Source organism: Caretta caretta, chromosome 6 (genome assembly GCF_965140235.1).
Source record: "Caretta caretta isolate rCarCar2 chromosome 6, rCarCar1.hap1, whole genome shotgun sequence".
NCBI classification, from domain to species: Eukaryota; Metazoa; Chordata; order Testudines; family Cheloniidae; genus Caretta; species Caretta caretta.
The window spans coordinates 39651942-39762239 of NC_134211.1; the positions used below are offsets into that span (position 1 = coordinate 39651942).

General features: G+C 39.4%; 1 long non-coding RNA gene across 1 annotated transcript; it reads left to right on the plus strand.

Annotated features, from left to right (window-relative positions):
• Positions 1-3091: 3091 nt before the first annotated feature.
• LOC125639033 (uncharacterized) lies at positions 3092-47111 on the plus strand. The gene is made up of 6 exons (XR_007357359.2): positions 3092-3360; positions 11869-11974; positions 12158-12241; positions 26793-26838; positions 40831-41059; positions 46014-47111. It is a non-coding gene; the product is annotated as an uncharacterized LOC125639033 (long non-coding RNA).
• The last annotated feature ends 63187 nt before the right edge of the window (positions 47112-110298 follow it).

A 110298-nucleotide genomic window follows, 5' to 3' on the forward strand; every position in this document is an offset into this window, starting at 1 on the left:
ATGCATAAAACATGCAACAGACAAAGCTGAATTAATTTACTAACAATGAATTCTGATAGTAGATATTGGAGAAAGTTGATCTCTAGTCCTTCATTTCAGATGTTTTATGGATTAGTTGTACATGTAGGAAGAGCAATCTTAACTGCACAAAATGTAGCACTTCACTATGCTCAGCAAAAACAATACTGAAAGTTTTAGTTATCCCTGTACTGCTAAAACATAATTGGTTTGCTGCAAGTTTGAAATGGTGCAAATAATATTTTAAAATGTGAAACAAGTGTTTTCGCTTTTGTAGGAAAGTTGGTTTGTCTGACCACAAAAAATAGTCCACCAGTAACTTTTTATACATGAGTAAAATGCTTTATATTTCTACAGTTTTTGTTTTGTTACAATAAATAAAAGGCTAAATACTAAAAGTAGTACTGTTTCTTTAAAAAAAGTAGTAAACCATTTGCAGTAATATAGAGACAAATAGTGTGTGTGAAAGTGACAGCTTGTGAAAAGAACATACCAGTATCCTATTACGCACTTGCATCAATTATACAAGACAAAACAGTGTGTCACTGAGAGAACATTCTGTGGTGCCCACCTGTGTTTTCCTAGGTGAAAGGGTAATTATTTTGCTGTTATTTCTTAATTTATTAATAGTCAGCACCGAATGTTAGAGTAAAAGGTTATTCAAAACGAAGTGACAGATCAACTGTGTGGAAGATGTAACGATCTAGCTGCTGATAAGAAAAGCAATTAGTGTAAAGATAAAGGTCAGTATAGGATCTGAACTCTATTGATTGGTATTTCAGAAAAGATGAACACTACAAACCGAACTCTGCTGGTGTAAATTGGCACAGCTCCTTGAAGGTCAATGGAGCTGCAATAATTTGCACAAGCAGAGTATTTGGCCCTGGTTTTGGCTACAATTTAAGAGAGATTGTGAAGGTGAGGTGATCTATGAGACAATTGCATAACATCCCTGTGGTAGCTATGGCAATTGCTTACGTGGAAAAGTAGTAGTTAACATGTTTTCTTCTTCTTTTGATGCAGTTTAACAGCAGGGAACAAGGAGAAGTCAGTATTATATGCAGGTCCACAGACCACAGCTGGATTACTACTAGAATAAGTGATTTAAGACAGTAAACACAAGTCAGATTTGGGTAAATGGGAATACTAGAATGAAAGGGTTTAGATTTAGAAAAAAACCAAATGGTTTACTGTTCATAATTAGGTTATGAATGTGAATGCAGTTCAGTAGGTTTACAGGAGCAATAATGCCTTCCACACAGCAATCACTGTGATTAACAGCGTGTTTTGTTATTGCACCCAAGGCCATTATTAACATTTCACTTCATTGCTGTTGATAGCATATTTTCTCAGGGAATATTACTTAAATCAGGTTAACTAAGAAGAATCCAGTTGGAGATTTTCATTTACTGGCATAAATAAACTGCACATGGCAAATTAATGGTCAGTAGTTACTGTTATTAGACTAAAACCAAATGCCAACAGCCATGGTCACTTTAAAAAAAAATCTCATTCCCACTTGAGGATTTCTGTTCTAAATGTAACTAAAATCTGTAATTTCTTTAAATTTCATTGTTTGATTGTAGTGTTAATTTACAGCCATAACTGTATGATACTAGAAAAATATTCCTAGCAAGTAAGCAGCAGTGATACAGATGAGCAAATGGACTAGGAGACACTTATATGCACAATACAGAAGCACAATCATCACTCTGATCACTCAGCCTGACATTTTTGCTCTTCACAAATTACTTTGAGTGCATCAATGGACATAAATAAGCTACACTTTCATCGGCATTCTAATGGTCAATCTAGTGAAATACAACTGTGTAAACCTTATTGTTAACCCTTTCAGTGTGAGGATCTAAAGTTGCTCATTGTGTTGTTGAAATAGTTTGTTTGAGGTAGATGAAAATAGGTTCTCAATCAGAGAAGAATAGGTTTTTTATTTTAATTTTTCCCAGTCAGGAAAAACATGTATAATTATACTAATTGACTGTTGAATGCTCCTTCCGTTAAAAAAAAAATTAATGTAAAAGGGAAACTGTTTAAGTTGTGAGTGAAGAATTCAGTTTTTAACTAAGATGGAATAATAGATTCATGGACTTTAAGGGCAGAAGGGACCATTATGATCATATAGTCTGATCCTTTATGTAATACAGGCCAAACAACTTTACCCAGTAATGTTTTCATCAAACCCATAACTTCTGCTTGAGCTAGAGCAGCGTATCTTTTAGAAAAAGTAGCCAGTCTTGATTTAAAGACTTCAAATGATGGAGAATCCAGTACATCTCTTGGTAAGTTGTTCCAATGCTTAATAACCCTTACTGTTAAAAATGTATGCCATATTTCTAGTCTGAATTTGTCTAGCTTCAGCTTCCAGCCATTGGATCTCATTATGCATTTTTCTGCTAGATTAAAGAGCTGTTCACAACCAGAAATTTCTTTCCCAATATAGGTACTTATAGACCCCAATTAAGACACCTCAAACTTTCTCTTGGATAAACTAAATAGATTAAGATTCTTAAGTCTCTTACTATAAGGCATGTTTTCCAGATCACAAATCATTCTTGTAGTGCTTCTCTGTACCCTTTCCAATTTGTCAACATCCTTTTTAAAATGGCAAAACCAGAACTGGACGCAGTATTCCAATAAGGCTGTATATTGAGGTAACACCACGAAGGCTGTATAATGAGGTAACACCACTAATCTGTTCCTTCTTCATAATCCCCTGCTTATACATCCGAGGACAGCATTCATCATCTTAGTTACAGCATTGCACTGGGAGCTCGTGTTCTCTTGCTTATCTAGCATTGCCCCTAAGTTCTTTTCGGTGTTACTACTTTCCAGGATACAGTCCCCCATCCTATAAGTATGGCCCACATCCTTTGTTCCTGGATGTGACCTTGCATTTGACTGTATTCAAATACATATTTTGAACTCATCTCAGCAAGCAATCCAGGTTGGTCTGTATAACTGACTTGTTCCCATCACTATTTATCACTCCACCAATTTTGTTCATGTGCAAATTTTGCCATTAATGATTCTGTATTTTCCTGTTTTCTTCCAGATCATTGATAAAGATACTGAATAGCTTTGGCACTGTCAGAAATATACAGCTAAGGGTAGCATAAAATCCCTCCTTACCTATAAAGGGTTAAGAAGCTCAGATAACCTGGTTGGCGCCTGACCAGAAGGACCAATGGGGAAAGAAGATACTTCCAAATCTGGGGGGAAGCTTTGTTTGGGGCTCTCTGTGTGTGTTCTCCCCGGAGACAAAGGGAGAGACCAAGCAAGTAATCCAGCTCTCACTGAAGTGATACATCTAATATTACAGAAATAGTAAGTAATAGCAAGGAAATGTGTTAGAGTATCTTTTGTTTTAACTTGTGAATTGTCCCTGTGCTAAGAGGGAGGTTTATTCCTGTTTTTGTAACTTTAAAGTTTTGCCTGGAGGGGAAATCCTCTGTGTTTTGAATCTTTTTGTTACCCTGTAAAGTTATCTTCCATCCTGATTTTACAGAGGTGATTCTTTTACTTTTTTAAAAATAAATTCTTCTTTTAAGAACCTGATTGATTTTTCATTGTTCTTAAGATCCAAGGGTGGGTCTGTATTCACCTGTACCAATTGGTGAGGATATTATTCTGAAGCCTTCCCCAGGAAAGGGAGTTTATGGCTTGGGGGAATATTTTGGGGGAATAGGACTCCCAAGTACGCTTTCCCTGATTCTTTGTGTAAATCACTTGGTGGTGGCAGCATACTGTTCAAGGACAAGGTGGAATTTGTGCCTTGGGAAAGATTTTAACCTAAGCTGGTAAAAATAAGCTTAGGGGGCCTTGCATGTGGGTCCCCACATCTGTACCCCAGAGTTCAGAGTGGGGAAGGAACCCTGACAGGCACAAAAGGAGATCACTGTAAGACCTGACTAGAAACATCACTAGTGAGTGGCGATTCCCTATTTAACATTACTTCTTGTGGCTTATCAGTTAACCAGTTTTTAATCTATTTAATATGTGCTATGTTAATTTTTTGTGTAGTGATTTTTTTTTTAAATCAGACTGTTATACAGGACTAAGTCTGCCTTGCAGAAATCGAGATAGATTATCTCTGTCATTGAAGGTTTTTAAGAACTGGTTACATGAATACCTGTCAGGAATGGTCTAAGTATACTTAATCCTGCCTCAGTATAGGGAGATGGACTAGATGACATCTTGAGGGCCTTTCCAGCCCTTCATTTTTGTGATTCTATGATTGTGTCAACACAGTTACATTTTTCAACCAAATTAAATTAAGTTTGTTTGCCAAGACCTATTTTCAGTAAAACCAAGTAGACTGCCATCCTTTAATCCTTTACTAATTGCATTCCGTATGAGCCTTTCCATGACTTTGCCCAGCACCAATGTCAGTCTAACTGGCTTACAGCTACCCATGTCATCCTATTTACCCTTTTAAAAATATTGACTCCACATGATCGTTTTTTTGTTCTTTTGAAACTTCCCCAGTATCCAAAGATCTGTTAGACCTCAGAACCATTAATGTTGATTTTTCATTGGCAAAGTCTTTTAAAACTCTTGAGTGCAAGTTATCGGGTCCTGCAGGTTTAAAAAGATTTAACTTTAATAGCTGCTATTTAACATACTTCCTAGCTACCAAAGACATAGAAAGTATTTCCTTACCACTTTATGATATGAGTATATCATTCTGCTTCTTTCCAAATACGGAACAGAAATGTTATTGAACTCTTCTACCTTTTCTGCATTACAACTAACAATTTTACTATCCTTATTGAGTATCTGACCTATGCCAGTGCTAGGATATTTAAATAGTTGCTCTTTAATAGCAACAGTACCAGGTAATTCGACACATTTTTACTCTGAAAGACAGTTTTCACATTCTTAAAGTTCCGGGTGTTTTTTGAGCTTTCAAGTTTCATGTTTTTTAAGTTTTTCTCAGCAACCATCAGGACTGCCAATTTTAAGTGAAAGCAGAGAATGTCTTATAATCACATGACTTTAAGAGTTGGGGTTTAAAGAAAAATGCCAAATAGTGTGAGACTTGTGATAAAATCACAAGAGTTGGGACCACCAAGCTAGACTAACTTTATATTATTCAGGCTGTACAGTACAGCATGAATTATCCAAAACTCCCTGTTATCCAAAAGAGGGACAAGTTTTATTAACCCAACTGAATCCTACATTGATTATTTGAACATAATTAATGCCCTCCATTGCATGTGGATAAATAATGTTCTTGTCTACATCAAACTACTGCACGAATTACTGGGACAGTATGTTCCTCACAGAAGGAAAGATATGTCACTTTATGAAGAAGGCCATTTGTCTATGGATATGTCTACACTACATTATTTACAATGGCGCAGGTGCACTGATGCAGTTGCACCACTGTAGTGCTTCAGATGAAGGCGCTCTAAGATGACAGGAGATAGCTCTCCTGTCATCTTAATAACTCCTGCTTGCGTGAGAGGCAGTTGCTATGTCGCCTGCCAACATAGCGCTGTCCACACTGGTGCTTCGGTCGGTGTAATTTACGTTGCTTAGGAATGTGGATTATTCTGTAAATTATACTGAAGTAATTTGTAGTGTAGACCTAGCCTATGCCTCCTACTGTAGGTGAGGAACACATAATTGTAAAACGTGCCAAACTGGAGTTTAGGGCCTGGGCCTCACTTTTAGTTAAACATAGACAGCTGTTGTGTTCAGTGCAGTTATTCCAGATTTATATGTTTTTGAGAAAAGAATTTGGCTCTGAATATCTGGAGGGTGAGTTCTTAAAAATCCCTTTTACTTGGTCAAAAGAACTATGGCATGTTTCACAGCCCTCACTCCTCCAAACCAAAACCGCTCTTTTGATGGAAGTTGAGGTACATTATTAATACTGTATAAGTCAGTTATTTTTTATTTATGACAGTTATGGTTTCATTAAAAATGGCATTACCTGCTGGGCCGCACAGCTATGCTTTTAATGGTTTTTATCAGGTTGTTAAAACTACACAGATAATAAATATTTTAATAGTGAGAAAGAGCAAACCGTTTAACAAACTACATTTGTTCTAGAATCTGATGCCACACAGAATGATCATGCCTCTTAATTCTTAATAAATAACCAAGATTACCTATTTAAAAAAAGGATTAAATGATGCCCATGGCATTTCCAGTGAGCCAGAAGGGTGATTTCTGTGAAGCAGTAAATCATTGTCCACAGATCCTTTTAGTTCATATCAAGAATAGCAAAAGGAGCATTTTGAAAACACCCAAATACAATCAGAAGGAATTTTACTGTTTTCTGTTGTTATTTTTATCACTATTTTTTTTCCAAATCAGTGTCTGTATTTATATCCCGCAAAGATGATGGGCAGTGGTTTGTCCATTGAAATCAGTCAAAGTTAAGAGTGCGTTTGTTGCCTTTAATTTATATCATTTGAATTGCTGGCATATAAGATAGACAGTGGCTTCTTAGTGTAGTTTTAAGAATTTCCACTTGGTGGAGCTTTATGATTGAATTTTTAATAAATTATCAAATTTTAAATATTTGCAGCTCAGACGTTTAATATTATAGTGGAAAGGTTACTGAAATAAAATACATTTAAGAAAATTTAATGAAGGGTAGTTTTGAGTTATTTAACTTACTTTATTCTTGGATCAAACCATTTGATCCTGCTTATAAAAAATAAATACAGTATTTGAAAATACTTTGGCCTGATTAACACTGATCTTTTAAAAACAGCATAACATACAATGGGTAATGATTATATATAGCTACCTTTTAGATGTATATTCTCTTAACCTTAAAAATCACTTGCTACATATTTAACATTTTAATACTTTGAAAAGCTGGGAATATCAAAATCTAATGCTATCTTACATTTACTGTATATATTTTCTTAAATTCTGAAGGATCCCAAAGAGCTTTAGCAATTACTTATTCACTTTATAGTGCCTAAAAGTGTGTGAGGGTCTTCCTGGAGACATAGGATGACATGGTCTATGCCCCAAAGAAATTGCATTCTAAGTTGTTGATGTGAGTTGATGAATGGGGCTAACTATGTGGAGGGGATGGCATGAGAGGAAATGAGGTTTACACTGATATCATCACAGTTTAGGCACATGCATATCTTCGTGGTTCTATTAGTTTGTGTTTAGACAAAGATGGGGAAAAAACAATAGAATATTTTGGACTCGCTTCTGTAGAGGTTGTGGAAAAACTGAGAATTCAGGAGGCATTTAAATAAGGTTAATGCTCTATGAATATAACAGATATACCATCAGTTATAGGATTACTTCATACATCACAGAAATATATCTGAGGTAAAACGTAGGAATTATTGAGTAATATACATCAGCACAGATGACAGACGACTGCCCTACACATTTTTGTAGCATGTGTGAGAACTGCCCTTTGGGGCACCAATGCTTGCATATGTAGAGTTTTTTGCAACTCAAAAAAGATATAATATCCACACCAACCTTTCCCCTCCAAACCTATCCACCCCTTATCCTGCTCTCCCTTGTGTCCTTCCATCACTTGTACTCCATTTTCTTTTTGTTCTCTTCCCCTTGCCTCCCTTCAGCATCCTCTCTACTACTCCTAGTTACAGAGTAGCAGCCGTGTTAGTCTGTATCCGCAAAAAGAGAGAGTACTTGTGGCACCTGAGAGACTAACAAATTTATTTGAGCATAAGCTTTCCTGAGCATCCGATGAAGTGAGCTGTAGCTCACGAAAGCTTATGCTCAAATAAATTTGTTAGTCTCTAAGGTGCCACAAGTACTCCTTTTCTTTTTACTCCTAGTTAGCCATTTCTCTGCATATACTCATTCCTCCTGAGCCTCCTCTCACCAACTGGAGCAAGGGCTTGATGAGGGATTTACTGTCAGGAACCACAGAGATTTTCCTGCCCTCTCTGAGGAAGACGAAAGAGGGAATCACCAGGGGCTTGTTAAGATCTTGCATTGATCAGCCTCAGGTGGGCTATTAAGTTATATTGATGTGCAAAATCTTAATGCAGAGTTAAGACTGTAGATGCTCAGCACTGCCCTGTGCTCCTTGGGCTCTTCCAGAACATGGGAATTTAATTCCCCAAACTCAAACCTCAGGAGAAAAAACAGGAAATGTGGTGTTAGGGTCCCTTTAAGTGCCCCTTGCAAGAAAATTAACGTTACAAGAAAAAATCTAAACATAAATGTTAGAGAAACAAAAAAATGCAGCATTAAGGTGACACATCCTACACCACACAGCTAACTCCCCCCTCTGATCCCTTCCTGAAAATGCCCTTCAGGGAGATTACACTGTCTAACTTCCTGCCTTAGCTTTTTCCAGCCAACAGGTTGTCTTTAGATCAATGGTGCTGCGAATATCAGTGATGTGTGTTGGACCAAATTAAAAGGATTGCTGAACTGGAGCTTAGGCACAGAGAAAATGGCAGATTTAGATAGGGAGGGTTAAGATATGGTAATAATTCCTACGTGCCACAGGGGGCTACAACAGTGAGGCCCTCAACTCACCTAACAATATTGTTAATCTATCCAACCACACGCTTAGCCCGGCGGAAGAGTCTGTCCTATCTTGGGGACTTTCTTTCTGCCTCGCCACCCCCACGAACATGATACAGTTCCGCGGTGATCTGGAAGCCTGCTTTTGTTGTGTCCGACTTAAGGAGTATTTTCAACACACCACTGAACAGTGCACTGGCCCACAGGAACCCTCCTACCAACACTACAGGAAGAAGAATTCTGCGCGGACTCCTCCTGACAGTCGAAATGACAGATTGGACATCGACATAGAGTGCTTCCGCCGACGTGCACAGGCTGAAATTGTGAACAAACAGCATCGCTTGCCCCATAACCTCAGCCGTACAGAATGCAACGCCATCCACAGCCTCAGAAACAACTCTGACATTATAATCAAAGGGGCTGACAAAGGAGTCCTGTAGTCATAATGAACAGGTCAGATTATGAACAGGAGGCTGCCAGGCAACTCTCCAGCACCACATTCTACAGGCCACTATCCTCTGACCCCACTGAGGAGTACCAAAAGAAACGACACCATCTGCTCAAGAAACTCCCTGCTACAGCACGGGAACAAATCTACATGGACACATCCCCAGATCCCAGACCAGGGGTATTCTATCTGCTACCCAAGATCCATAAACTTGGAAACCCTGGACGCCCCATCATCTCAGGCATTGGCACTCTTACAGCAGAATTATCTGGCTATTTGGACTCTCTCCTCAGACTCTACGCTACCAGCACTCCTAGCTATCTTTGAGACACCACCGACTTCCTGAGGAAACTTCAATGCATTGGTGATCTTCCTGAAAACACCATCCTGGCTACCATGGATGTAGAAGCTCTTTACACCCATATTCCGCATGAGGATGGACTACAAGCTGTCAGGAACAGTATCCCTGATGAGGCCACGGCACACCTGGTGGCTGAACTTTGTGACTTTGTCCTCATCCACAACCATTTCAGATTTGGGGACGACTTATACCTTCAAATCAGCGGCACTGCTATGGGTACCCGGATGGCCCCACAGTATGCCAACATTTGTATGGCTGACTTAGAACAACGCTTCCTCAGCTCTCGTCCCCTAGCGCCTCTTCTTTACTTGCGCTACATTGATAACATCTTCATCATATGGACCCATGGGAAGGAGGCCCTTGAAGAATTCCAGCTGGATTTCAACAATTTCCACCCCACCATTAACCTCAGTCTGGACCAGTCCACACAAGAGATCCACTTCCTGGACACTACAGTGCAAATAAGTGATGGCCACATAAACACCACCCTATACCGGAAACCTACTGACCTCTATACTTACCTACATGCCTCCAGCTTCCATTCAGGACACATCACACGATCCACTGTCTACAGCCAACCCCTAAGATACAACCGAAGTTGCTCCAATCCCTCAGACAGAGACAAACACCTACAAGATCTTTATCAAACATTCTTAAAACTACAATATCCACGTGAGGAAAGAGATTGACAGAGCGAGATGGGTACCCAGAAGTCACCTACTACAGGACAGGCCCAACAAGGAAAATAACAGAACACCACTGGCCATCATTTACAGCCCCCAGTTAAAACCTCTCCAGCACATTATCAACTATCTACAACCTATCCTGGAAAACGATCCCTCACTCTCACAGACTGGGGAGATAGGCCAGTCCTCACTTACAGACAGCCGCCAACCTGAAGCAAATACTCAGCAGCAACTACACACCACACCACAGAAACACTAACCCAGGAACCAATCCCTGAAGCAAACCACATTGCCTACTCTGTCCCCATATCTACTCTAGTGATACCATCAGAGGACCTAACCACATCAGCCACACCATCAGAGGCTCATTCACCTGCACATCTACTAACGTTATATATGCCATGAAGTACCAGCAATGCCCGTCTGCCATGTACATTGGCCAAACCGGACAGTCCCTTCGTAAAAGAATAAATGGACACAAATCGGACATCAGGAGCGGTAACACGCAAAAGCCAGTAGGAGAACACTTCAATCTTCCTGGACATTCTATAACAGATTTGAAAGTAGCTATACTTGAACAAAAAAACTTTAGAAACAGACTTCAAAGAGAAACAGCAGAACTAAAATTCATTTTCAAATTTAACACCATTAATTTGGGCTTGAATAGGGACTGGGAGTGGCTGGCTCATTACAAAAACAATTTTGCCTCTCCTGGAATTGACACCTCCTCATCTATTATTGGGAGTGGACTACATCCACCCTGATTGAATTGGCCCCTGGTTCTCCACTTGTGAGGTAACTGCCTTCCCTTCATGTGTCCTTATATAATGCCTGCATCTGTAATTTTCACTCTATGCATCTGAAGAAGTGGGGTTTTACCCATGAAAGCATATGCCCAAATAAATCTGTTAGTCTTTAAGGTGCCACCAGACTCCTTGTGGTAATAATTCCTATTGCTCTTAAACAGAAACTCTGCTGCAGCCTTAACTATGGAGTAAGCTATTTTTATAGCTTTTTTTCAAAAGCGTGTTATGTTGTCTATAGATATTGAGGTAACGCATGAAAGAATAGGATTAGCGTTAAGGTTATTGCATATAGTTTTGTCAAATTTGAATAAGTGATTTGATTGTGCACAGAGGGTTAAAACCTGGTCCATTTAAGTCAATGGCAAAACTCCCACTGACTACAGTGGGGCCCGAATTTTGCCCACTGTCTGTATAGCAAACCACTTTCTATCCTATTTTTTAGACTCCTACACACAAAAATCCTATTTCTCCGTGGATTTTTTTTTTAACATGTCTTGGTTGGTACTTAATGCACGTTGTATTTTGATCTTTGTGGACTGATGTGGGGCACAATTTATGTGTATACAAAGGGTGTGTCTACACTGCAATTAAACACCTGTTGCTGGCCCGTGGCAGCTGACTCAGTTTCACAGGATTATTTAATTGTGGTGAAGAAATTCAGGCTTGGGGGTGGAGCCCAAGTTCTGGGACCCTGCAATGTGGGAGGGTCCCAGAGCCCAGGCTCCAGCCCAAGCCTGAAAATCTACACTACAGTTTTATAGCCCCATATCCTGAGCCCTGTGAGCCTGAGTCAGCTGGCACGGGCCAGCTGCGAGTGTTTAATTGAAGTGTAGACATACCCATAGAAAACTTGGCATTTCAAATACAGTCATGGGGTTTCCTTCATGTTTTATAACCAAGCATAGAACATATCAGTGGATATTCTGTCCTCCTGGCTTCAGAATCTGAAATAATATATTGGGGAGAAAAGGAGGTGGTTCTACATAGTGAAGAATGTATCTCTTTACTTAAATCTCATGCTTTGTAATTTTTTTTAAACAGTGAAGAGAACGTGCCCAGGGATATCCAGCTGCCTCCTGCCTTGCCTTGTCTCTGAGCTCACAGGAGGAGGGGGCAAACCACAATAATTAAGCAGCAGCTCATTCTGGTGAGGGTCACACATTATGGCATCAAGTGCCCAATTTATCGGAGTAGACTAAAGCTCTTAGACTACCATTTTCCCTGGATCATCTAGATTTCTTTCATAGGATGGATTTTAAAAATGTATAAATCGTTACTAATGAATCTTTAATGTCATGACTATTTCTCCCCTTCCTCCACCCCATTCTAGCAATCAGTGGAAGAGGAAGCTGGAGTGTAGCTGAGGACAGGGATCCTGGGGGAAAAGAACAAGAGAAGGAAAATAACTATCTGAGTAAGCCACTAATATTTATAAATATACATCGCTAGGAATTTCATACATGCATCTATAATTAAATGTTATATTTTTTTCTCATAAGTGGATATGTTAGCTAACATGTTTTGCAACTACAGCATTGTAAAATTATATAACTTGCATTTGAAGACTGGTGAGAGTATGTGATGATATTAAACAATGGAAAAATTTTCTTTGCTACAACCAGTGTAGTTTAGGATGCTTGGGTCTAGGACCATTTAAACATATGCAATAATTTTGTAGTGTTTTGACTAACATTTGGAAGTGCCACATATGTAGAAGTTGCTGATTTTGGACAGCCACACTGCTAGTTTAAGGCACCTCTGTTTTTTCTAAATTCTGCATGACTGCCAAACCTTCTGTGTGCTTTTCCTAGAAATGCAAATACTTTTTTGTGTAACTAGCATGAGTCATGTCTTATGTCTGCTGAGCCATGTAATGTATGTTACCCAGTTATGTTCCATGTAATGGGGAAATAGCACACTAAACGTTTATTTAAAGGGAAATATTAACTGTTTGTGCTAGTGATCAGTATTTCTCCTATCTAGTACCACACATTTAACATCAATGTGTCTTGGGTCTCCGTAGTTTAGGAAGGTCATTGTACTGAGGAACAGCTGATGGACTTTAATTAAGTTTCTTTAAAAAATATACTTAAAATCCTTGATCATGCAAGTCCTTGTGTAGTGTGAAGCAGGGTGCAGGTGTTGTGGAAGTGTGAATGGAAGCTGCGCAGGCCTAAAGTTAATGCTAGGCTTATATGTACAAAGGGATAGTAGTGCCTGCTTCTTTACTCTCAAACACATGAGGGAGAGGGCACGTTTGAGAGGAATAATGTTGCCAATCCTAAGAATGAAAATATCATGCATTAGAACCCAAAAGTCATGAGATTTCTTTTAAAAATAATAAACCATGTCTTTTGGTCTCCTTTTGTTTGAACTCCCCCTGCCTGTGTCTGAGACTTGATTTGAAAATACATTCTTAAACGTATACAATATACCCACACACAAATGCAGATGCTGGCCCTGGCTGCCCTGTGTTCCCGCTCCCTAACTTCCTCTCGCTGCCGTTCTAATCCACAGCCTTCTCTTGCTGCCCTATTTATCTGCTTGCCAACTCTGACCACCTCCAAGCTCTTCAGTGCACCTGCTCCCCAAGGAAAAAAGAAAAGGAGGACTTATGGCACCTTAGAGACTAACACATTTATCTGAGCATAAGCTTTCGTGAGCAACAGCGTGAGTGTAGCTCACGAAAGCTTATGCTCAGATAAATTTGTTAGTCTCTAAGGTGCCACAAGTCCTCCTTTTCTTTTTGTGGATATAGACTAACATGGCTGCTACTCTGAAACCTGTCATACTCCCCACTGGTAGGCTTCAGCTGGAGAGAGAGAAACACCCTCCCCTCCCTGTAGCAGAGGGAGTTTTCCCATTTTCCTGCCTGCATTAACACTCCCTCTCTCCACTGCAATGTGTGGGATGGGAGGACGGGGAGGCCACTACTGACAAGCTTGGTGGGTGGGGTGGGGGCACCTTCACTATCCTGTTCCTGCTCCAAGGGACTGCCCTGTTCAGTGTGCATAGAGTCTACTTGGTAGGGCAGGCTGCTGCCTTTCATACAGCATCCTCTAGTGACTGAAGTGGGAAACTACTCTGGCAAAACTCCTGAGTGGTCTGTGATTGCCACCACAACAATCTGCCCCAAATCACAGCACTCACATTATGGTGAGTGTGGGCAACACTGGTGAGGAGTGGGCATATCTGAGGAGACATGGGTTTAGGTATGAGACTTGTGTTGCTAACCAGTTGCACTAAAAACAGAGTACTTTTGCACAGTTCTCCAGCTACTAAGCAGGAGTAACTTGGTAGCCATCCAGCAGATTTTTCAATTCAGGACTGCTCACCCTTTGCTCCTTATCCTTCTCATCTCTCTTTACCTTGTGTTTATACACATAACACTCCTCACAAAATTGGGTGATTGGGCAACAAAATAGCAGATGAAATTCAGTGTTGATGCAAAGCAATGCACATTGGAAAACATAATCTCAGTTGTACATACAAAATGATGGGATCTAAATTAGCTGTTACCACTCAAGAAGATCTTAGAGTCATTGTGGATAGTTCTCTGAAAACATCTGCTCAAGATGCAGAAGCAGTCAAAAAATATGATAATGTTAGCAGTGGTGCTGGAACTAGAGGTGCTGCTGCATCCCATGTCTTGAATAGTAATAACAAACACCAAATAAATGGTTTCCATCATCAGCACCCCCATTATAAAAATTATTCCAGCACCCTTGAAGTGAGGAACCATTAAGAAAGGGATAGATAACAAAGAAAGAAAATATCATAACTCCACTATATAAATCTTTGGTACGCCCACACCTTGAATACTGCATGCAGTTTTCATCGCCCCTTCTCAAAAAAGATATATTAGTATTGGAAAAAGTATAGAGAAGGACAATAATAATTTGACTACGAATATGGAACAGCTTCCATATGAAGAGAGATTAAAAATACTGGGACATGTCCGTTTAGAAAAGAGATGACGACTAAGTGGGAATATGAAAGAGGTCTATAAAATCATGAATGGTGTGGTCTAAGTGAATAAGGAAGTGTTATTTACCTATTCATATAACACAAGAACGAGGGGTCACCCAATTAAATTAATAGGTAGCAGGGTTAAAACAAACAAAAAGGAAGTACTTCTTCAGACAAGTACAGTCAATCTATGGAACTTGTTGCCTGGGGATGTTGTGACGGCCAAAAGTATAACTGGGTTCCAAAAAGAATTAGACAAGTCCATGGAGGATAGGTCCATCAATGGCTATTAACCAAGATAGTCAGGGATGCTACCCCAGAATCTGGAACTGGACAACAGGGGATGGCTCACTTAATAAATTGCCCTTTCTGTTCATTCCCTCTGAAGCATGTGGCATTGGCCACTCTCGGGAGACAGGATACTGGGCTAGATGGGCCATTGGTGTAACCCAGTATGGCCATTCTTATGTTCATATGTTCTCCACACCTGCAATGTGCACCCTCAAGCTAAAAAGTAATTTATTTCTTCATGAGGTACAAAAATAATGAAAAAGGCTTTCCTATTATTAGTTGTTTGTGGTGTGGTAATATTTAGGAACTCCAGTCAAGGACCATGGCCCCATTGTACAATCAATTAACAGAGGTTCTTTTCCAAGAGATTTCACAATCTAGGATTTAGGATACATTAGATAAACAGAGGTGGGGGTGTGATGTAAAAAGAAAAACAAACTATAGTATGAAAACAAAAGTCTCAGCTCATTACTTGCCTAAAGGTTGGCAGAAGAAAGAATCCCTCTTATCCTGGCAGAGGTAGGTTTTTAGGAGAGATTTAAGAGGATTAAGGAGGGGCAGAGGATAGAGGTAAGAGCAATTATACTTAGAGAAGTGGAGAAATGGCACCATCTGCTCTTATATGTCCTACCTATCAATTAAAACAATTATCAAATATTTGTGGAGTTGCAGGTGTGCCATTTGCTTAACATACAGGCAATTGTTCATGTATTATTTTGCTTCATTGTAAATGAAGAATTTGTATTCAGAATGTCAACATATAACTGTGATGAGATAACTTAGTATGTCTTCATCATGGTGATAATGGAGAAATGTTTTAAATAAATAGATACCATTTTAGTTTTGATATGCTTTCCAGCATAATTGTTTGTTCTTTCTCTTAATTTGCTGCTTCTCTTTTAATTCATAAAACTAAACAGCTTTAATTCCACCGGGAAGACTAATCTACACGTAAGATGTAGGTCAACATAGCTACAGTGCTGAGGGGTGTGAAAAATCCATACCCTTGAGTGCCCCTAGTGTAGATATGACCTAAGTCTTCCTGTGCAGCTGCCACTCTGCCTATATTTACCATGTGACTCAAATAGTACAATATTTCCTTAATGAGGTAATTTGGGAAAAAGATGTAGGGTTGCCCCGGCTGATATTTTATTGGCGCAGACTCAGGGATTGGATACAAAAGATATGTTACGTAAACCATTTATTTTATCTTACTGTAATTTTCTCCCTTTTTAACATATCTTGTTTTTTAGATGATTAGCAGTGTCTGAGACTGTTGTTTGGCTCATTTCATGCAGTTTACCCCAAGAGAAAATGATCCCCTTAACTTTTACGATTAGTGGTGAAGGGTACAGGGTGGTGAAGGGTGCAGGGTGACTGGACCCTCAAGGTCTCAGTCAAAGGGGCATTGACTGAAATGTCCTCTCCCAGTGAGGTATGTTGTCTCTGGCTCTAGATAATTGCACAAAAGGGAGAGGTCTATTGACTCTGTGGAAGTTAACAGGTATGCGGGTGATAAGGGATGGTAACCTTGGTGTCCCAACCAAATGCCAGTTAGAGTAACTACATGCTTTTACTCAAACTTTTCCACTGTCGTTAGAAGTAGTATTGCTCTTCACGGTTGTGTAATATTTCTTTGGCATTAAATGGTTTCATTGGTTTAACTTTAGTCTCTGAGGTTACTAAATTTATTGTGTGTGTGTGTGTGTGTGTATATATATATATATATATATATGTATTGTGACAGGGTTGGGCCAGATGGCTACAGGAGAGTAATAGAAGGCAGATATATTAGCCCCAGGTTAAGTAGGTCCCCTTTCCCTGGGTAAGGTAACAGGGAAGGTTCCAGAACAATCAGGAACCTTCTGGAGACAATTAAGACAGACAGGCTGATTAGAACACCTGCAGCCAATCAAGAAGCTGTTAGAATCAATTAAGGCAGGCTAATCAGGGCACCTGGGTTTAAAAAGGAGCTCACTTCAGTTTGTGGTGTGCGTGTGAGGAGCTGGGAGCAAGAGGCACTAGGAGCTGAGAGTGAGAATGCGGACTGTTGGAGGACTGAGGAGTACAAGCATTATCGGGGTCAGGAAGGAATTTTCCTCCAGGGCAGATTGGAAGAGGCCCTGGGGGTTTTTCGCCTTCCTATATAGCATGGGGCACAGGTCACTTGCTGGAGAATTCTCTGCACCTTGAAGTCTTTAAACCATGATTTGAGGACTTCAATAGCTCAGACGTAGGTGAGAGGTTTATTGCAGGAGTGGGTGGGTGAGATTCGGTGGCCTGCATTGTGCAGGAGGTCAGACTAGATGATCATAATGGTCCCTTCTGACCTTAACATCTATGAATCTATGAATCAGACACCAGGAGGAAGGTCCTATGGTGACAATAAAGAAGGCGTTAGGAGGAGGCCATGGGGAAGTAGCCCAGGGAGTTGTAGCTGTCGCACAGCTGTTCCAGGAGGCACTCCAGACAGCTGCATTCCACAGGGCCCTGGGCTGGAACCCGGAGTAGAGGGCGGGCCCGGATTCCCCCCCAAACCTCCCAACTCCTAGTCATACACAGGAGGAGTCGACCTGGACTGTGGGTTCAGAAAAACGGCCAAGCTGAGGGCTGCCGTGAAGCTCCAAGGCAAGCCAATCCGCCAATAAGCGCAAGACCCACCAAGGTAGAGGAGGAACTTTGTCACAGTATATATATTAATAGTATGATAAATGTATATTAGATTTCACTAGTGATCAATCATTTTACTGCATATGTTTTGTGGAGCAGTTGCTGTACCGTATATATAATATAAGGGTGTTTGTTGTAACTTTAAATCTCATTGGGATAAAAGGTATTATTTAAATGTAAGAAAAGACTTATATACCTATGTAAAAAGGCTATGGATGTACAAATTTCACCTGTGGTCCTATGATAATCCTTTTTGGTCTACTCTGGGTATTTCCAGATACTTTTCTGATTACATAATACTGTAATTTGCATTTACATGGCATCCTCTTCTTATGGGATCATAAAGCACTTTATAAACACTAAGAAATTAAGCATCATAGTATCCCAGTGAGATAGGGTACAGATAGAAAAACTGAGGCATAGAGAGGCTGAGTGACTTGTCCAGGGTCTCATAGGGAGTCTGTAGCAGGGTTGGGAATAGAATCTATATCTCCTGGCTCACAATCCCATGTTTTAACCACACAACCTCCTCACCTTCCTGTTTGTCATTTTGCTTCTGTATTTTCACTCATGTTCATCTCTCATGTATGCAGAACTTCACAAGGATATTTTGCACCAGAAATTCTTCTGTAAAATGATTGGATCCTGATTAAGTTTCTGTTTAAAATGAAGTCTAGCAAAGGGCAGTTTATCCTTTTAATTGAATCCACAGAAGAAATAGTAAGTTTTTGCTGTATAAAAGATGCAGAGCTTTTTCTAGCTACAGTAGCTGTGCATTAAATAATTGAGCAAGTAAAATATCAAACACATAAAGTTAGCATTTTTACCAACACAAATGAACTAATGCTTACCCAGCAGAAGTGCAAGACATGTGGAAACATAGGAAGACAAGTTAATGATCTAGAAATTGTATAATGTGCTGTCTAAAAATCCTGCTAAATGGAATACATTGCATTGGGTCATTTTTGCACTGAGATTAAAAGGAAATGAGTTTATTTTACAAACAAATGGAGCTTGTCTTACTCTGTTTGGTATTCATTGCTGTAACATTTACTTCTCAGAAAGTATCTGTCAGCTAAGTATTAAATACAATTAAGGACTTTTTAAAGCTTTGAAGTATTTAATATAAAGTAATGAAGTATTTTGTTACATTTCACATTCGTTACTAAGCAACATACATTTTTAATTTTGATATGTCATTAGTTGGTATTTGATTAGAAGTTATGTGTAAGGAAAAATAAAATAAAGGAGGTGGTGCATTGGTACATTAGAATTTTATTACTAATTACATGGAATCCATAATTTTGATTTTATTGTATTAAAATATCACTACTAATGGCATCCGGAGTTGAATTTATTTCAAGTAACCTCATTTCTAAAATTTTCAAGGAGAATTTTTTTCCACAACCAAGTTTCAGGGGATCAGCCTTTATTTCAATGGTTTTAAACTTCAGATGTAAACAACAGAAGCGCTTTTTCACATCAACTCTTACTTGCCATCTAATTAAATTAGAATCCAAAATGTTAATAGTATGATAAATGTATATTAGATTTCACTAGCGATCAATTGTTTTTCTGCATATGTTTTGTGGAGCAGTTGCTGTACCATATCTTGTCATGCATCTGTAAGCTCAGTTGTCTTACAATAGCAGGACACAAATGAGAAAATCAGATTCTTATTGAGCAGTATCTTGATATCACAAATTGCAGGAAAGTATATGCAGTGTAAATATGTGTGATTACATGGACTTCTCAGGTATGTTTCAGCCTTTGTGAGCAGTTTGCTAGATTTCAGTGCTTCCATACCTAGGTTGATGGATCTGTATTTGAAATCCTTCCAATATCAGTAAACGTATTAGGACCAGAAGTTTCTTGAGACTTGACTGTACATTGTGGGAATTTTTTGGTCTTGCTGTGCAGGATTTTTCAATCCCACACAGCACTAGGATGAATTAATTAGCTCAGAGGTTCATAGAGCCAGGAGTGTTACATGATTAAATATTATGGATGCTGAATTAGCTGGTGCTCAGATGAGGGTGCTATTGGCTTAAAGACACACTGGTGTCTCATAGAAAATGGGAAGAAAAATTCTATTTAGTGAGAACTCTGCATATATGTCATATCTTCTGTGTTTATCTGATCTTTTGCCTGCTCTTTATTATGAGGGCAATTTACATAAAAATAGGATCTATGCCATTTATGAGTTTCTGTGCTCCTGCTGCTTATTCTCTACTTAAAGTTCTCATCCTTTATGGCATTTCACCCCAAAGCACTTTACAGTAATTGCTAATTGATATAGAAAGATCACTTTATCCACACTTGACATGTAGCCACCTCTGTGGTGAAGCGCAGAAGCAGTTTAATAGTGCACAGTAAAACTACATGTCTGTTTAGGACAGGAAGTGAAGAACAACCTATCCAGTTGAAAATGGAGTGGCTATTTACTTATGCAGAAACGAACTGCAGTACCCACATTGGAATTGGGTTAAGTCATTGGGGTTAATATCCTTAGTCTTTAGAAAAGTCATTAGAATCTTAATCCGAGTAAGTGTTCAGAACTGCAGTTGTACATCTCATTTAAAACCTAACATCTCTAGGAGCATAAACAGCGAGCTACACTATTACGTCAGTGAAGACTCAGATCCTACCTGAATCACCAGCTCAATAATCCTTGAGCACCTACGTGTTCCTTATAGGCCTCTTACTGTTGACCTAGTTCTGACCTGCTTACCATGTGAAAACTAACATCACGGAGCAAGTGTATGCCATTGACAGATTCTTTACTCAGACTTGAGTTGTGTAAGATTGCCACTGGGAGAAGAAAGCTAAGAGCAAAACTCGCTTCCCCTCTACATCAGGTGAAGTAACCTGATTTTCACTGTGGAGGAGGTTCTTCAGTCCCAGGGGCATGGGGAACTGGGCTTCTTATTTAGACAAAAACAATGAGGCGTCCGGTGGCACCTTAAAGACTAACAGATTTATTTGGGCATAAGCTTTTGTGGGTAAAAAACCCACTTCTTCAGATGCACTTCTTCATGATCCATGTATGGTTTTTTACCCACAAAAGCTTATGCCCAAATAAATCTGTTAGTCTTTAAGATGCCACCGGATTCTTCATTGTTTTTGTGGATACAGACTAACACGGCTACCCCTCTGATACTTATTTAGACAAGTTTCCCAGGTTTGCAGTGTAAACACTATAGAAACAGAATGTGAAGATTCAAGGCTTATAAACTGGCAAGCCCTCAGAGGGGGACTAGGCAAGAGGATGCTCCATCATTCAGAAGTTCATCGGAGAGTCGCTGAGGCGTGGGTTAATATTGAGGCATGGGCATATGCAGCCACTGAAGTCTGCAGACAAATCTCCTGTGGTGTGCCCACTAAAAGTTCTCTCTTCTGCCTAGATGGTAGGCTTGGTACCACATTTCACTCAACAGTTGGGTTCGATATCATTTAAGCCTATATCACATATATATTCCTGGGTGACTTCACTTATTTGCAGGGTAACTAAACAGAATGGCACTTAATTTATTTTATAAATTTTAGAAATTGATTAACATTATAAAAGAATGACTGTACAAAGTGCTGAGCATCCTGACAATTAAATACAGTAATCATCTAGGAACATAAATACAAATGAATTAACTCCATGAGCCAGCAGTCTTCACTATTCAAAAGGAGATAGTGATTTTCCTCAGCCAGCAGAAAATGAAAATAAAATTCTTCAAAAAAGCCTCTCGCACCCCCCACCTCCCAAATTATACCCAGGAGCATTCTTCCCCAAAAATCATTCAAGCAAATGGCTTTTGCCGTGTGTCTAGAAGGTTTAGTAAATTTGGTCTATTTCATACAAAGCAGGGTGGTGAGCAAGTTTCACAGTCCCAGGGTTCTCACTGAGAATGCCTGCTGGCAGCCTCACACTCTTATAGAGAGGGTAATCCAGCTTCATTACCTCCACTAACTGCAAATGTTTGCCACAGGGAGAGACCCGAACCCAGTTAGACACGTGCCAGGCCATTTAAAGATTTTTAGATGGCCATAATCAACATCTTAAACTCTATCTGGAGACCAATTGGCAGCCAGTGCAGATCCCAGAGCTCCCAACCCTGACAAATAGAAACTCAGGCACAAGTTAAACAACATCTTGTGAGCTACTTCCCAATGCGGGGGACGTCTCCTCTCATACCTGGATGCCTAGACAGAAGGAAGCTGAGACTGCCAGGAAAACTTTGATGCAAAGTAATTACATTTTCTCTTGTTGTTTTCTGAAGAAGTTAAGGAAGATAACCTTAAACCTAAAAAGAAAAGGAGTACTTGTGGCACCTTAGAGACTAACCAATTTATTTGAGCATAAGCTTCCGTGAGCTACAGCTCACTTCATCGGATAGCTTATGCTTAAATAAATTGGTTAGTCTCTAAGGTGCCACAAGTACTCCTTTTCTTTTTGCGAATACAGACTAACACAGCTGTTACTCTGAAACCTTAAACCTCTTTCTCCTTTTGCAAAAAATTACAAATGTAGTGAAAGAAAGTAGACCTGTTCTTAATAGTAAACAACTAAATAACTTTCTTTTAACGAACTTTTTGGATGTAATATAGATGAGGTGTAGGAGAGCATCCTTCCAGAGAGGATAGCACCACAACACAATGCAGCAAAAGCCTGCTGCTAAAATCACAGTAGCCAAGTCCTCAAAAGAAAACTTCAGGCTCACTTTACCTCAAGTAAAAAGAAAAGGAGTACTTGTGGCACCTTAGAGACTAACCAATTTATTTGAGCATAAGCTTTCGTGAGCTACAGCTCACTTCATCGGATGCATACTGTGGAAAGTATAGAAGATCTTTTTATACACACAAAGCATGAAAAAAATGGGTGTTTACCACTACAAAAGGTTTTCTCTCCCCCCACCCCACTCTCCTGCTGGTAATAGCTTATCTAAAGTGATCACTAGCCTTACAATGTGTATGATAATCAAGGTGGGCCATTTCCAGCACAAATCCAGGGTTAAACAAGAACGTCTGGGGGGGGGTAGGAAAAAACAAGGGGAAATAGGTTACCTTGCATAATGACTTAGCCACTCCCAGTCTCTATTCAAGCCTAAGTTAATTGTATCCAATTTGCAAATGAATTCCAATTCAACAGTCTCTCGCTGGAGTCTGGATTTGAAGTTTTTTTGTTGTAATATCGCAACTTTCATGTCTGTAATCGCGTGACCAGAGAGATTGAAGTGTTCTCCGACTGGTTTATGAATGTTATAATTCTTGACATCTGATTTGTGTCCATTTATTCTTTTACATAGAGACTGTCCAGTTTGACCAATGTACATGGCAGAGGGGCATTGCTGACACATGATGGCATATATCACATTGGTGGATGTGCAGGTGAACGAGCCTCTGATAATGTGGCTGATGTTATTAGGCCCTGTGATGGTGTCCCCTGAATAGATATGTGGGCACAGTTGGCAACGGGCTTTGTTGCAAGGATAGGTTCCTGGGTTAGTGGTTCTGTTGTGTGGTATGTGGTTGCTGGTGAGTATTTGCTTCAGGTTGGGGGGCTGTCTGTAGGCAAGGACTGGCCTGTCTCCCAAGATTTGTGAGAGTGTTAGGTCATCCTTCAGGATAGGTTGTAGATCCTTAATAATGCGTTGGAGGGGTTTTAGTTGGGGGCTGAAGGTGACGGTTAGTGGCGTTCTGTTATTTTCTTTGTTAGGTCTGTCCCGTAGTAGGTGACTTCTGGGAACTCTTCTGGCTCTATCAATCTGTTTCTTCACTTCCACAGGTGGGTATTGTAGTTGTAAGAATGCTTGATAGAGATCTTGTAGGTGTTTGTCTCTGTCTGAGGGGTTGGAGCAAATGCGGTTGTATCGCAGAGCTTGGCTGTAGACAATGGATCGTGTGGTGTGGTCAGGGTGAAAGCTGGAGGCATGTAGGTAGGAATAGCGGTCAGTAGGTTTCCGGTACAGGGTGGTGTTTATGTGACCATCGTTTATTAGCACTGTAGTGTCCAGGAAGTGGATCTCTTGTGTGGACTGGACCAGGCTGAGGTTGATGATGGGATGGATATTGTTGAAATCATGGTGGAATTCCTCAAGGGCTTCTTTTCCATGGGTCCAGATGATGAAGATGTCATCAATATAGTGCAAGTAGAGTAGGGGCGTTAGGGGACGAGAGCTGAGGAAGCGTTGTTCTAAGTCAGCCATACAAATGTTGGCATACTGTGGGGCCATGCGGGTACCCATAGCAGTGCCGCTGATTTGAAGGTATACATTGTCCCCAAATGTAAAATAGTTATGGGTAAGGACAAAGTCACAAAGTTCAGCCACCAGGTTAGCTGTGACATTACAGGAGAGTGGGTTTGTGTGGGGGGGAAACCTGGATTTGTGCTGGAAATGGCCCAACTTGATTATCATACGCATTGTAAGGAGAGTGATCATTTTAGATAAGCTATTACCAGCAGGAGAGTGGGGTGGGGGGAGAGAAAACCTTTTGTAGTGGTAAACACCCATTTTTTCATGCTTTGTGTGTATAAAAAGATCTTCTATACTTTCCACAGTATGCATCCGATGAAGTGAGCTGTAGCTCACGAAAGCTTATGCTCAAATAAATTGGTTAGTCTCTAAGGTGCCACAAGTACTCCTTTTCTTTTTGCGAATACAGACTAACACGGCTGTTACTCTGAATCCTTTACCTCAAGTGTTTTTTCCAATGGAGGCAGAAGTTCCAGGACTGATAGTCACCTATTGGGATTCTTCACATGGTTCTTCATCCTATTTTCTTGGTTCGGACTACACATCTGATTGAGGAAATCTCTCAAGTAGCAAGAAGAAACCACTCTGGCAGAAGAAAACTGGGGTATAGTGACCACAGACACCAGCTTGCTTAACAAAGGATTGGATCTGGCCTCTCACTCAACAAATCAGGTCTACATTAGAGGTCAGAAGGCACATAACTAGGTTGGAATTAGAGGTCAATGTATGGTTTCTTCCATGACTGTTTAGTCCAGACCAAGTTTAGGGAGATCTTATTTGATGATTCCAGGCAACAAAGCTGTATGTAGGGAGAACTGGTAGGTCTTTAAGGTCAGACTGCTCAAATATTGGCTCAGGGGCAATGGTCTTGTAAAGAGCAGCAGGAGGATTGGGGAAGTGCAAGGATGAGCCTTAAACTAGTTTTGCACAGGGATCCTTGATCAGTAGTCTGTACAGATTATTTATACCCCCAAGATCAGTCCTGTGGTTTTCATCCATCATTCAAAAGATGTTTTGTTTACCTAAAATATTTTCCTTTGGGAAGATCTAATATCCACCCACCAATGCTATTTTAAAATAAGTATTTTATACTGGAATACTCAGGTTTCAGTATATGATAATTTTGATCCATCCTAGATTTGACTAAAATCCCATTGATTTGACAGTGGTTTATGCAAATATTGTAGTTCTCAGCATGAAAAGCTTAGAAAAGCGATTCAGTTTAAAAGATGTTTGAATTGAGTATTCAGTTTATAGTGGTGTTGCATTATCTGGAAGCAACACAGGGCTTATATTATCTGTGATGAAAAAGTTTTTTTTAGTTTGTTTAAACAGTATGCAAGTTGACAGATCCAGCTACAAGTCATTGATTGGCTAAAAATCTTCCCTGGAAAGCTTGCAGGGATCCAGCCTCTACAGCATCTTAAAATGAAAAACTGACTGTCCCTTAAATAAATGGAAACCCACACTGGAAAGGGAGTGAGTGACTAATGAGGCTAGTGATGGGTCTGTCACCTTTAGGTCATGCATTTATTTCAGTTTGTAATTTACTGGATGTTTGGAGGGCTATGTGAAATAGGTTGGTGGTCCTACTCCATGTCCTAGTGTACAGGTGTCCACATCATGAAAACTACCACCATGCTTGGCATTAGTTGGAAGTAATTGGCAGTCTCAACAGACAGAACAAGGACTGAATAAGCGTAGACTGAACTACTCTTATTATATTGGGTGTTTAGGTTGAGGCATATCACATTAGTAAGTCAGTTATACAGGATAAATATTATACTGACGGGCAAGTTAGAAATTCATAAGTAGAAGCTTCTGCTTCTTTTGTCAATGCAATACTGTACCTAATCTGTGCATAAACAATGATCTGAAATCTGTAGTGCTTTCAATGTGACATCTTCCATAATTGCTTTAAATTAACTGATAAAATGAGAAAAGAATAATACTCAGATACATTTTCAGATAAAATATATGCAGTGACTAAGGCAATCATGTATTAGATGTTCTTGGTATGTAAATAACCTTTACTGTAAATTGATGTTTAAGGTGTTTTCATGAGATGCTGCCATATTTTAACATTAAATATTGATATTTAGATGAACATTTTGCTCACATACACAGGTTCTAAAGGCACAGAACATCCTGAACATTTATAGACTTTGGGTTCCCATTGATTTTGTTTAACTCTTTGAAGTGGATGGGTCTGGAGTTTCTGTAGTGTAGCTTTAATTTAGAATATTTTGATGCTAATTGGATCCCATCAAGGTGTGGGCACTTGATGAAAGACCTCCAAAATATAGTTTTACATTAGTCGGTTTTTAGAGCTCTTTAAAAAATATAGGACCTATTTCTCCATTCCATTGCACAGTCAGTCCTTAATTAAATATATATAAATGGATCTTTATGGTTGACCAATCTTCACGTTTGCTTCCAATATCACTGACACAATTTTGCATCTGCATTTTATTGCAGTTACAAAATTTGGGGTGCAATTGACTGCATGTACAAAATTGTACCTCCAATACAGAAGGCCAGGTTGATGTTTGATCAGATAGATAGGCTTCTAAATGTGCATCAACAACATAAGAAGCTGCTTTTGAAAACTTGGATCGTAATATAAATACCCCGCTCCCTGTTTCCATCTTTGTAAAATAATGTCTTTTAATGTTTTATGGGATTAAAATGTCATGTTCACAGTCAGCACATGGAGTGTTATTTTGTTTATCCCAGTAATACAATGCTTTTTATCTTGTTCATTTCAAAAAGTGTGTGTTTTATTTTCAGGCCTCCTGGTAGTCAGCAGCAGTGGACAAATGACCAGATTCCACAGGTGAGTTAATCAAAATGGTACTTGTTTAGAACATCAGTAGTTAGTGTTACATCTATTTGGTTTTAGTTTTAGATGTGAGGTACATCATATACAATGACATTTGGAGATCCTTCATTATTATTAGTCAAAAGCTATGGAATTAAGTTGGGAGGACTACCACATCACAAATCAATGTGCTTCCAGTTGCAATTATCTCTTGGTGCATAATATTTTCTAATATTGTATTTTAATTCTTAACCACTTCATGGTCACATGTACAGTCAGCCACTCATTAATTTATGTTGATTATCGCAGACAACATAGTGGAACTGTAGATGTTTGTTAATATTGTAATTTACTGTATGGAGAAAATTTTTGAAAACAAGTCATTGAGTTACCACAAAAATCAATAACAGTGAAATATCAACCTGTCAGTTTGCATTATTAAATGAATTCATCCTGATTAGTTGTAGTGAGTTCTGTAAAATTATGACTTGCCTCCCAGTGGTACAGTGCCCACTGACTAGACACCAATCAAAACTTCCCTTAGAAATAATCAACTTTCATTAACTAGATCCAGAAGTTCAGAATTGTCAGCTCCTATGTCCTCTGGGTGAAGATCACAGAATGTGGGAATGTGGGACCCCTTTGCAAAAAAAAAAAAAAAAGAAATCCATTATTTTCTCTGCTTTAGTACTCCCCAATCTAGAATGAATCCGCCACCCTTTGAGAAGGTAGGCTCATCTGATAGGACCTTCACTGTGCTATTATAGACTATTACATTTAGAACTCTAATCTTGACTTCTGTGGCTGATAAGGCAGTATTATCAACATGCAGTATTGTCTTCTGAAAATATGGTCCAAGTGTCAGGCTGCTGCTTAAGAATGGGCGCCTGCCTGGTCAACCATACTTCAAGGGGGCAAGAGACCCTTTCAGTCTTATAAGAGAATGTCCATTTAGGCATGATGGAATTAAGAGGTGGATCTTCCATGGAACTTTAGCCATGGAAATTTGGATTATTTTGAATGTCTGCTGATCTGCAGGAACTCAATTTAATATTGAAAATATTTTTTAGAAATGCTGTCTGATGTTTGTCAAGCCATTGTCATTGCTTTTTATTGTTCCTTAGAGCATACTATAGTTTTTGTGCTTTATTGCTATTACATAGTTGTGGAGTTAATCCATGAAAGAATCCCCTTTATTTATTTTCCTTGTGTGGAGACATTAATTCTCTAATTGTAATAATGCTATGATGAGAGGTCACCCTGAAGCATGTTTTGCTCTCTTGAACTCAAATATTTTACAAATGTTTCATCGTAGCTGATTCCTCCCCACCCTGAGGGCAGAGAGAACTCCCTGTTTGCTGTAAAATGTTTCATTAGTCACTCTGTGTGTTTGATTGACCTTTGCTTAGTGGTACTGCCTGAAACATATGGAATATATCCCCCTCGCCACTTGCTCTGTGGTTAACATTGTGGTTCAAAATGAAAACCAAAAAAACGTATATTTTAAAAAACAGAAACAGTTCCTGTCTTTCCCCTGCAATTGTCAGTATCTGTTGGAAAGAGTATTGGAGTCGTTTGGACTGGTCTTGCTCAAGTGATTTGCCCTCACTAAAAAAGAGGAAGAGAGGGACACATAATTATGTGCTTCCTAGCCTGAAATTTACCTCTTCCCTCTCCCCCCCCCCCGATCTTTTGTCCATTTTGTTGAAGGCTATGTGACACATGCAACCTTTACAATTTCCATTATATGACTGCTGCAGATTCAAAGTGCATGTAGACTATATTAAGGAAATGACATTTTTTGTGTAAGCTTTATTGTATCAGATTTTATATTTGTTATACACAATTATATAATAAGTGCTAAAAGCTGATGGTATTTCATTACTTGATTGAGATTTATCATCAAACTGAGGTGTCATTTAAACAGCAGAACTGAATTGAATTAAAGTTAAATCAAAGCCTTATGTTGACAAGAAAATTATAAATTCTATCTCTCATAAAATCATCAGTAGATTGAGGAAATAGGATTTTTCTGACTCTTTTGGAGACAGCAGTATCAATTCACTTTGCAAATCATTTGGAAAGAAATATGGAGAAGTTATGAGTCTGATTGATTGATTGATTTTCACAAAGAACTTTTTCCCCTGTAAGGTTGCCAAGAGAAACTGAACATCAGAGTATTTTACCCACCCTGAAAAAACCTGCCATTATCTCTGTGCCCACCACAACTTCTCATCAGGATTCCTATTCATACACTTCCACTCCAACACAACCCTGGATGTGATTTGGGTAGCATGGACGAGCTGGCAAGTGATTACTGGTGGCTTGCATAGATCAAGCTGGACCAAAGGACCTGCCTCTCCTCCTTGTTTCTGGTGACACAATCACAATTAGAGAGGCTAACAACAATTAAATACCTTTGAGAATCTGGGCCTTAGTAATCAGCCAGGATTCTGTGTCTGTCAGTCTTCTCTTTTTAACTTTATGTATTTCAGAAGTTTAAGTGTGCAATAAAAATTTCTTCTGCATAGATGGTTAAAATAAAAAAAAAGTTTGTCTTGTGCTATTATGATTTTTTTTTAAATCCTTGGTTTAAAATGAAACATTTCATACAATAAGTTCACAATGTGGAATAATTGCTTTGATATTTTATAGGGAAAACTACATAATTTATCTAAAAACAAAACAAACTGCCTAACCTCCATAAAATCTGTTAGTATGTGTGCAAACTTTTTTGGTGTTCTAAAAGTTTATTCACATTGCATTAAATTAATCACCAAATCCCCCACAATAAAGCCTAAATAAATGAGCTCTTCATATCATGAAGCCATGGGCAGGACAGCTCTAATCCTCTGAAGGTAGACAGGGCTTCTGTGACCCCAGTAATTTTTACTGCCATGTTTTCTGATTTTTACTCAAATTGGGTTCAGATCTTAGAGTGTTAAAAACAGTGGTAGCTGCTGGTATCCTGTCTACTGGAGTTTCCACAACAAGCTGAACTAGTAGTAGCAACAATGAGAAATCCTAGGGGAGAAGGCTCGTGTAGGAAAAGAAAACTAAGCACCATTGGTTCAGTCTATAATGTATTACCATTGATGTACCTACTCAGCACAACTCTAAGCAAGTTACTTAGATTTGACTAATATTAATACAAATCAATCTTTTAATATGTTAATGTTTAGTTTCTGAGTTACCGAGTGGGCATTCCTCTTGCTCATATATTTTTTTTAATTCTAGAATTAAAGTGCAATTTTTGGAGTAAAATTTATGTGAAATACAAATAATATTCAAGATGAAAATCAAAATGCAAATATTAGATGTACTAAAAGTAAATAAAATTCACTCTCAACGTACCATGAGCATTCTATGCTTTCCCTTACTATTGTACTGTCGTGGTATGTTAGTGTTTCAGTACAGCTTTAACTGTGAAATTATTTACATGTAGTGTTTTGTGTCATCCTTAATGTTCTTTTAATCTAACTTTTATTGGCTGAATGTATCTTAGATAAGCACATCCTTAAGCATTAAAATAGAACATGTCCAACGTGACTACAAATGTATGTAACTTGTTAGCAAAAACTGTAAGAATATATGTAGGCCAGAGGGGACTTCCTCATTATGAATTTATTTCTTTTTTTGCAAATAGATAAAATCGTGGGAGGTGTAATTAGATTTTATACTTTTTTTATTCCAGCTAATTTTGTAACTGATATAAAACAAAATGAATTTTGACTTTTTCAAAATCGTATACTTTCATAAAGTTAAAATAGCCTTCAAGAACACATTAGTGCACTGCAAAAATTAAATACGTGCTAAGCAATGTAAGCACATGGCACTTTTAATTTTTCAGTAGCCCAAGGGCACTGTTATCTGGTCTTTTCTGGGAAATCACTCATCATGTAGCTATTGGGGAAAGAGAGAGCTTCAGCTCCTTTTCTGGGAGCAATCCAATGCAGTATGGATATTAATTAAATTTATTAAACAAATAATACAGCCACTCAGGGAAGCAGGGGTCCATCTGCCAGCTCTGCAGATTGATCTCTGCAGAGACGCGAGTTGAATGGTAGTTAAAGCTAAGTTGCAGAGCTCAGCAGATGGGCTCTTGTCTCTAGTGGGGGAGATTTGGTGGCGGTCCAACAGCTTTTTTCCCCCTCCAGGTTTTTGTTCCTTGCAACTGTGATTGAAGAAGCACTTCTCTGTCTTTTCTCAGCCTGAGCCCCCTCCCCCTTTTGTTTATCTGAGCAATGTTTAAGTCTGAGTGATTTGTTAGAGAGGCAAGTCCCGGCTGATCTCATTTTGTGTTTATGATGTAAACCTCAAGCAGAAAATAATTAGGAAAATGTAATCCCATTGACTTTACACCCCACTTGTGTACACTGCTACATCTCAGCCTGGTGCCTTGGGAAAGAAAAAGTTTAGAAGCAGATTTGTATTTAATATTGAAAATTACAGCTTGGTATGCATCTAATTTCTCAAAAATCTTTTTGTCAGAGATTTGTACACACAGTATGACAGCACCATTGCTTACTGCCTTTACATTCAGAATCTAGTTTTATTCTTGGATTTCACTTTATTTTCACTTTCTATTTTCTTTCATATTTTTTAAAAAGTATACATTTTCTGAATTCCAATAACACTCTTTATATAGCAGATGAATACTGATTTAGTGAATTGTTTGCTGTATATGGGCATACCTAGGACCTGTTGTATTGTCTAATACTGATTATGAGAAATATACTGGGTTCAATACTCTTGTAATTAATTATGCAATTAGGCCCTTTGTTTATTCATATTTGCAGTTTTGGGAGGTCTCTAAACAATCATTGGTGCAACAGGAAAGCCCAAACCATATAAACGTAATTGTTCTGTTACAAGAAATAGCAATCAATAGAGTTAACAGGTTATATATAAGAGGGATCTATTGTTTATCAGGAAAGGGCCACATTCTGCCTTCCTTACTGAAACTTTAACCAGGCAAAACTGCTATTGAAGTCTGTTGGAATTTTGCCCAAAATAAGGCATGAAGGATTTAGCCCCAAAAGTATATGCTTTACAAAGTAAACAAAAGAGGCACTGTTTGGGATGATAGTTGATGTCTCTGTAGTGTTCGTTGTTTCCTCTGCATTGGCTTTTGGCTCAGATCAGCCTTGGTTTACAAATTTCAGTGTTTAACTCAAAACATGAATACTGTTAGGCTTCGGAAGAGAAAATAATTTTGCTTCCATTGTAGGTTACTGTGTGTTGCTAAGGCTGTGTTTTCAGTTTTAGATCATGCTGTCATTAATAATATGAATGCTTCAGTTACTATGGTAAATTGTCAGAATTAGTTGTTTTTTCATTAGTGCCCTGCCAAGGATTATTCTGAACTCTAACACTAAGACACATCACTGCACCACAGCTCTTGATAGTTTGTTAAACTGGCCCAGCTTAATGCATAGGAGAGGCTTTTGCTGAAAAATGTTTGTTTACCGATGTGTAGTAGGTGAACTACCATTTATCTATCTAATTGGTTGGAACTGAGAAACCACAAGGGATCCTTAGTCTGCAGTTGAATTCATAAGCTATTTACCACATTCTCTCCACTGTCTTATACCTGGACTAATTTTGCTATCTGATTTAAACGGCAATCTAGTTGCTCTGGCATCTCAATTTAAGAGGAGATTGGATGTTCTTGAAGTGAAATGCAAATGTTTTATTTTTGCCTTTAAACAAATGTGCTGTTTTTCCTGTTAAATTAAGGGGGGATTTGAAAATTAGTTATGGATCTCGGGGTATATTTTATGATAGGAAAAAATATAACATTAAACCTCTATAAATTAGTACAAACTAGTAAAACTAGAGGGGAAAAAAGGCAGAAAGTTAGTGGAGATACTTGACCTGCTTGCTGCATGTTGTTCTGTGTCCTCAGAATGAATCTTTCATATTTTAGGAGCGATGAGACTATACTAGTTAAGCAGTAAATAACTAAATTAATTTTTTCTAGGAGTGTCATTTTGGATTAATATGTGGAAATAGGGTAATAACTTTGGCAAAATTCTATCAGTTCTAAATGGTGAATCTTAACTCCAGTGTTCTGTTCTTCTTACATGTTCAGAGTTTCCATCAGTATAGCTGAGGACTTTCTGAGTGTATAGAGAGCAAAATATCAAATACCTAAATTTTGCTTTTAATTGTACCTGTGCAACTCCATTATTTTAAATGGGGGTTACGCAGGTGTAAGTGAGAGTAGCAATGAATCTGAGATAATCTGTGTGGATCTGAGAGAATTCTGCCTATGGTTTCCTAGCTGTCTACTAACAAGCCCTAATGCAGCACTGGCTACTTCTAAATTCTCTCAAGTTTTCTTTTGTCTATTTTATTCTTTGAAATTTTTCATGCATATTTAGCATTTATGAAAGTGAATGCCCAGATGTGGTCATTGAATGAACAGGTCTTTCCCACAGAGGCTCTCAATGTTCCTCAATGCAAATCTGGAACACTATTAATTATTCAGGTTCTCCTAGAACTCTTCTGAGCAAAAACTGTCAGTTTGTGGCATCTAGACATCACGGTGACATGTGCAATAGATATGTCTAAAAACACAATCTCAATATATGTCCACTGGGGTCTAGAAAAGCCATTCTCTTTACATGTTAATTTTTTGATTTTGAACCTCAGAACATAAGGACTGGGTGATGGGTGAAAGGCTACTACATTTCTCCACTTTTTTTTGTCCATATATAATGTTCAATTTATATATTTATAAGTTGGTGTGAATGTGACCCTAAGAATCCCTCAATGCCAACTGGCAAGGGTCCGAGGTTACAAGAGTATCTGATCTTCGTATGTATATTCTGGTTCACCAGAGAATATCATGTGAGGTCTTAAATGAAAGCCAGGTTTACGCTGGCCATTAATATTGTTGTGAAATGTATTTCCTAAAGTCTGTATCAATGTAGAGTTGACAGGTTTTCTGCCAAACAAAAGATGTTTATTCACCTATCTCTGTCATCATGTAAAATAAGCATTGTAAGCCAATACAATAGAAGCCTCATTTTCATGCAGCATCAACGGATAGGGGTTTGAAGTCAACAGAGGCAGCACACTGAAGAATAAGGTACAGGGTTATCCTGACTGTGGGTACAAACAATGAACTTTGGAGGATATAAGGAGAAAGCAAGGAAGACACCCCTTTATCCTGCATTTAGAAAGTAATGGGGCAGTATGATTACATTTATGAATATGGGTTCACAACCTGCCCTGGTTGAGAAGTTGCAAAGGACATTTGGAGTGGGATAAATTTCGTTAGACAGAAGAAGTTAAGTTTAATCTCTAGAAGGTGTGTTTTGATTTTGTTTTATATGTAACCCTGTTGTTTCCATTATCCTTTCTCACTGTCTCTTGAATCTTGACCCTCTGATGATAAACTTATTGTTGTTTGCACTGTAAATATCTCTCAGTGCTGTGATGTACAACATGCTGGGTGAGGCAGGCTGCACCTCAGCACTTGCTGCCTTTCTCTGACAGTCTGACCCCGAGTCAGGGTGCGTGTCCTTCAGGTTGCAGGCTGTCCTTTATCCATTTCAAAGTTCCTTTGTCCAAAAGTTCCGACCCAAAGATCTCCTGAGATTTTGAGCAGGACTTCTGAGCTTAACCAAACTGGTTTATGCATTTCTCCAGAAGGAATTGGAGATAATCTTCCAAAAGTGGATTCACTATACTGAGCACTTGAGAACCAGGCTGTTGAATTAGAATCATTGATAGGTTCCTGGAAGCCTGGGTAAAGCAACACCCTGGAATTAACCCTTTGGGTTCCATAAAGCCAGCCAGACTACAATACTTATGAATAGTTACACATGATATTCATCAAATTAATACAGATAGCATTCTTCGCAGCCTTTTTTTTCCATTATGAAGATTATGTAGCATTCATATTCATTTACCCTACAAAACACTTTTCTCAATGTGGAGAAATGCTGTGTAAAATTCCTACTTATTTTGAATTTACAGATTTTTATTAACCAACTAGAAGAGTTGAGGGAAAGGGTATTCCAACAGTTCATTATATTTAAAATAATATACACCTCTATCCTGATATAACATGGTCCTCAGGAGCCAAAAAATCTTACCGTGTTATAGGTGAAACCGTGTTATATCGAACTTGCTTTGGTCCCCCTGCTCCTTGTCCCCTGACCGCCCCCTCCAGAGGATCCCCCCATCCCTAATCACACCCAGGACCCCACCCCCTGCTCCCTGTCCCCTAACTGCCCCGACCCCTATCCTCACCCCCGCCCCCTGAGAGGCACTCACCGGCAGCGGTGGGAAGCGAAGCAATGTGGCCCCAGCCCACTCCACTCCTCCAGCTCCCAGCTGCGGTGCTCCATTTCCTGCTGCCGGTGAGTGCGGGGAGGTTGGGGAAAGAACGCTTTCCCCAACCCCCCGCACTCGCTGGCAACGGGAAGTGGAGCGCTACGGCTGGGAGCTGGCAGAGTGGAGCAGGCTGGGGCCAGGCTGCTCCTCTTCCGCCGCTCCTGGTGAGTGTGAGGGGAGTCCCTTCCCCCCAAACCCCCTCCGCTGAGCGACATGTCTGGGGCCAGGGCGAGGGAAGCGGAGCGGGCTGCTCCCGGACCCCAATAATAACCCTGGCCACTCTGGGCCTGCGGGTCCCCCAAAAGTGATCCCCCACAGCTCCTGCCTTCCAGACCCTGGTGGGGGAGGCCCTGCCCGACTGCCCTGAGACCCTCTGCCCCTTGTCCAACCCCTCGGCCCCGGCCCGGTACCCTTAACATGCCACTCAGAGCAGCGTGTCGGAGCCAGACACGCTGACGCACTGATCCGCCAGAGTGCTGCTTTACCGCGTTTTATCCAAATTTGTGTTGTATCGGGTCATGTTATATCAGGATAGAGATGTATATTGAACCAATATTTAATTATTTTAACAGCCATGAACCAGGAGAATAATACAGTTCTTCAAGTTTTATAATTAAAAATGTTATATGAAATATTTCTTTTGAATTAGTAATTTTGGTTGATGCTATGGGCAAGATATGGATGCTGCTAGACTCTAGGGCTCCAGTTGATCAGGCCTTTGGGCATAAGAACATAAGAATGGCCATACTGGGTCAGCCCAAAGGTCCATCCAGCCCAGTATCCTGTCTGCTGACAGTGGCCAGAGGGAGTGAACCTAACAGGTAATGATCAAGTGATTTGTGTCCTGCCATCCATCTCCACCCTCTGACAAACAGAGTCTAGGGACGCCATTCCTTATTCATCCTGGCTAATAGCCATTAATGGATTTAACCTCCATGAATTTATCCAGTTTTCTTTTAAACCCTGTTATAGTCCTAGCCTTCACAACCTCCTCAGGCAAGGAGTTCCACAGGTTGACTTGTGCTGAGTGAAGAAGAACTTCCGTTTATTTGTTTTAAACCTGCTACCCATTAATTTCATTTGGTGGCCCCTTGTTCTTATATTATGGGAACAATAACTTTTCCTTATTCACTTTCTTCACACCACTCATGATTTTATATACCTCTATCATATCCCCCCTTAGTCTCCTCTTTTCCAAGCTGAAAAGTCCTAGCCTCTTCAATCTCTCCTCATATGGGACCCGTTCCAAACCCTTAATCATTTTAGTTGCTCTTCTCTGAACCTTTTCTAATGCCAGTATATCTTTTTTGAGATGAGGAGACCACATCTGTACGCAGTATTCAAGATGTGGGCATACCATGGATTTATATAAGGGCAATAAGATATTATCCATCTTATTCTCTTTCCTTTTTTTAATGATTCCTAATATCCTGTTTGCTTTTTTGACTGCCGCTGCATACTGCATGGACATCTTCAGAAAACTATCCATGATGACTCCAAGATCTCTTTCCTGATTAGTTGTAGCTAAATTAGCCCCCAACATATTGTATGTATAGTTGGGGTTATTTTTTCCAATGTGCATTACTTTATATTTATCCACATTAAATTTCATTTGCCATTTTGTTGCCCAATTGCTTAGTTTTATGAGATCTTTTTGAAGTTCTTCACAGTCTGCTTTGGTCTTAACTATCTTGAGCAGTTTAGTGTCATCTGCAAACTTTGCCACTTCACTGTTTACCCCTTTCTCCAGATCATTTATGAATAAGTTGAATAGGATTGGTCCTAGGACTGACCCTTGGGAACACCACTAGTTATCCCTCTCCATTCTGAAAATTTACCATTTATTCCTACCCTTTGTTCCCTGGCTTTTAACCAGTTCTCAATCTATGAAAGGATCTTCCCTCTTATCCCATGACAACTTAATTTACGTAAGAGCCTTTGGTGAGGTACCTTGTCTTTGTTGCTACAGTAGAACCTCAGAGTTATGGACACCTCGGGAATGGTGGTTGTCCGTAACTCTGAAATGTTCATAACTCTGAAGAAAGCATAGTTCTGCCTGCAGATCCAGCAACTGAGACTCCAGGCCAGGATTCAGCAGCAGCTGAGCAACCTGATCCAGCTCTGGCATGAGTTTGCGAGTTTATCCCCATCCTCGCTGGGGGGTGGTGGTGGGGGGGGTAAAACCAGTATGTCCCCTTCCAGATGAGGATGGCGTGGGGTGACAGCTGTGGAGACTCTGGTGCTGCTCCTGCTCTGCTGGCTCAGAACCACCTCTCTTGGGCTGGCAGCCCCAGCCTCTTGCTGTAAGTGGCTGCCCCGCGAGTGGGGGTGGGGTGGGGACAGGCAGCCCAGATGTGCCTACCTTTAAGATGCAATATAGGCTCAGCACAATACTTGCTTTATTATTATTTTTTTTAATATCTCTACTGCTGCCTGATTGGTTACTTCTGGTTTCACATGGTGTCTGGTTGACTGGACTGTCCGTAACTCTGGTGTTCGTATCTTTGAAGTTCTACTGTACTTTGAAAGGGAGCAGTGTGCACTCTGATTAGTGTGTGTTGCAGCTGTTAGAAGGACTGGACTCAATATTCCCCCTTAAGAAGCACTCCAAGGGAATGTGGTTGGTGGGAAGGCATGTTAATCAGGCTGCCTCATGCTGCTCTCTTGGAGAACTTCTGCTCTCTTCCCTATGCTCTCTTCCATGACTACAACTCTCAGGAACCAGCACAACAGAGGGCAGATCTACCTCCAAATTCATTGCTAGATTAAACTTTTAGGCCCCGTTCAGCAACATTCTTAAGCATGTGTTTGTAGAGATTTAAAGTGTGTGACTTCAGTGAAAGTACTCATAAGTTTAAAGTTAACTTACTGAGTTTAAGACATATTTACTAAGACCAGTGGTTCTTTCCAGACTACTGTACCCCTTTCAGGAGTCTGATTTGTCTCGTGTACCCCAAGATTAATCTCACTTAAAAACCAGTTGCTTACAAAATCAGATATAAAATACAAAAGTATCACAGAACACTATTGCTGAAAAATTGCTTACTTTCTAACTTTTACCATATAATTATAACATAAATTGATTTGAATATAAATATTTTACTTATATTTCAGTGTATAGTATATAGAGCAGTATAAACAAGTCATTGTCTGTATGAAATTTTAGTTTGTACTGACTTTGCTAGTGCTTTTCATGTATACTGTTGCAAAACTAGACAAATATCTAGATGAGTTGATGTACCCCCTGGAAGACCTGTGTACCCAAGGGGTATGTGTACCCCTTGTTGAGAACCACTGACTTAGATGATGCTGAATTAAAAGTTTAGGTACATTGCAGGCTATATTTTAATTGACATCAAGAACAATAAAGGTGGGAAACTTCAGTACACTGGTTTTGTGCTTTGAGTCGTTGCATTGTGATTGCACAGCTCAGTTAAATAGTGCACAGTTCCAACTTCCTTGTCTGATTGTGACAGAAAAATGACTATCAGCTATCAGAAAGATTAACACTTTTTCATTAAATTAGGTAAAAGAAAAACACACTTAAAATGTATTATTATATTTTAGCTTATGTATAAATTTACCAAAATAAGCATGTTTTCATAGCTTCATGAAATTTCTGTTTTCTTGCTAACACTGTCTCCAATTTTAAAAATTGACCATAAGCTCTCACTTTTCCAGCAGAGGTAAAAAAGCAAAGCCAGAGATTTCTGTTTTTGTGTGCTATTTCTATTCTTGCGAAAACCGTACAGCAGAGATCTAATGGAGGAAAAATATGTCCATCAAAGATCAAACTGTGTTAGCATAGAGCGCTATAGTGCAACAGCTCCTACCAAGACCATTCTTTTTAGCTACTTTTTATTAAATTGTTCCCTACCTTTTGATCATATGTCTGTCAAAACTGCCTACACTCTTCAGACTCGTGCAGGTTTTCTTTTTTTAATACTGTGAATATGTTTATATGGGTGGACATTAGCATATATGTAACCAGTAAGAACAAATGATGGATGCAAATTGCTTTAAAATGGCTATGAGGAGATGCTAACTTTTAAATATTGCCTTGTTTTAAATCCCACCTGGTGCCTAAGACTCTTATTAAGTCTATTTTAAGTGCAAAGAAATAAAATAAAATTCTGTCTTTGTATAAGGACAAGGTTATGTGTTTTGGAACATTCTGTATTATAAACATCCTTATGAGGGAATCACCTTTACTGCAGCGATGGAGCTGGAACACATAGTACCATCTGGATTTGAACTTTTTCAAAATTCACGGTTATTTAGATCTACAGTTTTGGTTGGGGCTCGTCTCTGAGGAACTTGTAACTTCCCTCTGGGTTGTCTTGAATTAAATGGATGTGAAATATTCAACTCAAACCTGAAATACGCCCAAAATCAGTCTGAGTTTGAGTCCGACATCCCTCCATGACCCAATTCATGTTTGATTTGTATCTTGGAACTTTCATCACAACCAATTTTCATGTGTTGGTCTGTAAGCATGCATGGTATTTTACAATAGGTAAACTTGTGAAACAAAGAAAGGAACGTTGGCCTTGAAGCTTATCAAATCTAAAAAAGCATGAGTGATGGTACGGAGCAATCGCTGAACGGTTAGTGGAATGCTTTGTGGAACAGATGGGTTTTTAAGGGAATTTTTAAGGAAGAAGAGGAGAAGTTGGGGGAGGACATTTGGCTTATGTTGTTCGGATGTATGTTCCAAAATTAAAGGGCAGAATGGAAGAAGGCACAAAAAGCTAGGAGTAGGTGAAGAAAACTGGAGAGCAAGCAGGAGAGAGGAATGAGCAGACTATATAAAAGAGTAGGGTTATGAACATCCAGTACATGTGTAGAAACTGAGTTTTTTATTTTAAATGTACTTTAAGGCTGAATGAATCATTGACCTTTTTTGTGGTCTGTCTGTATGTTTCTATAGTTGTATAGAAAGGTCATGTCCCATGTGGGATGCGGGAAACGAAAGGTGATAAAATGAACATTGACCCACCTCTGCTGGAATGAGAGAGGACTGAATAACACAATAATGAAAACAGTGTATAAATGAGTACATGAGGTCAGAGGAAATTGTTTGCCTTGTGGGCAATATAGGTGCAGGAGACATAAACTTGAGAGCTTCTGGCAATTAGTGTGCTCGTTTGCTGAATGTTCTGACAGCAGTACAGGCTGAATCATGACAGGAGAGTAGTGTTGTTTTTTAATTAATATGTAACTCTGTTCCTAAAGCTTTTTATATACTTTACACTGAAGCTTAATTGGCACAGTGGTGTCCTTATTATAACTGAGACCTATAGGCGCCCCTTTAACGTATATACATTAATAATGTGGTAGTGTGTTTTTTGAGGGGACGTGCCCCCCCATTTGTTGTTTTTAACTAGGGATTTTCACCCAATTTCTAAATGAAAGTCTCTGATTGGTTTATCTAACCAAGCTAATGTTGTGAACCCTTTGGCTTTCCCCTTGCTATTGTAAGCACAGCTTTTTGTGGCCTCAGAAAACTAACAAGCAGCTAAGAAATGAAACTCCAGTATATTTGTCCATCAAGCAGAGGCCCTTTTGATTCAGAAATGTGTTGTTTGGTTTTATAAATATAGTCCCAAGGTAACATGTTTGTCTCTCTTTTTTTCTTTTCTTTTGTTTTTTGAATAGAATTTTTAACAATGAAACTTGCACAAAGATTTCTAGTGCTTAGTAATATCCGTTATGTGGCTATCTCTTCAGCAAAATCAAGCACTGAGGACCATTACAGACAACGTGCTATGTATGCTTACTTTTTACCGATACAGACAAGATGGCAGGACAATGATCAGTATGGGCATGTGAACAATGCTGCCTACTACAGCTATTTCGACACTATAATCAACCATTTTCTGATCAGGTATGTATGCTGCTCCTCAGGGACTGTCCCCAGACTTCCTTTGTATATTTACTCATCTGGGTGATTTTGAAGTAGTTTTGGGATTAAGTAGGTAAATGTATTTATGCACTTCCACTCTACTCCTATATGCCTCAGTGATCCAGAATGAAGCAAACATTCCAACTGAAACACCGCTGCAGCAAAGACACAGGTATTTAAATGCTTGGGCAGTATTTGAAGTAAATTTAGTTTCACACATAATTCACTTAAATATCTTTTTTGCATTAAAATTGTGTTGGAATTGGTATTTGAAAATAAACTTTAAAAATTATATGTAAACTGATTGGTTAGTTCTCTGTAACCCACAGTAGTTTGTATATGCTAGTAGCAACATCTCTTAGATGATGAACAGGGCTTTTTTTGATATTGCTAAGGCACTGGCACATGTCCTTTCTTGTGGATGTTGGCAAGCACTAACATTTGTCTTCTCATGAAGCACTGTCAAACCCTCTTATGATATAGGTATTACATGTCCTTTCTCAAGGGTGTTGATGAGCAGCAGCTGTTATAACCCTTTCTTTGATTTTTGTTAAAAGCCAAAGGGCCTTTTCATAATGACCCTTATTTTGGTAACAATCCTGCCGACATTTATGCATGTGCACACAAGTAATCCCTCTGAAGTCAGTTAGTTCTGTGTTTAAGATTTTGCAGGATTGGAATCCAACTGTATTTAACTCATTTTGTTCTATGTAACTGCATATCTAGGGTGAACTGCATGGAGCTCTCGTGGAAATTAGGCAAATGCTAATCTTGCTTTCTGTGCATGGTTTATGTGTCTGAAAACTTCATAGTACTGCCACTGGGGGATGCACAACTTAGGAAAGTGACATAATTAACCAAAAGGAATAATTTAGATGTTAGTTCCTGCTTTCAAAAAATGAAACTGCCAACAAAAATTCAGATGGGTAAATTAAGCAATTCTGATTTTCATACATTAAATCGACTGTTCTGACTACTATATAACAAGAAATCACTAAACATATATGTGGTAATACAATTACATATTTTGTACAAAGGACTGGACAGCAATTACTGTGGGCTTCATGGAGTGATTCTGGCATAGGGAAAAGTTCAACCTACTGAAAAAAATATTTTGTAAAATAAGTGAAAAGTTTCCTTGAATGGTTCAGGATTATTCTAACTTTATTAAATAAAATTATATTTGTAATTGTGAAGTGCAGTATTACAAAATCATAAAACAAAGATAATGTAAATTATGCAAGAAAAACGACAAGAAATAAAGATTTGCTCATTTAGCAGACTTAAAATTCAATAACCAGTTTGTTTATGCATCATCTTTATATTGGAATGTGATCACCTACCATGAAATACAGAAGAACATGTCCAATTTCTTTGTATATATCTGTGTTCACAAAGCCAAGTATGCTGAAGGTCAGTGGGGACTCGGAATAGCACAGCTAACCGACAGTTCAGGTGCCTCAATCCTCAGAGACTAATCAGCAGCCCTGATGCTGGTACAAAGGCCAGGAACCAATATGAAAAGATGTGAATGATCTTGCTCTCTTGAGCAGTAAATGGATTTTTAACTATTCTTTGAGTATTTATGAAACTTTATACAGTAATTATATCTTACTAATAATTTGTGAAAGCTTTAAAATATAGACAGTTAAATTCTAATGAACTAATATTGGTATGAGTACATAGCTATATTGTGGCTGAAGTGCTTTTGCTAAGCTAGAGAATAACCACAGGCCCCAATAAGAAAATTGAGGCCACTGTGTTTTTCAATTTACACTTGCCTGAACTTTATTCTTAGCCTCTTCTCTTTCCTTGCAGCCTCAGGGAACAGATGGGAAAATTAAGCTGCAAGGAAGTAGCAGAGGTTATTTCTGGGCCTAAAGTGGACCTAAATGTTTCTGTAGACCAGGCGGCCAGAATTCAAGAGGACAGGTTTGGTGGATGACGAATGCATCTATTTTGATAGACTTATATTTTTTCTAATCTTGCCTTTTTATTTAGACAACATTACCACAGGATTGCCTAAACTTCATTCTATTTAGTACAGAGAACATCTAAGGAAGAGTAAGGTAGCATTAGTGACCTTAGGAACTGAAAAGTTTTAAGGGTAGTTGCTGTACATTCTGCAGTGTATGATGCACTTATCTTCTGTAGTCTCACTGGCAAAAGTGGAGTAGTGCAACCTTGCACTACATACCAGAGTTATCCTGGTTATGCTCAGGGCAACAAGGGCCATTGTGTAATGTGGTAAGGTGTAAACCACCCCACTCTACATTGACCTTACCTGTTTCACTTCTGCAAGAGTGTGCTGAGGCTTTGGGTGGTAGTGGGGGAAAGACTTTTCAGGCCATACTTGTACATCACAGATATAATCTGGCCTTGGTTTTATTATAACACAGAAATGTCTGTCAATGGTTGGCCGAGCTGTAGTTCAAATGGGAAATTTAAATAATTTCAAACTTTTAGGTGTAATAGGGCACATCAATTTATATAATGAGATGAAATCACTGGGAATCTGGCAATAAAGGAGTGTAAATAAAAGCATTCCTGCTCAAAATAGGTGGAATTGAAGGGGCATTATCAATTTATTTAGGCCAGAAATTTGACGTTCTTTAAAATTGTTGCAGTCTGTTGATGATCATTTCTGGTTTCCACATATCTGTGGTGTTTGGGAGTTTTGATTTCTTAATCCACCATTCTAGTTGAAGAAGCCACAGAGGAAAAATAAACCAATCACTTAAACCAATATGAGAGAGGGCCTTAACTTCTCTAAACTGAAGAAGAGTTGATACTTAACCTGATTTTCATGGACACTTTCTTTTTTGATGAACTGGCCTGGTTCCACTTCCTATAAGCTGGGACATTTCAAGTTATTACAAGTCTCTTGTCTTCACAGCCAATGCTGGACTTTACAATGAGGTGATATTAGCATTCCATAACAATATGATGATGCAGTGACAAGCTATTATAATTCAAATGTCACAGTGCTGTGATGTGATTATTTTGTTCCAGATAAGAGTTTTAAAGGTATCAGCACTAACAATTAGCTAGCTGTAAACATTTTTGCAGATGCTATTGATGATGCTGATGCCCAGAGAGGGAGAGAAACCAAAAAACAGCTGTTTTGACTCCTGCATCTCTAGAACACAACAAAATAGAATCATAGAATAGAATCATAGAATATCAGGGTTGGAAGGGACCCCAGAAGGTCATCTAGTCCAACCCCCTGCTCAAAGCAGGCCCAATTCCCAGTTAAATAGAATGTTTGCAAGGACAAAATCTGCTAGGGAAAGGAATCTTGTTTTCAAGTTGGTAAAGGGGTATGAGGTCCACCAAAGAGTAAACAAAATATGAAACATTGAAAAAAACCAGTTGACAGAGCACCTTTAAATACAGGAATTCAAAGTGGATAGTACTTACTGTATTTGATTTGGCTGTGTCTGTGAAATATGACTGACTTTATTCAGTCCAGAAATGCAAAATGAGTGGTTAGAAAAATGTAAGGAAATGACTGCAGAAAATTATGCTCTTCCTGATTTACTTTGAATTGATCATAATGCAGCCTACTCAGTTAGGCTTGCAGTTCCAAAGGGCTTTGTTATCCTGAGCACCTCTGCAAGGTGAGCTGTTTGTTTATTTATTTGTTTTAATGGGGACACACAACAAAATGTTTTGCAGGCTTGCCAAAAACGTTTAGGCTGACTCTGCATCTGTAAAGTGAATAACTAAACAAACTTTGATCTAATTTCATCTAGGTGCCATGCTGGCAGTGTGTTTTAGACATTGAATGAGTATGTACATAAAGAACACCGTGTTTAAAAGTTGAAGTATACCTGACATTATGATGTCAGGACAGCCTTGAGAGTAAATTGTGCTCTTCATGCCTTTGCTTCAGGACCAGTTGTTCTATTTCTCTCCTGCTGAAGCAGAAAATTGAGCAGACTGGTTTCTTTCTTGTCTCTTTATAGAGGACAAAGTTACATTTTTAGGAAAGGTGGGCTTCTTATATGTAGTAGAATATATTCTGAGTCCTTTCGGCTAATCTTACAGTCTCACTTTCTCGGGTTTGGCTGCTGGAAATACTGTAGGGGGCAGTTGGTTATGCAAGTCAGAATTAATACTGATTGTGTTTATTTATACAGTAACTGGATTTTCCTCGCTACACTCAGTACACATTTCTCAAACTTGTTTTACCGATTATCATGATGCTGAGGGCTAGACCTAATGTACTCGTCTCCTTTTGTCACCTGAGAAATTCCTAGAAATCAGAGGATTGATTAAAAAGATACCTTATTGACTTCAAAAATAAACAAGGGCTTCACCAGATACAAGTGTGAAAATGTGTTTGTATCTGAGAAAAGAAGAATGACTAGGAACAGGAGTTTACTGATTTTAGGAGATGTCAGACAAAGGCATAAAAAGAGCATTAATCAAGCCAGAGCAATTTTTTTTACAGCACATTGTGTGACTGTCACTAATTCTAGACTCTAAATTCTATAGAATGCCATAATTTTAAATGTGTTTAGCAATTGGCTTCAGATACTTATCAATAATGCAGTTTGTCAAGTAGTCACTTGTTAAAAGGGGCAAGAAATTCTTAACCTTTCATGTTGACTTCAGCTTTCTCCTACAATGGAAAGAACCACATGAAGTTCCAATCATGTTGACGTGTGGAAGGGGTTAAATAATTCTTGAACAGTTTATCGCTCATCAATTGTAATTAAATATGTTTATATTAAATTATGTGTTGTAATTAATGTAAAATCTTTTAGCCTGTGCTGTTATTAGAACCAGACGCTGAAGTATCAACAATATTTCAACATGACTGTGCTGCCTTGCCAGCTGTCTAACTGTAATTACTTTAATCTCAGCTTGTTATCTAATTATCACCTTTGTAAAGGGAAAAGTACTCTCTAATGCGTACTGATTGTTTCAGATGATGATGAAGAGCGTGAAACAACTGTCAGATATCTTAGGCCTGCTTATCCAGGTTAGAAAACTTATTGTGAGGCCTAGTTCGCTTCAAATCTCCCTGACAGAGAGTGGAACAATGGACATGAGACTTTTTCCACCTTGTTTACCCTTAGACTGTGAATCTAGTAATCAGTGGAAACAACAGAATTGCAGAAAAGAGGTAAACAATCTCTCATTTTCTCGAAACATGGTGGGAGAATAACACATCAAAATGTATGTAGATGAGTGCTGTATAGATTTTCATAAGAATATGGTAAAACTTATCTTTTTATGATTAAATTTTTGTGGTTTAATAACTTCCTGGCATGATGTTTTTCTCAAGTAGTTATGTCATGTGCTAAAACACTGTAACCAAATGCAAGAATTTACTTACTGAATTTTGTAGTAATATCTCACATTTATATCCAATTTTATCCCGGAAAATCCCAAAGTGTGTTAAGAATTTAGCAAGTTACAGTCAGAAATTGCATTCACTACTGAAATGCAGTTATCTTCTGAGATGAAATGTGATAATTGTCTGACAGAACACTTCAATATTATACAACAGTTTAGCTCTATCATATCTAAATGAAAATGCACAGGAAATCTTGGAAGATTGATAGATAAGAATGGAATTAAATGGAATTTGGCTATAACTTCAGGGTTTGCATCCCTACTCTTACCCACCCTTCCAAAAAAGGGGGTATGGAGAAGTGAGAAGAAAAGTGCCGTAGAATATTTAAAGAACCATAATTGGTCAAGACCTTTCATATGAAAGACTGAATTTATTATTAAAAATTATTTACTCAGTGAGAAGAAAGTAATGAAACAGTTTTGAGATAACATTGTTATCGTCTTTGTAGCTTTTAAAAATGATTCTGTGGTAAGGTTTTTAATGATTGAAGAATGTCCTCATTAATGCTGGCATGGTTTGAATGACGCTGAAATATTTGTAAGTTGCTGTTCCTTCCCTTTCCTTGATATCCATGTCCACCATAACAATTTGTCACTCTATTACTGTACCAACAATAAAGAAAAGCTTTATTTTTTTTTTAAAAGGAGGGGGACGATGGAGGGAAGATGTCTGTAATTGGTCCTTTATTCTGATAGACATACTCATCACTTGTTACAAAAATGTAATTTTCTGCTACTGAATTAAAATGACTCTATGTCCCTTTGTAGGAACCAGTTGTGCAAGGCGGTGAACATCTTTTTATGAGGCATGGAGCACCTTCAGCCCTGATTAATGTGCCTATGAACTGAGGGCGCTCCAAACTATGCATCAAATTCTTCTCAAGATTGGGTCCTTACATAAGAGAAACCATATATTTCAACCGCAGCTTTGTTAGCCAAATGTTTTAACAATTATATTTCAACCTCTTCAAGCAATCATAGTTTTAGCCTGCATTTTACATGCAGGACTCCTAAACTCCAATTCAGCAAAGTATTTAAGTGATGCTTAAGTGCTTGATTGAATAACCATGGACTGCTGAATTGGTCCTCTTGCTTATCTTTTATTCTCCTACTAAAGTAGCCGATCCTTTGGCCATCATGGAGCTGCACAGTCAGTTGGTTTCAGTGAAACATCTTATGAAAGGTACTGCTTGTGGAAGGGAAAAATCAGAATAGCATCAGAATGTGGCAGCAGACCAGTGGTAAAAGGCTGTCTTACTTTGGCATGAAAAGAGACTCTTGCTGACAGGACTGGAGAGCAGTTACTTCCATTGTACATGTAAAATGCCCGTACATGAGATTGCACAAGCAATTTTGGTGTGGGGGACTCAGGGCCCCTGGTGGGGCTGAGCAAACACTCAGTCTATGCTTCCTTAGCCTCCTGACTGGGGAAAACAATAGGAGTTGGGGACTCTGACCCATTGGGTAGGGTAGAGTAAACAAAGAGTCTGCAGCCCCTGGGGTGGGGAAGAACAAATGGTTAGTCTCTAGTTAGGACCCCCAGTAGCCACGTCTAGTGGCAAGTGCGGCAGGGCAGAGGGGGTAGAAGAACCCGGGCCCACCCTACTCCACCGGGTTCCAGCCAGAGCCCTATGAAGCTGGAAAATTCCCAGTTAAGGGTTCAAGCATTGGCTTCTAATACATTCCCTGGGTCATTTCCTACCATAAGCCCCATAGAATCATAGAATATCGGGGTTGGAAAGGACCTCAGGAGGTCATCTAGTCCAGGGGTAGGCAACCAAAGGTGGCATGCGAGCTGATTTTCAGTGGCAGTCATACTGCCCAGGTCCTGCCCACCGGTTGGGGGGGTCTGCATTTTAATTTAATTTTAAAGGACGCTTCTTAAATATTCTAAAAACCTTATTTACTTTACATACAACAGTTTAGTTATATATGATAGATTTATAGAAAGAGACCTTCTAAAAATGTTAAAATGTATTACTGGCATGTGAAACCTTAAATTAGAGTGAATAAATGAAGACTCGGCACACCGCTTCTGAAAGGTTGCCGACTCCTGATCTAGTCCAACCCCCTGCTCAAAGCAGGATCAATCCCCAACTAAATTATCCCAGCCACGGCTTTGTCAAGCCTGACCTTAAAAACCTCAAAGGAAGGAGATTCTACCACTTCCCTAGGTAACGCATTCCAGTGCTTCACCGCTCTCCTAGTGAAAAAGTTTTTCATAATATCCAACCTAAACCTCCCGCACTGCAACTTGAGACCATTACTCCTTGTTCTGTCCTTTGCTACCACTGAAAACAGTCTAGATCCATCCTTTTTGGAACCCCCTTTCAGGTAGTTGAAAGCAGCTATCAAATCCCCCTTCATTCTTGTCTTCCGCAGACTAAATAATCCCAGTTCCCTCAGCCTCTCCTCATAAGTTATGTGTTCCAGTCCCCTAAACATTTTTGTTGCCCTCCACTGGATGCTTTCCAATTTTTCCACATCCTTCTTGTCGTGTGGGGCCCAAAACTGGACACAGTACTCCAGATGAGGCCTTACCAATGTCGAATAGAGGGGAATAATCACGTCCCTCGATCTGCTGGTAATGCTCCTACTTATACAGCCCAAAATGCAGTTAGCCTTCTTGGCAACAAGGGCACACCGTTGACTCATATCCAGCTTCTCATCCACTGTAACCCCTAGGTCCTTTTCTGCAGAACTGCTAGTGAGCCATTCGGTCCCTAGTCTGTAGTGGTGCATGGGATTCTTCCGTCCTAAGTGCAGGACTCTGCACTTGTCCTTGTTGAACCTCATCAGATTTCTTTTGGCTCAATCCTCTAATTTGTCTAGGTCTCTCTGTATCGTATCCCTACCCTCCAGGATATCTACCACTCCTCCCAGTTTAGTGTCATCTGCAAACTTGCTGAGGGTGCAATCCACACCATCCTCCGAATCATTAATGAAGATACTGAACAAAACCGGCCCCAGGACCGACCCTTGGGGCACTCCACTTGATACCGGCTGCCAACTAGACATGGCAAGACATTGATCATTACCTTTTGAGCCCAATGATCTAGCCAGCTTTCTATCCACCTTATCGTCCATTCGTCCAGCCCATACTTCTTTAACTTGCTGGCAAGAATACTGTCAGAGACCGTATCAAAAGCTTTGCTAAAGTCAAGGAATAACATGTCCACTGCTTTCCCCTCATCCACAGAGCCAGTTATCTCATCATAGAAGGCAATTAGATTAACCAAGCATGACTTGCCCTTGGTGAATCCATGCTGACTGTTCCTGATCACTTTCCTCTCCTCTAAGAGCTTCAGAATTGATTCCTTGAGGACCTGCTCCATGATTTTTCCAGGGACTGAGGTGAGGTTGACTGGCCTGTAGTTTCCCGGATCCTCCTCCTTCCCTTTTTTAAAGATGGGCACTACATTAGCCTTTTTCCAGTCATCCAGGACCTCCCTCGATCTCCATGAGTTTTCAAATATAATGGTCAATGGCTCTGCAATCACATCTGCCAACTCCTTTAGGACTCTCAGATGCAGTGCATCCGTCCAGCTTTTCTAAATAGTGGACTTGTGCTCATCCAGCTTTTCTAAATAGTTCCGAACCACTTCTTTCTCCACAGAAGGCTGGTCACCTCCTCCCAGTGCTGCCCAGTGCAGTAGTCTGGGAGCTGACCTTGTTCGTGAAGACAGAGGCAAAAAAAGCATTGAGTACATTAGCTTTTTCCAAATCCTCTGTCACTAGGCCTCCCTCATTCAGTAAGGGATGCCGGTTGCCTCCCTCATTCAATAAGGGACCTACACTTTCCTTGACTTTCTTCTTGTTGCTAACATACCTGAAGAAACCCTTCTTGTTACTCTTAACATCTCTTGCTAGCTGCAACTCCAAGTGTGATTTGGCCTTCCTGATTTCACTCCTGCATGCCTGAGCAATATTTTTATACTCCTCCCTGGTCATTTGTCCAATCTTCCACTTCTTGTAAGCTTCTTTTTTGTGTTTAAGATCAGCAAGGATTTCACTGTTAAGCCAAGCTGGTCGCCTGCCATATTTACTATTCTTTCTACACATCAGGATGGTTTGTTCCTGCAACCTCAATCGGATTCCTTAATATACAGCCAGCTCTCCTGGACTCCTTTCCCCCTCATGTTATTCGCCCAGGGGATCCTGCCCATCAGTTCCCTGAGGGAGTCAAAGTCTGCTTTTCTGAAGTCCAGGGCCTGTATTCTGCTGCTCTCCTTTCTTCCTTGTGTCAGGATCCTGAACTCGACCATCTCATGGTCACTGCCTCCCAGGTTCCCATCCACTTTTGCTTCCCCTACTAATTCTTCCCAGTTTGTGAGCAGCAGGTCAAGAAGAGCTCTGCCTCTAGTTGGTTTCTCCAGCACTTGCACCAGGAAATTGTCCCCTACACTTTCCAAAAACTTCTTGGATTGTCTGTGCACTGCTATATTGCTCTCCCAGCAGATATCAGGGTGATTGAAGTCTCCCATGAGAACCAGGGCCTGTGATCTAGTAACTTCCGTTAATTGCCGGAAGAAAGTCTTGTCCACCTCATCCCCCGGTCTGGTGATCTATAGCAGACTCCCACCACGACATCACCTTTGTTGCTCACACTTCTAAACTTAATCCAGAGTCTCTCAGGTTTTTCTGCAGTTTCATACCGGAGATCTGAGCAGTCATACTGCTCTCTTACATACAATGCAACTCCCCCTTTCTGCCCTGCCTGTCCTTCCTGAACAGTTTATATCCATCCATGACAGTACTCCAGTCATGTGAGTTATCCCACCAAGTCTCTGTTATTCCAATCACATCATAATTCCTTGACTATGCCAGGACTTCCAGTTCTCCCTGCTTGTTTTCAGGCTTCTTGCATTTGTGTATAGGCACTTGAGATAACTTGCTGATTGTCCCGCTTTCTCAGTATGAGTCAGGAGCCCTCTCCTCTTGCGCTCTCCTGCTTGTGCTTCCTCCTGGTATCCCACTTCCCCACTTACCTCAGGGCCTTGGTCTCCTTCCCCCGGTGAACCTAGTTTAAAGCCATCCTCGCTTGGTTAGCCAGCGTGCTTGCGAAGATGTGCTTCCCTCTCTTTGTTAGGTGCAACCCATCTCTGCCTCGCACTCCTCCTTCTTGGAACACCATCCTATGGTCAAAGAATCCAGAGCCTTCTCTCTGATACCACCTGTATAGCCATTCGTTGACTTCCACGATTCGACGATCTCGGCTGGCAGTGGCTCGGCATCCCAGTCAGTCTCCGCAATCGGCTGGTTGGCTGCAGCGTAGTCCAGGTCCACAGTCCCAACAGCCTGGAGAGTCGCAGGTTCCTCTGCGGGAGCCTGCAGCACATGTCCTTCCTCCTCTTCAGGTAACCCAGACTGAGCTGGGCTGCCTCCTTTTATCTGTCCCTTCCACCTGGAGCATGCGCAAAGGGGCATGGTCTCCTGGACCCACAGTGATAGGTCAGGCCCCGTTGGCCCAGTGCGGGGTTGCTACATCCTGTCATAGTACCATAGTGAAACATTATTTCAACCTTGAATCCATGAAGCTCATTCTTCTATTTTTCACTTTGACCGTCAGGAATATTTTGACAGACCTTCAGAAAACCATCCAGTAAGGCCATCAATAAAAATACGTTGTAAACCATTTCTTTACTTTTTAAACTGCTTTTTGATCAGCACTTTCTTTTCTTCTTTCCAAAAACTAATTTTAGACTTAACTTTGTGTTGTGTCCAAAAGCAGAAAATGGCCCTGCATCTTTAGCATACACCCTCTACTTCTCATATGAAAGATCTATGTTGGCCCATTAAACTATAATGGCTTCTTCGTTTTATCAGGTCAGTGAATCATGAACTAAAGAGTCTCCTAAATAGGCCTTGACAAGACTGCTACTGCTGCAAAGGAGCCATTACTGTCTTTCAGGTTAGTGATTTGCTAACAACGAATTCCCAGGTAAAAGGTCTGATGTGATAGAATATACAAGCAGCAGTGAAGAAAATAAAAACACAAATAACTATTATTGAATAACATTAAGCCAAGAAATACTGAGTGAAGGTTAAAAATTAAGGTAGGTTCTTTTTAAATTGGCAGTTTTTGCCTTTTTAATTTTTTTTTTTTTTAGCAATGAGTTACAAATGGGAATCTCTGTCTTTATTTTATCCTTCACTGCTTTTCTTGTGGTTGCAGATTGAAGATGGATCCTTCAGGTAACTGTAACATGTAGCAGTTTGCTAGGGTTTTTTAAGCATATATTTTTAAAGCATCTGTGTTAAGAAGGTGCTCATTGTAGAGAAAAAAACACTCTGCTGCATGAAATCAACTGTTTATATTGACATCTGAACATAACCTTTAAATACTTAAATATCAACATATGTACTTCCCCCATCCCCTAACCTTAAATGTTAAGATTTCTCTGCTAGAGAAGAACTCCATATATTGTCTGTTTAAACTATTCTTACTTTTGGTGAAACCGGGAAGGAAAATAGTAAATAACTACGTTTAATAAGTATATAGTCAAATGATGCCATCTATTGAATATTTGAATTGGTTTTTATTTGTACATAAATTAATTATACTGTATGGCTGAAATCTTGGTCTCACTGAAGTCAACGTGAATGTTCTCAGCTCCTCGTTGCAGCTGTTTGTGGTGCTTTGGTACAAAATAGTCAGAAAGATAACATAACCTGTAGTGAATCCCTGGCTGTGTTAAGTAATCCAAATACTTAAAAACTAAAAAAAAATTGGATAAAGATTTTTTTTCCTGTTTGTAAATCCTTTACTGTGACCTCTAAAACGACTATTTAGATTATAAACTCTGCTATTGGACTTCAGGTTATTCATCAAAGGGAGTATATTTTTCAGAGCTTTAGGGGTGAACTGCACAAATGTGTATGGTGGTTTAGAAACATTAAAGAAGACAAGGTGCCTCTTCAGGGAGCTTGCAAGGACCAAATCCAGTTTCACATGAGTAGGGTAGGAATTTAGAAGCCTGTGGAAGTACTTTTATAAAGTGAAGAGGACTTGACTTTAAGGGTGCAATCCAATGCCCATGAAGTAAATACTCTTTTTTACTTCAGTGAGAGCTAGATTGGGCCCTGAATTAGAAAGATACAAATACTGTAGGCGATTACAACATTGGCAGTTGCGGAGCATAGGAGAATGAGAGAGGAAGTAGGAGGAATTGAAAGCTAATATGTAAGTAGGAATGAAGCTGTGGAGAACTTTATTTGTTAAAATCAAGCAGATATTCTGTACTGCTTGACAGCTACAGTGTACAGTAATTATTACTGAAACCTGCTCCTTTTTAGCTCATACATAGCAGTATAGCACTGATCCAGTTTGACAATGGTATAGAAAACGCATTTATTCTACTTCATACGTTGTTTTCTGGGAAATTGGGAAAAGAGCAGATTTTCAGACATATGCAAGAAATAAATACAGGATAAGCCATGCTAGTGTTGAATATTAGAGATTGACTTGTGAGGGACTGCCTGAGAGTGAGTGTTTAGCTGGGTGCTTTGTGTAGTGCACAGTGTTTGAGATTTGGGTGCAGCCTTTCTGGTTAATGAATGATGCTCTATGTTATTTTTTTTTTTATAATTCAGTTAAGATATTATGGTTTCCTTTAATAATGGGATTTCTTTAGGATAAAGGAACCTCATTTAAGGTTGCTATCTACAGCACATAGATCTGCAGAAGTTGTGAAGATGCAGTACAGCAGGGCTTGAAAGTAGGACTGTCAGTTTAATACATTGTGTGAAAATTGGGGCCGAAGGTCACCAGTCTCCTGGTACACAAATCTCCCTCTGAGAATCTCATTTCATTCAGACTATCAGTTAGATTAGAAATACCCTAATTATCCCACTGAAATTAAATTACTTTATGTAAGGGTGATATAATGAACAACCATAAAGAAGCTATACAACCAATCATCCTATTAGTCACAGCAAGACTAGACTGCTATACACTAAATGGCTCTAGTTGATTATTGCAGGTTGGTTTATGCCACATAAAATAGAGGGAGGGAAGAAAAACAAGGAAGATTTGTTCTAACTTCTCTTGTTACATTTTTACGATTTAATTTAGTGTGCGTATTTTTAGCAAAATAGGTGTTGGGTTGATTGTGGTGTCGGGGATTGTAGGTTTCATGAGTTACAAAAAGGTTTTCAGTTCCTAGATATACCCTGACAGTAACCCAATAATGATTCTGAACCTGAAGGAGTTAATTGCTTCCTTCATTGGGGGATTTCAGAAGTTTCATTAGTGCACAGGAGCGATTATCTCTTGTGTTCCAGTTCAAATCTAGCCCAGGACTCTGTTCCTGTCTGACAGTTGTTCAGTGTAGCAGTCAGTCTGCTACTGGTCAGGTGTTCCTATCACAAAAATCTCTACCACAATTAGTATCAATTAGACCACACGGTGGAAATTTCCACAGATATAAAAAATGAAGGTCCACAGAGACTGAACTATCCCTTCTCCTGTACCAGTTATCCATCCAACAAAGAAGAAATGTAGGTATATGGAAGTATCATGGGGGGAAAAATAAATGTGTTTGGGATGTCTTACCAGCCTGGTCTTTTCTCAGTCTGTTTTTATGAGAACTTGTTTTAGGATGTGCTGCAGGTCTGTTCTAATCATCCATGGTCTGATCCTGCATAGGTGCTCAGTGGATGTTGAGGGCACTTAGCACATTTCTGGGTCAGATGCCAGTTATGTACATGAAATCTTTGTAGTCCAGAACATGACTGCTGCTGAAGAAGTTTGGTGGTCTCACTGAAAACCTTTAAACTTCTGTGATGCCTACCTTGTGCCCTGCTGAACTGCAAGTTCAGTTTTTCATCTCCACTATTAGGAATCTTATGATAAAAGCATAACATGGATTATGAGACAGACATGGCAAATTATCCCGTGCAATCCTCCAGCAAGTCTTATAACCACTTTTGATGGAGTTCACTCCATATGAAATAATATATTGATGCTACTGTGTTATTTAGGTGTTATCTGTGAATAAACATATAAAGAAATCATGTCAGGGAAAAGCAGCAAGCCATTCAAATACTGTAAAAACCACATTATATTGTATATCTTTAAGAGAAAAGAACAATATAGTATTTTTAAAGATGGCTGGCTGCTAAATTCCATAGTTTATCTAAACACACACAAAGTAGAAGTGTGTAACATAGCACTTAAGTTGATCAGAGTTGCAAGGGGCATTCATGTTGAGCAAATGTGATTTGATCGGTAATACAGGCTCTATGCTAGATATCAGGAACTGAGATGGAAAGGTACAGTACCAACTATAATCATTTTTCTTTTATCAGACCGGAGATAAACAGCAAAGTCTTGGGAAAGAAAGTAAGAATATTTTGGGTGAGGAGTACAGGAATTATAAAGAAATGACTCCGTTACCAAAATCTAAGTATTTCTTGATGCTAAATTCATGGCTCAAAGCAACAATATAAAGGGGGGAAATTTGCCTAGAAATGATCAGACACTAGCAAAGAACTAAACCTGTACAGAAGCCTCAATAGAATATTAAGCTTGTTGTGACTGACAGTATGTGGTCTCTAGTCAAGTCTGAATATAGTAAGGTACAAAGTCATTTAGAAATTCTTGATGAAATTCCATTACATTGTGCTTTTCAATTTAAGGGAAAATGACTTTAGCTGGAACTAATATGTAGTGATTTAATCATGGAGGCCAGAGGAAACACAGCTCTCCAATTGCTTTAGACAAAAACTCACACTGTTTTCATAGATTGCTGCTTGATCATCTATTGCAAATCATTCTGTTGTTGTTGCATTTACTACTGCACATCCCCTAAGCTTTGCATGTTATCGGGGGAGGGAGGAGAGAGAGGAATGGATGTAAAATTAACGATGAGCCAGCTGGTGAATGGAAATCTCCTGGAATTATAATAGATTGAAAAAAAAAACATGGACAACGGTGAATGGAAATGGCTGTTCTTACTCCAGAGTAGTGTAGTCAGCAGCCCAGTCTATAGCTGCTTAGTTCAAGATTTGGCAAGATCCCGTGACACCAAGCAGCAAAGGTTGTATTAGTCAGTCTGGAAACTAGAGCCAGGGAGAACTACAAGGTCTGTACATGTCCAGCAGCTTTAGTAAAGAATTACTATTGTATTCATTACAGCTGAGTCCTGACTTGTTGCTATCACAAGAGATACTACACCCAGTTCTCACAAAGACTGGGTCTCTGATTTTTATTCTCTGCCCTTTGATTCTGGGGCCTCAATCTGATCTTCATGTTTTTCATATCATTAGCATCACTTTGTCTTTCCCCTGGCTTGGAAAGAGAGTCACTCAGAATGCCACTTTGTGTGTACAGTGACCTACAAGGGATGCTCTAAAGACTGGCTTGGAGCCAGTAAAGGTGTGTGAGTCTCTAGGCTCTTTATGAGCCTGGAATTTCCATGTGGCATCTTCTACATGTTCAGGCCATGATAGTGAAAGTGGTCAACATCTTCCTGAGAGTTGGTGCATTTCAGTAAAATACATTTGTTTTTCTTCAATTTTTAAATGTTAAATTTTTGAAAAGATTTTAATCCAATTAATGCTGATGCCCCATGTGATCCTTCTGGAGGAAAAAAAGCACCTGGAGCAATGTGTGCAGTGTACCTGTGCAAGTTTCTCGCTGTGCAGTAAAGCCATATCAAGGCGAGGTTGTACAATAATTAAATGGATGACTGACTAAAGCCAGCTGCGTAGATGAGCTTTTTAGATAAACAAAAGTAATTGTACAGCTTAAAAATCTTTCCTGAACACACACATTTCTGTAACAAGCTATTCTGAAATGAAAAGGATCCCATTCTGCAGATACTTACATAAGTAACTTTACTCTTTCAAGTAGTCCTGTTGATCTTGGACTATTCTCATGAGTAAATGTTTGCAGGGTTATCCCATAACATATGTTAAAATTAATTAATGCAACCATGAAGGGCATTATTTCCTTGATAAAATTCCATTAGAAACTAACTGTCATAACATAATTTGCTCAGGAACATAATTTGGAAAATATCTCAGTTATTTAATAATTAAAAGCTTCATCTGCTTTAGCTAGAAAGTCAATAGCAAGACTATAAGTTGGATGAGAGTAGTTTGGCAGTAGGTAGGTTGAAGTTAAAGTTTAATGTAAAGTTTTAATTTAAAATAAAATTTAGACTTTGTTCTTTTGGGCAAGGACCATTGTTTATTATGCAATTTTACAGTGCATTGGGACTGTGTTTCATGGCTGGGGCCCTTAGATACTACCACAGTACCAATATAATAAAGGGTTGGATAGCCAGCTGGCTAAGTCACTTCTGTTAGTGTCTTATGTTATGGGTGTCACAAGTGTGAAACACAGTAACTATATATAATAGTGAAGAGAAAATTAAATAGGAAAATACAGTGAGCATACACAGAAGAGGCAAACAAAAGAAATAGGGATATTGCCTTGTTAAGAAAAAATAGAATTAGCAAAACATTAATCTCTATATAGTTATGGGGTTGCACCCAGCATCATTTAAAAAAACACATACTCTGATTTGCATTTTGACGTATCTGTTTCTTTGTGTTCCTGCAGCTCAAAAATGCCCTTCAAACTTTCCACATAGTCCAATCACCTCACATCTTGTGCACAGACTTTAATTGAAGAAAGTAGATTGTATTTAAACAGAATTATTAACACTTTTAATATCAAATAGTAATTGTTCTAGTGTATTATGAGCAATTTGGCCTCTGGTGGCTGGTTGCAGTTTAGAGACTTTTATACTTCAGTACTACAGGAGAGATTTCCCCTTAGCTCAGGTGGTAGTGGCTTGTGATTTGCACAGCATGAAGAGAATTACATTTGCTTTATGAATTCTCCTGAATATGGAGCAACTTGGTAACAGAGTGTGTATGCGTGCGTGTGTGTGTGTGTGAGAGAGAGAGAGAGAGAGAGATCTTGCCCTCTAGAGATTGACCCAAATAGGCTATAGGGATCATCAGCTTCCTCTAACTCAAAGAATTATTTAGCACAGGAAGTGAAGTGTTTTGTTGCTGAAGCTGGACAATGTTTCTAGCCTCAGCTAGTTCCTCATGTACATGTTAGGTTTATATCGCAGTTATCTGTGGTCTGAAGTACCTGGATTTGTTAGTGAGGCTCCATAGTTAATGTTGCAACTTGGGTTCCATTATTCACTCTATATTCATTCCTCTTATAACTTGGCACAGGAGCAATTGCTCTTAAAGGTAAACTAAAAAATTTGGGGGGAGATTCTGTAGGCAATTGGTCAATTCATTTTAAAGCTATGGATGCCTAAAAATTCCTATACTTTGAGTAAATTTCAAAATAATTTTTAAGCATTCATAACTTTAAAATAGACCAGTTACTTAGTCTTTCCCAGTTCCCTTTTGAGTTCCTCAAGCTGAAAAAACAAAAAAGAGAAATGATTCATTGGCAACCTTCAGAATGGAAACATTAAATTGAATCTTGAACCTTTTTCTCCTTCCCCTTATACCATTAGCTGGGGTCAGATTGTCAGGCAAGCATCTGCCATTTTTGTCTGTCCGAGTTGGCACTAAAGTCCACCTGCTTACCATCTTCTTTAGTGCAAACCATGCATTGCTTCCTCGACTTTCCTTAGGGTCTCTTTCCTGCAACCCTATCCTGCCATGCTATCTTTACTAGGTCCTCTTCATTCATCCTCTGCTTGTACCCAAACCATCAAAGTTCTGTGGCTTGGATTTTGTCAGCCACATCACAAATGTTGACTTCCATCCTAATGTTTTCATTTCCAAATCTCTCTTTGTGTAACTCCTCTTATAGTGTGAAGTTAATCTTTAAATTTAATCTTAAATATCTTTTTAAGATCTAGAGGAGATGGTAATTAAAATAATTTAAAATCAGCAATTCAAACTTTATAAAGTCAGCATGGCCCCATAGGAGACTCGTAATATCTCTGCAAGGCAATGAGAAACAAAAGAGAAATGGATTCCTTCTAAACTGTGGAAGGCAGGACAATGCAAGGCAGGAAATGCTAGAGATCCAGGGAATCTTAGAGCTACTGAGCTCTGCAGGGAAAGAGGTAGGGGAAACTATGGACCTTGTGGAGCTCGAGAGCTCTTCAGGGCAATGATGTTTGGGGGAGCTAAGGATGCTTCGGAGTTTCTGAAATTCCAAAGATCAAGGAGAGCAGTAGGGAGTAGAGGTATGTGGATCTCCAAAGTTCTGCATGCAGGAGAGGTGGAGGAAGGAATGAGGGTCGGTGGACTCTGTGGACTGCCTAAGATTCAAAATGAGCCCGTATTTTAAACAGAGATTAACTGGAAAAAAAAAAGTTAACATAACTGTTGCTACAATGTATAAATGCTAAGTAATGTTTCAGTTAAAAAACTAAACATTTCACAGGATTGAAAAGAAGAGTGGACACATCCTCAAATACTGTTCATACAGTCTCTTATGTAAATGTACCAGTGTAAGATACTTCAAAAACAAACTTAATTCTGTACCAGTAAAGGCACCTACCATTCATCAGAGATTTGCTTCTGTAACAGCCACCACAAATCTTAGTCATTTGAAGTCATTAACTAAAAATGGAAATGTAATACATCTACAGGCACATTCTCTGTGATGGTGAAACAGGTTAGTCTGAGGTCTTCAGCCTACAGTATGTGTGTAAAGTGGAGTTTCTGAAGATAAATATGAAAGACTGTATCCTCAGCTGGTGAAAATCAGCATGACCCTGTAGAAGTCAGTGGAGCTACACTGATTTATATCTGATGAAGATTTGGCATGTAACCTCTACCTGAAAGTTTGGACCTCTGACTGGAAATGGGAAGGTGTCTAGGAATGTTCTCAGTAGTATTCTAACAATATGGGATGGGGTGGAGTAGATTTTCTCAGTGGACTAGTGGTTGAGGTAAACAGAGTATAACTAGACTGTGTGTGGAAAATAAGATGTGATATGTTGTGGTCCCTTTGCTACAGTAGGGAGTTTCAGTGGCAGGGTTGAGAGACTGAAGAATAAGAGGCAAGATATTGGTATGTCTGTTTAAGAATGGGTGAGTGAACTGGAGGATGGTTTGTGGTTTCTGAAAATTTGTAGCCCATATTTAAAGTGTGTGTGTGGTTGAATGTGTATGTGTGTATGGTGGGTCGATGTAAGCCGATTACTGATTTGTGGGTTAAAGTTTGGAATCATTAAGGTTGTTTTAGGAATTTGCAATGTAATATCTTACATATGTATATTTGTTTAATAGATTTTGTAAATTGTGTTTCTGAATATGTATAATTCTTTCTTTAATTTTTATTTCCATACTTTTAGTTGTTTAAGTTTTTTTAAACTGTAATATTCCGTCTTTGGCACAATAGCAACTTTAAAGTTAATAATTAGTTTGTTTGTTAGTTTCTTATAAATTGTAGAGTGATCAGTGCCTAATTAATATGGTGTTAGCTATTAAAATTCCAAAAACAGGTAAGCTAGGCAAGGATGTTGGCTAAAGGGTTCAGCTGCCACTTTGTTAGATTCTGAAAAACTTAAAAGGGGACCATATTCAACCTATTTAATGTTCATATTGTCTAATGTCATGCTAATTTTTTTTGTAAAGTGCTGTAACCTTCATAAATTTAGCACTATTTTGGCAGCTAAAGAATTTATATCAAAAGTATTTTGCACAAATTGTTTTATTTCTGAAGAATTGCCTTTTCTGGAGGGATTAACTGTAACAGAATCAATGTACAGTCAAACTGTAGCTCAGTTTGCTGTATTTGTTTGCCCTCTCATATAGTTTCCTACAGACTTGGTTTATGTGGGTGATGATGCTAGGACTTTCCAAGAGATTTGATGAATAGGCAGGTAGAGGAAGCCTTATCTCTCTGCAATTCTTATGTGCAATGGTAATACTTTAAAATCTTGCCAGTTGCATTATTATCTAAGACTTGCAGTTAGCTTAGTTTCTTCTTCAAGTAAATGGAGCCATGTGTTTCATTTAGGTGTCTGGGCACCCAGTGTGCCAGAGTGAGAGACTTTTGCCTAGCAGTACCCATAAAGGGGCAGAGTTCGCACCTCATGGGCACAGCCCCTACTCTGGCTATATGAGGTAGTGCCACCCCCTTTCCCTTCAGTTCCTTCTTACCTTGTGTGGCTGGAGTCGCAGCTCTGTGTGATTTTTTTTCACCTCAAAATCCCTCTATTTTTAGTGATTTTTCTAGTTGTATATAGTTAATTAGTACTCTTAGTAGAGTGTTAGTTTAGTTAGCTGTGGTTTAAGTATTTCCTTGGTGATATCCTCGCCAGGTTTAAACCAGCTGCCCAATGCCTCGAGAGAGGATTTTGGGGGATTTGTCACCAAAGGCTGATTGGTGGCTAAGACTTCATTGCAGTCCATGCTGGACGTCGCCTATACTTCAGCCAGAGTATTTGAAATTATGACAAGGTATACACCCTCAGCTTTGGTGGCAAGAGTTTTCTTGAGTTGGTCCTTCTCTCGTCTCTCAGACTGTGCCTATCCTATGCAAACTGAAAAATCTCTGCATGACTCCCATCAGAAGATCTAGCTTTTCTTGCCTTGTGGTTTTTTGATGGACCCTAGATTAGAAGTGATATAGTAGAAGAGAGTATCGGAAGGTAGGAAAGTGAGACTGAGATGGATCTAGCAGCTGGAATCAGATGTTCTGAAAAAGCTGTTTCTCTTGAGTTCTCTTAATTGAATCCAGAGTTCTGATGATAACTTTCTCATCCTTGCTGTTGCTGGTATCACTTTTAGAAGAGCAGAAATGGACACTTTGTAGGCACAATGTAAGAAAGCAATTTTTAAATCTGAAGTAGGGCAAGAAGAGGAGAAACTAAAACAATGGGATCTTTCTTCAGATTCAGATGGTTGTTCACTAGCCCTGTATTTTTGCACTGCTATATTAGTTTTACTGCAGACACAGGAGATGCTAAAGTAACTTTCTTAGTTTGTGTAGACATTCTTGCACTTTTAGCCTCCAAGGAAACTAGCAGAGACTCTAGAGGACATAGGAACTGATCTCCTTTTTTTTATATACTGGGTTTTTGAAGTAGATCTGGAAGGGAGAACATGCCCCAGCATTGCAAGAAGCTGTTGCAGGAAGAGTGGAAACTACATAGAGTATATCATGCCTCATCAAATCTGCCAAGTTTAATCTGCCATTACAGAGAGAGAGATGTCTAAGGTATGGTTAGAATTGACTGACAACACTTAACTAACTACTAAGAATGATTCTGTCTTTGTAGTACAATACATGTCTTTCCACCATGTCCATGTGTATAGTATTTTAGAATGTGGTTAATACGAGTGATGAAGACTAGTTTTGAGGATGTGCTTATCTTTGTAAAACTGTGTTAGAGATCTTTCTATTTATGCTTGTCACTCCTGACATTCTGCTAGTAACTATCTCAGGTTGGCGCCTGATTGCAAGATAGTTAGACAGCCTGTGCTTTTTTGGGTGCAAGCTTCCTCTTTCAGTCCCAAACAAAAGCTGATTTTCTTTCATGACTGCCCTAGAGTGTCTGCCTCTGATGGGCTAAACACATTAAACAGAAATTAGTTTTCTTTGTTTTAATTTGTGAATCACTAAGGTGAGACCCTCATGTCATCATTTGTCATTAGAGTGCAGCTCTACCATTAAGGGAAAAGCAAGAGCTGAAGTGAGACTGTTTTCTTAGATCTGCACTATAAAGCTAATCATATGCTGCAATTATGTGCTATGCATATCTCCATAAGCAGCAGAAATCACCAAAGGGTGGTGGCGGAAAGGTGGCGTATCCCACTAAAAAGAAGAATTCTGTCTTCCAGGGAAAACTGGCTCCATTTCCACGCCTATTATACTTTACCTTAGCTGGGATAAGAATTTCCCAGTGCCATTAGCTTCTAACAGCACCCAAGGAAAAATAGTGTTTGAATGTGAGGTACTAGACCGAAGCCACCTTGACCTTTTCCAGTAATTGTACACTAAATTTGAATTTGATCCAAACTACAAAGCACAAAGTTGCATTCCTAATCAAATTGAGCTTTTTGGGTCAAACTGCTGCTCTTGAGTCTGCTGTCACATTCTTCACCAAACTTCACTTTAAAAAGCACAACCTTGCACCTGTAAATAAGGTTACTGCAAATTACTGGTGGCGTGAGGCAATTACCATTGAAGTCTATTTCAATAAAACTTGGATTGGCCCTTGTGGGAACAAAAGGAAAACCAACGACTGGGCTGTAGCTTTGCAGTCCAACCCAAAGGACCGTTTTTTTCCTATTACACAACTGTAAATGCAAAATAGCTTCACTAACTTTGATAAAGTTGCTCTGCATTTAGGACAGTGAGAACAAAATGTAGCCCATTGTCTTAACGTGAAAAGGAATTTCACCTCCAGTTATCATTTCTGAGAATATGATGGAGCAAAGTGATTAACACATGAGCACTTGGATAACTCATGAAGTGAAAAGCCATTAATGATTAATTCATGTTGTAAAAAATCAAAACAAAATAAGTGAAAGTTATAGAAGAAATATGAATTAATGCAAGCTATGAGCGCTAAATACGGGAACTGTAAAGTACTGGTAAATTGTCATTCTGGTTTGCAGAGAATTATGGGCAGAAATCACCTAATGAATAAGAGTCGTGCACCACTTCTTGCAATGTGCTGAAAATGTTTCCAGTAATGTGTTTTGGGAGCAAAGGAGGGAATTGCATTAACAAGAATACATTTACGTTGTATGCTATTTGGTCTAAAACTTTCCTATATATAGTTCCAATAACTTCAGTGAAACAGTTGAATTATATAACTTTGTACACCTGTTAGTGTTATAACCATCAGGAAGAAAGCCTGATTCTCCATCTCTGTAGTGAACAAAAATGATCTTTCTAATCAATGGAAGCAGCCTGGGAGGGAAAAAAATAACTGCACAGCTTGTTAAGCCAGTTCCAAGTGTGTGTGTGCGAGCAGGCATGCACGTGCACGCTCAGAGCTTTTGAGCTGAGGCATTTCACAGGTTGAACCCACCAAACTTCACTTCCCAGGCTCCTGTTCTGAGTCTGCATCTTTTAAAGTGACCTTACGTTACAGAGCCACATCACATAATTCCAGGAGAAGCAGAGTTTGAGTTTAGTGGGTGTTCCTGAATTTTCATTCGAAGCCAAAGATATGAGATTTTCCAAGAGGATACTGTGGACACTAGTAGATGAGACTTAAAAAAAAAAAAAAAGACATTTTGATTCAGAGTCTTGTCCATTCATCAATCCTAGTCCATCCTTCTGTTCCCTTCCCGAATCAGCAATGTCCCATCCCTGCCCACCTGGCACCAGATGTGCTGTCAGCCACCACTGTATGTCCCTAGTCCTCCAAGTGGCAGAATGCAAAATCTCAGGTGACATTCACCTGGAAGCGCTTAGCCCTCAACAGCTGCAGCCCCTTGATTACCTTGCCCGCCTCAGCGGCTTTGTGCTGCTACCATATCAATTGCTTGTCAATTCAGCTTAGCTATGACTTTGACTGACTGGAATGAGTGAAGTGGGAGTGGGGTGCAGGCGAATGGTTAAAATTAATTGCTACATAAGAAAAAATTGAAAGATAATTATTCCTGCTTTCCTGTCAGTGCTCGAGGTGGATGACCTCATTAACTTGCAGCTTGTACACAATTCAATTACTAGGAGATGGAAAATACATTTTTAATTACCTCAGTGGCTTGTGCTCCATTCATCTCCATTTGCATGGCTTTTTACTGTTGTGTTCTGAAGAAGCGGCACTATCTTACTAAGGTTACCATAAAAGCTTGCTCCTTGCTACAATTATTGCTGTTTGAGATAGGATATTAAGTGTGTGTGATTAACCCCTTGGTGCCAGGTGAATTGGAAGGTCCTATGTCAGCGCTAATGCATTTTTAATTAGTTTGCCATGTCAGGAAATTCCCAACTTGTAGTGTCAAAGAATTAAGTAGGATAACTTTGTTCACTTGTGCATTTTGTTACCATGTATTTTCAGAAAACGTTGAAACCATTGCATGAAAAGGACACCTCCTGGTTAGACAAATATCAATATTGATGGTACAGCTCTAGACAGGCTTCTTTTGTAATTCTTATAAAGTCTATTATGGCACTTACTGAATTAATGATGACTTAATTGTTTTAAGTATATAGCTAGACAACCATTTCAGTGCACAACTTTTGAGGACTGTCGTAGTGTGTTGAAGTGTATGGTATCAGATGGAAAGAATATGTGTTCTTCATTGTCACCGAAATTAAAATTATAGCAGCACTCTGTTAAAAATCCATTATTGGGACTCCTGAAACTTGGCATAGAAGTTTTCTCTGGAAGAATTTTTCATAAAATTATATTAAAACAAACAATCCTTTCCCCCGACAACTCATGTATGTGTAATAGTTGTCACATTCTAGGGTCCCCAATCCAGAGAAACTGAATTTCTCTTGACTTTTTAAACTCCTGTAACTCAAAGTATGATATAAATCATACCCACTGGTATGCTACAGAAAAATGCATGGAACCTCTTGCATGTAAACAGCATGCCAGACCTCTCTTACCTTAGTACTTAAGGAATACAAAGAGAGAGCAAGCTCACATGAAGTCTTGTGATTCTTGTTCCCAAGGGGATGTGATCTGAAGATTTGTGGGTGTGTGTCTTGCCTCTTACCTCACCCCCAGGTAGCAAGTATGCAGTAGTGAGCAGCAAGCACTAGTCAGTAGCATGTGTGGGGTGCAGTGTGATTGTACTCAGAAAAGCAGTTGTCCAGGTTGATGTTCTAGGGTTACTCATGAGAAATCCTAATCTGTCAAGATCTTTGTTTTCCCCCATGTTGCACCAGCCAGGTTAGTGTTTTTGTTGAATTGGAAAGCTCAGGGTATTCATTACGTGATACAGAGTAGTGAATTAAAATTGCTGTCACACGATGGCTGTTTGATTTTAGCCCATTCCCCATGGCACAAGTGTCCAGACTGCAACTAGGACTAATTGGCCACATTGACTACAGTCTCAGCACAGAGGTCAGACTGAATAGGTCATGGAGACTGCCCTTTGATCCCTAGAAGAATTTCCCCCAGGTCAGGACTGTGGCACATTGATGTGTCAGCCATATGGCAATTTAGTCAGTGGCCAAAACAGATTATGTTTTACAATAGTCTGTACCTCTGAACTGAGAGACCTTACAAAAGAATGTTTCATTTAAAGGGTGATGAAAACATTATCTGCCTATTCATATGATTGTCACATCATTTCTGTTTACTTCTACAGACTTTGACTAAGGGGTATTAAAACAAGAGCAGCTACTTAAAGGCACACTGTCAAAACTGATAGACTTAAAATTGACTACATCAAGAGCTAAACCATATTAGCCTGCAGACCACTTTCAGCTGTGACCTTCTTATCTCACAAGCTAAGCAGGGTTGGGATGGCATGGGAGACTTCCAAGGAAATGCTAGATGCCACAACATGCTAGGGACAATGAGATGTAAGTCAGAGTCCCTTACGACTTGTCGCTTATGATATGGTACTTTTCAGAAGAGTAGGATAGTTGTTCTGATGTCCTGGTCAAATTCCAACTTGAGCAACTATATTTTGACTAACTGAATCTCTTGTCAGTCTTGCTGTTTCAGTTGGATATGAGACTCTTGTTCATTATATTTGCAGAGCTCTAAAACATTGATTCACATATTTTAACTACTTGTTGAAATGAAAAGTACTACAGTAATATGTTAAGATTATATTTAACTCTTACTATAAAGATTTCAAAAGTGCAGTTGTTTTAAATTGATCATAGCTGCATTTTATAATAAAGGAAAGAACATAAATGACCAGTTTACCGTAAAATTTCACCCCATCCCACCCCAAGTATGTGTGTGCAACACTTGGAAATATAACTGTATGTTGGAAGCCAAATTTGAGCTGGGATTTTGTTTCTATATTATGAGATGCAGATGTGGTATATAATATATGTTTGGGATTTGGTTAAATTATATGTTCATAATCTTTAATAATTTAGTGCTAGATTTGATAGATCTAATGCTGGCCAAACTCCCAGTGGAGCCAGTGTGAGGTTTGCCTGCCTGTGACCTACAGTAGGTAAACATTTATGTCTTAACAGTCTTCCCATTGTCCTTAGAAATGCAAACAAAAATAAAACCTTGACCCACCTTGACATGTTGGCACAATTTCAGCCAAGCCATGTGGTGTTACTTCAAAATGTTTTAAGTGTAATTAACGTCATGTAAGCCTGTAAGTACAAAGCCTACAAATGGAAATAGATTTGACTTGGGAACATGGTGACAAGTCGTAGCAAGTCAGCCTCTTTTGTTTATTTTGAAAATTAAGACATGTTTTTATAATCATTATGGTTAGGTGAAAAAATCAGGATTATCTGAAACTTCTATTTGGATGCTAGCTGAGTCTCAAAAAATAGATGTGAGCACAGCAGGATTTCCCACAATGCTCTGATCTCAGTATAACATTACCACCAGGGGGGAAAAAGAATACAAATATTAAAATAATATTTAGGGACTAATTTAAACAAGGACCTTTGACGTTTGGGCCAACTTCAGTGGTGCCAAGATATTTACAGTTGAGCTGTATCCATAAACTGTATCATCTTCGGTGAGATGTGATGCATGGGGAAATATACTCAGGATAGAAATTTACTTGTTAGCTAAAGAGCCTGTCTTACTTCTGCTGCTTTGTATGAGTAAAATTATCCCTCTGGAACCCTCTCTCTCTCTCTTTCCTCTCCTCCCCATACAAATGGTTGCCCCCTAGTAACTGTGGAAGGGGAAAATAAGGCCCTGACACTGTCCGTGAGATTGCCTGGCAATCAGTAGGTTCTTCTGTTATAGTGAAACTCTATTTGTAGTGACTCTTTTGGTGGCAAAACACTATTTCAAGGTTATACTGTACAATACAGGGTATGCATACATATTCACATCAGTAGATCAGCATTTTAATCTGTATGACTGTGTGCTGCCTTGTATCCTGCTCATCACAAAATATTGTTCTGTGTGACCTAGTATGGCGTTGGGCTAAAAAATGGGTGATTTTTTTTGAAGCCATCAAAAGTGGACCTCACTGTCAGCTCACAGAGAGAATTTGGAGAACTAAGGGAGGCCACTTGCTGGAATGTGTTTAGTTCAAAGTTCTGAACATGGAAGCAGACGCTTGCCTCTGAAGATATCTCATCCTGATAGTAAAGGGTCATGCAGATAAATATTATGTGAGTACATTATTCTCATACAAACAAAAAGTCTCCAATGTGAAACACAAAACAAAAGACCCAGGGACAACTCCAGAGCTGAATACAGAAGTTGCCAAGAGTCTAGGTGCTGCTGCTGGAGTTATCTTTCCTGCCTTGGCTTCTGAGACTACATGACAGAGTATTCCCTATATGTAACCATGCGTGGTGACCTCCACTGGTGACAAACATGGAGAAGAAGTGGAGTGCTTTGATTCTTTTATAAAGAATAGAAAAAGTCTTTCTTTAATCTGAAGATGGGAATGATAACGCGGGGCAGTGGGGCTTACTTGGTATTTTGTAGAAGAAGAACACTCAAAGGGAAGCATTTTGAGTATAGTGATCTCTCTCTCTAATCAGACTTTTAGTAATTTGTTTTTCTGTGAAATTCCTTATTGGTCTGGTTCCTTGACCAACTTCCAAAAAAGGATTTACACACACTGAGCTGTGGAGTGGTTAAGGATTCTCTTTAAATATCATTTTGCCTGCTAGTTGGAGTACTGTACATTGTTTTTAAATCAAGAGTGTAGAATTTACTCCCAAATGTTTCCAGTAGTCATTTTCAGTGTAGACTGTGATCTCATGAAGATGCACACACTGGGGCTCTTGAAAACCTCTGAGCCATTGATATAAATAGGCGCAAGTCTGGATTCAACCCTGCTGTCTCGTACAACTGGGGGAAAGTGGCTCATTGTACATTTTCTTTTCGAAAAAACCTTTTACCTTTGGAGAGAGAGTTAATTGTCACATAATCTGTCTAATTAATGTAATAAATTACAATGAATCATGTTAGAATACAGTACAATTAAATTCCATATGGGCCACATAAATTAATGTTTTCTTTTTAGAAAATGGTATAGCTGGGCAAATAAACTATTCAGAGGATTAACAGTAAAGAAGGAATAGCTTTGTGTTGTTATTTTCTCTTGTAATTTGAATTAGACATAATTACATTTCCTAAATATGGAAGTGAAATAAGTGTGATCTATAGAGAACAGACAACACCACGGAGACAAGTCTGTCTTTGTTTCCTGACCCATTAAGTGACAATTATGGTACTTGTGTTAAACATCTTAGAAGTGCCATGAACTTCCCATAACTCTTCACTTGTTCTGCTTGAAAAGATCATAATTGAAGATTTGCTGTTCTGTTTTGTTTCTAAATGGGGTTCAAACCATCATTTGCACTTTGCAGTTTACAAAAGAGTTCATAGAAGGATATTCTCAAATCAACTACTAATTCCATCTTCAACTCAATTAAATAATTGCCAGAAAGCATGTAACCTAAAATGGATTTTATTTTCCCAAACAGGTGTAGGATTGGACTTTTTTTTTCCCTATATAGATTTTTAGTTACTTGTAGCATACTGTATTAGCCACCTAAGCTTACCAATATCCCTTACATTATTGTATTTTGCATAAAGATCATTACATGAACTCTAATGGGCCGCACACACCAAACTTACAAATTCCACTGTGGCCCATTCTGTATCAGAAACTTATTTATTTATGCTTTTAAGGAACATACTTTCTCAAGTATTTTCTCTATTAAAAAAAAATCCCATGTCTTCCAGACTCCAGGACCTTATCTTTTTGTTTTCATATGATACTTGCCTGTAAAGAACCTGGCTACCTACATTTTGTTTGCTGTGTCTAGTAAAGTTGATGAAGTAAACTATAATTGTGTTGATAATAGGTATCTGCTACAGAATGAGCCATATTAGTAATGAATGAAATTGCTAAATTCTTTGTCCTTATTCTTACAAGTCATACAAGTATAAGGCCAGAAGGGACAACTGTGATTGTCTAGTTTGATCTCCTGCATAACACAAATCAGAACTTCCTTGAGATAATTCCTGTTTGAACTAGGTTCAGTAGAACTCTGTGATGATCTAAGGGACTAGGTCATCTAGTGCAGTATCTTGTGGTGTGACGTGGGGGTGACCCTTAGATACTTTTGTGGAAGGTGCATATTTCCCAGAATGCATACGATTATGCAATATTGTATTGAGATGGAATTTTTTCCTGAACTCAATTCATTCTCTTTGTGGCCTAAAGTATGAGCAAAAATATCATTTGAATTTTTATCCAGATTAATATATTGCAAATGCAGAAGTTCTCTCCTTCAAGTCAATGACTAAACTTGTTTTAAATATTACTAAGATATTGGTATCAAAAATATCTGTAATATCTCTAATCTCTAATGGTATATTTCCTCTAATGGTTCTACTGCTACATCCAATATATTTTTAATTTTTTTAATCTGTATTAATCTTATTGCATTTTAATTTCTTCTTGTGCCATTTTGTTCATGAGTTGTGAGAAGGGATAGCAGAAGTATCCAACTGGCCATATGTATCATCTCCTATTACTCTTCACATTTCCATAATCAGTAGTCCTAATCTTGTTAATCTCTCTTTCCATGAAAATCCTATGTCCATTCATAAAGTTCTGTAGAACTTCTGTGTCTTTTGAGATGAGGGGCCAAGGTGAAAATAAACCAGCAATTAATATAATGGCATTTTCTTCCTTCTCTAATACATCCTAATTGTATTGTTAATTTTAATTTATGATGGCTGCACAATGGGCAAATGCCTACATTAAAATGATCCATAACGATGCCTAGATCTCTTCCATGAAAGGTTGCAACTAATTTCAGAACCAATGAGCGTATATTGTACAGATAGTTAAATTGTTCCTCTCAAAGTGTGTTGTTGGTCTAGTTAATGTTGATATTTGCCTGCCATCGTGTTGCCCTCTTATATGGCTTTGTTAGGTGCTTCTGGAGATCCTCAGAATATTCTTTGAAATACATGAACAATCCCATTTTTAATCTCTGTGCTGAGAACTGGTCCATTATCCCTATACTTTGCTTCCTGTGTCTTCACCAGGATTTAGTACGTGATAGTATTTTAATTCTCACCCTGTGAGGGTGGCAGTGGTTGTTTATTATTTAATATTTATAGTGTGTTAGTGCCCACATCCCTGAATCAGAAGTCTCAATCCCTGCCAGGAAGAATTTATAATCAAATTAATTTCATTAATAGGCTCTGGGGAGTGGAAGAGGGGCTTTATCAAAAGACCTTTGTAAAGTCCACCTAAATTATACCACCAGTTCTCCTTTACTCACAGTTTCGTTTACATTTTCAAACCATTCTGACATTTTAGACAGGATCTATAAGACTCACCCTTTCACATGCTGTGCTGCTTTGTCTCTATCATGTTGCATTAGTTTATTGGATTCATACGTCTCTAGTTATTTTCTCAAATATTTTCTCAAAGACTTGCTCAGGGCCAGGTTCTCAATGCCCTCCCCAATCTGGTTTCTTTGCTCTGCTCAGGCAGCAGAACGCACCTGGAGAGCTGCCTTAATGGGATTTCTGGGTATTTCCCTTGTGTAGGGGGAATTCATGAGTGATGCAAAGCTGGTATGGCCAGCTCTACACCATCTACTCCTGGCATTTCTGGTGAAGGAAGGCTTTTGGGAGCAGGTCAGAGGTGGGAAGGGGCATGGCTTAACACTGCAGCCCCCCGGTTATCTTGACTCACAGAATTTTTTCTATGGGGCAGTTATTTATGGCATATCTTACAGCAGTGGCCCCCAAACTGTGGGGCATGCCCCCTTGGGGGGTGCAGAGAAACATTTGGGGGGCCTGGGCTAGCCCCCATGGAGGGCAGGGAGGGAGCCCCTCTCTGCCCCCAGCTTCACTCCAGCTGCAACTCTGCTCCTGGCCATGGCCCCAGCTGCAGCTCCGGCCTTGGCCCTTGACTCTAACTGTGGCCCTGTCCCGAACGCAGCTCTGATCCTGGCTCCCAGCTCCGCCTCCTGTGGAGAGGGGAGTGCAGACAGATTCTATTACGGGTAAGGGGAGTTGCAATATAAAATGTTTGGGGACCACTGACTTAGAGAAACCCTGACTTGCCCTAACTTATGTTAGGGGCTTTATCGGCCTCCAGCCAGCCACAGAATTCAGAAGAGTTAGAGATAATTTAGAGCCAATCTTGTACCCTTAGGGCTACACCACAGACAGCTCAGACAGATCCAAGGATCTGGCCCATGATGTATAACTTTTAGGATCACCATTGGCACTTTAAAAAAAAAAGATGGATGCGAGTTTGGCTATTCTCTGTTACGGCAGCAGATTTTAAATATATACTTTGATTACAAGAACTGGGCCTTTCTTCCCTCCTCTGCTAGAATTCTCAGATGAATTCTAGTCCTGGAGTGCTACTGCAAATGAATTTCTTGAGTTGCTCCACCACCTCTTATTTTAAATATCTCTATGGGCCTGATCCTGACATCGAGGTAAGCTATGGGTGCTTAACCCCTTTTTGGAATAGGCTATCTAGCAGCACCCTGCCTCCCATATCTGTTAAAATTTAACATCAAGATGGAGATTTCTCTTTCTGTAGTCAGTATGGATGGAAATAAATCATTTTGCTTCTCTAGGATCTCCTTATCCTCACTAATTGTCCCTTTTACACATGGCTGGTCTAACAGTCAGACTGGCTCTTCTTCAGGCTTTCTACTACTTAGCCACTTTACTGGTTTCTCTAGCTTTGACTATTCTGCAAATTCCTATTAGCCCTTTTTACATCATCATCTTCACTTTACATCCTACCTTCCAAAGCTTAGATTCCCTTCTGATGTCTTCACTTGAGTTAGAGTTCTACTTTTAAAGGTTACTTTTTGATTCCTTAACTTTTCTCTTTAGGCTGTGTCTATCTAACTTCCTCATCTTAAATAAATAAGTAAATCTCCTTCTTTGAAATGTAGTGTAACATGACTACTTCTTGATTTGATCCCCCTGCAAGGATGTCAAACTTAACTATGGTCACTGCTATGAAGTGCCTGAACTGCACTTACACTCTGACTATCTTATGTGTGTTTGTCTAGGCTTAGAAAAGAGTATCCATCAGACTCACTTATTTTTTTTGTTTATGGTACCAAATGTTATTTCTCTAAAATATGTCCTGATGCAATGTTCAACTTGTTTGCCACTCTAATTTCTTTCAACATTCTGCATTAACCTTGGTTGTCTGATCTGCAGGCTGATATATTTGGTACCTTTCCTCCAGAAATTCTGGGTAGAAAGCACAGGACCTGCAGAATTCTTTATATAGAGAGCAACTCCTATATCTATGACCTAACTTAACTACATACAAATGAGAATTACAATATGGTATTGCTTATTCACATGCCTTCTTGTTCCAGAGATATCATTTGTCTAGATCTTCTTTTAGTGCTCATCATTCTGGCTCAGACACTTTTGCTTTTAAGCTTCTCACTTTTATGTATAAAGATATTTGTAGGTTTCTGGCCTGGTCTCCATTTCTGCATATGCTATTTGCAGTTATTTGCTACAGTAATTTATTTCAGTTAGATACCAAAGTATCTGATTTGTAGGTGCCGTAAAATATTAAGATGTCTAAGTGCTTTAAATTGTACATAGCAAACTGTGGGTGTAAAAACAGAGGTCTCATTAAGGCCAGATTGAAAATTTGACCCAATTTGTCCGTAAGAGGGTGCCCACTTTTATGGACTTCTTTTTGACCAGTTTTAATTTTTATCTCCCCTTTCCAAAGGCTTCCTCAGTACCAGATAAACATAAACCCCTCTTCTCTATTTCATCTTCTTGTCCATGCTCTGGAAACTCTTAGGTTTCCTCAATTTGTCTGGCTTTGCACATGGACTGTGGAAAATTCCAGATAAAGCTGTAAAAAGATATCATAAAGGCCCTAAATTTAAGCCTTCTTCCTAATAATCTATGTTGACCTTCTGAGATACCTTATAAAATTTCTTACATCTTTGGATTCAACAAGAGCCATAGCCATAAACTTCTGTAGAAACCTATACATAGTGTCTGAGATCCAACAGCCTCACACTTGATAGGCAAGTTTCTTGCCAGTCACATGCACAACGGCTTTTATTTATGATGGCAGAATTCCCTATCATTATCATTCTATCTTCAGAGCACAACTAGGTCTGTTAAACCTAAAAAGCCCATGCACCATTTGTGTGGCATGTGGCCACCTTGGTTAACCTGCTAATTAATCCTCCTGCATATCACTTGTTGATCCTGAATGCAGTAAGAAAAGCGGTAATGGGTTTTATTTCTGTTAATGGCTTTTGGGTGTTTTAAGCCTAGATGGTTTCTTTCTCTGAAACTGTAAGGATACATACCCATACATACATACCCCCACAGAAGAAGACAAGACATTCTGCACTCTGACTTGCTTGCCTTCTACTTCCATTGGTCTCGCCCAACTGCATCCACTTTGTAGCTCAGTGGCTGTTAACTTTTCCTCTGCCTCTGAGAACGAATGATAGTTATCTATTTTGTAAAGTGTGCATGATCTGTGGATGAAATGTGCATATATAAGAACTTGATCCAAAGGCTATTGAAGTCGATGGGAGTCTTAACTTCAGAGTGCTTTGGATCAGGCCCTAAATGTTATGTATTCTTGAATTATTATTGACTAAATAATTTTTAACTTTCACCTCTCATTCATTCACCCAGTTTGTCCACTCTGCTCATTTCCTTGTCCTCTTAGTAGTAATACTATTTTTAAAACATTACTGATGTACACAGCATTTTACAGGCAAACTGAGAAGCTTCAAGGTGCTTCTTCTCTCAGTAAGACTGGTGATGTAATGAAAAGTAATGTAGAGATACCATATGAGTGGAGGGAGGGAGGAAGGAAAGGAAGACAGCAGAAAATAAGAGGAAAGAGAAACTGCTTTTTGGAGAGGCTTATTACATGCCATGTAACTGTAATATATTATGCAGGAGATTCTGACACTTAGTCCCTCTCTCTCTCACTCAAACCAAACCCTTTGAAACATTGTCTCGCTCTGTTGCTGGCCTTTTGGCTCATGATGTTTTCTATCTTTTCTATATTTCAAAGCTTTGTGGTAAATAATCAATTCAAACCAGTACTGAGTCTCTCTTTCTGTAATTCTAAAAACCCATTAAATTATATTGTTGGGGGAAAACAATAGTTGTGCTAATCATGCTCTGTGCATGTGCATCTTAATTTCCCCAGAGACCTGAATATGAATTTTTACTAACATGTTAATTTTGTGTGTTAATCAGTAGCTGTAGGCTGAATGAATGGATTGACTATGTAAAACTGTTTGATATTGAAACAACTCCTTTTGACCCCCTCAAATTGGCTTCATTCCCCTAAAGACGGTTAAAGTTAATTAAGCACTCAATAGGTTTATGGTGTTTAAATTAAAATATATTACTCCTCATTGTGTAGTCATCAAGTGGGAAAGGCATTCTACTCCTGGCTGCTTGGCTGGCTAATGGGCTTATCAAAATTCATGATGTAATAAGAAGGATTTGTTGGGACTGACAAGAGCATACGTGAACCCTGCTGTCAGTCAAATAAAACACACACACACTTCAGTACTCCACTAGAGGGCATGAGGTAGCCACAAATACAGTAGATTCACAGTCCTACTGTAAACAAAGTGCAGCTCTTTCAGTTTTGTTTAAAAGGTTGTACTCTAGGCAGCTATTGTGACTGATTCTAGGCTTTATTTTTTTAAAGCAATTAGTATTTTTTTTCAGAGAAAATATATTGCTTTTGATGGTCAGCTAGCCCATTGTTAGACTTTTCCTCCCCCTAATATATCTGTAACTACCCTATTTGTTTATATTCGGACCATGTTTGCTGTCTGTTAGAAATAAGGTTTATGGTTATAAAATGTCTTCTGCACACTCTATTTTTTTCCTTTTTTTACATTTAATCCAACTTTTCAATTAAACTTTTATGATGAAATGCCTGAAGCCTGCAGTATATGTTTACTAAGAAATAACTGACATTGTGCATGGAAAATATATAAAATAACACTTAACTCCTCCTTTCAAAAAGACGCATTGAAAGCTATAATTCATGTGCTGACTTTCCCCTCCGGGCCCTTTTAAAGGGATGGGGGATGGGGAGAAGGTAGGGAATGCTTCTTTTCCGATGCCACGACAGTTACTTTAAGATCTCTGAAAAGAATTGTATAATGAAATAGGTAGAGTGTGTTTAAAAAAAAAAGGAGATAATGGTAATTCTCAGAGGAATACATGCTTTAAATTAAAAAGCCATAGTGATGCTGATGTGAACATTATACTAACACTTGTATGACATGACCCTTGAAGCTCTTTCTTCTTCCTGTGCTGTGTATTTCACCCTTGAAAGAGAGGAATATTTGGTGCCCTAGCAAGACTGATATAACTAAGATTTAATTCCTGGTCCACTTTGAAAAAATCATGTAAGTTCCTGTGGTGTGGGAGCTGTGGATAAATGGAGTGATTCATTGTTTTGCTAATGACACATAAGCTAGATATGTGGAAATATACATTTGCATCTACATAAGAGCCTGATTTTTCAGTAGTTCAAGGCATCCCCAAATTTTGACTGAAGTCAGTGAGAGATGTATCTTGGGAAAAATCAGGATTTAATGATGTACTGTCTGTGGATAATACTTTTCCCCCTGACAGGTGCAGTAAGTATTGTTAGAGGTGGAATTTGCATAGGCTTTACTCAGTTATGCCTTCCCTGACTTATGCATATCTATTGAATTGATTGTGGGCTGCAACAGGAAGTTTATACTCTTGGTTCTGATCCTCCAAGGTACCTTCTGATTAGTGCAGAGTTCACACAACTTCCATTGAAATGGGTGGGAGATAAGGGCACCTCATAGGTGGAACTTACCCCTAATAACACACTTATTAAGATCATTAAATCCCCCAGAAGAGTGAGAGGGCATGGGAAGGAGTGTCAGAACTGAAAGCCTGATCTAGGCTTGCCTTACACATTGATATTTTGGGGTTTTTGTAAAGGCTTTGGGGCACGCTTTTTAAAGTGAAATTCCCCTTTTCAGGGTGAATATAGTGGAGAGTCATGCATTTCTGTCCTGTAATTTTCCCACTGAACCCAACCAAATGCCAGTATACTCAGCAAAAGCCCCTAAAAATACAGAAAGGCAGGTTACTTGAAGGGTTAACAATCACAAGCATGTATTACAGCTGCAGAACTTTCTATAAAACCTCTGTGGATTTCTGGCTAAAACCAAGTATCAACTGAATATCTAATTCTCTGATACATTCCCTGTGTGGGGATATATTCTACCCTTTGAGGTAGAAGTGAGGTGGATTCAGTGATAAATAGCTCTTTCTCATCTCTCATTCCTATATTCCCAAAGGTGTATCCAGATTGGACAAGTGTGTTTGATGAACGTTATTATTCAGCACTGCGGCATTTAAATAGTTACGGTTCTCTGGTTGTTTTTCTTTGCATTTAACCTCACAGGTATGGTCATTATTTTGTAACCAATTGTCCATAAGAGGGCTTGCTGTGAGTTTGCTTACGGACAAAAGGAAATATTCATTGAGAAGTGGACACTTGTCCTAACAAACCCATATTGAATATCTTTCTATGACCTGCTGTTTTTCAAACTCATTTGTGCTATTGACTTCAATGGCCTATTTAAGAAATGATAAAAACTTGACTAAAGGGATTGCAGTTCTTGCTGAGTTTCTTATTTTTCCTTAATTTTTAAAAAATTCTTAATTTTTACATTACAGAATGTCCCTTTTTTTAATTGATCACCAATCTTCACAGTCCAAATCATTAGTATTACCTTCAGTAGCATTTTCCTTGATCATTAGTTCAAGAGGAGCTCATTGGTCTCCAAATTGCATTTAAAAAGAAACCTTTTATTGCTGCTACAAATACATCCCCTTTTTAGGTTTTGCCAAGTCTAAGGCTTTGTCTACACTGTACTTCGTCAGTAAAACTTTTATTGGTCAGGGGTGTGAAAAAAACAAACCCCGACCGACAAAAGTTTTACCGACAAAAAGTGCTGGTGTGGACAGCATTTAGTCAGTGGGAGACGCTCTCCTGCTGACAAAGCTACCGCCTCTCATTGGGGATGGATTTATTTTGTCCATGGGAGAGCTCTCTCCTGCTAACAAAGAGCAACTACACTGCGTACCTTACAGTGGCACAGCTGTGCTGCTATAAGGTGTGCAGTGTAGACATAGCCTAAGTAAAGAGGGCACATCTCTCTCTGGGTGCACTGCTGTGGTATTTGAGATTAGTTAATGTGCTCTCCCTAGAGATCTTCACATTTGAACAAAAGGGAGCTAGCTGGGCATTCTCAGAAGTGGGTCCTCAACTGTGGAACTCACTTGCCCTGTTCATCTGACACAATCCAAATTTGTTAACCTTCAGGGCACAGTGTAAGTTGATCTATTTATTCAGGCATTTGCCTGAAGGACAGAGTGGGGTGAGAGGAGATATGTTTAATACCTAGCTGTGAGACAAGGAGCCTTTTTTGTTTCCCTTTTACAGTATTGAATATCGTATCATTTGGATGTATTAATGTGCCCAGAGAGAGAGTGATGGGTGCATTAAAAATAAATAAAAAACATTCATTAAAATAACTCTCACTCAAAGTTTGTGCCTTGATACTGGTCTCCTAGTCCTGGACAATATTTCTGGATTCTTCAGAGGAAGGCAAATGAACCACACAACACCTAGCCACATGTGCATTGCCCTACATGGGTTGGTCGGATGCTTGTGAGGGAATTCCTTCAGTGAAAGAATGAGAAGATTTTAGAAAAGGCATGTGCTTAAGTCCCTAAAGAAGTATGTCACTGTAGAGGAAAGCAAGATGTTAAAATGAAGGTGTGCTAAAGGAGGAAGAAAGTCAGATATCTTCTAAATAAATGTTGAGTGTTATATTTAACTCAAATCAAGCCTTGTTTCTCGCTCTCTCACTCCTTTCCCCCTACCCCTAAAATCAACATTTACAGCAAATTCTGTAGTCTAGCCAGGTAACTTTTTTCATATTGGTACATGAGTCTGTTCTGAACCTGCATATGATACAATCCATCTTGTCCATGCTACAATAGTTAGAGACAAATTAAGTGAGTTAATATTCCAACTGTTTTATTCCGCTTGTATTTTTTGTATGTGGCAAAGTTACCTCATGGTGAGTGAACTGTGAGTGTATTTAATTTTGTGGGCTAACCAAGACAGTTTAACCAACATCCAAATTATAGGTAAATCAAAAGGAGTACTTGTGGCACCTTTTCTTTTTGTGAATACAGACTAACACGACTGTTACTCTGAAACCTGTCATAGGTAAATCAGTAAGTCTTACTCTAACAAATGCCATAATCCTGTTCCTTGCAGAATCATATGGAAGAACACCAAGTCAAGCAAAATGCATCAGATTAAGAAAGAATTGCACTGGCTTTACAGGGCTACTACTGGTGGACAGGAATAGCATCCATGTTGGCTTTTTTAACCTGCACCTTATTTCCTTGGTACTGAACTTAACTTTTTTTCAATATATTTTGTGTGCCTCTCTGTGTGGCCGTGCTGTTGGATCCACTGCCACGCAGATCAACCAGCCATTGCTTAAAATGCAGTAGGGCACAGCAATATGTATCCACCATCGTTAAGGGAGAGGGGAAGGTTTCTTCTTGCTACACAACCCTCCCTGCAATGAGTCCAACTACTTAAGCTGGACTGCTGGTAGGAGGGAAGGACATTTTGCCCTTAACCTACAATGCCAATATTGTCAAAGCTTTTAATTCACATTTGTAACTACCAGCCTTGAACAAAGAATGGCATTTAGATTTAGTAAATATGACAAAGAAATGCTCGTAGGCCATGGTGTTGAGTGTGTGCTTTAAAGATCTGGATAAGATTAGAAAGACAGGCATGTACTTAAGAAGAATGTAGCATATTAATAACATTAAGTATCTTTATTTTGTAAAAAGAAAAGGAGTACTTGTGGCACCTTAGAGACTAACCAATTTATTTGAGCATGAGCTTTCGTGAGCTACAGCTCACTTCATCCGAAAGCTCATGCTCAAATAAATTGGTTAGTCTCTAAGGTGCCACAAGTACTCCTTTTCTTTTTGCGAATACAGACTAACACGGCTGTTCCTCTGAAACCTGTCTTTATTTTGTAAAGCATCTTGCGATGTGGTGGTTTTTGTTTGTGGGTTTTTTTTTTAGCACAGACTTGTTTAAGTTAGAGATTTCCGCCATTGCAAGATGGCCATTGGTTTAACTGCACTACAAGAGCAAATCCCTACTGAAGAGAGACAAAACCACTATAACCTTTAATTTGCTCTGATGCAGCTTACTCGTGCTTGAAATCAGGGTGCAATGCACTGAGGCTAATCACAGCTTCCAGCCACTTTGCCTGTCTGCACTAGGGTTTTGCACGGTGTAGCTGTACCAGTGGCTGGCCACTGATGGCTGAAATCCCCAGTGTAGCAATGTTTTCTCCTCTAATTTACATATCTAATTGACAGCTTATTAACAGTTCATTAGGAGCACTGAAACCTATGTGACAAAAAAAAAATAAACTCAGTAGACTTGAGGGGACTTAGGCTATAACTGTGAATTACAATGAACAGTCAACCAGATGCAAATTTCTGGTCAGTAAACCAGACTGTTTAGTAAGATAGGTAAGCAAATTTACACTTTTTGTTAGACTCACATATAAAATGTAAATCAATTGGGGATTTTATTAATCTATTGAGAGAGTAGGTTTGTCACATAAGTGAGCTCTTTAATTCTCTTGGTGATCTAGTTAGAAAACCAAATTTCTTTCAGTGGGAGAACTCATGTCAGTAAGTACTACTCAATGTGAGTAAGTGTTGCTGAATCAGGCCTTCAGTTTGGGTTTGAGGATGTGGGGCCTGGGTCCAAACAAATGCTTATTCTGTTTTGCATCATCCTGTTCTCTCAGTAGCTTAATAAGATGCTGATCCCCCAATCGGCAGCACATGGCCCAACGGGTGACCAAAGTTAATGCAGTTTTTCACTGGTGCAGGTGTGCACCTTTTCATTGATCGTCATGCAGTCAGTTGAAGGATTGGAACTCAATATTGTATGTGGTTTGAAGGTTTCAAGGGGAACCTACTCACTGATCTCAAGTTGCCTCATTAATGTGTTATCTATTGGGGACTGAAAAAGGCAATTATAAATAATTATAAATAAATTATTTATAAATAATTTATAAATATAATTATAAATAAATTATATTATAAATATAAATAATTATATTTATAAATAATTTATAAATATAATTATAAATAAATTATATTATAAATATAAATAATTATACATAATGATCATTGAAAGGAAAGCAAATCTTAAATATGTATATTTTAATGTCTTTAAGTCTTTTTTAAAACATATTTGAACCTCCATAATTCAGCCTCAGAAGAATCCAATAGTGTATGGAGCATTGTGTGTGCAGGTTTATGAAGTGTGGAATGTCCAGTCACTGAAAAACTCTGAACAGAATGAATGTTCCTCCCTGCTCTGTCATCAGTTTGGGGGGGGGAGATCTAAGATACGCAACTTCAGCTATGAGAATATCTTACATCGACTTAGAATCACTTCGCATCCTCGCGGTGCGGGATCAATGGCCACCGCTCCCCTGTCGACTCTGCTTCCGCCTCTCACCATGGTGGAGTTCCGGAGTCGACGGCAGAGGGATTGGGGATCGATCACTACCTGCCAATCCGGCGGATTGTGTAGACATGGCCTTAGTGTGCATCCTCATTAGGAAAACAGGTGGATTTTTACCATGTGTTAACTAACTCATGGAAAAATCTTCGTGTGGATAAGGCAGTTACCGTTTTAACATGTAGTTACCATGTGTTAACTAACATGTGGAGGGAAAAAAACCTCTTTGCCTCTTTGGGACAGGTGTAGGTGCAAAGTGCTTTGTCTTTCTCTCCTGTTCAGCTTTCCTACAAAGGCCTCTGGGCAGCTGAATAACAAAGGGAGTGATCAGTGCAGTAGCTGAGACAAAAATGTCTTTGTGTTTTCCATTGAAGAATAGTAATAGAAAATACTTCACATCGGAGATTTAGATTTAAAAGTTAGTGGAAGTTTAATATAGAATGTTGATGCGTGTTTAGGTGCTTGCATACATTTCTTCAGATATTAGCATGTGAAACATTTGAGCTCTTGCTCTATGTTTAAAAACTTTTTTTTCTGATTTCTAATTAGCTATTCCATGGAGCAGTTTCAGGATTTTGAATATCTGGGGTTCAGTCTGTCTTTTCACACAGTTGTCAAGGGATGTTACTGTATGTGATAGGTCCTGTGTGTTAAAATGCGTTGAGGGAAAATTTTCTTTAGCCAAAGTATTCTGAGTCCAACGGTCGTCACAACGTTCCTGATGGATTGAAGTTAATTGTCTGTGATGCTGTTGGGGTTAGAACTGGACTCTGCAGCTTCCGATCAAATGCTCTTCCAGTGAGCTAGCTAAGGGAGCAGCATTTCTTGCTACCAGGAGTATGTTATGTCACTTTCTATTTCTAAATAGCATAAACAGTCCAAACAGTTTGAGATTTATAAATGTATTTTCCCCACATCTAGATGGATATTTTTAAAAGGGTATGTGTAGTGAGGCGGGGTGGCCTCCCAAGGACCCGGAGTGGAGGACCCCCACACTGAGCCCTGGTGGGTGGAACTAGGGACTAGTTGCACCCTCCCCCAGGAAGTGGGTGGGAGGAGCAGGAAGTATAAAAGGTGGCCCAGAAAGCTTAGTAGGGAGGCAACCACCGGAGAGACCAGACACCTCCTGTGGCCTTCCGAGCTAGGAAGCAGCAGAGGGTGCCAAGGGAGCAGAGGACTGGCCTGGGCCACTGGGGCCTCTAGCTGATTGATACCTGAAGGAAGCCCAGACCGCTGTCAGACCTGACCCCAGAGGGAGAGGACAACTGGCCCAGACCACTGATGGACCAGATCCCCGAGGACTTGCTCGCAGTCCTGGAAGCCGCCGTCAACCTCGACCTCTCCTCACAGCAACAGGTACACCAAGAAGGAGAGTGTGGAAGTGGCCCAGGGGTAGCAGACCCCTGTCTGGCCGCAACGTTGACAAAGGGTGAGTCAGCGTGTTGCGGCGTGGATCTCCGCTGACACAGTGACAAAGTGCTTTGTCACTCTCAGGGCCCTGGGCCGGGATGCAGTGGAGCGGATGGGCCTGCGTCCCCCCTGCCACCCCAACCCGGGGATGGCAGTCTCCCTTTCCTCAGACCAGAAGCCTGAGCCTCAGACTCTTTGCTGCCCTGCCTTAATCCAGGGCCTGGGCTAATTGACTCTTTGTTTGCCGCTCAGTCTGAACACAGGCCTGGGCCCCAGCTGTGAGCGGAGACCACTTCGTTTCCCCACGGTGGCCGACGTATCAGTAGCATAGTGAGGCGGGGTGGCCTCCCGAGGACCCAGAGTGGGAGGACCCCCACACTGAGCCACTACAGTATGTTAAGAGCAGCAGGCGATTCTTAGATAAAATATATGTCCTTGGCCATAGAGACGGAAGCCCTGCAGAACTCAATAGTAATTGCATTTTTTGTGACTTATAACCTGTCCATGGGAACTTGTTGACGACTAGGATTTGAATGTTTTGCTACAGGCTCACAGCTTTCTCCTGTCCTTCAGCGTGTTCAGCTCTTCTGATAAACCATGTCTCGTCATTCAGAAGAAGATTATATAAACGAAGATGTTAAATTTCTACTACAGCCTTGTAAACTTCAGATTTAAAGGTCAACTTAAAGGAGACGTCATTCCTGCTTCTTTTTGATGTAGCACTTTTGGGGTGATCTTAATTGGTGGGATGAGCAGGGAGGCTGTTGATGATGGTACTTAGCAGTTCACAGCTGCTGGGAATTCAGTGTAATACATTACTGAGTAAATACTTGGTCATAAATTATCTTTTAATACTACTAGATCTTACTCTAAAAATTATTCATGAAATAAACTGTTCAATTTAGCTTGATGCTATAATCTATTACAGTGTTATCATACCCATTAGGGCTTAAAGATACTGCTTGACACCAAGAAATTATGGCTTTGAGTGAATTATGGAAGAGAAGCAGAGAAACAGAATACTTCTGGGTCTGTGGCAAAATTGCTTTCCATGGATTGAACTAAGGAAGTTGAAAATCTTGTTGTTGTGAAGTTGACCTCATTTCCAGAGATTGGATTGGGCTGCTGCTTTTTACTGTATATTTCTAAAGTAATTGAAAAAAAATGTTTTTTTTTCCTTTTTGGTTTTTATATCGTGTCTATCTCAGTGATACCTAAACCCTGAAGTTTGAATTTTGTCTGGAAAGGTCTTAAAGTTAGGTTTTTCAGGTGGCTGACCATGACTTTGAAGCCCTGTGGAATCATGCTTTGGGGGAAATTGCCTTGAAAGGTTGTTTTTACCCTCTTTACTGACTGCCATCTGCTCCAAGGATTATTTCCTTTTTCATCTTACACACAGCAAGCTTGTTCCTTGTTCCTTGGGGCACTGGGAGGAAGAGTTTCCAGCAGCAGTTGCCATAGGGACTTCCCATGACCCTTGGGCATTCTGGAAAGTGAGAGAAGCAAAATGAAGGCTGACAAAGGACATTGCCAGGCAGAACTGTGCTTAGTGAACTCTCCCCAGTGCAGGTCAGAATCTCTCTGTTCTGGACTGAACTTCATAGCTGCAGAAGAAGCTGGTTCAGTGTGTGTAAGCAGACATGGAACCTTCATGCAGTCCCCTCCTCCCAAAACTCTTTTAGCAGCAAGGTGTATGATAGGAAGAAACCAGAAGCTAAGTCTCTGGGCCATACTTGAAGGCCTGGCTCCAATAGTCGTGTGTTAGGTAATAGATCTGTTCTTCCAGATTCATACCAGAAATACTGACAGCGAAACTTCTTTTATAAAGCCTTTTACTCTTGACTCTCCAATTTGGCTGAATGCATCAATGTGAAAGCAGAAAATGCCAGAATTTGCAGAAATTGTAGCCTAGGGTAACTCCTCCATTGCTGATTGGTTGGGAGGAATTTACAGAACCTTATTTTACAGGTAGGAGAAATTTCTGTTTTGCCGCAACAAAGAAAGAGGATTCTCACTTCAAAGAAACTTGTGAGCCTGTTCCGCTGTTACTTAGAATTTGATGCTTATTTGAAAACATCAAGCTTAAATTGGCCTTCTTAAATTCCCAATCAGTTCAAAATGAATACACTGTTCTCCATTATTTTGTTTTGTGTTGCTGGGTGCTGTTAAATAGCTGTCACATTTCCTCCCCACAGATGGCTACATTTTGGTGATGGATCCTCACTTCCTCTTGTCTTCCTGAACTTCCCAAGTGCAATATGTTGTGGTCACATTCTCCTCCCGCCTGATATAATGGCTTCACATCAATCTGTACATCTCCAAATCTCATTCAAAACATCCATCGTGATTTTCAAAGTTCTGTGCCGGTGGCACCTCTAACCTAATTCCCATCTGCTCCTTCATCTGCTTACTTCACTCCTCTGAGTGGGCAGAGGCTACTCTTTCCTTTCTGTGGCCCCATGTCTCTGGAATTCTTCCCTTTCCATGTTGCCCCCTGCTCCTGCAACAAGATCCACTGCTGTTCTCTCATTTTTTAATTGACATCTTAAAAGCTTCTTTTTCTCTTGTTTATGATTGGCTCTTTGGGCTGGCCTACACTGAAAACTTACATTGGCATAGCTACATCTCTCAGGGGTGTGAAAAATTCACACACCCGAGAGATTTCGCTATGCTGATCTAATCCCTGGTGTAGGCAGTGCTAGGTTGATGGAAAAAATCTTCGGTTGACCTAGCTACCCCCTCTCGGGGAGGTGGATTAACTATGGCAATGGGAGAACCCTTCCCATCGCTGTAGTGAGTGTCTGCACTGAAGTTAAGTGCTGACATACCCTCACTCTGGAGCATTTTTTGATATTGTGTTTGAAAGACTTATATACAACTAAATTGTATTGTGTATCTTACTACAGTTAAACTTGGTATTTGGTGTTCTAACATATGGGACGGGTATTTCAGGAATATGTTTTACCCTGGAGGAGGAGGAGAAGAACCGATTCAATTTTACTGTTTCCTCGAGGATGACGGATCATTACTCTTTGTTCTGTTGTTGTACAACACCTAGCACAGTGGGGATCCTGGCTGTGATTGGGGCTCCTATCATAAATAATATATAATATTCTCCACCACACAGGACAGCCATATTACAATCATAGCTCAATTACCAGTAGATATGTTTTTTTATAATTATTGTGAAAGCCCACAGGAGAAAATTCTGGTACTTACCTGTCTGAAACTGTGATTGTATTCCAGCTATCTCCTTAACTTACACTGACAACACATGGAAGTCCAAAAGGGAAGTATCACAATGATCCTGAATGACAAATAATGATCTCTCACATGTGGAAGAATGCATAGAATATCAGTACCACAAGAATTTAAAAACCACGAATATTGCACTTCAGAGAACTAATCAAATTGATTTTAATATGTTCATGTTCTTTGTGATAAAAATGTCAAAGTTCAATATTTTTTAAAGCAGAGAGAGAATGTGAGGGTCAGGCAGGGAGGCAAGATTTCACTGTGACAGGCAATTTGAAATACAGTGATGTAGGCTGATTTTTGTGTGTGTGTACATACTTCTATGCACAAAGGTAAGTTAACATTTAAAATTGCACAATGATTAATAAATGAAATTTAAAAAGAAAATGTTTGAAATAGCAAACTTGCTATATTGCATTTGAATTAATAACATAATAAAATAGAGGCAGTGGCAGCTAAGTATGGGGTCTCATAACAAAAATGGGAATTCTGTGAGTCATGTATTCGATCAAAACCAGACTGGGACTAACCAGATGTGTGCATATCATCACGGATCAGTTTGCTAATGTTATTTCCCTTTCTCCATTTTTGTATGTTTTTTCTTCTTATATGGCAAGGCCCTCTGGATAGAGACTGTCTCTTTCTGTGGTTGTACATCTAGTACAACAAGGCGCTTGATCCTGAGAGGGGCATTTGGAAGTTACTAATAAAATTCGTTGGGAACTTTTCAACCAAACAGTTTTTTTGTCAGAAAATGCTGAGTCTCCCCCTTTCCCACCCTATAACCCAATGGTTAGGACACTCACCTAGGATGTGGGAGACCCTGGTTCAAGTCCCTACTCTAATGAATATTTCATTATTTATACAAAGTGGAACAGCTCCAACAGGAGAGATTGACAGAGACCACCCCAAAATAGCTATGGTGCTTAGGGCACTCACCTGGGATGTGGGAGAATGGTAGAGCAGGGATTTGAACCTGGGTCTCCTACATTCTACCTGAGTGTCGTAACCCACAAGAATTTAGGCATTCTGGTCTCTCTTTGTTTTCTAATGAAAAACTTTGGGAGGAAGCCAAGATCTTTCAATGTGGAACAGGAAAATTTTTGAAATCTTGAAAGTTTCTCAGGCATTCCTGATAGCTCTGCCTCTAACTCACTGAGTGGCCTTGGGTAAATGACTTCAACTCTGTTAGTTTCTCTGTGTGTAAAATTGGATAGTACTAAATTACCTACAGCACAGGAATGTTGTAAGTAGTAGAGAGTGTGTTTGAAAAACACTATATAGGAACTAAGTATTATTAATACTAACACACTCACTAGTTTGTTGCACAGCTATTTGTCCCCACACTCATATTCACACTCAGAGACACAGCACATAACATCATTAATTATACTCATTGTCCTTGGTGGGGATTAAAAAGAAAATGTTTGAAATAGCAAACTTTGGCATAGTTTTAACATTAGATTGACAGTAATAGCCTGAAGTATAGATCAGAGGAGGGAGCTATCATGTACAGTGTGCCTCCCTGGAGTAGAGGAGCAAGAACGAGCCTTTTAGGATTAACAGATCGCTAATGCATGGATGGAGAATGATGGGTCCCATTCTTTGTAGATGAAGGGCATCTTAGACCTAGATGTGTTCTGATCAGTTACAGAGTAAGACAAGGCAATATCCTATTGTTATGCTGCAGGAATTTTTATGCTAGTTCCATATTATGCACCATGAATCTTAACAATAACAAGTGTGTCATTTTTCTCTGTACAGTTCCCTTATCTGGTTTCTGGAGGTAATGATGCAATTATCTGAGTCATTCATTACATTTCTCACCAGCCTTTATCAGTAATAAATATTAAAAAGGGTTATATATTTTATTGTTTCTTTTTCCTTATTCACTAGAGTTGCTTTGGGAATATTTTCCTGCTCTAGTATTTCCAGATAAGGAGCAGATATACTGTAACAGGAAGCACTATCCCAGCATAAATTTGCAGGTAACATATGATGCCAAAACATTATTCCATTTCTATCATTGTAATTTTTCTATCTTAAATAGCCTTAGTCCAGCTACATCTACATCTCTGATTATTCAGATTGGTACAGAAGTCATTCCTCTTGTAAGTATTTTTTTCACAGTTTTGTATCATTGAGTATTTACCTTAAAAACCTTCTAATTAGTCCCTAGGTAATTAGATAGATTATTTCACAATATTCCTTTTATATCTCCATATTTAGTAGGGATACAGAAATTCAAACATTGCATTATTTAGTTAACTAAGACAATTGGAAAGTTTTACGGGAGACTGCTGTATATAATTTATCTTGTATGCATTAGAGATCTGAACTAAATTCTTAGCTTTCTATTAGTATAAAGAAAAGGAGTACTTGTGGCACCTTAGAGACTAACCAATTTATTTGAGCATGAGCTTTCGTGAGCTACAGCTCACTTCATCAGATGTATACCGTGGAAACTGCAGGAGACTTTATATACACACAGAGAATATGAAACAATACCTCCTCCCACCCCACTGTCCTGCTGGTAATAGCTTATCTAAAGTGATCAACAGGTGGGCCATTTCCAGCACAAATCCAGGTTTTCTCACCCTCCACCCCCCCCCCACAAATTCACTCTCCTGCTGGTGCTAGCCCATCCAAAGTGACAACTCTTTACATAATCAAGTCGGGCTATTTCCTGCATAGATCCAGGTTTTCTCACATCCCCCCCACCCCCATACACACTTGATTATGTAAAGAGTTGTCACTTTGGATGGGCTAGCACCAGCAGGAGAGTGAATTTGTGTGGGGGGGTGGAGGGTGAGAAAACCTGGATTTGTGCTGGAAATGGCCCACCTGTTGATCACTTTAGATAAGCTATTACCAGCAGGACAGTGGGGTGGGAGGAGGTATTGTTTCATATTCTCTGTGTGTATATAAAGTCTGCTGCAGTTTCCACGGTATACATCTGATGAAGTGAGCTGTAGCTCACGAAAGCTTATGCTCAAATAAATTGGTTAGTCTCTAAGGTGCCACAAGTACTCCTTTTCTTTTTGCGAATACAGACTAACACGGCTGTTCCTCTGAACCCTGAAGGAGGTTCATTATAATTGACTACAGAAAGTCTGCATAGTATTTACAGTTCCATATATGACATGGCTCGCAAAAGAAATAATCCTATTTTATTCTAATATTTTTCACTGAAAGGGAACATATCATGGAGAGGCAGCCAGTTTAAAGAATGAGAGACAGACGCAAAAATATTTTAATCTTATTAGGTTTTTTTCCTATATATATATTTGTTTCATATGCACTAACAATATGAGTTTCATGGAAGGGTGGCAAGAAGAGATAAATTGAGGAAAAAAGAAAGAGGGAGATTAAAAGAAGGGAAACACTACATATGAAAAACAGAATTAGTAAGTAGTGCTTCCCCCCAAAATGCTCTCATTTTTGTCCTTCCTGTTTTGTAACTGCGTATGATTTTCTCATATGAGATTGCTTCTGTTAAGGATTTGGCCAATTTCTTACTGTTGGCATTACTTCAGCTTCCAGTATTGGAGTATCATTAAGTTGGCTAGTATTAGCCCCATGATACATGTGGATTTTTTCCCTTCTTTTGATGCCTTTCTCATTTAAAAAAGAGAGAGATTCTTACATCAGAATAGCACAGAGGAGGGTGCAATTTGAGGATATGCAGCATAGCGGAAAGAGAAGCGTCAAGCAATATGAGGAGGACTGGAGATAATCTGGTCAGGAGCATTTTCTCGGAAGTGGCAGTAAACCTTTATTTATTAAGCAATAAAAATATGGCCAATAAAAAAAATTTCTGCCAGTGAAAATCTATGACCCTGATTTTATACTGATATCCTAATCCTGTTCCTTTTTTAGTTTTACAGATTTCAGCAGTGATCTTTGTTTCTTGTGGAGAGCAGGTTTCATTAATTGGCTTCCCGAGCTGATCACTGCTCCAAAACAGAATTCTGCCCTCTGACTAATGCAGAAGATGTAGAGAGGGCCATCATCTCAGAAGCTAGGCAGGAGACATTTGGAACATATATGTCTTGATTATAACTTGTCCCATGTGACTTAGTCATTGTCAGCAACCTGGGAAGCATAAAAGGCACATATAAGATGAATCAGAAATCTTTTTTTTTTAATAATAGAGATTTCATTCTGTTATGTCTTATATGTTACTAGCACAATTATTTTAAAATAATTAAAAAACTACCAGGAAGAAATACAGTCTGTTCTAGGCATATTTTCTCAATATTTTTATCCTTATGAATATAGTTTTGGTTTTCAAACAGTTTTCCAGTAACTTTATTATAAGATCTACTACTACAATGGACATTAACCACACCCCTACATGTTTCTTGCTCTACTTAAAATTACTTGACTCTCAGGTATAATGCTGTTTCAAAGAATACTATTATTAAAAGTTCATTCTCCGTTCCATTTTTAATCTCTGGTTCAGGTTCTCAGCTGTTGTAGACTGGAATAGCTCCATTGAGTCAATGGTGCAGTGCTGATTTAGCACTAGGTAAGGATTTGGTCCCATATTTTTGGAGATCAAGGAAGTCAGAGTTGCACTATGGGATGAATTTGCCCCATTTTATCCAAACAGCCACAGAGCAAATATAATGCCAATGGAAGAATACTATGCCCTTCTGTTTCAGAACCATAATGGTGTCAAAGAGAAATCTGTTACAGTTTTATAAGCTTGGTATTGTGGTCAGAGAACCCTTGCAATTGTAATGTTGACAATGGGTAAGTTAAGGACTAAGCAGTGCTTGAATGGAGAATACCATTATCTTTGTTGCCTGCACTAGCCTCTGTCTTCATATATATATAATGTATATATATATATAAAGGTATATAATGTCTTCTGCAGTTTCCACAGTATGCATCCGATGAAGTGAGCTGTAGCTCACGAAAGCTCATGCTCAAATAAATTGGTTAGTCTCTAAGGTGCCACAAGTACTCCTTTTCTTTTTGCGAATACAGACTAACACGGCTGTTACTCTGAAACCTGTCTTCATACAGTATTGTAGCTTTTGTTGGCCTCAAACCTCATTCAACTGTCTGGACCTGGATCTCTTTCAGGCTAGTCTGTGTCTGAATCCAGACCAAACACAGAAGATTTGCAATGAGTTGTAATGCTACCTATTTCTGTTCCTCCCCTATAATTCCTAATCATTAAGAACTTCAAAGAGAAAAATCACTTGCTCCCAAAGGTGATTGAAACTTGTAATTTTTGTTTGCTTGATGTGAAGTTATATAATCCTTCAGCACATCACATGATTGTCCTATGGCATTAAGGTATTTGTACTCATGAAAACTGGACCGTTTGTGATAACTGCATTTTTTCATTGAGTGTCTTTTAATAGCAGAAAGGGATTTTCTCATGATTAAAAAGGAAAATGGGTGGCAAAATAAGGAAGAAATTCTTGTTACATAAGATGATCCTCTGGAAGCCTAATTGCTTAAAAAAACCAAACAGGAGGTATGTGTTCTAGATGTTTACAGGTTGAACATTCCATAAGTATCTTTTAAATAAGAATGTTTGCACTCTTGAGGTAGCTAATTGCTGAAGCATCACAGCCATTTGTGCTGCCTCATTTTCCCATGGGATTGACACTCACAACAGGATTATCATTGATAAGAGTGTCACAGTAGGGACTCAGTGTAATTTGCTGGCATATCAAAAATAGCATTACAGTACCTATATTTGCACTTGTAATATTTCACAAGCAATAATTGTTAAAATTGTACTTTTTTTAAACCCAGTCATTCTCCCCCCCCCCTTTTATGGAACACCAATGAGGCAGACTGACTTGATGGGTTTTTTAAAAAATGTATTCAATGTGTAATGGATTTATTAACCAAACCCTTCACCCAAAGTTAAAAAATGCATTGTAATTAATTATGTTTTACTCTTGGTACATTCTCCAAGTTGTGCAACTAGTGCAAATTGACAGGTTTCAGAGGAACAGCCGTGTTAGTCTGTATTCGCAAAAAGAAAAGGAGTACTTGTGGCACCTTAGAGACTAACCAATTTATTTGAGCATGAGCTTTCGGATGAAGTGAGCTGTAGCTCACGAAAGCTCATGCTCAAATAAATTGGTTAGTCTCTAAGGTGCCACAAGTACTCCTTTTCTTAGTGCAAATTGGTTGTCTTTGGTGGAGTTACACAAGGAATACATTTGGTTCTCTGTTCCTATCACACATTCTGTAAGAAACAAAGAAAAACATTTGACTTTCTAACCTGTTTCACTTTATACAATTATAGAATGTGGGTAGTATGTCAGTGAAAAAATTTTCTTGCATAAAGGGAACTACAAAATTTCTGTAAATTATGCAAACTACGTAGTGAAACTCATTGTCTGCAGCTCTTCAGATTATCTGAAGACATAACTGCTGATGCATTCCAGGGATGATATAAAATACATCAGAGAAAAAGAGATCATCAGCTGGTGTAAATCGGTGTAGCTCCATTGATTTAAATTGAGCTCTGCTGATTTTACACTAGCTGACAAGTGTTCATTTGGGTTATAAGGAACAAAGGAGGTAAGTCTGTCTGGCTGCTACTTTTCTACAGATTGAAGAAAGCCTTTACATCGCCACCTTTTAAAATGCATAGTAATGCATGTGAACACCTTTTAATTTGTTTCTATCAAAGGGTTCTGTTTGCAAAAGAAACAAATTTTGCCCAAGCAGGAAATACCCAAGAAGGATATGGAAACATTATTATTTGTATGATGTTTATATGAACCCTGCTATTTGAACATAAGAACGGCCAGACTGGGTCAGACCAAAGGTTCATCAAGCCCAGTATCCTGTCCTCTGACAGTGGCCAATGGCAGGTGTCCCAAAGGGAATGACCAGACAGGTTATCATCAGTGATCCATGCCCTGTCACCCAATCCCAGCTTCTGGCAAACAGAGGCTAGGGACACCATTCCTGCCCATCCTGGCTAATAGCCATTGATGGACCTATCTTCCATGAATCTATCTAGCTCCCTTTTGAACCCTGTAATAGTATTGGCCTTCACAACAGCCTCTGGCAAGGAGTTCCAGAGGTTGACAGTGTGTTGCATGAAAAAATACTTTCTTGTGTTTGTTTTAAACCTGCTACCTATTAATTTAATTTGGTGGCCCCTTGTTCTTATATTATGAGACGGCATAAATAACACTTATTTATTTTCTCTATACCACTCATGATTTTATAGATCTCTATCATATCACCTCTTTTCCAAGCTGAAAAGTCCTAGTCTTATTAATCTCTCCTCATATGGAAGCCATTCTATACCCCTAATCATTTTTGTTGCCCTTTTCTGAAACTTTTCCAATTCCAATATATCTTTTTTGAGATGGGGTGACCATATCTGCACGCAGTATTCAAGGTGTGGACGTAACATGGATTTATATAGAGGAAGGACGATATTTTCTGTCTTATTATCTATTCCTTTCTTGATGATTCCCAACATTCTGTTTGCTTTTTTGACTGCCGCTGCACATTGAGTGGATGATTTCAGAGAACTATCCATAATGACGCCAAGATCTCTTTTGTGAGTGGTAACAGCTAATTTAGACCCCATCATTGTACATGTGTAGTTAGGATTAGGTTTTCCAAAGTCCATTACTTTGCATTTATCAACATGAAATTTCATCTGCCATTTTGTTGTTCAGTCACCCAGTTTTGTGAGATCCTTCTGTAGCTCTTCACAGTCTGCCTGGGACTTAACTATCTTGAGTAGTTTTGTATCATCTTCAAATTTTGCCACCTCACTGTTTACCCCTTTTTCTAGATAGTTTGTGAATATGGTAAATTGGACTGGGCCCAGTACAGATCCCTGGGGGACACCACTATTTACCTCTCTCCATTCTGAGAACGGACCATTTATTCCTACCCTTTCGCCTTAAAGAACTGGAGAATCACCTATCAAACCCAATTCTAAACAAGTACATATATGCCAGATGTTTAAAACACAGGGTCATATCCTCAGCTGTTGTAACGGTAGTCAATGGAACAATATTGACGTACAGCAGCTGAGAATCTGACCCATAACGCTCAAACCAGCCAACTTAAGCCTCCATGGTTCTTGGCCAATGAAAGTTTCCTGGGTTTCACAACTTGAAGATGGCTACTTTCTATTCTGAGGTTGTCCCTTTCTAGACATTCCATTGTTTTCCCCATTCTGACCAGGCCAATTTCAGACACTGGAGAGTAAATAAGATGGCAGCTTGTAAACTAGGAAAACTTTTTTAAAAGGAACCACTGCTTGAACATACTCTCCCTGGCTGACCATTCTCTTTTGGAGAGGAGGAGGGGAGCCATTTTGGCCCCAAGATTTATCCTCCAGCTTGCTTTTGTTTGAAAAAACAAAGCAAAGACCTAAATAAAAGGGCAGCAAAGGGGAGGAGATGGCCTCTCGGCACACATGTACTCCTCCTCTGCCTTCTGCCATTTGCACTACCCAAATGGCCACAGATATTTGCTGCTGGACTGGGTCCTTTGTTTTTAAAATGAGTTGAAGCCTCTTTTAAATGAAGGCTAATTGATATATTGCATTTGTGATGTTCTTATATTGGACTAAATTGCACATAAAAAGATATGGTGCACTTGAATATCATTTTCATTTTGCCATTGAACTATATTAGGGACCCTTTACACAGCCAGACAAATGCTTCCCATTACTCTATGCTCAAAGGCAACATTGAAAGTGACCTGGAACAGGCAGGAACAGACTTTTTCCTCCTAATAGGATATGAAAGTTTTATCGTATTAGGAATTTTCTGTCATGGCAAATTAGTATCAAGTCATATTAACATTCATTTTTACTAACATACAATGAAATGTGCTAACGTGACTACACTTTAGTATTGTATGGGGGGAAAGCACCAACTGATATGCTATTAATATGATGCAATATAAATATTCCAATACCTGTGTTTTATGATGGGTGGGAAGAAGTTGTCGGGTTTTGTTTGTTTTTTTAATTTTACTAGACCAAGAAGTCAGCTTTTTCCACTTTTTTAAAAAGCAACACTAATTTTTGGGTGCCCAACTTGAGCATCTTGGGCCTAGTTTTTAGAAGTGCTGACTCCCCACATTTCTGGTTGAAGTCAATGGGAGCTGCAGATGCTCAGCACTTCTGAAAAATCAATCCAAAGGTGCTCCAAGTTGGTTTTTTGGAATCTGAGGCAACCAAAGCCAGTGTCCACTTCTGAAAATTTTGGCGTAGCAGCCAAATTTTAAAATTTAATCTTCCAATGTTGAGCCCACAGTCAGTGGTGCAAGTAGGGCAGTCTGGTCCAGTCCACCGTACCAGTAAGATATTTATAGCCGGTGCTCTGTACCGGAAAGACACAGAAGGGTTACCTAGGGAGGTGGTAGAATCTCCTTCCTTAGAAATTTTTAAGGTCAGGCTTGACAAAGCCCCGGTTGGGATGATTTAATTGGGGATTGGTCCTGCTTTTGAGCAGGGGGTTGGACTAGATGACCTCCTGAGGTCCCTTCCAACCCTGATATTCTATGATTCTATGATTCTAAGGAGCAGAATGTGGGGCCTCCTGGAAGGGGGCATGGAAGGGCTGGGGGTGGTGCAGCCATGCTGGAGGAGCTGCCAGCATGGGCTGCCCAGCAGCCCCACGTTCTGCTTCTTTCGGCACTGTGGTTCCGGAGAACCCTGCGGTTCAGATGTCTCCTGCTCAGCAGGAGGAGGACGGAGCCCCCCGCCCCCCCCAGGTAATGTGGGATGGATCATGGGGAGGGGACAGGGAGAGCATGGGGGCCCCGGTCTGGGGACAGGGCACGGAGGAGTCACATGGGGAGGTCACGTGTCCCCCCTTCAGCTGGTGCCCCCCCCCTTTGTCCCTCCAATGAGTGCAGCGTACTGGTAAGAAATGAATTCTACTTGCACCACTGCCCACAGTCAACTGCGTACCGAATTCTGTGGTCACAAATAATTACAGGCACAAAGGATGGCATGTAAAAGTCTAACTATATGATTCCATATACAATATTTTTGTCATCTTGAGCCTAAATATGATGAAAGCAGCTTTTGCAAGATTTCAACCTCAGCCAAAGTAGGCTTGAAAACTAAGCCTCTTCTGATCTTGGTTTCAAACAGCAACCCAAACTAGATGGGTAGGTTTGAATCCTGAGATTCAAATCTGAACCATCTCTGATTCCAAAATTCCAAGGGCTTTAGATTGTATGGTTCTGTTTCGGCCCATCTCTGATATGCCTGAAAGCTTTTGTTTAAAAACAAAGGGGAAAATAGAAACTTGTTTAAAATACCCAAATATGCAATATCTTTTTTAAAATTACAAATGCAATTAGATTAAAAAAAATTGAAAATCAGTTCGCCCTCTACTCACCTGACAAATGCTGTGTGTAGAACTCAGTTTTCCTTTCAAAAGTTGATGTCAGATACCTAAAACAAGAGCACAGAGTAATTTTCCAGTCCTGCTTTTGCTGTCTGTGGAGTCCTTGGGGGAAAAGCTAAGCAAAGGAAAAACAATCTTGAACCACAGGTCTTGGCAAATTATATATATATAAATAAATTCTGGGCATATAAGTCCAAATCATTAGCCCTCAGTGAACGGATGGGCTGAATGCAGAGTAGCTCCATAGGGGGCCGTAAGAAGGTGAGGAGAAATCTTTCCTCACATAGGTATATGTGAAACTGTTGCTGCTTAGGAAGACCTGAGGATTCAGTAGCTACTGTTGGCCTAATATTCCCATTGCAGACGATGAGGGGGAAGGATGGGAGGAAGCACAGGCAGCATATGCTCTGTCCCTGTCCCATGCTGGTCCCACTGCCCGTGTAGTGCTGCAGGGAGGTCCTGAGGAGGTGTGTGCCTAATTGTTTTGAGGGGGAAATCCCCAGCACAAAATTATACACACCCAACTTGCGTGCTGGAACCATTCTAGTTCTACAGTCAATGAGGAAAGGGCAGGATTTTGTCCATATTGTTTATTAATTTGGGTTTTTAACCATTTTGAAAAGTGCATTGTTGTTGATCATTTATTGCTATTGTAGTTGTGACTAGAGGCCCCATTCATAGGTTAGGGCCCCATTGTGCTAAGCTCTGCACAAAAGTTTTACAATCTGAAATTCTTGATTTGCAACCATCAAAACCTTGGCTTTGGCCCTGAATACATACACAAGCAAATCTTCTCAGACTAGGTCTAACAGAAAACAAGTTGGAAGGATGAAGATGGGAATGGGCCATCCAAAAACCATACTGTAGGCTGAAATATATCTGAGAGAAGAAAAAAAATCTTAAGAAAAAATTCCGTGCTACTATGGGAAGTATACTGGAAACCTCTGTTGGTTTAATCAAGTAGAGTCATTAAAAAGGATGCAGATTCGAGGCCCTGGCCTCTTAGTTCCAGTACAGTCCCCAGGAGGTTTAGAGGCTTGTCATCAGAATGGCCTTGATTAAAGCAGTAGCACATCTATCTGTAGATTACTGCTCTCCATCATTAATATTATGTTATCTTTCTCTTCAGAAAGATTTTTAATTTTTCTGTTTGTAATTATAAATGATTTACAGGGACATTCATTTCACAACCTGTCCAGAATCATTAAATTCACCTAGGTTGAATAACCTGATATTCACCTAGAATTAACCAAATCAGTGACATTATCTTGCTGAATTTTAAGCTGCTTTAGAAGTACCGAGCTTACACTTTTCTCTCTTGACTATATTATCTAATGAGAAAAACATTTTAATTGATAAAAGAGGTAATTAGCCAAGTCTAAAAGGTGCACACTAATTACAGAATGCTGTATATCTTATATGTCTGGTTTCAGCAAAGGTTTCCTGAATGATAGCTGTTTTCCAAACAGTGTATTCAGTGATTTGAAAGGTTATTAGGAGATTAACTTTCCATACTAAAGGCTAAACTAATACTTATTATACAGATTATAATAGTGAGTGGGCCTCAGAAGCTGTGGAAGCCATTACTTTTCTGGCTATGAAGCACTAAACCATGAGGACAGTAAGACAGTGCAGGGTAACTAGCTCTATGTAGCTCAAAGGCTTGTCTCTTTGACCAGCAGAAGTTGGTCCAGTAAGAGATATTACCTTACCCACCTCGTCTGTATACATTTTGGGAAATTTGCAGGACACCAAGAGTCTTAAGACATTTCCTAAAATTTTAGAGAAAAATATGTTCATCTCCTCTTCCTCTCTTATTGCCATCTAGGGTTGCCAGGTGTCCAGTTTTGTACTGGAAAGTTCAGTCAGAAAGGGGACCTGACAGTGTCTGGTCAGATGTACTGTGGGTCAGATGTACTGTGGGTGTGGGGGAGGCATTGGTCATCAATCCGCACCAGCCCCTGCTCAGCTAGGACCACCTCCTACCTGAAATGGCATTGGCCATTATTGGATATAGAATACCAGACTAGATGGACCCTTGTACTGATCTCTTATGGCAGTTTGATAAGCACTCCCTGTTGGAGGCTAAGAGAAAGAAGGGAGAGCAGGAGTTGCCTGTTCAGGGAGGCTGGATTTGGTAACAGGTGTGGCAGAGCTCCGAACTTGTCCCCGTGGGTCCTGCGCTTCCAGGCGGTTTATGGTAGCCTCAGAGGCTCACTGCGACCCTCCATGTAGCCCCTCTCTTTCTAGGGCCAGGGTTACAGTCTACTAAGCCCTTTTCATCATAAGCCAGCAAGGAGGTTGGTGAGAGAACTTCCACAGTCTCTGTTGTCCCTAATATGTTTTTGCATTTTGCAAGATGTGACATATCAATGTGCTCACATAAAAAATAAATGCATTGGACACATTAGGAAATAATATACAAACAGTATTTGACATAGGCTATTTTTGTTGCATGCTCTTCTGAATTAACTAGAAATATACTTTTGCATCTCTGGGTACTTAAGAATGCTCTTATATATACATGCTGTACAAAGACGACTGCAGGTCATCTAACAAAGCTATACTGGAGTATGTCTAAACACTTTATCCTGACGGCACACCTGATTTTCAGAGATGCTGGGCTCCCAAGGTCCTGGGGGCACTTAGCTCCTCTGACGGTCAGTCTCTATGTTTTTAATGGAAAGGAATTCTGAAAGATAGATGGAAAAGTGCTGCACACTGTGGGCTAATGAGAATTCCATCAAAATGCCAATAAAAAAATGTGAGATCTGCTTTCAAAAATGCCTAAGTGACTGAGGAGCACATTGAAAGCTTTTGAAAATCCCACGCCCAAGCCAGTTTTTTAAAAGTATGATATTCCTTGATCCAGTTTGCCTTTTCCTAACTAGCAGAAAGCTTTTTTTTAAAAAAAGGAGTTAAAATTGGGTGGAAAAATGTATAACTGGGTACAACTGTTAATTTAAAAGAGGCTAGCTAGTAGGGCTTCCTGCTTGTCTACTGTCCCAAAATATCTGATATTCCTTAGCATTTTTTCTTTGTTTCCACACCAGAAGTCATTGTGATTGGTTTGCAAAACAGATTGGAGAAAACTAATGAGAAATGACCATTGCTGAAAAATGTTAATGTGAAGTGGGAGCCATTTAAAGAACGGTAAGAGATTTTTTTAATATAAGGTAATTCCAGTAAATCAGTGTCAAAATTACAACAGAAGCCAACATGGCCCAACACAGCTATATGAAACAATATGTGTATAAACACAAAACTTTTGAACCCATCCCCAGAGTATGAGAAGTGAAGGATCTGATGAAGAGTTAAAAAAGAAAATAAAATTAAAGCAAGTGAAATAAGTTAATTAAAAATAATCAGATATGAATCATATAGTGTAGCAAAGCTCCTAACTCACAGGGTAAGGTTTTTAAAAGTATACACCAGATAAAAACAAAGAATCAAAAACTGACTTTTTAAAAGGAGAGTGGAAGATGTGAGATGGAACAGGAACTAGCAGAGACATCTCCCCCCTGACACTCTGAACTGCTTCCCATGCATCACTGAGGGCTGTGCAGCGTTACTACTTCCACCCCCTCACAGGTTGGTTGAGAGCAGGTAGCCAAGGAGATTTCATCCCCCTGGATCAAAAGGAGGAACCAAGAAAGAAATTGTGAATTTCTGAGCCACAGTTCCTTTCCTGGGCTGTTGCAGCTATGCATTGCCCACCCCTATGAAGGGTAAGACATAAAGGACCTGGTTCTCATTAGGCCCTAATTCTCTGGGGCAGATTCTATACCTGTGATTAATTCCACTCATGCAGTAGATTGAGGGGCTGCAGGGAGCTGGTTGTAGCTCCCTGGTACACAGCCAACCTGCCCTGGTACAAGGTAGGGTTGTACAGGAACCTCTCTCCTGTACACCACTGGTTATATTCCATCAGAAACATTATCATGGCAGAGAATTGGGCTCCCATCCATCACACTTCCTCCCCTTTGGGTCCTGCCTGTGCGTCACCTCCAGAATGTTCTCAACAATTTCCCACTCTTTGGTAGGATGGCAGCAGGCACAGGATGTGATAGAGAGTTCCCTTACACAGGAAAAGTTCTCCACTGCCTATTTAAAGGCCACTTTGCACCACATTAGAGGCACAAATTATGTGGCTTTGATAGATTTGTGAATCTGACCATCTTCTTTACCCTTTGCTAATGAATGAATGTGAATAGGTCAAATTCATCAATGGTGTAACACCACTGAAACCAATGGAATTACACAAGGGATGGTTTTGATCTCATTTGTCTAACTCAGATGTTCCTATACCGACGGGAGTAGTTAATCCACCTCCCTGAGAGGCAGTAGCCATGTTGACAGGAGAAGCTCTCCCATTGACATCGCTCTGTCTACACAGGGGTTAGATCAGTATAATTACTTTGCTTAAGGGTGTGGATTTTTCACACCCCTGAGCAACATAGTTATACCGATATAGGTCTCTAGTAGATCTGGCCTTGTTCTCAAGCAACAGCACAATGGTCTCACTGCACATTAAGCAGTGGGGACCACTGTCTGGTTTGCTGGAAAACCTGTGCACCCCTTTTAAGGGCTAGAGAGACAGGGAGTGACTGTCTGCTGCAGCAGCAGGTCAGGTTAGACAGAAGCCCCCCGGGTATATATTGAAATGACTATGGAATTACCTGCACTGTCCATTTGTATTTGCCAGGTGCTCCCAGGCATTTAAGAATACAGTTGTGGCCTAATTAGACCACATCCAGTGTCTCCTGTCCTTCTTCCAGCACAGCCAGACAAAACTATTTAGCTTGCAAATGCTAAAGAGGAATGTTTAAATCCAAATAAAAAGCTGTTTCCAGTAAAATTTGCAATGAAAAATGGAAACATCAATATTAAGAATTTTTTTCTTTCAATAAAAGCTAAATTTTGAGCCTAAATTATCTGACAGCAACCCTAATTCAGCAAGATACTTAAATATATGCATAACTTTGTAGTCCTGTCCCAGTCCCACTGACTACTCACACATTTAAAGTCAGGCATGTGCTTAAGTATTTTGCTTAATCAGGACCCAGTTACTATTTAAAAATTAAGATTGCATGGTGATAAAGTATGGGGCAGTGGGAAGCTGTGTCACTCCAAGCAGGAAGTAAACTATGCCAGATCTTTTCCTACTGTAATTCGCTTCCCTATCCCCCTCAGCTCAGCTGTGCATGGGAGGGGGAGTAGCAGCCTTGCAGCAGCGCCATCAGGGGAGGAAGGGGATGATTTATTCCCTTTTCTACACAGGGGTGTAGAACAGCTCATAACTGAGCCCTAAGGAAGCCCTGAGACCAGACGTCATATATCCAAGAGATGAAAAAGAAATGGAAACTTAGAGAAGTCTTCACTAACATTTTATAAGTTCACATAGTTCAGGAGGCATCCCTGAAGACAAGAAAGAGACCATCATAATGCCATTAGTTAAGAAAAAGCCTAGGGAAACTGAAAACATACATATGGAAAGCATAAAAAACTGCTTTAGGAGACCAAGTGGGGGAACACTTTAAACAAGTGTACTAGTGGTTCAATTAGGGAGCTCAAACATGCCAGTAGGAGAAATTCTCTAAGGGTATTACCGCCAGGATAGACAAAGGGGAGGCAAGGGAGATCTTATATGGAGATATTCAGAAACACTTCCCAAAGTTCTATGTTGGAAGTTAAGTGCATAAAGAACAATTTAGAGCAGGAAATAAGTTACTGCAGGGATACCCACAGGGATCAGTATATGCGGAATATGGTTTTTTACCCTTTATACAGAAAAAGCAACGGCTTGGGCTGATTATTTAGCAAATAAGATTTGTGATGAAACTCACAGAAAAGTAAGCCTAGATTAATACCACAGATAATAAAGTCAGATCAATTACTCATTGATAAGCTAATCAATAAATCTTTGTTAAAAAGAGGATGCAAGTCTAGAAAGGATGACTTGTTGTGCAGGGTAATCTACAAAGGAACCCGGCCCACAGGTGAATGGAAGGACCAGATAAACCTCTAGAGAAGATGCTTGAAATTTCTGTCCAAGAATTAAATTTGGAAGTAACAGAAGACTTTCCAAAGGAACCCAATGGCAGCAACTAATTGTAAATATTTTGGCCAATTCAACTGGCATATATTTTGTATAAATATCTTGTAACAATAAAACAATCACATTGAACAAGCCACCTTATTGTTTAGCAGCAAGGAATAAAGCAATCGAGAAACTAGGGTGCATTAGTAGAGGGAAATACAAATTTCACTATTAAGACCACACTTTTCAATGCCTGAATACAAAACACAAAGTTGCAACATCTCTCTTGTTAATAACTGTAGGCAAGCAGAAAAGGTAGTGGAGTGAAATACTATAGACCCTAGGGATTAAATATATAAACAGCAATTATAAAACAAACAGAAAAAAAACCCAATAATTTGAAGTGTTCTGCAGGTGCTGATGGCCCAATTGAAGACTAATCCATTATCAATCCAGACTATGTGTTGGTTATTTAGAGGGATATTATCAGAGAGCTATTAGATCAAAAGAATTACTTACCGTACACTAAGCGCATGTGCTATGCAGTTGAGATCTCTGGAAAAGTGAAATGTCTGTTGGGAGGGACTAGAGTGAAAGTACAAGATTCTGGAAGAAAATTAAGGCATTTGTTTGTTTCCAGCAGAGAGGGCTCTGACACAACTCTTGGGGACAGACTCTCAGCTGGTATAGCTCCACTCTCTCCAATACTTAATTGAATTAATTCTGCTTAAAAGTTGATATTTTTCAGAGCTGGGGATATTGTATGTTTAGGAATCACAAAGCTTAACTTTTTTTAAATAGAGAAAAGAGATTCCATAGAGCGAGAGATCTTAAGACCAGACTGACCACCTTAGAATCCTACGCACATCCATCCAGTTGATTGTCTGTCTCCACGCTCAGTTAAAAATGGGTACAGGCTACCACAAGTTGTCAGAGTGCATTACAACTTACTGTTTCCAGACCCTTCTAGCCAAGAGGATCACAATAAGTTATATAGGCTACTTTGTGACATAACTAATCCTTTAATTACCAAACTAAATGCTTTACAGTTTAATATTTATGTAGCAAGTGATATGAATGTGCTCTCTCTGACTTAGTAAAATGAATGCAGATCTTTTCACCACACAATACCCTTTATTTTACATATCACAGTACAGTACAAAAACAAAAAAAACTGTAACCTATCTCTTAAAATGTGCCATAAAATCAGTTAAATCTTTAAGAAAATGTATTTGGACAATTTTATAGGCTTAGTTTTGAGGTAAACAACACTAAGAAAAGACAATATCTTCCTGGTTATGTGCGTCTAAATAAAATGTCAGCCAGGTTTCCAAACTAATAAGTACAATATTGTTGAAAATAGAGCAGACTATGCATGATCCTAAAGTGACAATCCAGCACAGAAAACATCTTATTCCTCAGCCCCTGGTTGGTGTGGTTTGTCTTGTCTTGATGGCGGTAGAGTTGCCAACTTTCTACTTTCTGAAAACTGGACCCCCACACACACATCCCTGCAAGGCCCTGACCCTGCTCTGCCTCTTTCCCCAAGTCCTTGCCCTCACTTGCTCCTCTCCTCCCACCCCCTTCCTCCTCGGTTGATCCTCTTCACCTCTCTGCCTGCCCCAAGCTAGGCTCCCTCTGCTCCAGGATCTGCAGCCTGATATGGAGCATGCTGCCTGCCTGCCCACAGCTAGGGAATAACTTACCCAGAGGAGAAGTTTCTTCCTAACCCCAGACAGATGAGCCAGTGCATCTGCTCCATGAGCAGGGGAGAGGGGCACCACAATAACAAAGTGAATTGTGTGTCATAGCTGAATTTTATCTTACACTGTTAATATGCAAAAACAATGAAGAATTAAAGAAGGCAGCCTAAGGCTACTGTTATGAAAACATAAGTATTAAATTGGTCATATATATTAAAGCCCAAGAAATGAAAGTCCTTTTGATTTATAGGTATAGACTTTAAAGTAGAACTTTTTGCTGTATGGTAAGTAACCTTTAGCTGTATCTCAGATCACAGAGAGTGGCATTCCATACTGTAGATAACCACACCGTTTCGTTGACTTATTTTGACAGCTTACGTCCAGTCACTTTCAGTGATTTGTAAAACTGATGTTTCTCCTCCATGAACCTTAAATACTTTTCTGCTGTGTTTGCTGGGTTTTTCACATAAAGACAGGGAGAAGAGAATAGGGACCTCATTCTCATTTACACACACTTGAAAGCTCATTATGCTGGCAGAGTGGTGTAAAGGGGCCTTAGTGTAAATGAGTATCAGGCCTTAAGTCTGTATGCATGCAGCCATAGAGGTACTACTTATGAACTTCCCATGATGTAAATTTGTCTCATGATTTTTTTGTTCCTTACCAGATATTTTCTGTTTCACAAATTGCCATTATTATAATGTTATCTTACTTTCATTGCAGAGCATATCTGAATGAGCCAATTACTACTGACAGCTTTCTTAAATTAGGGGGTCTGTGAATTCCTAATCCATTTAATATTTTGCTGTTGCTTTCCATATTTTAGGCACCTTTGTTCTGTATCTGAAAGATAAAAAGCTGATAGTTATTTTATATTTATATTTCAAGGCTGTTTAATGTTTAATGAAGCTGAATATTTCATAAAAGCTTCGGAACACTCAGACTGGTTAATATTTCATGATTGTCGACAAAGACAACTTTATTGATCTTTGAAGTCATCTGCCAAACAAGACAAGGAACAAATTGGATTTTGGCCAGTCTGATTTGGCTGGTATCTTAAATAATTTTTGGACCACAAGCACCTTTTAAAATGATTTGTTTCCAGTTGAATGAAGTAGAATTTGGAGGCAGTATTTCATTGTGTGTGTTGTATATTCTGCATTGCTCTGCATGCTGCAAGTTGTGTTTCATTTTTATCACACTTGTATATGCTGCATATGCATGTTATAAAGGGATACTGATACTTAGTGTCTTGTTTGTGAAATTGCAACCAGGAGTGTGGTCAGCTTTGGGGGCAGAGCTTTATCTTACATATGTCCCTGACTGACTAGTTAAATTTTAATGTAGTTCTTTATTAGATATATTTGATGTTGATATCGTGTCTCTCACCCCAAAGGACACACATGTTTTGAAACTTCACTGGTGCTTTGTGCATGTAATTTGTTCACTTTTAAGTTGGAGGATTGCAATTATACAAAAATATTACTTCTTTGTAGAAAATTTAGCATATGGGTAAGTTTAGTAGCAAGGCCATGTAACGACCCAATAAATCAACTCCTAGTTCCTTCTGTTGGTTTTAAAGGTTCTGTTCTAGTTACCAAGTCAATTCATAGCCTTTGTTATGACCATAAAACCAGGGCTGGATTAACTCTCCTGTGGGCCCAGGGCTATTAGATTTTGTGGGGCCACTGTATACAAGTCTTTTTCCTAATGTAAAACAAAATTGTCACAATTGTGGCATCGAGGCTATTTAATGCTATACTAAACTTGGTTTTTAATTAACATAAAGCCGTTCTGTGGTTACATTTCAGTCTTCAAACATGTAGAATATAGTTAATTCAAAATAGCCTACTTCTTACCTTAGAGCAGCTGTTATATTAGTTTCTTTCTGGGAGGGAGTTTGGGTGCAGGAGGGGGCTCCAGGCTGGGGCAGAGTGTTAAGGTGCAGGAGAGGGTGAGGGGTGGGGTACGGGCTCTGGGAGTGAGTTTGGGAGCAGGAGGGGATTCTGACCTGGGGCAGAGGGTTGGGGTGCTGGAGGGAGTGTGAGGTGCAGGCTCTGGTTGGGAGGCACTTACCACAGGTGGCTCCGGGCTGGTGGCACAGCAGGGCTCAGGCAGGCTGCCTGCCTGCCTCCCCACACCGCTCCCAGAAGTGGCCAGCTGCTGGCACATCTCTGCGTGCCCCTGCAGGGAGGCGGACAGCATGTGTCCGTGCACTGCCCACAAGCCAATGAAGCTGCGGGGACGGTGCTGGGGCCGGAGGCAGCGCATGGAGCCGCCTTTCTCCCCCCACCCCTCCCCCCTGACTGCCCCGGGCCGCAGAGATGTACCAGCAGCCAGCCGCTTCTGGGAGCAGTGTGGGGCCATGGCATGCAGGCAGCCTGCCTGAGCCCTGCTGCACCAGGGCCCTGGGCTGCAGCCCCTAAAGCCCCTGCGTTAATCCAACCCTGCATAAAACTTCACTCTTCCAAGAAGGCTTCTTTGGCTACTTCCCATTAGCAATGAGACAATGATTCCAAATAGTGCATCTAATAACATAAATTGGTGACTTGCTAGTTATGCAGCCAGTGATACCTGGAAGCCAAACCATTCTTTAACAAGCTGGGCTGAAAAAAACTTGGGGAAGGATATGGGGACTAATTCCTCACTCTGGGAAAACTAACCTGGGGTTTTAGTGTCCACACTGAATAGAAGAGTGCCACACAGTAAACTGTGTGGAACTGAATTCATCTGCCTCAGAGGATGAAGGATTGAGTCAAATAACCTGATGTTTAGACCACTGAGGAATCCCCTCAAGCACAATGTACCATTGTATTCTACAGCAATGAATGAACCACAGCAATGATATCAGTATTTATCTTGCATAGAGTTCACTATAAAGAGTTTGTTGCAAAGTAATAAATACTTTTCATCAACATAACCCTAAGCCTACTGCATAGAAGGTGATCCATCTTGCTCTTTATGTATAGGGATTGGAATACTGTAATTTCACTATTTTTATTTTTTCCATTTAATCTTCATTGCTTAAAACTATATTTTTGCTGATGCTAATTTAGAGCAGATATGATACTTCAGGAAACTTAATTTCTCCTGCAGTAGCTTTTCAGTATTATCAAACTGGGATGCTTTGGTATTTCTTAAAGGTGGCAGTTCTGGGTTGTTAACCAAGAAAAAAAACTGGAGGCAGAAAAAAAGAAAAAATATCTAAGAAACAGTGAGTGGAATAAGGAAAGATTTTGATGTGATGAAGTTTTAATTTGGAAAGTGACAGTATGGGGGAAGAAGCCTTTGAATGTTTTTGCCAGAGTGCATAGGGACTGTCCAGTCACTATCTTCTCTCATTCCCACTTTCCCATGAAATTCAGTAGTATTTCCCTTATGAGGTCCTCCTTAGGATCTTGAAATGTATTATCTCTACATTATCATCAGATGAAAGATTCAGGAAATTTGAGAGATGCAATTGTATTGTACCTTTTCACTTGATGAATTCTAGGATAGCATTTCTTTCTTTCTCTTGTGTCTTGGCATCAAGAGTCCATGTGAGATGGAGTGGAAGCAAAGAACATCAGATCAGCTGAATCTAAAATGTGTGGTGTAAGGCGGGGAGGGAGTGTGTTTGTCAGTGCAATCAGTAATCTCTTGGCCTTTGGCATACCCATATAAATCTTGCAGTTGATGTAATACTAAAATAAAGTTGTTTATCTTCTTAGTGAAACATAAAATGTGTTGGCTTTTAGCCCAACAGAACCAGAATATGGCAGTTCTGAGAAACCTATGCTGTATGGGGTTAGAAATTAATATCTGGAATGATTTTTGTTTAATTTTCTAGGTATTGTGGGCTTGATACCAATACATTAACCTCTTCAATGGTGGGATTCATGGTGACCACTAGATGTTCATTTCATGGGCCCATCAAATTTCCTCAGAATCCACTGGGTGCTTTAGGAGTGGAGAAGATAGGCCGATCCAGTTTGCACTACTGACTAGCCTTATTTCTACCTAAACTTCACCAGAAACCAGCTGGATTACATCACAACACCCTTATTGATGGCTGTTTCTTAGACAGTCCAGTACTGGAAATGTTTGAGAGAGTAGCATGTGCTACTGGGTTATCAACTCATGTCTTTGTAACACCAACCACAAAAACACCAATAAGCCTACCTGATGATTTTAAGAGATGTCTTCAGAAGCTGCAGTAATGTCTTTACCTTTCTTTCCACCTTGATCCAATGTACTTTTGTTTTAAGGACGGTCCACCTATGTTCATGTCAATAAATGATTTCCCATTTAATTGGTGAAAGATTTCTATGATAGATACCAAAGTTTCTATTGTTACAATGAAATGTCAAACATTTTTCTAATGCCACTTTTGCCTAATGGTCAGATTCAATACCATGCCTCTGGCTTTATATAGCTATCTTGGCATTTAAATTACTTGTTTGTTTCATATGCAATAAAAAACTGTTGTAAACAAATCACTATACACCACTATCACGAACTGAACTTGTCAAACTTAAAAACTTGCCAGTTACCTCAGGTAACTGGCAAGTCTACAGCAGAAGTGCTACAGCCGCGCAGCTGTGTCACCGTAGTGCGTCTGCTGAAGATGCTCTCAGCCTACGGGAGAGGGCACTCCTGTTGACTTAATTACTCCACCTTCGCGAGAGGCCGTAGCTATGTTGGCGGGAGAAGCTCTCCTGACACCATAGCGTTGTCTATACCAGCACTTAGGTCAGTTTACTTACGTCGCTCGGGGTATGGATCATTTACACCCTGGAGCGATGTAAATTATACGGAAGTAAGTGGTAGTGTAGCCAAAAATCATTTTTTATCTGGGTATCTGCAGTATTCTGGATTTTCCCGGTAATAACTATAGAGAAGGTTAGGTAATATTGCAAGTACCGAGGTAAGTTGTATATATTTATCTAAGACAAAATAAGCATGATTTTAAAGGTGACCAGTGTAAATGGCAAAGGTGCAGAGTCAGGAATAGAACTCGGGAACTTCTGCTCCCAAAACAGAAGTCCCTAACATTTTGAGCTAAAGATAAATCTCTCTTAGCTGTCAATACAAGTATTAATGCATATATATAGGCTAGTCACAAGAACATATATATATATATATAGAGAGAGAGAGAGAGTGTGTATGTTCTTGTGACTAGCCGCCATAGAGCAACAGAATTCTAAGCACTCGAAAAAAGTCTTTCTCAATCTGTCAAGTGGAGAAGCGGAAGATGCACATGTGTTTGCGCACCCATGCATGCACAATCACAAACCAGTACATTACACTTCACTGCGGGAATGCTAATACCTGCTTTAGCTTAGATTGCTCTAAAGTTTATCAGATTTG